Raw genomic sequence first — 144,179 nt, 5'->3', positions numbered from 1 at the left:
TCGTCTCTGCAATTGAGAGCGTCTATAGACAGTGAACCATCGCTAGCAAAGTCGGCTGTACAACTGGGGCGAGTGCTAGGGACTCTCTCTAAACTAGACCTGCCGTGTGGCGGCGCTCGGTCTGCAATCACTGATAGTGGCGACACGCGGGTCTGACGTATACTAACGGACCGCGGCTGATTTAAATACTACCACCTAGCAAGTGTGGTGGCTGGCGGTGACACCACAAGGGCTCCTTAAATATTCCTGAAGCTCAATCGTCTTTCCAGGATTTCTATCAGTCCATGCGCTTTGTGGTTGTTGACTACTTGGCTACTTATGCAGGTACATGTTTGAGTGTAAATAAACGTGTATACAGTTATATACAGTTACCGACACAGCAGAACACGAAGGAATGTAGAGTGTTGTTCGGAAAGCAAGGTCCGATCGATCGCAAAATGAAAACTACACCGAAAATAAAAAAAAAAAATTATTCGCTACAGTTAGCCACACCTTCCACCTACCTCTCTAAATAGTCGCCGCTCCGACTTAGACATCTGTCATGGCGGCGTACAAACTTTCCAGTACCCTCGTCACAGAAAGCAGCCGCCTGTGCCTTCCGTCAATTCTCTTCGTTGGTCTGCCTTCCGTTGTTTGTAGCAAAATATTGCCGCCATAGACAGCGGTTCATGTGAGCAGAGATGAACAACGGAGGAAGCCAATTAAGGCTGTATTGTGGGTGATCAAACACTTCCCATCGAAAGCGCTGCAAGAGCTTATTCAATGCCCCTGCATAATGTGGCAGAAAATTGTCTTGAAGAAAGATACACATGACATTTATGTTATGTGGGCTGCATAGCTTCAGGGGATATCTCTCAGCAGATCCACATACTTTGCAGGAGACACAGTTGTTTTAGGCATATCTCCGTCATCACTTTGCGCTCTGAACTGAAAAGAGCGAAGCCGGCCGGAGTGGCCGAGCGGTTCTAGGCGCTACAGTCTGGAACCGCGCGTCCGCTACGGTGCATGGAAGTGTGTGATGTCCTTAGGTTAGTTAGATTTAAGTAGTTCTAAGTTCTTGGGGACTGATGACCTCAGAAGTTAAGTCCCATAGTGCTCAGAGCCATTTTTTTGAAAATAGCGCACTAATACACTGCCCAACACATCTATGCAAACTCCCATTGGATGTTCACAGTGGTTTCCATTTCGCGCCTAATCGGACCTTACTTTTCGAATACGCCTCGTGGATTTGGAATCTTGGTCAATAAATGGGAAATGCTCCATCGACCATTGAATACTGATCTTTCTTTGTGCCAATGCATAATACGAGGTTGCTGTGACCTGCATAACTTTCTCAGGTAACGTGATGGTTTCAAAATTCAAGATATTTTGTCAGTCGTGGATTTATATGAATGGAGTGAGAAAGATCAACCACTAATAAAAAAAAAGCAACATAGCTCAGAGAGAAGTTTTCTGATTATTTTGTCTGTGAAGCAGTAACTGTGAATGAACCAGGCGACTGCTACGTAGGCCCACACGCAGCAATGTTCGCTGAACAGTCGTTGGGCTCAGTTGGTAGCCACTTGGTTCATCTGTCAACGGCATTGCATTGTCCGCGTCCCTCTTGACACGGCTTATTCACCCTCGTCTGCTAGTGCTGCCACCTGCCGTCTGTGAATGGAAGCAGCACGTTGACGTCGAACATAGGTGGTGGTCACAATAATGTCACTAGACCGTGTATTTTGTTTAATGCTGCTAATTATCAGTATTTATTTCGCCGCTCTTTGGTATGTTCAATTCGTATCTTAACGATCTTAAAGGTCATATAATTCATTTTATTTTCTGAAAATTAAATAACATTATTAAACTGTTTTAATATAAGAAACCTGCTTCGTAGCCACTGAAAAATTAAGTACCAAAGGCTACCTTACGATAGCGGCATACTAAGCTGCTGCCAGCCCGCCCCCTTCGGGGGGAATCGGAATTCAATAAAGGGAAAAAAATATAAAAAGGCTTCTCATTATGTTCAGAAGTTACCGACAAGTCTCACCTACGTAAATTATGCACGTTTACATGGACAATCAGCGATATTGTATGAGTAAATTTAACAACCGGGATCACTTAATTTGAAACATGTGATTCCTGCCCTACTGCTATTCTGTGTTCAGGAGTGTTTCATTATAACAGTACTCCTTCGCTTGTGTGCACTAATGACTTTACTCTTTCAAATTAAGTTCAATTTTCCCTGGTCGCCAAATGTCATAGGAATCTCGTAATGATGGCGGATATACAGAAAACGTGAATAGCAAGACTCAAAGAAATTTTCTGAGGAGACTTAACGGGGATGTTCCTTTGTATGCATTGCCAGTGGCACGTTCATAATTTTCTGTGGAGATTTAAAATGTTGAGAGTCTGCCTACGTACGAATACTTCAGTCCGTTTACTCTTTGAAGTAAAGGCCACGACTGCCTGACATCCCTTGTTATTATCATAACGCGATGTGGTTTTTCGGGTAACTGCCGTTTTTGAAAGTTGGCCTTTACTTATACTCGAGTCATTGCAGCTTTAACATTAATGTATAAATAGCAGCTAATCCTGGAAACAACCAAATTAATTGGTTTTATGGAGATTATAATGTGTTATAGATAACCAACCATAGATTCAACACCTTTGTGCAAACTGTAACAGGAAGAAAGATCGATGTGACTGGAATAAATTCTATACGACAGATTAGATATGTAACAGTATATAAGTGATTAGGACCACCAAACTGTTCATGCTTCCTAACTTTTGTGTTCCGAATACAGCAGTTAAGGCTTCTAAAAATAATCGCTTGAAATCAATTGTTCTATTTCGGGTGTACGGGCGCTCATCGGCAAGGTTATCGGCGCCCTTATAAATATTAAAATATGGGTGAAAGGGCTACAAACACTGGGACAGTCACTCACTCCTGACTTAGTCGCGTTGATCGACACACTAACTACCTATCACACGCCGTAAACAGAAGATATATATAATAAATGGTGCTATACCTAGGATGAAAACAGGAGTAAAATGATAGGGGAACTAAAACAACGCCACAGGGATGTGTGAATGGCTGACCATTTACAAAAAACCTGGGTGACCCAGCCAACCAATCAATATTATCTGCCTCTATAAGCCAAACGTCTTCCCATCCGCGTATGACTCTATACCTCAACAGTGACGAAATAGCGTCCAGGAAGATAACGACACGCCTCATTATCTGCTGCATCCACCCCTTCATTCCCCACAATACCATAGTGCCCTGGTACCCGGCAGAAAAACACCTCATTCCCCAGCCGTTGTAATTGGAGGAGCGTGTACTGGATGTTCTACACTACTTTATCTGCTGCGTACATGCATTGTAGAGAGCGGAGGGCAGTCAAGGAATCAAAACGGACAAGGAATTTATCACTTGAAGCACATCTCATCTGCTCTAGTGCCAGCAAGGTCGCATATAATATCGCGGCGAATACAGTAAATTGTGCAGTCGGATCTCGAGGACACGATCAGAGAAAACAACAGAGCAACCAATAGAGTTACCCTGTTTCGACCAATCTTTAAAGACAGCTATAGTGTCGTGGTGTTCAGGTAAAATATCATAAAATAATTTATTAAAACTCAGGAGGGAAATCTCTCCTGTACTACACCAAATCTTAAATTATTTTTTACGTCTGCAGTAACCATGGTGGCAGGTGGTTAAAACCCTGTATTCGGGGTTGTACGTTAACCATATCAAGTGACTGCAGCACCCTCTGCACGCTGATCCATGTCGGCATTGTTACTCGCGTACTACTGGAGAAAATGTGTTCCAGAAGTGAAAGATCAACAGTACGGTTTGCAGGTGTAGTTTGAGCTACGGGGAACTTACATGCCTGAAGCACCACGAGGAGATTCTGCCGGATGGTGAGCGGCGGTTCCCCGGCTTCAGCAAAGAGACTTGGTATGGGGCTGATGCTGTAAGCACTGGTGGCCAGCCTAATCCCCTCATGATGGATGGTACGACGGCCTCAGGTAGGAAGGCCTCACTGACTCGTACACTATGCACCCTTAGTCTAGTCACGAATTCACGGAAGCCCTATAAAACTGGAGCTGTTGAGTCCTGTCTGCTCCCCAAGACCAGTGGCAAAGGCAGTTTACGATATTCAGTGCCTTCTGGATTCTGGCCTTCAGGTCTCTCACGTGTGGTAGCCACGATAGTATGGAGTAAAAAATGAGGTCAGGAACCTCACTGAATCCTTAAAGTATAGAATGGTATCTCTCATATGCAAATCAGATAAATTAAAAATACGAAGAGTGTTATTAAAATGAACACACACACACACACTTATCTGCAGGAAACAGAAAACCCGTGTTTGCAGGCCACTCCTCTAACCTCTATTCAGTAAGTTGCGACTGACGAGTCGATGTTGTAGCACTGAAAGAAAGAGGAACAGAAGACAGAAAAATCATCCAGAAACAATGATCATTGTACGGAACTCCGTACTGTGGATGTGATACTGTTTACGTCAATGGCAAGGAAGATAACATTTAAAACACTGTCCTGAGGGACACCATTCTCCTGCTCAAATCGAGCCCATAGTGTGTCGCCAGCGCGTGACCTAAAATATCTTCCAGACAGGAAAGATCGTAAGAAGACGGGGAGCTAGCCACGAAATCCTCACTGATGGAGTTGCTCGAAATACTGTGTCTCTAAGTAGTGCCGTACGCGTTACTGGCGTCAAAGAATATACCAAGACAGTGATGCTTACGTAGGAAAGCATCCTGAATATCTTCTTCTAGTAGCGTGAGGTTGTTGATAGTGGTCCGAAATCTCCGAAATCCACACTGAGAGTGGCTAAGGAGTTACCTGGTCTCTATGAGTCAGACCAGACGACGGTTAACCATTCGCTCCAAAGCCTTTCCTACACAGCTCGTTAAGGCTACGCTCCAGTAATTATTGGGTCATTTGCGGTCCTACCCTGGTTTGAGGAGAGGTACAAAATGCCTCACCCCTCGAGTTTGGGAAGTTACCCGTCTGCCATATTAAAATAAAACATTCGAGGAAGGTTTCCTTTGACGCTCCAGGCAAATGTCGAAGCATGCAATACCGGACTGCAGTATTAGGGTGTATCAGGGTGCAGTATCAGGAAGCCCAGACGGTGCCGATTCCAGTTCCCACATGGAGAAAGGGCAGTTCTAAGACTCGGAATTGAGGGAGTGAGATCCAAATTGCCGCTCTCTGCAGTTGCACGCTAGTGGCAAAACGCTGGATCATGGCTAGCACTGGCAGTAGCTTTTGCAAAATGGTCTGCCATCGTCTGAGCGATGTCTCTGGACGTTGTTTGGAGACATCCCTGTTTCTGCAGTGCAACTATTGGTAAAAGACTGTGTTCACTTTAAAGCCTCCTGATGGCTTCCAATACTTTTGTAGAAGACGTGGAAGGGTTGAAAGAGCCCAGGTACGCTTGCCTTGACCTTTTCTTGCTCTCCTTAATTTCACGTCGATCTTTGATTCACGTGATTCGGAAGGCCGTGAGGTTCACTGTGTTTGGGTGCCAGTTATATCACTGAAGAGCAGGTTGCCTCCTAAAATGACCTCAAGACTTTGGAATCGATAAATCAGCGGCATGATGGATCATTCATGTGATATGGTCCACTCATTCATGGATTCTGTTGTGGTGTTCAAATAGAGCCAGCTGTCTGAACAACGTCCAGTTAGACCTGCTGACCATCCATTTCGGTGGCTTTTCTTCAGGTAAACCTCCATCGGACCGGTGGATCCATAGTGGGAAGTGGCCGCTGGAATGTAGGTGACTAGATGCTTCCCACTGAGCTGAGTCGACAAGGGCAGGAGAGCAAAAAGAGAGGTCGATGGCTGAGGATGACCCAGTAGCAGTCGAGAAGTGATTGGTTCTGCTTGTACTAAGAATGCACAGCTTCTGAGACATCATGAGGTTCTCCAAGACTCGACCCTTGGGAAAAGTATATTTGGAGTCCCATAATACGTTATGGTCATAGAAATCACCCAATAAGGGAAATGGACGGGGAAGTTGTGCAATAGGGCCTGCGAGAGCCTCAGAGTCTATTGCATCCTGTGGAGGTTAATACAGGCACCAGACAGTGATCTTCTGAGCCACATGAACAGCGACGGTAGCTGCTCGTAACGAAGGAGACTGCAGAGGAGCCGTGTGTGTTACTGACAAACACATCAACCCCTCCCATGGTTCTGTCCCCTGTCAGGTCATCCTTTCGCTGAAGAGTATAGCCCTATAGTGTAGTGATGTCAGTGGCTTTGGCATGTGTTTCTTGTAAATTCAGACATAGGGTATGTGCTTGTGCCAGGAGTTTCAATTCTTCCACATGTGCTCTGAACCCATTAATGTTCCACTGAAGTATTACACCCATTTATCAAAAGGGTCTCATTTTCACCCCGCCTTTTTGCTGAGGCGAGGGGGGGGGGGGGAGGGAGGAGCTAATAGTGGGTGGATTCTCAGTCTCATGGCGAGATGACTGCCCTAGGCCAACGTCAAGCTCCATCAGATCCGACTACGATTCATGGGAAATATCGAAGGGAGCAACCTCGATATCGTCAGACTGCTTACATCGAGTTTCCGTCAGCATCTGAGTCTTTGCCATTATATTTGATTTTTTGCGCTGAGTAGGCTTCGATGCCACAACTGTGATAGTGGTAGTAATCGACGATAGACCAGGCTAAACCTTTGGAAGAGCTGGTAGCTCCGCAACGTCGTCTACCACAGGCTTGTCCAATGTTCTGGGAGGAAGTATAGACTTAGAAATAATGCAGCAACACAAGTGCGCCGACAAATGCGGGTACTAGTGCTGACACAAGCTACCTCCGCTTGTGTAGCAGCATAGGTTTTCTGAACCAGCTGTTTAACCACCGAAGCAAAGGAGGTAGCGAACGTGGGGGGTTGCATTGCCTTATAAATATTTTTGGCCTCACCATTGGGTAACCGTTTTGTCGTTTTGACCTCCCGTACCTTCCGTTCTTCAAGGAAGGCACAGCAGTCCCAACTCTAGACAGGGCGATCCAATGTGCAATTCACACACTTTAGTGGAGATAAATAACCGACTTCTTTCTGGGCAGCATTACCAAATTTGCCACAAGTGGATTCTCCCTTACATCCAAGAGTGGAGTGCCCAGAACTCTGGCATTTAAAACAGCGCGCTGGGTTGGGGACATACGACCACACGGTTTCACGAAGAGTTCTCTACGTCATTGGCTTCTTACTCAGTTTGCGTTTATCGTGAATCTCTCGACCAGCGCAAAGTGCCAAGAGATTGGGAAAAAGCTCAATCTACTCCTGTATATAAGAGAGTTAAAAGAAGGGACTCGCAAAATTACAGTCCATTATCCTCAACATCGGTTTATTGCAGAATTGTAGAGTATATCTTGAGTTCAAGTATAATAAATTTCCTAGACCGAAAAACTGATGTCCACGAATCAGCACTTCTTTAGAAAGCATCGTCCGTGCAAAACCCAGCTTGCTCTTTTTCCACATGATGTACTGCGAACTATAGATGAAGGTCAACAGGGTGATTCCATATACCTAGATGTCCGAGAAGTATTCGACACGGTACCCCACTGCAGACTGTTAACGAAGGTACGTGCATACGGAATAGGCTCCCAAATATGTGATTGACTCTAAGACTTCGTAAGTAATTGAACCGGGTGTGTCGTCCTCGACGGCGGGTGTTCATCGGAGACAGGGGTTACATCAGGAGTATTCGACGAAAGTGTGATATGACTGTTGCTATTTTCTTTATACAGGCAGGCAGGGTAGGCAGCAATCTGCTGTTGTTCGCTAATGATTCTGTGTTGTGCAGGAAGGTATCGAAAATAAGTGACTGTAGGTTGATACAAAAGGACCTAGACAAAATTTCTAGTTGGTGTGAAGAATGGCAACTGGGTCTTAGTGTAGAAAAATGCAACTTAATGCAGATGAGTAGCAAAAACAAATCCGAAATGTTCAGTTAAAGCATTAGTAGCGTCTTGTTTGACACAGTCACGTCGTTTAAATATTTGGGTGTAACGCTGCAAAGGGATATGACATGGAACGAGCATGTGAGAATTATGGTAGGGAAGGCCAATTACCGACTTCTGATTAATGGGAGAATTTTAAGAAACTGTCGTTCATCTTTACAGGAAACCGCATATAGGACTCTAGTATGACCTCTTCTTGAGTACTGCTACAGTGTTTGGGATCCGCACTAGGTCGGATTGAAAGACGACATCGAAGCAATTCAGAGGCGAGGTGCTAGATTTGTTACCAGTACGTTCGATTAGCATACAAGTGTTGTGGATATGCTCTGGGAGTTCAAGTGAGAATAACTGGAAGGAAAAAGACACTGATTTCGAAGAACAGAAGTGAGAAAGTTTAGAGAACCGGCATTTGAAGCAGAATGGATAACGATCCTACTGCCGCCAGTATACACTTCACGTAGGGTCCACGAAGATAAGAAATGAGAAATTAGGGCTCATAGGGAGGAGAATAGAAAATCGTTTTCTCTTGCTCTATCTGAAAGTGCAACAGGAAAACAAACTACTAGTTGCGGTACAGTGCACCCTTCGTCAAACACAGTACGGTGGCTTGTGGATTATGTTTGTAGGTGGAGATGTAGAATATCCTCCAGGATTTTCATGCTGTTGTAAGGGATCATGAACAGTTGTATTTGATCAGTTCACCTTCCGTCCTTTTCATGATATTCTCCACGTCTTTAATGCCTACCTTGGCCCACGCAACTATCAAGTCTTCGTTTCGGACATCAAACAGGTCCCTGCACGTCGCAGCACCTTTATTGTAGTTTGAGGTGATGTTGAGCTCAGTCTGAATGACATATTCCCCAAGGTTTTTTACCTTCTTCAAGTTTGTCACTTGTTGGGAGCTGGAGATTTTCACCAACAGTGTTACTTTCCACAACCGCTGAACAGATTTTAATGTATCTGCGATCTCCTCTATACCCTTTTCAGTCTAGAAATGTGAGACTATTTCAAAGCTGCACTCTTTTCTTTCAACTAATAAAAACACACTCTTCTAGCAGCATACATTTGTTACTATAGACACTGGAACTCTGAAACATCCCTTAGTCTGGAGGACTAGCTACACGAGCCCTCGTGGTTGATTAGATGTTGGTACCTACCAGCGGTCTGCTCATTCCATTGGCAGGAGGAAGAGAAAATTTCACAGGATCCATAGCGGTCCCACTAACATCTAGGGAAATAAAAGTCCACCTGGACTGGTCCCCTGATGCCCAGCTAAGTCTTATACAACTGAGTTGTGGCATGTTTCCCAGTAGTTTCCCACCAACGACTGTTCCACTTCAACAGCTATGGATCATATCAGCGATCACTACACCTCGAGACTGAGTTTTTTTTTAAAATAGGTGTTTACAATTCTCACAATCCGGGTGGTCAAGCCAAAATCTCTATTCCACGTCACCGCATTGTCGCTCAAGCATGACCAGAACTTGCGGCGTCAGAGAACTGGCAGTGCTTTCGACTCCCTAGCTCAGAACCATGGCGTCGCCAAGCCCATACCCATCAAACTAATGCTGAGCCCATGAGGGCATGAAATCAATGAGGCCCTGAATGTGATCCCCTACAATGTTCTTTTGTGTCGAAGTCCGATACACACTAGGCAGGTCAATGACCGAAAATGTCATGTGATGGCTCTCGATCTTCCACCATAACCGAGTCCATCAACATGAGGTGGCAAATATGAAGTAACCAAGGATGTGGAAACGTGATTTCCACTATGTCAAGACTGCTTGGTAGCTACAACAGGAAAACACAATTAATTAGTGGGAGTACAAAATAAGAAAGTATTTGTTACTTAACATTGTTGTAGTATATGATCTAGACTAAGCGTGTGTAGAATGGCATAATTTATAAGTCACAAATCTTGCAGTGACGAATTAATCTCTCGTAATCTTAAAATTCTGGAGGTGTAAAAAATTTTTACTGCCAATATTTTGCAGGCAAAGTCCGATCACCAGACTTTGAACCTAACTCCTAGTTTAAATATCACATCTCTCCGTAATGTCTCATGAAGTGAGGGGATGAGACACTGTTGATGGTGAAATGAAATGTCGTGTGGCTAGGGATGAGTGCATGTCTTTTGATTTGATGCCAATTCGGCGACTTGCATGTCGTTGGGGATGAGATGATGATGATGATAAAGACTACACAACACCCAGTCCCTGAGCGGACAGAATCTCCAACCCAGCCGGGCATCGAACTTGGACCCCTTTGCATGGCGTTCCGCCGGGCTGACCACTCAGCTATCTTTTTTTTTTTTTTTTTTTTAATCTCATTTTGTTCGCTACTGTTCGTTGCATCTGCTCGGGCCGGACGTCGTAAGACATCCGTTTAAGTTTGTTGTTGATCGATTAGCTCAGTTTTTTTTTTTATTACAGAGGGCTGCTAACCCTCTGACCGAACACGCTTTTATCGCGGCGGACACTGATGATGTTGATCCGTCCGCAGGATGTGGACATTAAAACTTCGGGGGGATCTTGGTGCTATTCGCGGGAACCAGGCTATGTACCGGCACAAGGTTTCTCCTTCATCTTCTCCCAGTATCATCATCATATGACACAAAGATCACATTACATTATACACACACATGAACACACGTAACACACACACGTAATATTAGATACTGTGTAAAGGAACATGTTGTAAACATACAGACAAAAAAACAGACAAACCTCTCTCAGTATCTTTCCGTATCACTAGAGCGGAGTAGTATTAAAGTTCCTCTATGCGGTTCGTACATGAGCCCAAAGCATCAACAGTAGTTCTTGGAGGACCGTGACGAACGAGTAGCTAATCGAGGAGCATACTATAGAACAGATGAAGTGCGTGGAAAAATCTATACTCGCAATGCGAATATTGTCGGAGATACGTGATAAAAAATAAAGAAGCTTACATATTCTGCTTATTTTCATTTGAAAATGCAATGCGAGACCTTTTCTGGGTAAATCAAGCCAACCTAAGATTTTAAGAGTCCGTAATCGTTTAATAGAGATATTTTTGCTGTCCAGTCAGGAACCTGCTGCAGGGGCTTACCACTTTAATATGTGTTTTTACTTAATGAAATTTGTTGTTAATAATGTAGCTCTTTTTAAATGCACCATTTCAGTTCTATAAACAACAATAATCTTCATAATGTCAGTTACTTTCGTCAAGAAATGAGTCCATTATTCAGGGATATACATTTTCAGTAACTTGCCAACAAGCTTAAAAATTTAACTTTTAATAAAGTTGAGTTTTACAACAGCGTAAAGATTGTATTGCAGACAACTCTGTTGAAATAGACGTTCCTCCAATTGGCGGCCGGTAGCGTCTTAAAGTTGAACACAAAAGATAAAACGCGTTACAGTACTTCAGAGTACGGAGAGTTCACTGTGGAAACAACAACACGGTTAGTTATGAGCATAAAGACTAGATGGCTGTAATGTCGCAGCATGGCCATCAGGTACTCTCGCCTCTGTGTACAACCCTGTTTCACGAAGCATTTCCAAGACAACATCGCTGTTATAGGGATTTGCCCTGTACAAGAAATGTCACCATATCAAACCCCTTTTTTTTCGGCGACCGATTTTCCAACGTGAACTACACCAAGTTCACACATCGTTCCAAACCAGATTTCATAAACCAGTTTCCCAATAAAATTTCTTGTTGGTCATGTAAACACTTCAGAATGGACTCTGGAAATGCTGTTCTGTTTTCTGCATTTTCGTTTCCGCAATCGATTTCCGCTCCCACGTCAACGCACGACCGTTCTTGAAACGTACTTTCTTTGTCAGTTTGCAACCTGTTTTTAAAAAATTTCGGCTTCTCTGGACGGAGTAATTTTTGTGTAGTGAAGAGGAGAAGAAATATTAGGCTGAGCGTCAAGTTTTCTACCTCCAGTATTTAACCAACAAAAAACAGCCATTGTCCTAGCTAAATGCGAAACCGGAACAGCTGGTTTCCAGAAGTCATTTAAATGAAACAACAGTCGATCAAAAAACTGCTATTTGACCGGTCTAGTAAATCCGCTTAAGGTCCTAACATGCAAACACGACAGCTAAAAATTGTTTCCTAAATTCCTTTTTCTTTGCCCGGAAGGTGTTTCTCAAACAAATGTAACAATTCAGGTGATAGCTCTCACGTTTCCACCTCATTCGACGGTTATTCAAAATGTGAAGTTTGGGTGGGTCGCAGTTCCCCCTCTCTCTTTCCTCACGTCCCTCCGGCCAAAAATAGTTCAAATGGCTCTACGAACTATGAGACTTAACATCTGAGGTCATCAGTCCCCTAGACTTAGAACTAATTAAACGTAACCTAAGGACATCACAAAAATCCATGCCCAAGGCAGGATTCGAACCTGCGACCGTAGCAGGCGCGCGGTTCTGGACATAAGCGCCTAGAACCGCTCGGCCACAGCGGCCGGTATCCTTCCCTCCCCCGTTCCTACCCCCTCCACGTCCCCAGAAAAAAATTACTGTCACTTCCACGTTTCATGTTTCACAAATTCCTAGGATTTCAATAATAATAAAAATATTATGTGCTTGGAGTAGTATACCTATGGAGCCTCCAACTCCCTTTGAACTTAAATGGGGGAAGAGTTAGTGGGAGTTGTCTACATACATTAGCAGCGGCGTTGACGTTGAATGCATATCATCACGATGGTGGTTGTTGTTGTTGTTGTTGTCTTCAGTCCTCAGACTGGTTTGATGCAGCTCTCCATGCTACTCTATCTTGTGCAAGCTTCTTCATCTCCCAGTACTTACTGCAACCTACATCCTTCTGAATCTGCTTAATGTATGCATCTCTTGGTCTCCCTCTACGATTTTTACCCTCCACGCTGCCCTCCAATGCTAGATTTGTGACCCCTTGATGCCTCAGAACATGTCCTACCAACCGGTCCCTTCTTCTTGTCAAGTTGTGCCACAAAATCCTCTTCTCCCCAATTCTATTCAATACTTCCTCATTAGTTATATGATCTACCCATCTAATCTTCAGCATTCTTCTGTAGAACCACATTTCGAAAGCTTCTATTCTCTTCTTGTCTAAACTATTTATCGTCAATGTTTCACTTCCATACATGGCTACACTCCATACAAATACTTTCAGAAACGACTTCCTGGCACTTAAATCTATACTCGATGTTAACAAATTTCTCTTCTTCAGAAACGCTTTCCTTGTCGTAGCCAGTGTACGTTTTATATCCTCTCTACTTCGACCATCATAAGTTATTTTGCTTCCCGAATAGAAAAACTCCTTTACTACTTTAAGTGTCTCATTTCCTAATCTAATTCCCTCAGCATCACACGATTTAATTCGACTACATTCCATTACTCTCGTTTTGCTTTTGTTGATGTTTATCTTATATCCTCCTTTCAGACACTGTCCATTCCTTTCAACTGCTCTTACAAGTCCTTTGCTGTCTCTAAAAGAATTACAATGTCATTGGCGAACCTCAAAGTTTTTTAATCTTCTCCATGGACTTTAAAACCTACTCCGAATTTTTCTTTTGTTTCCTTTACTGGTTGCTCAATATACAGATTGAATAACATCGGGGACAGGCTACAACCATGTCTCACTCCCTTCCCAACCACTGCTTCCCTTTCATGTCCCTCGACTCTTATAACTGCCATCTGGTTTCTGTACAAATTGAAAATAGCCTTTCGCTCCCTGTATTTTACCCCTGCCACCTTTAGAATTTGAAAGAAAGTATTCCAGGTAATATTTTCAAAAGCTTTCTCTAAGTCTACAAATCCTAGAAACATATGTTTGCCTTTTCTTAATCTATTTTCTAAGATAGGTCGTAGGGTCAGTATTGTCTCACGTGTTCCAACATTTCTTCGGAATCCAAACTGATCTTCGCCAAGTTCGGCTTCTACTAGTTTTTCCATTCGTCTGTAAAGAATTCGTGTTAGTATTTTGCAGCTGTGACTTATTAAACTGATAGTTCGGTAATTTTCGCATCTGTCAACACCTGCTTTCCTTGGGATTGGAATTATTATATTCTTCTTGAAGTCTGAGGGTATTTCGCCTGTCTCATACACCTTGCTAACCAGATGGTAGAGTTTTGTCAGGACTGGCTCTCCCAAGGCCGTCAGTAGTTCCAATGGATTGTTGTTTACTCCCGGGGCCTTGTTTCGACTCAGGTCTTTCAGTGCTGTGTCAAACTCTTCAAGCAGTATCGTGTCTCCCATTTCATCTTCATCTACATCCTCTTCCATTTCCATAATATTTTTCTTAAGCACACCGCCCTTGTATAGACCCTCTATATACTCCTTCCACCTTTCTGCTTTCCTTTCTGTGCTTAGAACTGGGTTTCCATCTGAGCTCTTGATATTCATGCAAGTGGTTATCTTTTCTCCAAAAGTCTCTTTAATTTTCCTGTAGGCAGTATCTATCTTACCCCTAGTGAGATAAGCCTCTACATCCTTACATTTGTCCTCTAGCCATGCCTGCTTAGCCATTTTGCACTTCCTGTCGATCTCATTTTTGAGCCGTTTGTATTCCCTTTTGCCTGATTCATTTACTGCGTTTTTATGTTTTCTCCTTTCATCAATTAAATTCAATATTTCTTCTGTTGCCCAAGGATTTCTACTAGCCCTCGTCTTTTTACCTACTTGATCCTATGCTGCCTTCACTACTTCATTCCTCAGAGCTACCCATTCTTCTTCTACTGTATTTCTTTCCCCCATTCCTGTCAATTGTTCCCTTATGCTCTCCCTGAAACTCTGTACAACCTCTAGTTTAGTCATTTTATCCAGGTCCCATCTCCTTTAACTTCCACCTTTTTGCGATTTCTTCAGTTTTAATCTACAGTTCATAACCAATAGATTGTGGTCAGAGTCCACATCTGCCCCTGGAAATTTAAGACCTGGTTCCTAAATCTCTGTCTTACCATTATATAATCTATCTGATACTAGCTGGTATCTCCAGGATTCTTCCATGTATACAATCTTATTTTATTATTCTTGAACCAAGTGTTAGCTATGATAAAGGTATGCTCTGTGCAAAATTCTACCAGACGGCTTCCTCTTTCATTTCTCTCCCCCAATCTATATTCACCCACTATGTTTCCTTCTCTCCCTTTTCCTACTCTCGAATTCCAGTAACCCATGACTATTAAATTTTCGTCTCCATTCACCACCTGAATAATTTCTTTTATCTCGTCATACATTTCACCAATGTCTTCATCATCTGCAGAGCTAGCTGGCATATAAATTTGTACTACTGTAGTAGGCATGGGCTTCGTGTCTATCTTGGCCACAATAATGCGTTCACTATGCTGTTGGTAGTAGCTTACCCGCACTCCTATTTTTTTTATTCATTATTAAACCTACTCCTGCATTACCCCTATTTGATTTTGCATTTATAACCCTGTATTCACCTGACCAAAAGTCTTGTTCCTCCTGCCACCGAACTTCACTAATTCCCACTATATCTAACTTTAACCTATCCATTTCCCTTTTTAAATTTTCTAACCTACCTGCCCGATTAAGGGATCTGACATTCCACGCTCCGATCCGTAGAACGTCAGTTTTCTTTCTCCTGATAACAACGTCCTCTTGAGTAGTCCCCGCCCGGAGATCCGAATGGGGGACTACTTTATCTGCGGAATATTTTAGCCAAGAGGACGCCATTATCATTTAATCATACAGTAAAGCTGCATGCCCTCTGGAAAAAATACGGCTGTAGTTACCCCTTGCTTTCAACCGTTCGCAGTATCTGCACAGTAAGGCCGTTTTGGTTATTCTTGCAAGGCCAGATCAGTCAATCATCCAGACACTGAAAAGGCTGCTGCCCCTCTTCAGGAACCACACGTTTGTCTGGCCTCTCAACAGATACCCCTCCGTTGTGGTTGCACCTACGGTACGGCCATCTGTATCGCTGAGACACGCAATCCTCCCCACCAACAGCAAGGTCCATGGTTCATTGGGGTAGGAAGATGGTGGTGGTGGGTATATAAAAAGTGAACGCTTATGAGAAATTAAAAAGAACCTAGAGAATTAAGAAAAGCTAAAAAAATAAATCAAGATAACTGAACTAAGCCCATTTGTGGTTTACAACCCCTCCTTCCCCCTACCCCTCCTCCTCTCCACTCAATCTCAGCTTAGTATTAACATCATATAGCCTATCAGAATGTAACTGTGAAAAAATGCAAGCTTCATTTGAACTAGCAGTAATTTATAAAATACTTAGTGTATCCCAAGAAATAACGTAAACTTACAAGAATTTGTGCCGTATTTGACTCTAATTTGCGTACACACACACACACACACACACACACACACACACACACGGAGAGAGAGAGAGAGAGAGAGAGAGAGAGAGAGAGAGAGAGAGACACGCTCGCGCACACACACACAGAACGCACACACAGACACACACATGTAGCCTGCACCTGAATACCGTAAAAGGGCGGCATGTTAAAAAATCTATTTTCAACTCTATACTCATTCTTAACTACAAAAATTTATTTATACCAAAAATAGTTTCTCACAAGTAAACTTTATCTCACATCTGTAACTTTGGTTGGAAAATGTATGACATTTGTTACGAGCTATGAGGAAGAATATAAATACATTCTCCATAAACAGCAAACGCTTATGCAACATAATTAACGAGTTACAAATTCGTTGCTGCTTAAGATGGGTTTTAATTCAACTGCTATTCCACATTACTTCAAAATGCGGAATAAAATCAACAGCTACTTTATGCTCCCTTTGCTTGTCATTGACAACAGGTAGCAGCAGTAATGGATCAATTGTTGTACTATACATGGTGTAGTTAAGCATGAAATAGCCTAAAATGAATTATTCTCCACATATAAATTGTTCTATGAAGCTTGTCAAATGTCATAATGTTAATTGAACTTTTAAAATGGCAGCAAAATACGTCATCACGTCGTGTCACAGCCCATCATATGTAAGGTGCAGTTGTGAAAGGCCGCATCAATGGTCTTTGATATTACGTGACGACAAAGGACCATTAACAAATGTGCTGACCGTGGCAATGCAATCCAGTTATTATGTTCTGAACCTGATGGTCCTGTATACCTACAAGTGATGAGAGGATTTTAAGTCCACAATTATCTAGTTCATCTACAACTTAAACAGCAAATCAAGTGCATTAAAATATAATGGTGCTAGGGTCCCTACCATCTTACAATCAGTTATCACATCCATCATTTAAGACATAGTAAACAGTAGGGAATATAAAATACAACACATTTGCAGACAATAATATTTATAGACTAGCTGAGTACCCAGCATTGTCCGGGTATGTATTTATTCCAGTCTTCTATTAGTCCATCTGCCCCTCCCCTACCCTTTCCTCTATCCACATCCCCCTCCCCCCCTCCCAGTACATCTCCTCCTCCACTCTCCCTCTCTGTCCATTCCTCCTCCTCTGTCTCTCCTCTCTCTCTCTCTCTCTCTTTCTCTCTCTCTATCACCTCCTCCCCTCCTGTCCTTCTCTCCCTACCTCCTCCTCCTTCCTTTCTCTGCCTGTCTCATCCTCATTCCCCTATCTGTGACCATCTTCTCCTCCCCCCTTCTCTCTAGACTTTATCACCTCTACCCCAATAGGAGGTTGCTGGTTCTTACCTCCACCATTACTTGTTTTCTGAGAGTAAGGGGTGTGCATACCAATAAATCGATCCAGGAGTTTGGGTGGAGCTCTCTACCCGTGGTTTTGCCCACATATATTTGACATACTTCACACATATTTGTCCTCACAGTTCACTTGTGTCTCTAACGAACTTTGCTCTGCACTTTCGTTTTCATTCAGCTCAATGTTTATGTCGTCATACCTGCTGAACTATGTGTCGTATAATGATATAATTTTGTTGGTGCATTCAGCATCATACGTGGATACTGTCCTCAAAATGCGTTGCTAATACAATTAGTAGTAGAGAAGTAACAAATTAAACGTCTCACCTGATGCGTCAGTTTTCTGAATAAACAGCCAAAGTGTAGTAAGTGATCTAGTTTCTTCGTTTCATAATTCTATGGGTTTGTCATATAGAAATAGTTTCGTAAAGGTTTAAAATTATATGTACGGGTTTTTGCAAATCAGGAAGTGATGCCATTCCCAAATACTGGATGAATAAAGCTAAGGTATTCGCACGTAGTGGGCTTCACTTCTTTTTCACCCCCACCCCTTTCATAGACAGACGGCTCTTAACCTTGCAGAGGTTCTTTCCAGACATTGATATGTTTACCAAGTTTTGATGACACTGGTCCAGTGGTTTAGGAGGAAATGTGGAACGTACCTGTTCATATACGTACATTTTTATAGTATGTATGTATTATATCACAGGTGTGGTGGGAGGAGGGGACATGAGGTGGTCAGAAGAGGGGAGGTGAAAGAGAGGAGCATTGTAATAGGCGTAGGGGGAGGAGAAACTGAGAAAATTTAGCAAATATAGTCAAAAGTTGAAAGCTGGGGAGCAGGGGTTTACCTCAATAACAACGTCAGTATATTAGGGACTGAAATTGTATCTAGTGAATAACCTGATGGGGCAACCTTATACCCATTTTGTATACAGTTATATGGATTGCTTTTCCCTCAGATCTGTTAGATCATTGAGTAACTTATCCGTTCTTCTTTTCATGTAACTATAGAATTCCATTTCCTCCAACACGATCATCAGTGGGCAATCAGGGACAGCATGTAAAATCTGAAGGTTATTCCCTATGTCTTGTGTGGTAAGTTTATTTTCAGTAAGATGATTATGGAAGGTAAATTTTCCTTTTGCTGCCCCTGCATTACGTTCTTTAAACCTTGTCATGAAGTTGCGCCCCGTTCGTCTAACATACGAGCTACTAAACTTGTTAGAGGAAATTTTGTGAACACCTGAATTTTATGAACTTCCTCTTCAATCAGTGCTTTGGTCATACGCATTACGTAATGAACTCTTACTTTTGAAGTTAATCTTAACCTTTTTCTTCTGAAACAACCTTCCGATTTTAGGTGAGATGCCTCCAATGTAAGTCATTTTACGTGATCTGCTTTTTGCAGCTAAATCATGGTTAATATTACTTTCCATGATTTTCTGTTGGCTTTCAATTCCGTCAAAACTATAAACATAGGCAGCTGGAATTTACCTTAAAATATGCACCCCCTCAATATTCTCATAATAAGTTAAAGGCAATTTCAAAATTCCTGCTGTACATAGCTCGGAAGAACGCCATTTTTTGTTCTTGTGAATGGGATTCGGACTTATAATTGCGTCTGTGGTTGTTAGCTTTTTAAACATTCCGAAAGTATGTCTACTGGGTTCCCTCTTTACACGTAAACCTAAAATGTTTATAGGCCCTCATTCTTCGTATTCAACAATAGAATTTAGTTTCGGGTGCATACTGTTTACCTGCTGCGAAAAATGCTAAACGTGCGCTACTTGGTATGAAATTTAACTATGAAGTTCAAATTAACGTTGCTGCATCTCGGCTTCTTTTCTAGTGGTCATGAGCTGCAAACTAGTTATATACCTGATATTCAGTCATAGTTTTCATCCTATAATATTATGGAACTAGTCTGATATATTTTTATTTCTTTGCATGCCTTCCAACCACGCTTGAGCTGTTGAGGGAACTTCAATGCCTAAATTACTCATGCATTCAGACTGGCCAAAAATACATGAAATACGCACACGCATGTGCGCCCAGCGCCATTGAAATAACATGTACACTGTGAGCATGCCAAACCCCTTGTGTAAGGGTGTAGCGCATAACCATAAAGGTAGTTGCATAATACAAAGAATCATACATTCTCAACACTTACCTCTGCTTTCACTGTGGCAACGAGGAGCTTGAATTCCATTTTTGATATTGAATATTCCAAATTCTTCACCGAACCATAGTTTTCATCTTTATCAGAAATGAGCAACACTTTTATTCATCAGGTGAATGTAAATAAGCTAGGAATTCACTGTGATATATTCGTGTAAACGAAATTTCCCAGTTTGCATAGTTCAATGAAAGCAACGTTTTGTCCACAATGGAAAGACTGTCTTTAAGCTTTTTACAGTTTTCAAAGACGCACCGATCGTAATATATGCCTTTGAGGTTGTAGTTATAAAAATTTCTCATTTTGGAGTAACGTGAAAGAAGCACATGAATGGTATGAAACTTTCGTAATTTTCAAAGCAGTCAGATATAAATGCTTACAACTGCAAAACAGCAGAGCGCTTATGGGCTGAAAAGCGCTCTCAGAATATATTATGTTACATGTACACTATCTGATCAAAAATATCGGGGTATCTATTAGTGGAGATTCATATAGGATGTGTCCAGCCATTATGACAACTTAGACTACAGTGGGGAAGCTTTCAGTAAGGCGTCTGAATGTCTATGGAAAGTGGCAGCCCGTTCTTCCCCAACAGCCAAAACCAGAGAAGGTAGTGATGTTGGACGCAGGGATCTGGAGCGAAGCCGACGTTCTATCTCTTTCCAAACGTGTTCCACTGGGTTCACTGCATGACTTTGTGCAGGCCAGTACATTTCAGGAATGTTATTTTGTACAAACCACTGCTCCACAGATGCTGCTCTATGACAGGACGCATTGGTGATACAATCAGCGTCCCCAAACTGTTCCTGTACTGTACGCAGTATATAGTGCCGTAAAATGTATTCATAACCTTCCGAATTCAGCGTTCTCTCAAGCACAGTAATGGTACTACACCTTAAACAAGAAAAACACTCTAAAAAAATGGTTCAAATGGCTCTGAGCACTATGGGACTCAACATCTGGGGTCATCAGTCCTCTAGAACTTAGAACTACTTAAATGTAACTAACCTAAGGACATCACACACATCCATGCCCGAGGCAGGATTCGAACCTGCGACCTTAGCGGAGACGCGGTTCCAGACTGAAGCGCCTAGAACCGCACGGCCACTCCGGCCGGCAAAACACTCTCAGATAGCAACACCACCTCCTCCGTACTTCACTACTGACACTTCTTATGATGGCAGATAACGTTCTCCACGAATCTGCCAATTCCAAACCTTCCCATCGGAGTGCCGCAGGGTACAGCGTGATTCATCACTCCCAGTTACTCGTTTCTAGTCTTGCATTGTCCAATGCCGTCGCTCTTGAAACCACTTCAGGCGCCGCTTGGCAGTGATTATCGGAATGTGTAGCTTATGAAAAGCTGCTTGGCCATTGCACATTTCAAGATTCCACAACATACACCCTACGCACAGTCATTGTGACAGATGGGAAGTTGGTAGCATTGTGGAGCTCATGAGTTATTCCTTCGGTTTATTTCACTTGGTTTGTTACAACGACCCTCGGCAGTGCTTGGTTGTGCCTGTCCGTCAGTAAATGAGGTCAGTCTGGTCTTGGTTTAACTGCAGTTTTTTCTTCACTGTCACAGTTTTCGAAGTCACTGACCTCTCTTGACCCAACTATTGTGCTGTTACTACAACACTCCCCACCTCCTTTTGTACTGGTGGTCCGCCCTTCGTAACATCTAGTGGTGAATTCCACATTACATAAATCTGTCAGGGTACTTTTCATGAGGTAGCGCACGACAGCATAGCAGCACAACTCCGTGTAGCAGCACAACCGGCCAGTAGCAAACAATGTATGGCACATCCCAGTATCTCGTTGACGCCCAAAGGACGAGGGCCATTCATGCATTTCTTTAATCAGCGCGAGAGCGCCACAAAAATGCTCATCCAATTTAAGCGAGAAACTCCTGTATGGACGTAATGAAATGATTCCCTCTCAAAATTTCCAGAACGAACTTTAAGACGATCAGAGAAACATTACTTCCTCTTATATATTTCTCATGTAACGATAATGAGGACAAAATTCGGCATATAAACAGGGATGTAGATTGTCACTCTTCCCATGCAACCTCAACGAAAGAAATAATGTAGATAAGACACAATACAGTCTGTACCAACTCCTATGGGGAGTAATGTTAGAAGTGTAAAGATGCGAGAAAAAGAGAAATTTTATTTATTTATTTAACTTGGCGAGTCACAGCCATCAGACGTCCTCTTACATCTAACCAGGCATTCTACAAGTATTACGTTATACATATTGCGATAAGCATACTATATTACATTAGTCGAATCCTAAATCGGGCGTTGGGCCACAAATTAAGAATTCAGCATGAGAGGAGAACTTCATATGTGTGGCAGTGATACACTACTGAGCTTCATTACAAGTGCTGGTATAATAACGAAACTCAGGTACAGGTTGGACGTCATCTGCTCTACATATTTGCCACCCTCTGCTGTACTGTGCACTGCGTAACCTTATTTCTTTGTCCAGCGTACCAAAGACCCCAACTTTTTCCAGTTATATTCCAAGTATTCTGTATAATGCAGATCACCGAACCTTCATCCTCTATTTTCATATCATATGTGATAAAGTAACTGCTTTCTTTCCTTTCTTTCTTTCTTTATACAGTTGTTATACAATGTGTGTTGGTCTCTTTTCATATTTGAGATGATATTGTTGATGGTCACATCCTGCTAAAGTAAATATTTCGCTCTAAGTTATTGTGGTAAATTAAGCATCTTTCTCGTCCCACTTATTTAATGTACTATGTACACCATTTACATTTATTTTCATCCATAAATCTCCATTTGCACTTCGACTGGCGTTACAGTAAATTATATCAACGTGGACACCTACAATCAGATAACACACGCATTTTAGTGTAAATCATACATACACGCGACCGGCTCTGTGATGAGAACCATACGAAAAGTAGTTATTTGTGACTGCAGACAGTGTCTTGTATTCACTGCAGATTTTTCTTAACAATATTAGAGTGAATAGTGTAAAGTGTCCATTTCAAAATGAAGTGTTGTTCAAAGGTTACCATAAGTACGGTCATTACCCAAATAGAGAAAATTTGTGAGTTTTTGGCTGCAAACCATGAAGAGTCCACAAAATCACTCGCTTGAGACAATATTTCAGTAGTTTTCATAACACTGTCCTTAATTGATAATTCTTCTGCAACACTGTGTTAACAGGTACTCCATTCGTTCATTATAATTATTCTCTAACATGTATGAATTCTCCGTTTCATCGATCTGAGATTCATTGCTTCAAACTGAAAGCTATTTATTCACCATAAAGTGAATTTACATTGCATGGAAGCTGATTGTGAAGTAGTATAATACACTTTCAGTTACAACATTGAACTTTTTGGAATTACCTCTTAGATTTCATACCAGTCATTCATCATATATTTATTCTGTCAGTTAAACATCATGTGAGTCAAGTTCTTGCTTTTCGTTTTCTTTTCAGAAATTAGGTCTGAGATTACTAATACTTATTTAAAGACAAAGCACGTTTTATTTGCAGCCATATAATAAGTTGTATCAGAGATAGCTTATATTAGCATTACTTATTGTTGACACTTCCTTTACAAAGCGTTTTGAAACACTCAAGTTATCTATGTCGAACCATAAGGTCAAAAACCTACATTCAGAAAAAATGTTTTGTAACGTTGCCTTAACAAAATGTGGTTGTCGATTAATAATCTACAGATAAAATGCCGTTGTTTGATATACAAAACACGTTTTGCAAAGTGTTTTTTGTTCTTTTGTAGTGAGGTGTGGTTTTGTATTTGTTTAGCTTTTCTATGCCAATGTCAGCCCAATTCAATAGATATATTATTAACATTATTTGCTTTCAGGCGTAACTGGTGTTATGTATTCCCATTTTTATGCGATAAACGCTGCATAAAATTTTTTTCTTGAACTCAATATAAATTGTACAGTTTGAATCAATCATGTAGCTATAATGTATCACTTGTTTGATGTCATAACAGTGACATCAGCAGGCGAGATTTCCAAGGATGCTGACTCGACGTTCAGCTAGAAGCGACTGGCCTGACAGCAGCTAGAAAGATTAACATATAGTGTGTCACTTGAGATGGAATTGCATTTTCATTTTAAATAATTTTTTGGTGGAAACATTCATGGCAGCTATGTTGATATTCAACCAGAGTGTAATTCATATGTACGTTTGTGCTTATTTGTGCTGAAAGTGAACACATTTGTAAAGCTTTGCCTATTATTCAAGCCATAGTACTACATTGGCCACAAATAAAGCTGTAGGCCGGCAATTCTGGACAAACAACAACAAAGTAGATAAGTGTATCAACAGGAGTTTTAAGTTTTGGTACTCACTAATGTAAATTTACGTGGGCTCCATTATGTGTCGAAAATAGGTATTAGGTAGCTATCAATGTCATGCAAAAGAACCATATTCATTTACTCTGGCAGTCAGTTTCCTTTTATTTATTTTCCACAATGAATATTTAGACGATTTACACACAATTGTAAGTAGTTTATTCAATAAGTACTCTTACAGATACGCTTGTTATGTCATTCACTGTTAAGACTGATACAGTGGCCTATCTCTTCCCGATACACTATTACTTGTGTGCTTTGGTGATTTATTGCACTCTAACCCATATGTCACGTTTGTGATGGGCCGTAATTAGGAATATAGTTGAAGAAGGCTGCACAGACTTAACTTCATACACCGACAGTCGGTGTTGTCAAATGTTATTTTTCAGATACTTTAAAATTTCAATTATAAGTGTGTCAATAGTCTCACAAGTGTTCTGTAAAAATCGTTCCCAGTTTATCAAACTTGATGAAACCTGTCACATAGGTAAAGGTATTCCGAGTTCTTCAAACAATTTATCTTTCTCTTTGTTTCATTCACATTTTGCTAACTCTACCTTGGACAACAGACAAAAATTGACAGTACTCTGAGGAAGCTACAGTGTGTGGTACATTACATGCAGATGTTTCATGGCACTAACAAACTCAGAACTCAGTTCAGCCAAATATCATACAGTTACCAACTCTAAGAAATCGTAGGCTAAGGTGTACTTAACCTTTCGCTATGTAGAGGCACATTTAGAATTTTAAGGAGACATATTCCTATTTGTTATTGCTGGATGTCGTCCATAACTCAAAGACGTCGGCAGCTTGGTTTGGACTCCGTTAATTAGATACTTTCAATTAGTGGATACTAAATTGTATGCAGGCAAAATCATAGTCAGTATAACCCATCTATATTAGCGCAGATATTCAATTCCTATCAATAACAAATTACGTTGTATCATTAAAGAATATAATAAAGTACTTGAGTCATGCCAAGGCAACCAGTTGCACCAATGCCCAGGAGAGAACACAGAGATAATCGATTAGAAGCTACTGGTTGGTCCTAGGGATACATCATGCCTACGTTTTCAAAATAACTGAGAAACCTAAACTGCTGATGACCAGGAATATAATTAACAGATTTTGAACAGCGAGCTTTAGGTACTTTCCAGTGTGATTGGGAGTCAGAATATTAACTTATAAAAATACTTTACCTTCATTGAGCATGGCAAACACCAAATACAGAATAGGAACCCGAATCGTAGCAAGTCTAAAAGTGGTGTAACATGGGTTACTTTCCTTTTTTAAGAGATAATTGTAACACAGAAGTTGATTGTTTACTATCTGTAAATATATTCAATCCTATACAATTGAGAGTATCTCAGGAAGAGGCAATAGATGCACATTATCTGAACTGTGCTGGACTTCGTACATTATCTAAGCTATTGCTGTGGTCTTTATTCTGAAGGCTGGTTTGAAGCAGATCTCCAATGTGACTCAAACCTGTGCACGTTACTTCGTTTCTGAATCACAACTAAAATCTACATCCGCACCAATCTGATTACTGTAATCAGGCTTTGGCCATCCTGGACAGTTTTTGTCTCCTGCACTTCTCTTCATTGCCAAACTGGCGATTCGTTGATGCCTCAGGATTTGACTTATCAACGAACCCCTTCTGTTAGTCATGTTTATGTCGTAAATTACTTTCCTCTACAATTTCATTCCGTACTTCATTACTTACAGCATCTACCCATCTACTGTTCAGCATTATTTTGTAGCACATCGTTTTAGAAGCTGCTAGTGTCTTCTTGTCCGAACTACTTATTGTCCATGTTTCCCAACACATGAATTTATATTCAGTGTTAACAAATTTGCCGGCCGGGGTGGCCGAGCGGTTCTAGGCACTACAGTCTTGAACTGCGCGAGCGCTACGGTCGCAGGTTCGAATCCTGCCTCAGGTATGGATGTGTGTGATGTCCTTAGCTTAGTTAGGTTTAAATAGTTCTAAGTTCTAGGGGACTGATGACCTTAAAAGTTAAGTCTCATAGTGCTCAGAGCCATTTGAACCATTTTTTGTTAACAAATTTCTCTTCACAGAAACGATTTTCTTGCTATTGCGAGTTTACGTATTATGTCTTTTACACTTTGGCCACTGTCTGTTATTTTACATCCCAAATAGCAGAGCTCACCTGCCAGTTGTCACATTTACTATACTCACTTCATCAGCAGGGCGTAATATAATTCACTACATTCCATTAACCTTGTTTTGCTTTTGTTGATGTTCATCTTATATCCTTTCAATACACTGCACATTGCATTCTGCTCCTCTTTCAAGTCTGTCTAACAGAATTGCAATGTCATCCTGTAATGGAACTTACTTATCTTTTGTGCTTGACAATACGTCATGCAATCTGAGTGCTTGATATGTTCAACCATTTAGAGTGCACAGTACACTGGAACAGCCAGATCATATGATATACATACATTTTCTGAAGTCACATAAATTAAAGTATTTCAATAAATAAACAGTAAGATATTTCATTTATATTCAAACGTAAAATTCATGTTCAATTAGTGAATACAACAAATATTATTAGTTCGATTGTTTGTTAAGTAATATAATTGTTTACCTTATTTTTGGTCTAATTCGAATTTGTAATTGCATTTCAAATTATTGTAATCATTGCTATTTGTTTAATTTATTCTGGGTAATAATTTTGAAACGATTTTACGAGAAATAGTAGATCATATATCAATTTCTTTGGATCATATATAAATTTCTCTGGATCATATATAAATTTCTCTGGATGTAGACGTCGATACTCTGTAAGATCACTGTGCTGTGTGTCTTTGTCGCCCTGGTCTCCTTGGTCTCACATTTGTTGGCGTGCTTTAAAAAGCAGATTGTTCTGTTCTGTTGTAAGATGAAGCTGGACAGTCACTTGTGTGAGATTGATGTGGTTGTTGCTGGCACATAGTCCCAAGTTGAATAGTTACAATTTCATCTATGTGAGAACGTGAACATATTACGTGTGCAACGAAGGAAATAAATGTAAGGGTTGTTTTTATCTAACCACACAGTATTCTCATTTGAAAGACAAAAAACTCGTTCATCCTTTGAAGACACGAATTACTCCCGTAACGAGACATGTTTTATAAGTCATGTTTTGTCTAGTAGCCACAAGAAACAGATGACTAATGCAATTTATTATTGCATGATAATCTTTCTAGTGCATTTATTAGCTGCACTATACTAGCATTGCTAGAACTAAAAACTGCATCTGATTTGACATTTTTCAAGTTTGGACATATCAACTTATTTTCACAGTAATAGAGGGGAGGGCTGTCGCGATTGGCGAATCTCAGTTTTTATTTCTCCTCCCTGAACCATAATACTTCCTCTTAATTTATTCTTGATTCCCTTCACTGCTTGCTCAATGGAATGATTCAAAAACATCAGAGATATGCTATAACCTTACCTCAGGTTTCTCAGCCATTGTTTCCTTTCCTGCCCCTAGGCTCATATAACTCCCGTCTCGTTTCTGTACAAATAGTATATAACTCTTCACTACTGATATGTTATCATTTCTCCCTTAAAAATTTCGAAGACTAGTCCAGTAAATATTACCAAAAGCTTCCCCTAATTCTAAAAACGCAGTAAACATAGTTTTGCCTATCTTGAACCTATGTTTTAAGTCATGGAGTCAGTACTGATTCACATATTCATACATTTCTCTGGACCACAACTGATATTTCCTGAGGTTGACGTCTACCACTTTTCCCATTCTCCTGCAAATGGTTCGTGCCAGTATCTTCCGATCATAAATGATTTAACTGATTCTTCAGTAATATTCACAACTCTCAGAACATGCGCTTTTTAGCATTGAAATTATTACATCATTATTGAAATGTAAAGGTATGTTCTGTGTCTCACACCTCGTGCTCGGAAGGTAGATTAGTTTTGTCACGTCTGGCTGTAGCAAGGATATTAGTAGCCTCTAGGGACTACTCTTAAAGGAAGAGTTAGCTGTGACTCAATTATGCTGTATGCAAAAATCTACCAGGTGACTTCCTCTTTCATTCATTTTCCCCCAGACAATTTTCCCCTATTATTTTTCCTCTTCTTCTTCTCGCAACCAAATTTCAGTTACCCACAGAATTAATTTTCATAGCCCTGAACTATCTGAAAAATTCCTTTTATCTCATCATACTGTCTTTCAATCTCTTTATCATCCGCGAGCTAATTGGCACACGAACTTTCATTACAGTTGTGGGTGATAGTTTCATGTCTGTCTTGGCTATGATAACGCGTTCACGATGCTGTTAATAGTAGTATTGTGACGCGGAGAACAGGAATCATTTTGCATGCAGGAGACTGGGCGTGGAGTGAGGGTGTGTGGTCTTGTTTTTTGCCTGGGGGCGTCAGTTACACGGTGTTATTTGCAGTAAAATTTATTTCTGATGTTGAGTTTAACGAGTTATAAAGTGTATTGAGGGTGGTGGGCCGCGGCAGGGTGTAAGTGCATGCTGCGAAGAGGTGCTGACACGGCGTCAGCTAGATGTAAAGCCGTCCCGCAGATCAGTGAGTCACGGTCGCGTGTTATGCTGATGGCAGCGGGGAGACAGGAAGGCGTTGCCCTCACAGACGTTGGCACTACAGTGCGGTTCCCGCCTCTGTGCTTTCAAATAAAGCCTGTCGTGCGCTCAGGTGAGGACAGACTACTGTGGTTCAGGATGTCAGTTGTCATGAGGACTAGGCCTAAGTGACCCATTATAGACAGATTCAGACTGCAGCTGATGTACATCAGTCGTCTAGGGCCCTTCGCGGGCGTACCATCCCTGGTCGATGTGCAGATGACAGACTGCACTCAGTCTGGATCCACGTGACCGCTACGGTCGCAGGTTCGCATCCTGCCTTGGGCATGGATGTGTGTGATGTCCTTAGGTTAGTTAGGTTTAAGTAGTTCTACGTTCTAGGGGACTGATGACCACAGGTGTTAAGTCCCATAGTGCTCAGAGCCATTTGAACCATCTGAACAGCTTGCAAGTCATCTGTGACGACCTGTAATGGAGGAGAGCTCGCCACACACCAGTCTTCTCCTCGTCCACAACGTCCCAGTAGGCAGCGACGACAGGCCACATATGTGGCATAAATCAGATTGAGCACGTCTTCGTGTTGAAGTCAGCAAGCATGCAGCAGGCAGACCATCGTCGATCAACTTGTCGTGGTTTGATTGAAACTCAATAGACTATCATTCTCTCTGGCTCTAGTGACACGGCCAGAATGGCAGCGCGACTGCCTATGTCTCTGAGCACTGAAAGCCTCGTTATTTGAAGGTCCGAGACTACGCCTATGACACGGTGACTCTGGTTGTAATAAAGTATTTTCACCCTTTTATCGGTCCCGTCAGCGCTCCTTACCTCACTGTGGTAATTCAATAATTATTCTGAGTCGCCAGGCTCGGGTCTTTCTGCCTATGTTTAACACTGCAGTGTCGCTCTTGCACTGAAGTTATGAAGTGTTATTTCACACTACCTTATTACCTAGCAGCGTGACGTTAGCGTTTCTCCCATTCTTGCTCGGAGGTTGTGGTTCAATACTCGCCTCGTGCCCTCGCGTCTGTTACATCAACTGTACGTCTTGTTGCCATCCCAATACTGCACGTCATCCCTACCTCCTGTAGTCAGACCAATACACACTAATTTGCTCTGTGGTGTAATATCGCTAAGTTCTTTTCAGACACCTTTGTGACCTGTCGTAGCTCTGGAGAAAACACTTTTACTCTTAGCTGAAGAAAGGAACTTTCGTCATTCCCTACCTTCTTCGAAAGTACATATACAAAATGAAACAGTCGGTAATTCATAATAAATATACTACTGTCACAAACTATGGTAACTACTACAAATTCACAATAAACTCCAACAAAAATAACACACACACACACTGAACAGCTCTTAGAAACAACGTAACTAAATTAAAATATCACTTGTCGTTTGACCTCAATATTTTGGGTACGTTATGCAGAACGTGCTTGTTTATAAGTATATGCTTTTTTTACTTTAGTCGTTTTCATGCACCCTGAGTCCACTGTCAGGACTTGGGGCGATCCATCCACCATTCCTCTAATACGGTTACTCTAATAACATGGACAATAGACGTTTTAGTCGGAAACTGCACTTTCACGTTCACTGGAGAAGTCGTCTCGATGACCTGATAAGGACCCTGACACTTGGTCAAGAATTGCTTTGCCTTTCCCTCAGAAATGTAGTGCTTAGTGGCTAACACCAACTGATCCACTCAATACTGCGGCAATTTTCCTACACGTTGTGCTGATAGTTTCTGTCGTTCCAAAGCCTTAGTATTGGCTCGCTTTACTTTCTACCATGCCTCCCATGAATTTCTGCAACTGTTTGAACGATTTGCAGTTAAGTCCTAATTTCGAAATCATGACATCGAAGGGGGACTGCACTACCCTAGCGTTCATCACCTCGATAGGTGACGAACCTATACCAATATGTGCATTAGAGTTATATGCGCAAACTACGTATTATAGATTTGTATTCCAGGCACTATGTTGGCTATTAACTTAGTATCTCGATATTCAATATTTTGCAGTATGTTTTATTATGATCTACAGCATTTACATCAGAGCTGTTTCTGACTAATAGACAGAGCTTCCTTCTTGTCATATAGGAAACCTTTATTCCCTGAGTAATCCATGGATTTTTATAGACTTGGCTCTAACCTGTATTTGTTTTCGGGAAAACAGTTTTCAAATAAGTTCGGACATTATTAATAAAAGTACTGTATTTGTCATTCATGCTACGGCCATTGTACACATCACTCCAAATCATGTCTCTGAGAAGTTTCCAAAAATGGTCAATTTTTGTTTTACTGACAACCCTCTTGAACTAATATTTAGCAGATTTTATATCCTGATCAGTATTAACATTTAGCAAAAGCAACTGGATGTTATAGTCTGAGATGCTAGTTATTACCGATTTTACAGTATAACTTTGTTAATTAGACATTTCTATCAATGGACTTCTTTGAGCCGTAAGTTAATCTAGCAGTACGAATTAAGTTGAATAACAACGATACTCACTGCAGTCAGTTCTTACTGGAAGAGATTTCCTGAAAATTGCAATCATCAGCAACCACTAACACAGCCAACCGGTTGCAAATAATTGTTAAATACATTGACCTACGCTTCGACTCCTCTGAGGATGTCTTCATCAGAATGAATTTAAAAGCCCTGTAAAACAGCACATACAAAAATAAGATAGATAGGAACATTAACCAACATGAAAAATTTCATGTCATAGAAAAGGTACTTATGTAAAGATACAATGCGAGAAAGCAGTAGTTAAAGTTTAGAACAGACTTGCTCAACTCAAAAACTAAAAATTAAAACATTTCACCATTTGGTACATATACCTTGCGAGAAACAGCATCAGACTGATTGGCCCCGTGGTTTACATTCCTGCTACGAAAACAAGACACAAGTTGAGCCGCCTATCGGGCGCGGACTCTGCCATAAGCCCATTTAGGACATTATAACAGAAACAATCCAATTAAACAACAGTTAATTACAAAACCAATTTCAGAGGATGAGTGCTTAATGTATTTGTCAAAGTGGAAAGTAGTCAAGTAAATTAAGTGCAACTGAGAGGCATCTATTAGCTTTTTCATAAATGCCCAATTCGTAAAATACAGAACATAGTAGAATATTTGCACAAACAGATGCACAGTCCAAAAATACATCTGGATGAAGAAAACTTCAGTAGTACACATCAATATGAGAGCTGAAGAAACAGATGTTTGGAACTAGAGGGAAGAAGCGATAGCAAAAAATAAAGAAGTCAAAATCCCGCAAGTAGGGGATTAAAGCCTTTGAAAAACAATTTTGATACGTTATTGTAACAGTTCGTTGAGGATGAGGCCATCACTCTTAGAAAGATGACTGAAAATCTTCGGCTTTTCGAGTACGTCGAGGTTGTGACCTTTCTTTTCCCTATGTAAAATGAAAATTTCTTCAGCACTTTTTGGTTTGCGACGGAAATTAACAGATGATCAGCCAAAATTGATATTACGTTAGTCCTCTTTTACCCAATAAATGTTCCTTATACCTGACACTGAAAGATCTTCCGGTTTGTCCTTCATAATAAACATGACACGTATGGCAAGGTATTTTATAAACTCCTGACCACTATAGGAGCTACTGTGAACTCGAGATTGTGAATAAGATCTTGACAAGCTTAATGATGAGATGAATTTAACAAAACTTCTACATCTATATCTACATCCATATTCCGCAAGCCACCTGACGGTGTGTGGCCGAGGGTACCTTGAGTACCTCTATCGGTTCTCCCTTCTATTCCAGTCTCGTACTGTTCGTGGAAAGAAGGAGTGTCGGTATGCCTCTGTGTGGGCTCTAATCTCTCTGATTTTATCCTCATGGTCTCTTCGCGAGATATACGAAGGAGGGAGCAATATACTGCTTGAAGGTATGTTCTCGAAACTTCAACAAAAGCCCGTACCGAGCTACTGAGCGTCTCTCCTGCAGACTCTTCCACTGGAGTTTATCTATCATCTCCGTAACGCTTTCGCGATTACTAATGATCCTGTAACGAAGCGCGCTGCTCTCCGTTGGTTCTTCTCTATCTCTTCTATCAACTCTATCTGGTACGGATCCCACACTGCTGAGCAGTATTCAAGCAGTGGGTGAACAAGCATACTGTAACCTACTTCCTTTGTTTTCGGATTGCATTTCCTTAGGATTCTTCCAATGAATCTCAGTCTGGCATCCGCTTTACCGAGGATCAACTTTATATGATCATTCCATGCGTACTCCCAGATAATTTATGGAATTAACTGCTTCCAGTTGCTGACCTGCTATATTGTAGCTAAATGATAAGGGATCTTTCTTATTGCAGTTAATAATAGTTATGATCTCTCGTTGGTTGAAAACATCTTGAAAGTTAAAATTGACGCTAAAGTGACTCCTTTCTTCTACTTCTAGTTAATAAATATAGATGAAAAGTTACCTTTTCTACTGACAATAACATGCAGAAAAATCTCAAGTCCACAGTAGCTCCTATACACAGTTCACGAGTTTATAAAATCAGTTACGATATAGGTTCTGTTTATTTTTGAGGACAAACTGGAAGATGTTTCAACGTCAGGTATAAGGAACATTTATTGAGAAACAGAGACACAAATGTACGTAACTCCAATTTTGCTGATCATCTGTTAATTTCCGTCACAAACCAAAGTTGCTGAAGAAATTTTCATTTTATACAGGGAAAAGGAAGTCACAGCTTCGACGTACTTGAAGAGGTGAATATTTTCAAGCATGTTTCTCAAAACGAAGGCCCCATCTTCAACTAAGAGTTACAATTGCGAAACAAAATTTTTTCAATGCCTACTATGAGCGGAAGATTGACTTCTTTGATTTTTTCTATGGTTTCCTGCCTCTAATTCCCAAACATGATTTTCTTCAGATCTCATATAGATGCGTAGTACTAATGTTTCCTTCATGCAGATGTTTTTTTGGACTGCGCAACTGTTTGTGTAAATATTCTACAATATTCTGTATTTTACGAAATGGGCATTTCTGAAGAGGCTAATAGATGCCTCTTAATTGTACTTCATTTACTTGACTTCGTTGTATTTTCAAAAATTCATTAAGTTCTTACCCTTTGAAATTGGTTTTTAAATTAATTGTTGCGTAATTCGTTTATCTCTGTTATAATGTCTCAAATGTGGACATCTTCCTGTCCGCCCCCAATAGGCGCAGTTTGCAACTGGACCGATTAGTTTGATGGCTCTTGGAAGATATACGTACCAAATGCTGGAATGTTTTTAATTTTTTTTAGATATGTGTGAAATCATATGGGACTTAACTGCTAAGGTCATCAGTCCCTAAGCTTACACACTACTTAACCTAAATTGGCCTAAGGACAAACACTGACACCCATGTCCGAGGGAGGACTCGAACCTCCGCCGAGAGCAGCCGCACAGTCTATGACTGCAGCGCCCATGACCGCTCGGCTAATCCCGCGCGGCTTTTAATTTTTAGTTTTTGACATAATCATGACTGCTATAAACTTTAACTATAGCCTTTTCGCTGTACATCTTTACGTAAGTAACCTTTCTGTGTTACGACGTTTTTCACCTTGGTTAATGTTCCTTATTTTTCTATACATTACTATATAGGGCTTTTAAAATTTCATCCTGATGACGACATCCTTAGAGGTGTCGAAACCTAGGTCAATGTATTTAACAATTATTAGCAACTGGACGGCTGTGTTATTTCTCTTTTGAAACTTACATATGGCGGCTGAAAGGCAGACATGTTCAAAAGTATTTCTTTTTTGTTATCAAGTAGCCCAGTAGAGCTTCAAAGTGATTTATGAACAGATTAAAATTACCTGCCGGTACTCGATAGATATATGGAATCCGTCTTCTGTTGCACATGCTCCCGTTTGCTGCTCTCCATTTATAAACGTTTCCTGCTATTAGCCCAACCAGTTTACCATACCCTTTCCTGTTGAGGTGTGGGCTACGCCTAGTATAATCCCACCTACTCAGAGAATCACCAGGAACTACTTCAATATGTAACCTTGCACCCAACCCAAGCAGCCGTTCCAATTCCAAATTAACTCTCTTGGTAGAAGGGTCCAAACGACATCCCAGAGCAGACAGTAACTCCACACTTGTATGTCTCGATGCTGATGCAATCTTTACCAGGTCACACTCTATACTGTAATCAGGATCTCTGTCAGTAGTTTTTGCAGCCCACCTACAATAACCACTGTTTCTTGCTTGGTAAATGGTTTACACAGTGACCCTTCGTCCTCTGTCACCTGACACAGACGAGCACTAGGTTTAAAAAAATGACGACCTGGTATTCTGATCCTAATACAGTCTACATAAGTTGGCCTACACCTCTGGCATGAGAACTACCTAACAAAGAAACTTTCTTCCTCAATTTTCTACTGAAAATTTCTTGTGCCCTGTTTACACCTACCTCTGGATGAGGCCCATTAGTCCCTAACTGAAGCAACAGGTCGAAGTTATTTTTTCCATTCACCACAAAGCTCTATGACGAAGTTCTAAGTCTGTTCCTGATGTTACCTGTTGACACTTCCCACCTCTCTCTATACCCTCATCCCTCCTTAACCTGTCCTAGCCTGATCTAACTCAGCCTGAAGGGCTCTACTACCTATCCCACAGAAACATTGATAACTCTGATTCACTTCCCCAATACCCATACCACTACAGTAACCCCAATGGAGAAAGCTACTGCATCCATTGCACCAAACCCCCAGAGCTAACAGTTCTACGGCATGTCATGCACTTTTCACTCATGGTAAAAATTATACTCTGGTGAGAAAAGTCAGTTAAATTACAGAAAAACAAGGAAAAGCATTTACGAAATTTACATCTACGCGCAATTGTATGTAAACAAAGCCACTATGTGCATAGTTTAGAGATGCAGTAAATGAAACCTAGCCTGCGTTCTGCTGATACGAATTAAAACAATGAATGGATATGCTGCATTTAACTTGCTGGAAAGGAAAAAGAACAATCAAATGATATTCTTTAACTTTACTACTGATAAACGTAAACAAAAATACGACTGTAACCCTACTTTATAATCTTTTCGCGTTTTCTTGAATAATACGCAGAGAAAAGTTGGTAAGCTTAAAAAACACTAATACATATGTTTAATTAGCTATCGGTGTTAAACTTTTATTTCAGTCAAAATCATTTATGTGTACAAAAGCACAAAACTCGCGCTTCACGCCTGGCGTAGTACTAGCAAACACCATCAAAGCATAAAGCATACGCATTATCAGAAAAATGGCAGTAACATCGAATGGCAAAATAAAGACAGTATGTGATATAGTGAAGGAGGAGACTGATAGAACCAGTCATGAAGAGGAGCATGTACCATTAATGGTGCAAGTTTAACAGATGTGTGTAGTGTTGCTGAACTTTCAATAAGTTCTTCATAACTGTGATGGGGTTGTCAGGTTCAGTAGATGCTGCCATGAAATATCTCATCCCAGTTACTACAAATAACTACTACAATTTAAGTGTGATCCTAACGACAGCAGTAGAAGTAATATCAACCATAAAATCCTTAAAATCAAAAATATTCTTGGGCCTATGACAATGTATCAAGAAAGCTGATTAAACAGTGCGGCTATGAGTTTCCAGACGTTTTAAGTTATTTGTGTAACTAGTTTTCTTATCAGTGGAACGTTTCCTTAGTGGTTGACATATGTTGAAGTTAAGACTTCGTATAAGAAAGAAAATAAATAAATACCATCAGACTTACGTCCAATTTCTCTTTTGCCTGCACTCTCCAACTTTTAGAAAAGATAATATGCAGTCCTCTTCTTAACCATTTGACCAGAAATAAAATAATATCTAAATAACAATTCGGATTTCTAAAGGGCTCTGATACTGAGAAGGCTATCTACACATACAGTGGGAATGTACTTAATTTATTAGTCAACAAATTACAGGCTACTTGTATATTTTGCGATCTGTCAAAGGCATTTGACTGTATAAATCACAATATGCCTTTAAGTAAATTATAACTTTCCGGTGTAACAGGAAACGCTGCAAAACTGTGCACATCCCGCATCTCTGATAGAAAACAAAGGATGCCAATGGGAAAGAGACGTGTATTAAAGTATCGGGCACTATCCAGTTGGTAACCTGCAACATGTGGTGTCCCCCAAAGTTCTATCTTAGGTCCTTTAATTTTTTGTGTGTAGCAGTCATCATTCATCAGTAACATTACCAGACGCCAAGTTTGTTTTGCTTTCAGATGACAAAAACATTACAGATAAAGAGGAAATCAAGTATAGCTTTAGGAAGGTCGGTTAACGAAAGTCTCATGGACGTTAATAAAAGGTTCTTACCAATTATCTGCCACTAAGGTTCGAAAAACCATACTATATGCAGTTCAGATCTTTTAAAAGGTTTCCTGTCAGTATCTGCCTAAAATATAACGAATATATAGAAGAAGTTGATAGTGTTAAATACTTGGAATTACAGATTGAAAATAAATTTAAATGAAAGTAGTATACCACAGAACTGCTGAAATGCTAAACAAATCTCTACTTGCTATCCGAATGTTGTCAGCCATAGGTTATGTAAAAATAAAAAAAGCTAGCATTCTCTAATGTCATACGGGACTTTTTTCTGGGGTAACTCATCAAGCCAATTGCAAGTTTTATGAGCCCAAAAACGCAAACTACGAATTATTTGTGGGGTGAATTCAAGCAAGTGGAGCAGGGGGCTGCTTATGGGATCGTGGATACTGACTACTGCTTCCCAAGATATCTACTCCTTAACGAAATTTGTCACGAAAAATTTATTTTTGTTTACTGAAACCAACAGCCCAGCTCATGCAATCAATGATAAAAATAAGAATACCTTTCAAAAAGATTTGAAGCCACTTACTTTGGTTCAGAAAAGTGTCCACTATTCAGCGGTACACATTGTCATTAACATTCCAGCAGCCATAAAGAAACTTAAATAATAAGGAAGATCAGTTTGAGAAGAGACTACTTGATTTATTGGTGGCCAACTCCTCCTAGTGCACTGATGACTTTCTTAGCATAACCGACTGAAGTTTGTATGTTATTAATAATCTCATATAATGTGAATATTGCGTACAATCTTACTTCTGTACAAACTGTGTAGAGTAATACGATTATTCTAAATAAGTGCTGCAAACTTTTTTTATAATTTTTTTTCTTTTATTTCAGGATGTGTGGCTACAATTACGTAAGAACTGTCATATGCATCTGACTGTATTGGATGTTTCAATTTTGGTGACAAGTTTTCTATTGTTTTAAATTTTAGTATGCTTTTTTTTGACAGATTCCACATCTATAAAACCAATTTCGTTCGGGATTGGGGTCTGTGAAAGGTACATTAGCATTTTATTTATTGTGTATTCTTGTTTTCTAACATATTCCACGTACCAGAGGATCTCCTCACTGTGAATCAATTGGAACGAAAAACACATGTAACCTGATCTTATCTCATGATTAGAGATCGTACTTTGTAGTCTTCCATCCGTGCCATTTACTTGTGGGTGGAGTAGGCTTGTCCACAACTTCCAGATACGAAGTAAATGACGTAAGAGTTTCATTAAATATGATACAAAATTCGTACACTGATCAGTAGCTAAGGTATAAGGTACACCACACGTAAGTATCCAGCTGTTAACTAAAGCCTGGGCTACTGTACTTGCCTGCTGGTAAGAAACTGCCACGACTATCAGTAACTTTGAAACATAATCTATAATTGTTCGTACATACTTATTTCCGGTGGGCGTTCTATTAAAGAGTCCTACGGTATCAAGTGCAGTCACTTGAAAGAGTTTAAACGACTGTTATAGTCTTTGCACAGGAGTCATTTGAACACTAAAATCAACTCTTTGTCCACAAGGCACACAGTTCTTTACGTTTATTGCTTGACGTTACACTTTCTTGTTCGTCACCAAAACATTCCCACTGCTCGGCTGTCTATTGTTCGGTGTCCTCAATGACCTGACAACGCATGGTCATGCGCCTGTCGCAATACTTCGTCCTTGGGCACAGACGGAGCCACTATGCACGGTCAACATTTCGTCATTCTGCAGAGGAAGCCCTCATGCATCCTGAACTGTGGTTGTGACCTGAATGCATTTCAGTATGTCAGTCGCTTGTGCTCTCTGCCACTCTCATAAACATATGCGTAGACCATTCAACATTGCAACCGACCTCTTCAGTGTGTCTGTACTTGTGAGCTTCCTATACACTTTAGTCAAACTCTCCATGTTTGAGTGCCCAGCTCCTTAAACTACTCAGTGTTTTTTTTTCAAACCCAACACTTTATTGCTGCACGGCCTGTGACAATCTCACACTTCCATCCACATAAGCACCCCATTGCTGGCATCACATGATAGGATAAATTCCTTCTCAATATTGGGAATGTCTACTACTGGATCAGAAACTAATTCAGCCTGCAGTGCTTCGAAAGCTGTTTGACATTCTGCTGACCACTGGAATGTCAAGCTATTCCTCAATAATTCATTCAAAGTACTGTGATCTGCACAAAATTCTTTTAAAATCTGCAATAATAATGGCATAAACCCAGAATGGCTGCAGCTCTTTTGTGATATGCGGTGCTGCGAAATTACAGATTGCATCTGTAGGCTAGGACATATTTAAAACATTTCTTGCTAATCAAATGCCCGAGGTAGTTTTCGCAAAATAGCACTTGCATGTGCTAACCAGGAGAACATTGAAGGTACCATAACTCATTTGCCAGAAACTTACCTCAGTGGAAGAGGAGCCAAATTAAGTGAACACGTGTCTTGGATTGTCCGTAGACATTCGACGGTTTCTGAGAAAATGACTCTCAAGTTTTTGGCGTAATTTAGATGTGAGCTAGCGCATAGGAAGCTCAGCCCAATTGGTACCATAGTGGCTAGAGTTGCAGATTTTCTATTTGCGTCCCGTGTTCGAAACCCGATTATTTCTTTTTATTTTATTGTAATTTTTTCTTTTATCTATCCACGCCCGTAGAAGATTACTACAAGAATGTTTCTTATCAAATTAGGGTAAAGAAGGAGGTTATCTTTATTGAAAAATTACAACTGGGTTACACAATAAATATCATATATTCATTATATAATGTATGAGTGTATGGTAATTACAGTGATTACAATCATTTTAAATTTTCATATTCCTATATTTAATTCTCATATCAGTTCTTAATTCATATATTTTAATCCTATGTTTCTTCTTCATGAAGATTTGATGCATTACCTTGGACGATTCTGATTGTAGGAACATTTGAAACGTAGAAACTGCAAGCACCAGGAGCAGTGCGTGAAGGCAAGTTTGCTACGGCGAAATTTCTCAGTACGAATCTCACTCGGGAAAGAAACGTCGTTGCCATTGCTAGATTTCACATGCTGGCAATAACTTAGCGTCCGGCAAACCACACGAACTGATCACGTTTTCGTGGCGCTTGCAACTGATTGTGAATTCAAAACACACAACGAGAATTCCACGAAAAACAATTTCAGATAATTCTTCCACTCATTTATTTATTTTTAATTTATTCACCACACATACAGTCAGCAGGAGAATAAGTGCAATGTTATTTCAATATTCATTGGAAAACATTCGTGTCTTAATCTTTTACGGACATGGGTAGATAAATGCAAAACAAAAATAAAAACAAAATCGGGTTCCGCACACGGGGCACAAAATGGCGAAACGGCGACGCTAGCCACTGTGTCCCACTTCCGTTAGACTCTCAAAAAGACATGTACCATACTTCGAAAACTTTGACACTCGTTTCCTCAGAAACGGTCCGAGTACCGACGGATAAGGCGACACATTTGTTCGCTTACTTTGGCTCCTCTTCCACGAGTGAAGTTTGTGCGAAATCTGGTTCTGGCATTTGTGTTCCACTCTTAAGCGTCAGATGTTCTGATCGTAGACTGCTGAATGTGTCTTCCAAGCGTTTCACACGCTCTGGCTTATTTTTCGAGAATGCGATGATATTGTCCAAATACATCCTGCAAGTTTTCAGCTTTAAACCAAGACCGCACCTAATGACATGTGAAGTGCGCCTGGCGGGTTTTCCTTTTATACTGGTAAAATTCCCATGGGTCCACGAGTGGGTTCTTTGATCTATCTAATGAAACTTCATCTATCAGGAGATATCTGCTTCTTAAATCCATTGTATTAATGTCGTGACACTGTCCAAGACGTTCCCGTAAATTTAGGGATGGGATATGCATCAGTCACGGTTTTCGCGTTCAGGTACCTATAAATGCGACAGAAACTGCACTTACAGTACCATCGGATGACTTTTCCGGCATCCCGGCAACATTTTTACGCCATGGGCTTTAACTGTAAGTAACTGCTAATAAGTAAACTCCTCCATTATGGCTTGGAGATTCTTCGCTATGTGGTATCAGTTCTGTAAATCAACACCTAATTACCTGCATGTATACAGTGCTGCTTAACAAGTGGTAAATAAATGCATAAACCGTAGTAGCAACACTTGTAGTGCTTGCCAATCACTGCCTCGTAAGCGACCCAGTATTCCACGTAACGCTATTGCAGTGATAGTTTGCTTACGGCTCTTATCAGCAAATTACATATCCGTATCTTCTTTATATAATTCCTCTAATGTACCGTGCAAAGCCCTTCGACAGACTCATTAATTCCATGTTGAAGTTGACCAACCTTATTTGAACCACAATTAATATCACTCCCACTTGCGTCTGTGCGCTAAACAGTACACTTTGTCTAATTCTTCATATTCCATCTGTGGCTCTACGACATACGATGCTTCATGTAGTGAATCGGCATCAACGTCGCCGTCGATGGTTTATCATGGGAACCAGTCATCAGTGTGTGTGTTCATGAGGAGTGTGAGATGTGACATTGTTTCACTTGCAATTATATCCCCAAATGGACACACAGTCCCACTGTGTTCTACCGCATACTGCGAAAGATCGATTTTTGCGTGACGTTTGTAGATAAAATCTAGCTCAGGAATTGCTAAAGACCCCTCACCCATCTACTGCAATATTTCCATATGTTCATTATAATTTGTAGTTCCGATCCTAAAAACGAGGAACGACTCTACATTATCACCACCCACTCCATTTGTGACGTGGGGCCCCAGTCTCTTGCCTACGAGGTCCAGACTGACAACTGACAAGTGTGAAACTGTGACTAGCGGATGTTTATGTTCCTGGCCTCTCACAAAGTTTGACAAGCAACAGTCCCTCTGTGCATTTATTTGTGTGGTGTTGCGTCCTATTGGAAATGCTTGACGACGCTTGAAGCACTCCTGTTTCTGTTTAACGGATGCTTCAGCTGACGTTTTTCCTGCCTTAGCTTCCCTCAGTCCTGTGCTCCTGTTCACCTTCGCCACACTTACTGCATTCAGATTACTGACACCGTTTCCATATGTGACCTTTACGCCCACATCTACCACACTTCTGTACCAAAAAAAAACCATGGTCTGTACTTAATCTGGTATGAATATCGACCTCCTCTAATTTCACAGTCGAGCCCCAGAATATTCCATCCTTAACCTATGTGACATCTTGGAGGGGATACCATGCAGAGAAACATTCAAAGCCCTGTTCTCAGCTTCCGGCAGAAAGACTTTTCTCTTCTGCGTTTTGCATCAGCTGGCATATCCTCTAGATATATGAAGATGGTATCTGCTCCTTCGGTCACGTCCGAAAGAACAAATACCATCGGTGACCATGCAACTTTCTTAGAATGATATGATAATTAATCAAGACCCTACGCTGTCGACAGGCGTTGGTATACATCAACGGGGACAGTTAAAAATGTGTGCCCCGACTGGAAATCGAACCCAGGATCTCCTGCTTACATGTCAGGCACTCTATCCTTCTGAGCCACCGAGGGCACGCTCCCTTGCACGCTCCCCGTGAGACCCACATTCCCAACTTAAAGTCCACACACTACATTCGTAGTGCCCCTGCCCATTACACTCATTACTCGCGGCAGACAATCTCACCGAGTCCCGTAAGGGTTCGGGCAATGCGTGTGAATCCAGCACAGAAGAGGGTCAATGGCCAGTTAGATGGTATCTCTTCTTTCGGACATGTCCGAACTCTTAATTATCTTTTAATCATCTGGATCCTATCTGAAGAGATTTCCACTGATTCCTTATGGTTGTTCGTTAAGGTACTCAATTTTTCCCGGAAAAACAGTTTGTTGTTTTGCTTCTTCTAACGTTGTAGTAAATCGTCATTTCACTACTGCAATGTTTCTGCCTTCCTGAGAACTTCTTGGTACAAAAGGTATCTCTTTGCTTCGCCTATCAATCGTAAATTAGCCACGTCTAGAGTAATCTTGTCTTACTAACCACTATCAATGGACGCAGTTACGTTCTCCGCTGATTTGGCAGAAAAAGGCGTTAATAAAGTAACTGCCGCTGTATCGTGATGAAGATGGGAGGGTACACACACTACTACTTTGGCTTAATCTGCCTGCGACTGCAATTGCTCAACCTGCGTACGTAGTTCCCCGTTTTCCTGATGATGCTGTGTATTCAGCTCTGCCAGTACCTGTACCTCCTCCGTCGAAATGCCAACTATCTCATCCATAGTAGCAGAACGCGTTCCTGGCGTTTTGCGCAATCTACCAACGCCGTTTATAACAACAAGAAGTAAGAACAGAGAAACTGCACTTCCACCACATAAACAACAAATATGTACAAATCCTTCAACTTTTTTGGTCCTGTCTTCCTCAGTTGCTTGTAATATTACGGTATATTGAAAATTTTTACTTATGGACCGTCTGACATATATTGGTACAGATACGTGGATGACATTATTTGTCTGGTAGATGAGCCAAGAGAAAAAATAGATGAACTCCATTCAGAAATAAACAAAGCTCATCAGAACATAAAATTCACACCTAAAAAAGAAAATCAAATAAATTTTCTTGACATTGTAATAAAAAAAGAAAATGGCAAACATACATTTAACATCTTTAGAAAACCCACAGCCACAGACACAATAATACATTCTACATCCAACCACCCCCACAGCCAGAAACTTGCAACACTAAGACACATACTACATGGATTAAACAGAATCCCACTCAGCAAGAGAAACTATGAACAAGAAATGAGTACAATCATATAAATAGCTAGGAACAACGGGTATGAGACACATGTGGTACACAGGCTCAATCAAAAAATAAAAACACAAATACAAAACAAACACAACATTTCCAGAATACAAAAGAACTCACAAGCTGAAAACTTACAAACACACTCAACAAACACTCACAATGACAACACCACACAGAAAAGAACCAGATGGTACACCATGACCTACACACATAAACTGACACACAGAATTGCAAACATCCTAAAGATACAGGACTTCAAAATTAGCATATAAACCTGGCCAAACCCTCCAATCACGCTTAAGCCAGCCAGCTACCAACAGTGACAAATTCCAACAATCAGGAATATATAAATGTGAATGTCAAATTTGTGATGCAGTATACATAGGCATGACATGGAGGAATTTTGAAACAAGATACAAAGAACATATCAGATGTTGGAAGTATGAAACAAACCATTCCACATTTGCAGAGCACTTAAAACACAGTAACCATCATCCTACAAACATGGAACAAGAAATGAAAATAGTGATAATAAGCAACCGTGACAAACATCTTACACAAATGCAAGAAAACTTCCACATCCAGAAAGCCATAGCAGAAAACAAACATGTGATAAATGAACAAACACAGATCAGCACATGCTCCCTACTACACTTAATAAAGGAAATGATAACATAAAACAAAAAATCTCTTCCCCACACCATCCGGACGCACACACACACACACACACACACACACACACACACACACACACACACACAGCACAAAAAAATTATATCACACACACACACACACACACACACACACACACACACACACACACACACAAATGCCTACACGAACACATCACAGATACTTCATACACTCGAAAGTTTGGCAATAACATTCGATCTTTGGTAACATTTGACAGTCGGCAACAGAAACCAAAACACTGCATTGAAACAAGCGTTCAGTTCATAGTGCTGTGGTATATGGGGAAAAAAACTGCAAATTAGCATTGATAAGAAGAAGAACAACACCAAAAATGCAACAGAAGTGTAATATGTAAGAAATTGTCCAAGCAACCTGTAAGTACAGTTTAAAACATTTTAGTTAATAGGAAATACCACCCATCACAACTGTTTATAACCTATAGGCGCAGTGACAAAAATGTCAACTAAATAGCTAACATATGTATATACCCCAAGACATTCATTCTGGCACACAAACCCATAGCTAGTCTTCTTCAAAAGTTTTGAAAATGAACAATAAAATTATTCTGCCTGCACAACAGTAGCTCAACTGCATTCCTAATTTTGTATTCATTATTAGGCCTTTCCCTACATTTGCTCTATTTGGTTTTGTTTGAAAACCCAGTACTCACCTGACCAGATGTGTTGTTCAACCTGCCACTGAACGTAACTAATTCCCAGTACTTCTAAGTTTGACGTTTCCTTTTCCCCTTCTGAATGTTTATAACTTACCAGCCTGACTAAGGGAGGTAAAATTCCATGCTCTCACCCACAGAATGCCAATTTCATTTTTCTGTGATGATGACCTCCTACTGACGGGGCTTGCCTGGAGATGCAAACAAGGACTCTTACCTCTGGAATATTTTACCCACGACAAAGCCATGATTTAACCATACGGTAGAACTTCATTACCTAGGCAAAAGTAGCAGCTGTAGTTTTCCCATGCTTTCTGCTGTCCACAGCAACTTCACAGTAACTGCATAGCAATGATATTTTGCTGGTATTAGAAGGCCACGTCAGTCAATCACACAGAATGTTGCCTCTGCACCTACTGAAAAAGCTGCTGCCGTTCTTAGGGATCCATGGGTTAATCTGATCTCTTCACAGATTGTGGTTTAACTTACTATACAGCTATCTGTATCACTGAGGCACAAAAGCCACCAGGAGCTGGCAAAGTCTGTAGCTCACGGTTATCCAAGTACAGGAACAGAATTATGTAACTGATACCACCATGACCTTGTGCGAATATGAAAATGCTAGATGTAACCTGAATCCACCATTCAGCTGGACTCTGCATATGAAGTGACTCTATTTCCTCCATTTGGGAGACAAATGCTTTCTCATACAATAATCATGAGATGTTTAATGCGTAACCTTGTTGAATCAAGACCAAGTCATTTTAACTGTTGCTCTGTGACACTTTCGCTTAATAGGGAGTCATTACACTTAATTTCTATCAGGAGTTAAGCTTAACACCCATAAAATAAAAAAAGCAGATACAGTGAACGTTCTCTTCTAATATGTATTACGTTAACAATATTCTCTTCCTCAGTACAAATGATGGTGACATTTCATGTAACATAAAAATGCTACAGTTATAAATTAATAATTACTTCAACCTTGCCTTTCTTGGGCATAAAAACAGAATTAAATTTCGTATACTTCTAAGACTAAATACAGGGTGAGTTACTATCTATTGCCGCCTAGAATAACTCCGAAAGTATGATAGTACCCGAAAAGTTTGTGAGACAAATGTTGCATGGGAAACGGGGACCATAATATAGCGTTGGTTTTTTGTTGGTAGGTGAGGTCCCGTCAGTCATACGAAGGTCAACTTTGTTTTTTTAAGTGGGTTGCTATAGTTTGGTATTTAATTCTGATAGCAGCTATCCGAACGAATCCAATGATGTGTAACAGTAAGGCCCTTGAAGGTCAACGGAGGTCAAAAAGGTGGCATGAATGTCCATTTACAGAAGGTGTTCGAAGTGATGACCATTGGTATCAATACGGTGCTGCAATCCTCTTATTATGGAGTGAGTGGCATTCCTTATCACTTGGGCACTTATCGAAGCACATGCTCTGACAATTCCATCTCTGTTTTGTTATCCTTTCTATTTCAGATAGAAAGTGTGATTGAACAGCTTGCCAAATAAAACATTTTGGATGGCCATCTAAGAGATATTACAAGTCTAAACGGATGTCCTCCAGCTGATATGACAAATATATTTCTCAACAGGATATAAGATATCAGTGAATCAGTAACTTCTGAACTGTCCCATGTCCATGTATTCCTTTTTTTTTCATGGTAAACAACACATACATTTTAAAATCCCACATTATCCTAACATCAAAGACTTGACAAGTATTGTATATGGTACACTGTATTATTACCCCTAATATAATTACTGTGTCATCATTGATTCTGGTCACAACCTGTTTCCAAAACATTGTGCAAAATAGATCATACAGGTAAACTTATTTGAATAAAAGAATCATCTTTAATTGTAATACAGACTTGAAACTAGATATTTATTCATGGAACACACAATTATAACACTGAAATTTTAAAACAAACATTTATTAATAAAAAATGTTTTGCAACCAACAAACAGAATTCATTTCCAACAATGTTATAGAAAAGAATTCTATTACTATTATTGGAAGCCATACTTGAAATACTGCATTATAATGCACTGAGAAATCACTATAATAACACACTCAGACATTTAAAAATGATCTGGAACAGGAAACTGACTCTCATTGTAGGCAGTTGCTGTTCCACGTAATGCTAAAGGTGTAGAAATTAATATGATTTTTCTGTTGACAAAACCAGGTTTCTTCTAAACACAATATTTCAATGGTGGAGAGACAAGCAGATAGCGCCATTATGCTTATTTGATATCACAGATCATGTAAGACTACATTACTGCACTATCACAGTCCTGAAATACTGGCTTCATAGTTTTTATGACATTTCCAGAATCTACAAGTAAAACAATGGTGTTATAAGTACAATATTACGCACCAGCAGTTTATGACATCATCTACAAATTTAAAAAAATTAGCTGATAGTACACTATACTAATTAAAATGTTTGACAGCAAAATGTATGTACATGATTAAACCTTTACTAGAGCCTAATGTCCGCTCATTTATCATACTACATCATAATATAGAAAGGTGAAGCCCAAGTAGATAAAAGATGAACCGTGAAAATACGGAAGAAGGCTATCAGGTGCACAGTGGAATTGTCTGTGATACAACACTGCAGAAAGAAATGTAAGGAGATGTCTCCTTTTGACATGAATATGAAGCCACTTGGTTTTAAAAATAGATTATAGCTATTTGTGAAAACAATCAGGTAGACGTCTCTCCATTTTCTTGTAGTTTCACTATCTTGATAGGCCGGAATTAGTTGAATCAGGTTTAGTAAATGCTTGAACTACACTCCTGGAAATTGAAATAAGAACACCGTGAATTCATTGTCCCAGGAAGGGGAAACTTTATTGACACATTCCTGGGGTCAGATACATCACATGATCACACTGACAGAACCACAGGCACATAGACACAGGCAACAGAGCATGCACAATGTCGGCACTAGTACAGTGTATATCCACCTTTCGCAGCAATGCAGGCTCGTATTTTCCCATGGATACGATCGTAGAGATGCTGGATGTAGTCCTGTGGAACGGCTTGCCATGCCATTTCCACCTGGCGCCTCAGTTGGACCAGCGTTCGTGCTGGACGTGCAGACCGCGTGAGACGACGCTTCATCCAGTCCCAAACATGTTCAATGGGGGACAGATCCGGAGATCTTGCTGGACAGGGTAGTTGACTTACACCTTCTAGAGCACGTTGGGTGGCACGGGATACATGCGGACGTGCATTGTCCTGTTGGAACAGCAAGTTCCCTTGCCGGTCTAGGAATGGTAGAACGATGGGTTCGATGACGGTTTGGATGTACCGTGCACTACTCAGTGTCCCCTCGACGATCACCAAAGGTGTACGACCAGTGTAGGAGATCGCTCCCCACACCATGATGCCGGGTGTTGGCCCTGTGTGCCTCGGTCGTATGCAGTCATGATTGTGGCACTCACCTGCACGGCGCCAAACACGCATACGACCATCATTGGCACCAAGGCAGAAGCGACTCTCATCGCTGAAGACGACACGTCTCCATTCGTCCCTCCATTCACGCCTGTCGCGACACCACTGGAGGCGAGCTGCACGATGTTGGGGCGTGAGCGGAAGACGGCCTAACGGTGTGCGGGACCGTAGCCCAGCTTCATGGAGACGGTTGTGAATGGTCCTCGCCGATACCCCAGGAGCAACAGTGTCTCTAATTTTCTGGGAAGTGGCGGTGCGGTCCCCTACGGCACTGCGTAGGATCCTACGGTCTTGGCGTGCATCCGTGCGTCGCTGCGGTCCGGTCCCAGGTCGACAGGCACGTGCACCTTCCGCCGACCACTGGCGACAACATCGATGTACTGTGGAGACCTCACGCCCCACGTGTTGAGCAATTCGGCGGTACGTCCACCCGGCCTCCCGCATGACCACTATACGCCCTCGCTCAAAGTCCGTCAACTGCACATACGGTTCACGTCCACGCTGTCGCGGCATGCTACCAGTGTTAAAGACTGCGGTGGAGCTCCGTATGCCACGGCAAACTGGCTGACACTGACGGCGGCGGTGCACAAATGCTGCGCAGGTAGCGCCATTCGACGGCCAACACCGCGGTTCCTGGTGTGTCCGCTGTGCCGTGGGTGTGATCATTGCTTGTACAGCCCTCTCGCAGTGTCCTGAGCAAGCATGGTGGGTCTGACACACCGGTGTCAATGTGTTCTTTTTTCCATTTCCAGGGGTGTATTTTATGCAAATTAAAATAAGATACACAGAAAAGACAACCGCACCCAGAAAATGAACTGAATAGGTATTTAGTCATATACTGTCCATACTTACGCAGTAAATAATATTTTCTGGGCTTTAGCCATTAAAATACCTATTATTCTAAGTATTATGTGTATAATTATTAATTAGGGGATATTGAGTGTGTACAGCGTTCACGACGACTTTTTATATAGAAACGTTTCTGCATTTTGTCCTTTGCCTAGTTTGAGTAAAATAGGATACTCAGCAAGCTGCCGAAGATCACTGTTGTAAATGGCATAGTGAAATGTGAACAAGTGGATCAAGTGCCATATTCTTTCTATTAATACATCTACTTATTTAACTTGTTTCTGTAAGAATGTTAGTCCTGTTAGATCAGTAAGATCCTACTTACTATCTATCTGCAAAGACACTGACGCCGTGAACTAGGTTTCCAGGCGGGTAACAGTGGAACACCAACTACAAACGTTAAAAAATGTTTTGCATCACCCCAGTTCCCAGAACTCCTGTAGATAGATGTTGACTGTGGATGTTGTATCACAGACACAATCCCTTTGACTGCTCAGAGGTGTCACTAAACTCGCCTAAAGATGTAAACTACTATGCATGAGCAGCACCTATTAGACGGAGGGGGTCCGACAGCCGATCAGTTCCAGTCATTCCACCAGGAAGGAGGTACACTAGTCGTGTTGTCTGTAGTTCACCCATGCCTACACGGCCAATACCGCGGTTTGATCGCGTCCGAATTGTTATTTTGTATCGTAAAGGACTTTCAAAAGAGGAAGTGTCCAGGCGTCTCAGAGAGAACGAAAGCGATGTTGTTCGGACGTAGAGGAGACACAGAGAGACAAGAACTGTCGATGACATGCCTCGCTCAGGCCAACCGAGGGCTACAATTGCAGTGGATGACCGATACCTACGGATTGTGGCTCGGAGGAACGCTGACAGCAACGTCATCATGTTGAATAATGCTTTTCGTGCAGACACATGACGTCATGTTACGACTCAAACTGTTCGCAATAGGCTGCATGATGCACAACGTCATTCCCGACGTCAATGGCGAGGTCCATCTTTGCCGCCACAACACCATGCAGCTCTATACGGATGGGCCCAAGAACATGCCGAATGGACCGCTCAGGATTGGCATCAAGTTCTCTTCACACATGCCTTAAACCAGGCAATGACGTGTCTGGAGGCAACCCGGTCAGGCTGAACGCTTTAGACACACCGTCCAGAGAGTGCAGCAAGGGGGACGTTCCCTACTGTTTTGGGGTGGCGTGATGTGAAGCCGACGTACGCCACTGGTGATCATGAAAGTCGCCGTATCGGCTGTACGATACGTGAATGTCATCCTCCGACCGATAGTGCAACCATATCAGCGGCATATTGGCGAGGCATTCGACTTCATGGACGACAATTCGCGCTCCCACCTTGCACGTCTTTTGAATGACTTCCTTCATGTTAACGGCATCTCTCAACTAGAGTGGCCAGCATGTTCTCTAGACGTGAACCCTATCGAAAATGCGTCAGCTAGATTGAAAAGGGCTGTTTATGGACGACGTGACTCACCAACCGTTAAGGAGCTGGACAATCTGGACCAACAGTGCCTTGATGAACTTGTGGATAGTATGCATCAATGCAAGAGACGTTTTACTGGGCATTAAAGGTATGGGCGTGTACAGGAATCTGGACCACCACCTCTGAGGGACTCGCTGTATGGTGGTACAACATGCAATGTGTGTATTTCATGAGCAATAAAAAGGGCGGAAATGATGCTTATGTTGATCTCTATTCCAATTTTCTGTACTGATTTCGGAACTCTTGGAACCGAGACGATGCAAAACATTTTTGATGTATGTATATTGCTGTTCAAAATATATTAACTCAGTGCCCGAAGCTGTGTAACTTCTGGTATACGCTGTCGGTAAAAATGCAACACACTTAGTCCGTGTTCAGTGGCACCAGCGTATAACATTTGCGAACTTAAGGGTTGTAGTGTTTGTGTTTCATTTCTACCTCCATCAACGATCAGTTAGGGCTCAGGAGCTTTGTCAGTGCATCCTCTATTTTTTTCTCTGCAGACAGTAGCTGTGCTGAGTTTAGGGGAAAACAATGACTGAAGCATTCATTCCAGTGTACATCCGTGGCCCACTGACGAGTACATATTCCTGTTGAACAATTGCACCCATTTTTACGGGATGGCATTGTAGGCATCGACTTATTGCTGTACGCCTTGGGCACAGTGTATCGGTGGTGTGTCATTGCTTAAGTAGTGGTCAGTGCAACGTTTCCAGATCCGTAAACCGTGTTCTGAACGAGCACATAGAATAGACATCAGCCAAGATCGATGCATTGTTCGAGCAGCAATGGCCAACCAAATCTCATCCAGGGAAGAAATTCGGGCACATTTCCGTATTATATGCCACCGAGGACCATTTGGAACTGACTGCTTGCAGCAGAATTAAGGCCACGTGTTCCTCTGATCAGGCAGCTACTGACATCACGACAACTCAAAGCATGGCTGAAGCAGCAGCAGCAGGAATCATGTCGAACTGCAACAGAGGATGCAAGATGCTTGGGGCACCCTACTGCATGAGCCTATATGGCACCTTTACAATCGTTTGTATGCAAGAATACACTTCTGCGTTACTGCCAGAGTAAGATACACTGTGTACTGATGGGATTGTTTGGGATCACTTACCTGTGACATGTGATTCATTTGGTCAGTATGTCATCATATACTCCTGCAATTATAAATTAATAATTGCTAACTTTAGTGTCAAAGTTGGAACCTAAAAGGAAGGTTATTCAGTTATCGGCAAATGTGAAATAGCTGAAAGAAATGGCTCAGGTGAGAGATACGTTCAGTTTGCAGAATTTACATTAACATCTATTATGAATACGCTCTTCTAGAAGCAAGCTAGTCAATATTGGACTATTTTGAGGGGCCCTAAGATTAATGTGAAAAATGAAATAAACTTCATTCTTAGTAAGAGTTCTAAAAACGTTAGACATCTCTGTGCTGAACGGGTTAAATAAAATCTGTGGTCATCCATTAATAAGTGCAAGATTAGAACTAAATGCACACCATGAAAGATTAAAACAAATTAAAGGAAAAATAAAATGTTTATTTAATAAAATTAGAAGAACAGAAAGACGAACTTCAAGAAAGAATTACAAATTTCGAAACCAATCAAAGAAGCTGACAAATGAAACGAAGAGTCTGATGGACAAAAGAAGAAAAATGAAAGGAAAAACAATCTAAGGTAATATGGAAAGTACATAACTACCGAACGCTATGGAAAAGACGGAAAAGAGTATGAATGAAGGCCTCAAGAAGTACGAAGAAGATGTGATAAAAATCAGTCTTGAAAATAAATCTAGTTTAAAGATGGCGAAGACGAGGATTATGGTTCGAAAGAATCAGCTAATAGTGTTGGAAACAGATCAAGGCCAAATTATAGACAAGAAAGAAATAATCACATATATTTGGAATTTTTCTAGCAACCTGTATACAGTAAAGTCAATGACGATATATAAATCCTAGATGAATTAGTAGCTTCTGTTTCCCAAATCCCAGAAATAATCCCCCTCGGAAGTAAAACTGCTTGATCTCTTAATCGGTATTTTAAAGCGGATGGACGAGGAATCTATAAAGCTTTTACCTAAGAAATTTTCAAGTTTTTTGCACAGCGAAAAATTAGCAAGCGACTAGAATAAAACCAAAATAATCCTAATACATGATAAAAGTAGTGCTAAAGACGTAAATAGCTATTGCTGTATCACCCTTCTGTCCATAAAGTGCAACATTTTTACTAGAATTTTCACTACAACATTGAGCACTACACTTTACCTGGCTCAAACCACTGTACAGGTTGGGTTCCGCAAAGGATTTAGTGCAGTTCATCATATCCTCACTCTAAACGAAACAATTAGTAGAACAAATGAGTACTATCTACCTCTTTGCTTTTGCTTTATAGATTTAGTATAGGCATTCAGTTCCATCAGTCACCCAGCTGTGATTGAGGCTCTAACAAAACGCCGGCCTAGCGGTTCTAGGCGCTCAGTCAGGAACCGCGCGACTGCTACGGTCGCAGGTTCGAATCGTGCCTCGGGCATGGATGTGTGTGATGTCCTTAGGTTAGTTCGGTTTAATTAGTTCTAAGTTCTAGGGGACTGATGACCACAGATGTTAAGTGCCATAGTGCTCAGAGCCATCTAACAAAACATGGAGTAGGACGGGTCCGTATATAAGAGATACAAATCCACATAGAGTCTGCGACAGTTGTTGAATAAACTAGGTGACTATGTATGTCCAAAATTATTTACAGCAGTCCTAGAAAACGCAATGTCTAAATTTAATTGGAAAACAAAAGTAATCCACGTTCTGGGAAAGAGATTAAATAAACAAAGAGCTGTTCTGTTTGGAGATAATATATAAAAACTTCATATACTGGTTAGCGAATCTGCATTAGTCTGCTGTGAAGTTTGTCCAAAAATGAAATATGAGACAATCAACATCATAATGAATGAACTGAGGCAGTAGGGCAATATCTGTAAAAGGTACACAACTGCAGACGGTCACAGAATACGTGTAATCAGGGTCAACGTGTAAGATACTCTTCAGTTTTTTGAAGTCTAAGATGTCGGCTGAGCTGAGGAAAACATTTTCGACTGATGTATACTCCCAGCAGTAACTTATGGCTGTGAGACTTGGACATTAAATGAATTTATTTTTAGAAAACGAATGGTAAACCAAAGAGCATTACAAAGATCGATGATGGGCTGCACAAAGAAAGACAGACAGAAAGAAAGCAAGAGAGAAAGAAAGAAAGAATGAAAGAAAGAAAACAGCCCGCAGGTATCAGAGGGTCAACAAATGTCAGTGACATACGGGGAGGAAATACTTTGAAATAGCAGTGGTGTGGTCATGTAGCGCTAAAAAAGACGACAGATGGTCAAAACAGTGGCTAGATTGGAGCCCACTTTACTAAGAAAGACCAAGCGGAAAACTACGTGCTAGATGGGACAGAGGCTTAAGGTAGACAGCCGGATTGAATTGGGAAGGGGAAGCTCAAAATCGGCAGAAATAAAAGAACCTGCTGGGATCCCGTGTATGTTGCCCGTCGACTCAAATAGGTCGCATCTTGAAGTGATCGAATTGGCTGATGATGATAATGATAACTAACTTTCGTATCACGTATCAATAAAATAACCGTGTCTTTGTGGGTTTAGTTGTGTATATCAGCTATATATGCAGTGTGTACATGAAAATGAGAATCCAGGTTCTCACAATACATCATCCATTTTATTAAATTTGTCTGTATACAACACTGTTATTTTACACAATTTTAATTATATCGTTTTAGAAATAACATATTAACAAAATAGGGAAGTGGCAAAGACCATGCACTAGCATAACAATGTCCTTGATTCCATTTGATACAGTAGGTACACGGGTATTTTTAATTAAAATGTTGTGTTGGCAGGTCAACAAAGTACTGCAACAGTTTTATTCGGAACCTTCAGAAACCGAAATACCTCATGATCAATGTAAAAGTGTTGTTGTATTCACGAGGAAACAGGCTGCAGTCCCAACGTTTTCACCCGAATTTCGGATTCTGAAGTTGTCAGGCAGTACGGTAACACAACGGATCTTCCGCCTAATCTATCAGCAGTATGAAAATTGACCTTACGCTCTATCTTTGTCACCGTTACGTCTGATGAAAGAGGAAACTATTTCGTTGTAAACACGGAAGAAATTTACATTGAGTTTGATCTCCTAATGGATGTATGTCAACTGAATAAAATTCATTGTAACAGATGTATAGGACTCTGTAACACATATGTACCAAAGAGACTGTCATATAACGCCACCCATAAATCACTGTTTCCTGACACTAACAATAAAGCTGTAGAAACCAAAGCAAACTTAATTAATTACATTTCAAAAAGTACATGGGGCAAACTCCTGGCCCTATTTCTCGTCTTAAACAAATAGGAAACCTATGTAGTATGAACACAGGAAGAGTAGGTTACAGTATCTGTAGGGTCTTTGCTTGACAGCTCAAGACACTGAAGTAAATATTGAGATAAAGGTTATATCCCTTGTACCTGTTCACAAAAGAATAATTATGACGTAAACGCACATTACAGAGCACTGTTTTGTGTTCATGGATTCATACAGCTACTGGAAGACTTTAATTTCTATGAAAACGTAGTGGTGAAGCATATCTGCAGGAGGTTATTATGAATTTAAATAGACAGGTGCACGAAAACTATGCTAAAGGTAAAGGGAATTTTTAAATTAAACATATGAGTGTATGGTACAGCTTCAACTGATGGAGCCTTTCATCGCATATTAGTTTCTTCCTGTTTTTATTTACACAACAGGAAAAATGTGTTGTACGCATTAATTCCACAAATTATATTGTAAGTTCGAAGAACATAGAGATGTGCGCGCACATGTTCCATGCTCAATGATTGCATCACAGATCATGTGTGAACTAAATACATACTTTAAAACGTAATTACAGGTGTTAATGTTCAACTGTCCTCAGAACACAGTAGGTAATAACTGCTTGTAGACAAAAATATCTGTCTATCATTAAACTTAAATCTCTCCCGTCAGAAGATGTTAATATTTATAAATGTTGAGGGAAATGTGTTCGTCGCCAAGATGACTATGTTCAGAAATACATATGAGTATGTAGATATACAAAATAAAAATTTAGAATGTTAATAAAGTATATTTTGAAAACATTATTGGAGGTATCAGCGATCCAATTATAATCTTTGAAAATAATGTTAACAGTCTGGATTGCAAGGCACATATATTCAAAGGTGACCCGTCTCGATAATTATATAATCTTCAGATTTAGCCATTCTGATGGACAATGGCTGTGTATGGAGCAGCAACCGCGGAATGACGACAGTCAGCTGCTCAGTTGACTACTGCAAATGACTACCTTCACTCAGCGGTTCCTGCTCCATACATCGCCATTGTCCATCGAAATGGCAAGGTCTGTAGATAATCATGTAATGATCAAACCCGGTCACTTTTGAATACTTGCGCATTGCGATCTAGACTGTTACTATTACTTTCTAAGTTGATAAATTTTTTAACTTTCGGAAGATTAAGCGTTTTCACATTAAAAATTGGGCGGCATTAATTTCTAGCTCGTCTTAGTAATTGTGTGTAGTGATGATGCCAGGTAGTAGCTTGAAAATTTGGCTGGTATGAATGAGAATGAATGTAGAGACGGGGTCTGCAAAAGCGAAAATAGCATAGAACAAGGAAATCAAAAAGAAATTTAGTTGAGGAACTGTCATTTCCAGAAATAACGAGCAAATTGTTGCAGCACACTTGTAGGTGATTCAAACAGTGAAACGGGTAAGTATTATAGTTCTAGATTTGTCAGTACACTTTCTTATAAAACAGTAAATAATTTAAAACTATACAAAATGAATTAATTTTCTACACCAAAAAAATGTTTTACATATGAAGCATAAAGCAAATTACTATGACTAAAGCCTGATCTGAAAAAAATCAACTCGCACAATTGTGACTTCTTTTACATATGCCATTTAGGAACACGGTGTGGCATTCCATCCAAATCAAAATACGAAGTCTGCAGTAGCTTGCCATCTTCTCCAAACTGGTCATAAAGTGGACCGCACTGTATCTGAAAGGTGATGTATGCCAGAAAAAGACACACAGGTTATAGATTCCAAAAATCATTTAACTATACAAGCATGTCGCACTTCAGTAAAAATTCGGCGGCACAACAACAACAACAACACTTTCTACAGATGTCGTCCTGCTCTTTTACTTTCTTCTCTTCTAGACCTCTCTCTCTCTCTCTCTCTCTCTCTCTCTATCCCTGTATCTGTGACTACTCTGTAAAGTTATTCTGCCAATGACTACCCTGTACCCATTACGTATTATAGTGTTCACGAACACATTACTATGTAATCCTCCCAAGAGAATGGTAATTGTTCTGTATTATATAGACGTTTTTGATAATTAACACTCAATATCTGGAAATTAAAGACTGACAAGCAATATGAGCTAAAAATTAACCACAGAAAACAATTAAGTGTAACCATTTGTAAATTTGTTTTGAATATGGAATGAATTGGGTCTCGTGTATGTTGTTTTGTAATCTTTGAACACGGATAGTCACGTTCTAGTTTTCCTGATATTTATTGTGTCATGTTTCCTATCTATGTTTATGTAACAGCATGCCTGCAGAGTAAGTGAGGAAGAAACTACATCGCTAAGTCACTTGCAAGGAAGCAGTAGCGTTTAAGAGTACATGAGGAGTTTAAAATATTCGCTATCAGTTATGTCATTTTTTCATATTTATCCATTTAAAACTACTATAACCTTTATTTACATCATTCCACCTCATTTTCATCCTAATGACGCTCTCTGACTGATTATATTACGCCCAGAAGATGAATCTGTCATTCCATATTACTAATATAATTTAGGCATTGCACAATTGTCACCTTTTTGTTTAGTTAGATTTGAAAGTCAAAAGTTCTCAGTCTTGTTTAGGAAGTTATGCCTATAATGTCTGAGAAGTTGAGATATGTTTTGCGAAACACAAACTTTAAAATTTTGAAAAACATAAAACTGGAATCTTTTGAAGGCAGATGTCATATATCGATAAAACTATACACAAAACCACAAGAATCTGTTTCCCTTTGGCCATGTACTGAACAGTTACTTTTACAGATGTGGATTATAATTATAGGGGAATAGATCACACTGTAGAGTCTTATAAATTGAGAAAGAGAGGGGAGTTTTTTTTTTCATATTATACGGACATGTTAAATGTTTGAGGTCTGGAATCACTGTCATTCATATTTATAAAATGAGAAAATAGACGTGCACAATTTTCCTACATTTCTGTATGATCGTTGATAAGGTTGTCACAGGGAGGTGTGATAGGATAACTGTTACTCTCTATATACATAAATGATTTGTCGAACTGGATGGGCACCAATCGGCGGTTGTTTGCTGATGAAGCTGTTGTGTACGGTAAGGTGTCTACGTTGAGTGACTGTAGGAGGATACAACATGACTTAGATAACATTTCTAGTTTGTGGGATGAATCGCAACTGGCTCTAAATGTAGAAAAATGTATGTTAATGCGGATGAGTAGGAAAAACAAAACCCGTAAGGTTCGAATACATAAATAGTAGTGTCCTGTTTTAGTGGTTTAAATACATGGACGTAACCCTGCAAAGCGATATGGAATGCAATGAGCATGTCAGGATTATGGTAGGAGAGGTATGGTCGACTTCGGTTTATTGGGAGAATTCTAAGAAAGTGTAGTTCATCTGTGAAGGAGACTGATTATAGGACGCTAGTGCGACCTGTTCTTGAGTACTGCTCGAGTATTTGGGATCTGTACCAGGTTTGATTAAAGGAAGACATCGAAGCAATTTAGAGGCGGACTACCAGATTTGTTATTCGGAGGTTCGAACCACCCGCAGGTCTTACGAAGATGCTTCCGAAAGTCAAATGGTAAATCTCTGAAAGAAGGCGACATTCGTTTCGAGGAACAGTATTGAGAAAATTTAGAGAACCGGCATTTGAAGCTGATTGCAGAACTATTCTGTTGCCTCCAACATACATTACACGTAAGATCACTAAAATAAGATACGAGAAATTAGGGCTCATAGGGATGTAAATAGACAGTCGTTTTTACCTCGTTCTGTTTGCGCGTGGAACAGGAAACGCAACGACTAGTACTGGTACGGAGTACCCTCCGCCACGAGCTGTGACGTGGACTGCGGAATGTCGATGTAGATGAAGGTTCCTTAAGCATGAGAGTAACAACAGTAATAAAAATCGATTCCTTATGAATATATTCTGTCTTTAGTTACACTGATACTGTACTACGTGTTAGGTTTTCAGTAACATGGGTAAGAACTAGTGCAATCTCGTGCTTGTGTTCTTCGCAGCGCCAGAAATTTCCTCAGCATTGTCTCCTCTAGACTTTCATTTTTGTATGCTGATCTGTCGAGATGAACTACATGGATTCCGACCATAAATGTTGTTTTTCTCAAAGACACAGCATATTCATCTGCCACAAATGCACATTCCACCCCCTCGTACGCAAATAGTTTTAGGCATATGGAATGCTCAACACCTTTCTGCTTATAAAGCAATAATGATTTAATATTTTAATATTTTTAAGTATTTGATGATTTTATTGAACACATGGAAAATAAACATAATATCCATTATCACAATAAACAGTGGTCACATAACTCGGATTGTGTGAGCCTTCGCAGGTTGCATTAACACTAGAAATTTGGATTCAAGTATTGTGTGTTAATTACCCTAAATACTTTTCCTCTAGGCTATAAAACAGACAAACTTAATGGAAACATAAATATATATTGAAATAAGTTGCCCCATAGAAATTTATTTAAGGGATGCTAAAGAGCACCGATACGTTTAATGTGTAACTTCTGCACAGTACGAAACGCAGAGCTGTCTATATCGTTATTGCGCCAGCTATTATGCTAGAGAACACACTATTTCATGTTACTGACTTATAATTTTAAAACTGTATTTCCCAGATCAAACCAAAACTTATGTGAAATAGCTTCCCTGCTTAAATACAAGATGAACGTTGGATGATATGAAGTCAGTAATCACTGACCGTCTCTTTATTAATATCTGCGAGACTCTCTAAACTGTTTAACGGATTAACAAACATTTCTCTCTGTTCTATTTATTATGTGATAGGTGAATGTGTGCAGGCTAGTTAGAAGGAAAATAGAGTTAATCCGAGGCTTTCTGATTTCTACCGTTTATTGCATTTCTAACAAAGAAGCAAAGGGAAACAAAAATTAAATGATGAACCAAACTATACAGTGTTGTATCCATAAGCAATGAATCTATTTCATATTCGTTGCACATATTAAGTACAACGTTAATCGTAGCTACTCCTTATCATAGTTGATATCAAGTCCACGTAAGTGCTTATCATGTTATTTCGACAACATCTATACTCAACGTTAGTAAAATTACTTAAGGATCCTTGTTGACAAGTTCTCTTGGAGTACTGTTGTGTTGCACTGAAGTGAGGGGACTGTACATTGGCGACTATTACAATTCAAATTGGACTGTACAAAACGAAAAAGAAATTGCAACTACTAGTTTCAGATGTGAACTGCTACAGAAGTCGATCATCGAAAGGATATGCATCACGGTGTTTCCTTTTCACAGAGAAACATTGGAAACCACGTAAACGTTATTTCGCAGCTTGGAAGCTATTACGATAAACTGTACGAAGATTACCAACCTAAATCAGTCATCGACCTGAATCGATTTCCTGGAGGTAGCATGTCCTTGCTTTTCTCAACCCTCCGAACCAGTTCACCTGTCTTATAATAATGAACCTCCATTTGCCTTAGAACCATAATATTGCACTACTAACAGTTCTACAGATTCATCAATGTTTGACAGAGGATGAAGTTACATTAAATTAAACATATACCTTGTTCATCGAAAATTATGATTAGACTTTGGAATCGTAATTTGGCATTTAACCAACAGACGTATCATCCTGTCAGAAAGAGAGCTATGCACAACGGTGATAGCCAGAGCTGAAATAATATCTGACAGTAAGCACCGCGGTGCTGAAATAAACCAAAAGACATATGTTGAAACGAGTCAGCTATGTGACAAATGAAGGCTTTCAGCCAAACGCGAAATGTACTCTCAGTATATCAACAACACGATCAGTACCTTGCGTTTCTTCCTACGTACAGCGATTTAAAGACAAATTGGATTAATTTTAAACAGGAACTGGGATAAAACAGTTTTTCGATCGCGTAAGAAAATCTAACATATGATCTACCCTATGAAGGATTATCATGTTCTTATATCCCGAGGATTTGTAGCAGCATGTGTGGATGTGAAATTAGCTACATGGGACTGTCAGTTCGGAATAATTAGCAATGATGTACCGAACATCAGCCGAAGATGAAGGGTAGATATCTGGGAAACCTAGTGGCAGGCAAAAATAAAGTTATGCATTAAGAACGAAACATTTTCGAGTAGACTCTGATTCTGGGACGCGCTTCAAATAACTAGGATTTAGTGATCAAGATAATCAGGGAAATGAAGTGTATTAATAGCTTTTAATAGACGTACAGGCTACGCCCTACACAGTGCAAAGAAACCAGCATTTGATGCCGACGCACTACATAAGTTTTTTACCCATATTTGTCGTGGCAAGAATCAGCGGTCACGTCATCTATACCTCTGAATTCCGCCATCTCAGTAACAGTCAGCTGCTCCTCCGACAAAGGAAATGTGTGACACCATAGAATGTTTGAAGTTTTATGCCAGTTTACGAGCCTAGTTTAGCTAGAGTAATTTACACAATAATTCCATCCGTAAATAGTTCATTCTTATAGTAATGAAATAATTTCCGTTACAGCTTAATTCACTTTTTCACAATATCGTACACCAAAATGACGGATAAATACCACATAATTTTTTTTTATTTTTTTTGAAAGCTGAACACCGTAGAGCTTTAGTCGTGTGAAACATTGGTTTTATTGGAGGAGCATGTGGTCAGCACCTTGTGCTTCAAATAATTAATGACGGGTTTCAAAAGTGAAACCACTGTTTCTGACCAGACTGAACAGGCCAGGTTACAGTCCTCTCACTAAGGAAAAATAACTGAGGTCGATTTCGGTTCCTCTGTGTGTCAGCCACAGAGGGGGAATACCCCCGGCTTAGCAGTTTAAAGTAGTACTGAAAGACACAGAGATTCCTATAAAATGTGCTCAGCGATCTACGGCTTCATGTAGAAATGGCACCGTAAACAAGTCAAGATTGCCAAAATGCGACCCGTGTTAATGTTACTATGTTATTCAAACGGTCAGATGCGAAAAGAGTTGTCAAGCAAACTCTGTTGGCAACTTATGTCCAAAAACTTGGCAACACCCTGTTTAGAGAACTACACATCACCGGGATACTCTAACATGTTTCGATATCCGGAGGTTCATTAAGGTGGAAATTGATTTAGTGTACTCCAGATTCATCAGTTCGCCATTACACTTGTATTTCATGTGAAATAATTGTGAACATAATCGTCACAGGTCTTCAGTTTCATTAAATTTGTTACAGATGAGGAACATTAGTATCCATTTCCACAACTGCACAAGCCTTATAACTATTCACTGTGTATAGATAAAATGAGCTATACTGTCTTAGTGGCTTCCTCGAAAATCGTCAGTATAAAAGTAAGAAAACATGGAACACGAAAGCACATCACAGCTCGTAATAGAGTTATCTTTTGGCCACGCTTGTGCACTATTCTGAATTGTACCACTAGTACGTCTTACGTGAAGTGGCAGCAGTTTGTCGGCACTGGCCGGATGCCGTGTCGGTGCACAAAACTAAATGGTGCGGGGAGCAGCGACTACCGCTTGGCGCGAGCGCTCTTGATCATTTGGAGCGCAGTGAGCCCAGGGAAGGGGCAGTTGGGGTAGAAGTTGTGGCAGCCTGCGCCGTCCACCCCGGCGATCAGCTGCCCCATGTGCGCCGCGAAGTGGTACCGCGACGTCACCTCGGCCGTCACGCTGATGCTCGTGTCGCTGAAACACACACATCAGGAAATCACTCTCACTGCCATAGCTAAAATCACTAAGGGCTAGACAAGCAAAGCTTAATTCTTCACATCATAAAGTTCGAGATTAGATCTCCAGTCCGTCTATGTCTACATACGTAATTCACAAGCCACCTTGCGGTGCACCCCGGAGAGTATTGTGACAGTTTCTCTACTGTAAGTTAGCACAACAGATTTTCAGTTGTGGGCTATGTATTTAACACAGATTTAATATAATTTATACTTTACTGATTCTTTTCACATATGTCAACCCAAATTTCAAATTAGAGCATAAACCTAATTGTACAAGAGTTCAATGTTACATCTAAAAACACTGACGGAAAGCCGGCCGGTGTGGCCGTGCGGTCCTAGGCGCTTCGGTCTGGAACCGCGTAACCGCTACGGCAAGATTCAAACCTGCGACCGTAGCGGTCGCGCGGTTCGAGACTGTAGAGCCTGGAATCGCTCGGCCACTTCGGCCGGAAAGTGCTTTGGTCCAGTAGGTAAAAACTGACCCCTGTAATATTATCGACAAGGAAGAGAGTTGCCGATGGGAGATAGAAATGGAACGATAGACGGAGAGGACATGGCAGTTTGTTAGCGAAGTAAGAATTGTAGTATCTGAAAGGTTCAAATGGTTCAAATGGCTCTGAGCACTATGGGACTCAACTGCTGTGGTCATTAGTCCCCTTGAACTTAGAACTACTTAAACTTAACTAACCTAAGGACATCACACACATCCAAGCCCGAGGCAGGATTCGAACCTGCGACCGTAGCAGTCGCACGGTTCCGGACTGCGCGCCTATAACCGCGAGACCACCGAGGCCGGCTTTCTGAAAGGGAAGTAGTTTCTACGTAGCAGCGATAAGATGGAATAATGTCGGGAGCAGAGTCGAACCACTGAGACAGAGGAAGCGCTTGTTCGAAGTTCGATGACCAGCAGAATGAAGAAATTGCTAGAGATGTGTGACTGCGTGCGTTATTATTGTGATGAATTAACAAACTTTAAGACTGAACGTAGAGATTTTTAAGTTGCTACGTAAAGATGGGACTAACCAGGGAGAAGGCGGAAAGGAGAAGACAGAAGAACCGAGAGCGATTAGCATTATACAGAAGATTCATCAAGAAGATCGACACAGTAGTCGACAGAAGAACGAAGAATTCAAGATATCGGACGTACGAGATTTATGTGGGTCCTCATCAAAGAAGCTCGAGTGTAGGAAACAATACAACTGACTGAGTCTGGGAAAATAATGGCCATTTATTTTCATCAATAGGAGGAGAGACATGGTGAATTCTAGCCACAGTTGACAATACAAAATAAAGTGTGTCTTAAGTAATCTTTTGTGCTCTTTAAACGTATTGGTAATGATATATCAGCAAGACAGTGTGGAGAAGCCATAGTATGAGTCGTTACAATTCCTCACGTAATTTATTCAATTTCGAAATTGTCGGTAGCCACACTGTCTGTGGTGTCACCGCCAGACACCACACTTGCTAGGTGGTAGCCTTTAAATCGGCCGCGGTCCGTTAGTATAAGTCGGACCCGCGTGTCGCCACTATCAGTGATTGCAGACCGAGCGCCGGCACACGGCAGGTCTAGAGAGACTTCCTAGCACTCGCCCCAATTGTACAGCTGACTTTGCTAGCGATGGTTCACTGCATACTTACGTTCTCAATTGCCGAGAAGATAGTTTAGCATAGCCTAGAGCTACGTCATTTGCTACGACCTGGCAGGCGCCATTATCAGTTACTATTGGTATTGTCAATCATGTACCGTCAAGATCGACGTTCGTCACTAATGGATTAAAGTTAAGTATTCCACCAGCTACGTCCGTTTTTCTAAATTCTAATTTCCTGGTCCTGTTCCAGACCTCACGCCAGCCTGCATGAGCTAAATCGCGTGCCTTTCGGCCTCCTCTAGTAACACGGTGTTGGCTCTCCTGCCAACCACAACATTGTCAGCTTCCGAGGTCAGTGGACACACCTGTAGCAGCCGAGATTAACGGCCATCTTCGGCCGCCGCCATCGCTACAATCTCAGCTGAGGAATAAAGCAAGCTGCACATCTCTGGTGATACGGGTTTCATATCAAACAGATGGGTGTGTGCACGTGAACTCTGCAATATAACACTGAGAGTTTTTTAATAGTAACAACCAGGCGCATCACAAAATTTGGCAGTTAAGATTCTACTCGCAGTTGGGAAATTTGCATCGCTATATAGCCCTTGTAAGAGAGCCTAGTTGACTTGAAGTGTTAAAACATGCGAAAAAAATTCAGTTATCTGACAACATAACTTTGTTTAGGGACGTGCACGATTGTAGCCCAACATTCCACACTTCGCATCTACAGGGTTATTCTAAATGATGAACCCATTTTCAAAAAATCGAATGTATTCAAGTACAAATCCAAAATGAAAAAGCTTTATACCAATGAAAAGAGGAAGTTTCAAAGTTTTGGGCGGGAAGTGACGGTTTCAGAAGCGGCCGGTAGAGCTAGTGCCGCAATAGGGCCGTCAATCCGTTTCAGTGTCAGTTGTGACTGAGACGGCGACTGTGAAGCACAAGGTTTTCTGCGTTCTTGAACTCGCGAAATGTGAATCGCAAATTGCAGTGCAGCGGGCATTTAGTACCAAATTCGGTATTTGACCACCAACTCGCAAAAGCGTTAGCCGTTGGTTTAAGCAATTTAAACAGACTGGGAGTGTGTGCCAAGGAAAATTAGCACAGACCGACCGCGTGTGTCAGAGGGTGGCGTCCGACGGATTCAAGAAGTTGTGTGCGCAGTCCCAGTAAGTCTAGCAATAGAACCAGTGGAGAACTTGGAATACCCCAACCAACTGTATGGAAAGCTCTGAGGCGGCGTTTACTGTACAAGCCCTACCGATTACAAACTGTGCAGGCTCTCAACCTCAAGACAAAGACAAGCGTCTCGCATTTTGTGGTTATGTAGTAGCAAAGATGGAGGATGACGCATTTCTACAGCGTGTAATTTCTAGCGATGAAGCGACGTTCCATCTTAGTGGAAAAGTCAACAGACACAATGTTCGCATATGAGGTTAGGAAAATCCACATTCACCATTGCAACACGAAAGACACTCACCGAAGATCAACGTGTTTTGTGACGTATACCGTACAAAGGTTTATGGACTACTTTTATTTGCGGAAAGAACTGTAACGGGAATCACGTACCTGGAGATGTTGAAACAATGGCTGTTTTCTCACGTTATGGAAGGTTCCCAGGACTTCATTTTCCAAGAGAATGGAGCTCCGCCCCATTGGCACCGTGATGTAAGAGGCTTTTTGAATGACTCCCTTCCTCAGCACTGGGTCGGTTGCAAGTGACTTGCACTTCTGCCCACCGAGATCTCCTGATCTTACACCCTGCGACAGTTTCTTACGGGGTTTTGTGAAGGAAGCTGTCTACGTCCCGCCCCTACCAATCACTCTCACTCTGAACGATCTGCGGAACCGGATCACTGCTCCTATGCACTCAGATATGCTTTCGCGTGTGTCGGGCGGGTTTGGCTACCGTGTATATGTTTGCCGTGCAGCCAACGGTGGTAACACAGAAAATTTATAACATTTATCACACTTCTAATTATTAAATAATTATTAAAAACTAATTAATTACAAATTATTACAAAATATTAAATTGGTATCAAACATTACGAAAAAAAATTTGAAACTTCCTCTTTTCATTTGTACAAAGCTTGTTCATTTTGGATTCATATTTGAATAAACACGAAGTCGTGCAAATATTTCCATCATTTAGAATAACCCAGCATAATTTCGTACAAATCAGTAGTAACATTGCTTTAGCTATTTCTCATGCAGTTTCTGTCCATTGCGATTAATTACTCACTGACTGTTTAATATAGTTAAAAAGGAGTCACAGTAGATCTAATATCTATAACTTCACGAAGGCAAATCTGCATTACGGATATTAATTCTCTGATGCTTTGCCTGAGACGACACGCAATCAACTTTACCTATTTAAATATTAATAATTATTGTAATGTTATAATTGTCTGTGCGTGTGTGCAAGCTTATATATAGGTTTTGCAAGTCAAGACGTGAGGTGTTGCCAATTGTAAGTTCAAGTGTATGCATTGGTTCTGTTTTATTTCGATAAAACAGTAGCAGTTGTGGAGGTAATTGTTCAAGTGTTGGTTAATAATAGTGGCAGTTAATGTGTCATTCATACAGGCGTAGTGAAAGAACAGTACTTCAGTGTCAGTAAGGCATCATCTCATAATATCTCATCAATCAGACATAATTAACTGTATTAGTCCCTTGTCTCAGTATTGGGCTATACGCGATCTCCTTTATAACTGAATGCAGTTTCGTAGAATTCTCCCATTAATCGAATTTGATCGTTCGCCTACCCTGCAACCTACCCTCTACGCTCGTTCCATTTCAAGTCACTTTGTCATGCTTAGATATTTTATAGGCGTGACCTTCAAGGAGCATGCCAATAATGGTGTATTAGAATAGAACAGGATAGTTTTTCTTACTAATCTTCATTAACTTACATTTCCCCACATATAAAACATGCTGCTGTTCATCCTAGGGCGTTTCGTGATTAATCCAACATTTTGTTTATGTGAGAGCGGCCGCACCATACTTCGTGTTGCACTTTGAACCACAGATATCCTTATAACGGGCTGGTACCCAGTTCACAGGTCAGAGGAAGACAATGCACATCATCTCCAATAGGGCTTTCCCTAAGAAAAAACCGGGATTTTGAAATGACGCTTTAGGTCGATGAACAATTTGCTAACATTAAGTAATACATATTTAATTTCCTTTAAGCTCGAGACAATTCTTCCAGTTTTGTGTAACTCTTCAACGGATACACGTGCTCACCAGAACATTTCTAACTCTTCAACGGATACACGTGCTCACCAGAACATTTCTAACTCTTCCATGCTATGACTTAGATTTTCTACACAAATCTCCCTCGTTCAGAGCGTAAAGTAGGAAAGATAAATAGCCGTAAGGAATTTATGATAAACATAAACAAAAGACAGTTGTCAAACTATAAGGCTTATGTGAACATCGCAATACTTGGTTAATGGCAATACAAAACATTTTCATAGGTTAGAGTTTCTTTAAATACGAAAAGAAAATTAGTAACCGTAGGACCATTGCACAGAACGCTTAGTTTCGTAAACATTAATATAATGCCTGTCGAATACTACAGTGGGCGCTTATAATACTTTCACCATACGTTCATTAACAGTGTGCCTTCGTAGTTGCTCACAGGTCCAAACAGTCGTCATCAGATCTATTGAAACCATCATAATTGCTTACAAATGTGACAGACACTGACGATCTAAATACATAAACAATGCAATATAAACTCAACAGATCTGAAGGCGGTTGCTCTTGCAAACCGACTATGAGTCAATGCAAATTCTAGATTTAAACAAAGAATAACAGAAGTTTGAAGTAGTTATGTAACAAACTTCTGAGCAAAGAAGTTTTGAACATTTATGAATGAAAAGCAACTATGGGATGGTAGTTACTCTCTTATTGATGGCATTGTAGACATACCCAGAACCAAAGACAGTACAATGATAAACTCATCTCTTGTGAGGAAGTGCAAACTAAAAGTTTTACTAGCTTAGAGAGTTTCGTACATTTTATTCTCTCAATAATACTTTACTGTTCTAATAATCAGATTAGTTGTTACTTACATGTACTCTTAATGTCTCTTGCCTATGTCCACTCAACTAGCGGGTCCACATGAAGTTGTTGGGAGTAATGGAAATTATTTTCTTTTTTCTGAAATGAGTCACTTACGGCTACGCGAAATAAACTTTTTTTGCCTTCCTTTTCGTCCGGTATTCTTTCATGAGTAACGAGTAATTGTCTGTTGTATCTTTCCCTTTTTTCTCGAAGAAAATATTACCGTAACCGATTGGTATAAATAAGCTTAAAAATACCTAAAGGAATTAGGACACCAAATTTACAACACACGGATTTCCGAGGAAGAACGAGGAAACGAACTATTTGAAGTTTTCCAGAAATAAATTTTCAAAGTCCAGTGGAGAAAGTACTGAAATTAATTTAAGCTGTGTACAATACGATTAGCAGATTGCAAATATTTTCCTCAAATAAAAAAAAAGCCGACTGCGGTAATCGCGTAAAGTCTTAGTCAGCCTTTACCGCTCTTTTGCTTCTCATAAGTCTGAAGATGTTCCTTGCGTATCTTACGGGCACCTTCAACTGGTGCAGCAATTATGGTAAATCATGACGTAATCGTTACCTTGGCGATGAGGAATTCGTTCTGTAATGAGCCTTAATGGTAAGTTATCTAGTGTACTGTACCATTTTCAGCTTCGAGAAAAATTCATTGTCGAGTTCTCGCCGTTGTAGTCTGAAATTTTTTTTGTGGGACCTAGTCCTAGACTACATGTAGGCCATCGATGCTTGCCGAGCTGGGTTTGCAGACTAAAGGTAGGAAACAATGTTTGAAGACTGAACTTCTTATTCGGGGCATGAGACTAGTCCGAATGGAAGACATTTGGCATTGAAAGGAACATATCCGTGTATCCGTCTGACACATGGTTTTATTTCTGTAGTGTTTTAGACAATATGGTGTGTAACAGCGGTAATCTTTTATTAAAAGCACGTGTACGTAAACACTAAATAGACATTTATGTGCGCGAGCTGGGAAAGATTCCCGTAATTTCGATAAAAAAATGGTACTGAATTTCAGTCTAACACTTAAAGAACAAAGATGCGTTTCTGGTGATTTTTGGTAGAAATAAAATGTGCGAGATGGCACAGCTAGAGATTCACGTCACTCCTTTAATCTTTGGAATTCCTCTGGTTAATCTAACATACAGTCGTGTGGTGTTATTTCTTGTGAGATTCTGAGGGACAGTTCCAACACCCAATTGGAAAAAGTTTCTTTCTGCGCGCACTGTACATCCTTTCCTTCGCTAATTGCGTTTTTGTTTCTATATAAGTAATTGTAGTATAGGTCATCGGTTGACTTGAGTGTAAAGTCCTATTGGTATGCTTGATAATTATGAGACAGTGTGGGGAGAGTATTAAAGCTGGTCCTTGCATAAAGCGTACTATTCTCCTATTATACTACATAGCCACCATGTACTACGTCATTATTTACTAACGCATCACTGTCTACCTGATTCATTTGAATGAAATTTATCATCTCTCTCATCACAAGATTTTCAATTATAGTGATAAAAGGAAATCTCATATGAAACTTTATTTTGATTTCTCAGTGAAACAGGCATGTAAACACTACATTTACCGTGAATGAACAGTGTCACAGTAGTAGTAATATAGCACAACTCACACAAAGAAATGATCTCTTAGAAAACTGTGATGATACTCTTCAGTACTTATCTGTATGAAATGTGCATGCTTTCAGCTAATACAGCTTCACTGTACTTACCGGATAAGATTTAAGAGGGCTTTCTCGGACTCGGTAAGTTTCTCCTTGGACGGCATGGCGTTCATTTCACATATCAGCTTCGGAAGACACGAGTTTTTGATCGTTGATAGCAGTTTGGCGCGTGTAGAGCTTGCTGTGGGCATAAATTTGAGAACAAATAAAGTATTTGTGCTTTCATCAAGCAGAACCTTAGACTATAAACAAAACCTCAGCATACAGTTATTAGTGATACTTACACGTTAGAAGCAATTATTGTAGTCACAACTCTGTATTAGCTTCGTTCAATATTATACTTAAGTCTCATTTAAGTAGCCCATTACTAAAAAGTCGTTTCTGTCGCATATAGCTGGTGTAGCCTGTGGTGACATATTGCTAGTTGATTGTTATTAGTAAGTGACTCAGATTAAAAAAAGAAGGAAAAATGTATGATAAACATACTTCTGCAAGTGAACGTCTGGCCAGAATTAAATTTAACTACTACTACGATACACAAAGTTTTAAATCCATTAACTGCACGATATGCTATAAAGTACGTATCTAAGTGGCACAAAATTAGACATGAATATTTAAGACATTATTAGAGTCGATGTTTCAGTTAAAATATAAAGAATTAAAACAGTCGTTACAATAAAGGATCAAAAAGAAATGGAAGATCGTTTGAGGGTTATGCTTAGAACATAAGGGTAGTCACTAATTGGCCGAGGCTGATGAAAATGGAGTGTGATTACTTATTACGACGACGAAGAATTCTGTTAATCAAAATTTTTCTATAACTGAGGCAAAGGACTCGCATTACCATTTCTATGGCTTCACTAAATCCCTTCAAGCGAAGAAAGACGCAACTGCCTATTTCCAGCCAAATGCTAGTCCAGTGCGTGTGTGATTATACCCAGTCTCTAACGGCTCTATGGTCATCGGGACTTAAACATTAATCGTTCTTTTTTCCACGGAAATAAAACTCTCTTGTATAATGACTTTGTTATGTGTTCATTAACATATCTTGGTAGACAATATCACGCATATAGAAGCCCGGAAAAAATTGCCAGAGCTTAACTTTGCTGTGGGCTACTTTGGTAACGCTATTCACGACTGCGTTATAATTAAAAGAGCAACCAACAACACCGCTCACCTCTGCATCGAAGTAATCGATCACTAATAAGTTTCGCTGACTGAACATGTATGATGCATCTATTGCAAGAATTGTACTGCAGCCATTACCCTGCCATCACAGGAACAGGTGGAAAACCACTGGTGGGGCTCAAAGGTTTTCCCAAAATTTGAATCCAGCAAAAGTCTAGCACTGTATACGTTACATTACAAAGCTACCAGAAACAAACGATATGTAACACTTGACAGACGGGCGCAATCTTTCTTCGTTAAAGAATTGAAGACCTACGGACAAACCTGATGCTACCCGACACAAGCGGTTCGAAAAAACTACCAAAACCGCTGAAGAAAAAAGGAAGAGATAGCTCTGGAATTTTATAGCCACCGCAATCGATGGTCTACTTTCGGCTGAGCAGAGGAACACTCGGTCCAGTTCGCACTCCACGATCAAGACGGCAACATCGCCTTAGGTAGGCCATCAGTGTGTTAAATATATTTCAAGGAATTCCTTGAGTGCGATGTGCAAAGGGCCAATGATGTTTACGGCATTCGACGCCCCACTTATTGTCTATCATTGAACCACAATATTGGGCGTTGATAGCAACAGGGGACGGGACTGGAGGTATCCATTGGTGAGGATACCGTGAACATAAGGGTAATCACTAATTGGCCGAGGCTGATGAAAATTGACTGTGACTGCTTATTACGACGACGAAAAATCGTGCTGATCGAAGCTGTTCAGTAATTGAGGCAAAGGACTCGCATTACCATTTTTATGGCATCACTGAATCTCTTCATGCGAAGGAAGTCGCCGCTACCGATTTCCGGCCAGATGCTAATCCAGTCCGAATATCTCAAAAAAATGGCTCTGAGCACTACGGGAGTTAATACCTGAGGTGATCAGTCCCCTAGAACTTAGAATTACTTAAACCTAACTAACCTAAGGACATCACACACATCCATGCCCGAGGCAGGATTCAAACCTGCGACGGTAGCGGTCGCGCGGTTCCAGACTGAAGTGCCTAGAATTGCTCGGCCACAGTGGACAGCAGCCATTTTTTGAACAGAATTCGAATAGGTCTGCACCAATATGACAGTGCAGTGGACAAGGAAAACTACGAGTATTCAAAGGAGAATGCTTGTTACAAAACCTGATGTTAACGTGTTTCAAATCCTTAGGTTTAAGTAATTCTAAGTTCTAGGGGACTGATCACCTCAGGTATTAACTCCCGTAGTGCTCAGAGCCATTTTTTTGAGATATTCGGACTGGATTAGCATCTGGCCGGAAATCGGTAGCGGCGACTTCCTTCGCATGAAGAGATTCAGTGATGCCATAAAAATGGTAATGCGAGTCCTTTGCCTCAATTACTGAACAGCTTCGATCAGCACGAATTTTCGTCGTCGTAATAAGCAGTCACAGTCAATTTTCATCAGCCTCGGCCAATTAGTGATTACCCTTATGTTCACGGTATCCTCGATACGATTTACTGGACGTGCATAATAGCGACCTACTACGTTATGCACATGAAACTGGGCGTGATATGAATTATTGTGATGTCAACTTCAGACAGTGCTGCAGAACTGGAAGATGTAACATAACGAAATTTAATACAAAAATGTCAACTTGACGATGCACAGCAAACTGCGGATTCGGCCCGAAAATTGTCCTATCATTGAGAGAGGACTTTTTTTTATCAACTCTGACAAACCGAAATTTGAAGACGAAATGAATATGAACGGAACCCTGGAAATTAGAGATACCAAGAGCGTTTTATCAAGAACCACTAACATTAGTGCCTTAACGCATTCGTATTCAATTATGTCGACTGTTAATCAGGATGGTAGATTGACTGGAAAGTTATTTACTGCGCTGCGAGAAGTTAGAGGTGCTCTGCCCCCAACGGTTCTTTTTCGTCCGCGTGACCTTGCTAGGGCAGTAGGGAATACTTATGTCACAGCAAGCAAGGGTGAGAAAATGGGCATAACTGAACTACATATGTGGTATGAGCACTGCTTCTGGCCAGTATCTGGTCAAAATATCATGCTTTTGCTTGATTCTGGTCTGCGTATAAAAATGATGCTCCTTTAGAGCAAATTATCCATCCTGAAAAGTGTGTGACATTGCAGTTCATACTACCTGGAACCATTGGACAAATTAAGTATTTTGATGTTTGTTTTCTCCTTGCCTCTAAAACATATTATCGCACTATCTGCAACTGTGCCTTACAGGATAGCCAATCTCACGATTACGTCAGATTGTATGGATTCGGTTGCATGCCATCATATTCCATCAATTCACATTATCTCGTAACACCAATACGACTGTCTATGCATTCTTCAAGTGTGGATACCTAGCGCAACATCCTGCATGGTTTGTAACTCCCAAGCAGTTGATGGTGCAAACTTCTGTGATCTTTGTGGCGTGCCATTTTTCATTCGGTACAAGTTAATAGTTTGCTTTGAACATTTCTTGAAAGTCGACGATGTCCATTTTCTAAAGTGTAGTACATGCATACCACAGAAGGTTGGTCATTGCACCTACCGGATACTCATTTTTGTCGCCCTCTTGATGCACATGTGTCATTTGCAGCTGATATGTTTCCTGTCCATAATAATGTTAACACAACACTTTCAAATGAGCCCTACTGAAGATTGAACTCGCGGCGTCGCACTCATGGGGTTCATTGTTAGTTTAACGTTATGTCAGTTGTTCCTCAAGTGAAGAGTCTCGTTAATCTCTCTGTATAAAGTTATACTTAAATATTCACGGACAGTTGTATATACTCAGCACCTTCCTGTGGAAATGGACTGTACACAGTTAAGTAAAACTTCATATCTACATTGTAATAAAGTGAAGTAATATTTCGTGTGCTGCAGTTCCATTTATTCTCCTCCTGGAGCAAACCAAAGAAACGATCGTTGTGCCCGCACAACATAAAGGAAGTGAGAGCTTTTGCGAAATAACTGAGTTCTTAATTTCAGCAAGGGTAATCTCTAGCGGAAGATACACCTAAGGAGTTCAGATGGAAAATTTATAGGTTGTACGAGGAGCGAAAACTAGTACTAAAGCTGGTAAATTTTTCGATACACTCACTGTCGGAGAAAGCATTGTATTCTGAAAAGGATCCTGTCGACGTCGACCTTATCAAGAAGGTAGCAGAAATTCGAATTTGAGAAAGTTGATCCTGACCTACGCAAGGTAACTATAAATCTGGATAACCATGTATGACCTTAAGACTGATCCTTCTAAAAATGACTCAAGCATTTTATCGAATGCGCCACCGCACTCCAGTCCTGTATTACACCGACTGGTCAGTGCTGCAGATGAAGTTTAGATCGGTGGAAGAAAAAGTGAAGGAATTTATTTTTCGAGTCATTAAAAGAAGGAAATGATAACTATTGTCAATCTATACTCTGTTTTATAAACAGCAAGTACGTCAGTTGCACACATTATTTTTTATTCTGATGCAATATTATTTCATGTGTCACATTTTTTGATCAAATGTTTGAGCAGAGCAAAATCAAGACTCCCTAGCAATTACATAATTTATTTTTGTCCGATGAATGGGATATGGACAGATGGGGTATGAAGTGGACTATCATGAGGTCTAGCTTTACAAACATTCAATTTACTTCCGAATAATCATGCTAACTAAGGGAAACTTAGTAATCTGAAGACAAACTTGAACATTTCATGAACAATTGCTAATAGCTGTGCTTTCTCTTTATCTATATACTCTTCATAATGATAAAAAAGATCGATATTCAAATGTATAATTCAAGTTTTCTGAGCATAACATCAACATAAAACAAAACATTTGAAAGTAGAGAAACCGTCAAATATTTTGTGAACAGACATGCCTAATAGTAAGTAATGAAATCGATTAGAAAAACATCTTACATGATTTTGAATGACGCTCTAAATCATGTACATCAAATGAGATGTCAATTGAGAATTCAAAGTTGAGTATTTAACTTAGAGTTTTAGGACGTACTAGAGGATATTTGTCTGGCGGATTACGCAGTCCTGTAGCGTGCACTTGACACACTCGTATTTCTATTATCTATACCCCAAAGTGTAGTAAACTAACAACAATTTTTCAGTCTCTCGAAGTTGGCTGTAGAGAATCTTACAGATGTCAGGATGGAGAATGCATGTGATGTAGGATGTTATGTATTTCTTCACAGGTGCTTTCGACATCACTGATCTTCTTCATTCACTATTCCCGATAAAAAATAAATGAAACATGGAATAAAACTGGAACTGTAAATAGTTAAAATCGAACTGCGGATTCTACTTAGTACTATTTCTACGTCACAAACGTGTAAGTTTTCCAACTGCTACGGCTCATTTTCTTTGTTCTTAAATATTAAAATATTTGATTTTGTGTAGTAATTTCAAACACATTTTTTGTTTCATGTTTGAACAGAAATTTTCAAGGATTCTAGGAAATATTTTCCTGGTGAATATTGCGCTCAATTTTCAATGCTGCTGTGTGGTTATGACATATCTCTGCAACATGAAGCTACAGATGTGAAAGCTTCAACTATATTATAGCCTGAAAAATTTTTCACTAGAGAACCAAAAAATATTAGAAAAAAGGCTGCATGTGGTGAAAGAAGTAGTGCATCACTGCCCACTGCAGTCTGACAACATTATTCTTGCTGACTAACGTTTATCAGTAGACGGAAGTTAATTGAAAAGTATGGAATGAAAGTGGAACCTTCGACCAGACAGCGATTAGACTCATTTGCCGAATTTCATCCAGTGGTCTCCTTATGCCGTAACGGATGAACATCTAAGCTCCTAACGATTTGCATGGCAATGGTAACTGTTGGTAAATTAGTTAACCACTACACTTTGCATAGCAAGACTATCTCAACTTGTGAAATACTTATTTTGCTTGACTTCACATAGAAATAGTATGTCAAGGCCACACAACAACAGACCGCACATTGAACATAATCCACCAGACGAATAGCCTATAGCACCCTTACAAACTTTAAGTTAAATGTTGTATTTCAAATTCTCACTCGGCACCGCATTCGTTGTACATCTGTCGAGCAGCCAAAGGCACGTCAACTCTTTCTCTGGTCTATTTTATTTCTCACTGTTACACAAATACATTTAGAAAATTTTTTACCACTTCTTTAAATTAATATTAACGCCCGTCAGCAGTGGTGTAATTTCACATGAATTAACGTAGATTCACCTGAGATATGTAATGATATCCTTTGCTTGTTCTACCGGTTGCTTTCTTGGTAATTTATTATGGGTGGTGCTTCGATTAATAGAGTCGAAACTGATGGACAGCTATCGTAACGTGTATGACACATAGAAAAACCTGAAAAGGATGCTTAGAGTGGATGGGACGTAATACCGCACGCACCAAATGTTCATTATCTCAAGAGCATTTTAATGCTCACAGTCGAACCTCTCTTTTAGTCTCTGTAAGGTGTGCATTGTTGCTACTAAACTCAAGCAAGTTGATTGCTCTGAACCGCAATAAATGTGTCACCTTTTATTTGAATTCGAGCTCTTCTTTATTTTTTTATCTCTCCGCTTCGATGATGATGATTATGTTTGATTCGTGGGGCGCTTAACTGCGCGGTTATCAGCGCCCATACAAATTCCCCACTTTTGCTCAGTCCAATCTCACCACTTTCATGAATGATGATGAAATGATAAGGACAACACAAACGCCTAGTCATCTCGAGGGTGATGAAAATACCTGACCCCGCCTGGAATCGAACCCGGGACCCTGTGCTCGGGAAGCGAGAACGCGAGTGCGAGACCAAGAGCTCCGGTCTCTCCACTTCGACACAACCTACATTTCCTCATTTCATTTCTCATCTACTCAGTCCACCCATTGGGCTATAACAGTTGACAACGAGGAAACACCAGGAGGAGTGTCAAAACACAGACGACAGATAAAAATCATTTTCTTTGTTGACAGTCCTACATGTTTCATAGTTCTTTATACGTGTTGCAATTAACTTGTAAAATGTGTCACCATTATTTACTACTTGCAAACAACTTACACACGTTTAAAATAAAATGCACAGAAGTAATCACTACTGTGGAAAGTAATCAAGCGATCTACATTATCATTGTAAGTACTGTTTGTCTTATTTCCCGAGAGTTTCACAGTTGATTAACAAAATACGGTACTCCAGGAAATAACGTTAAGTGATATGTGGCGCATATGACGAGATGATCTAATTTATTTTTCTACTATCCAAATGACAGGGAAAACGATTTTAGAAGAAACAAGAATGATTAGTTTCTTATGTTGCGTGGGATACTAAAGGAGACGAAACACACAGAATTCGTTATCAAAAACCTGTGTAGAATAATGCCAGTGGCTTAATTTGTCTCCCTTATCTCTGAATAAACGTAAGTGCTTTCGGAGTTTGTCGTGAAAGGCCCATGCTTGTTTGATCTTGGCCAGGCAGCCTGTTTGAGGAGTATCACTTTCTATTTGTGCTGGCGCGGCGGGCAGAGTCACAAGGATGGTGGTGAAGGCCACTCGACGTCTGGTGCCGTTTCCAAACCGGTTTCTATGGGTGGGGCTCTGCATGTAGCCCGCAGCAGAGAGCTCCTCAATAAAATGACGCTGCCGTGGTGAGCCAAGCTGCAAATTTACTCTCTAGAATGCCACTGCTTAACAGGACTGGCACAACGCGAGATTTGTCCTACTGTTCACGTCGCCCATGCATAGTCGAGATTTAAGTGACACCTGAAGATTACAACATACAGTTAAGATTAGGATAGAAAGTACTCAGGTAAGTAGCCTTTCAGGGATCCCGTATGGAGGAGAAGGAAACCAAAACAGGCTAGTAACCAAAGCGTAACTCACTTTGGTTGGTTGCTTGTAACATTTCGCACTGTACTTCGCTTGCTTTGAAGAACAGATTTTCTTCATTCTCCAGGAGACACCGCGTCGTCGTTTTGGTTGCCCATCTCGGTTTAGGCCGTTAGTAGATATACTGAGTCGATTGTAGCGCACTGTGTGTCATAGATGACGTCATGTGGTTTCCCCACAACCAACCCGCCTGATAAAAACCAACTGCACTATGTATAATATGACGGGAGTTCAAATTTTCACGGAAAATTCAAAAATAGCACAACTGTGTTTCTGTTTTTCTTATCGAAGTAGGGCTGTTGTCCTATGCATAACTTCAAAACGGTGTATTATCACACTGGTTGACTTTCAATACTGACACAGGGAATCTGATGCTTGGAATACTGGGACAGGATCATTGACGTCAGAACACAAGATGGTTACGCAAAAAGGCTGACCTGAATAAAATACGGCCGACAGAAGATGGTCAACCTGGAATTCTGTTGTAGTCTTAACATGACTGGGGCACCTGTCTATGAGGTCCGAATACAACATGGGAATGCAAGATGGCAGACCTAGAATACTGGTGGAGGAAATCCAAGATTCTGAATCCTGAGGCAGGCCCTATGACGTCCGAATCCAAGTTCTAAAATACTGGCACTGTACAGAATAATCCGCTGTAATAATTCATACAGACGTGTGGGTCGCTTCCGCTTTCGACTAGTAACATACTAGCATTTGTAGTAATAGATTCAACAGATTTAAACAGTAGACATAACAAGGAATTCCGTTCACAGTTGCAGGATTCTCAGCCAGCTGCACCATAGAGACCCAAACAATCTTTTGATGGGTGGCAGTGTAACTATCACTGATTTTCACTGTGGACACGCCTTGATGTGATGCAAATTTGATATCGATGCTGAAGAAATGTTCAACTCCAACCATCCTTAGCAGAATGTGATCTAATGTTTGGGCTGGCACTGCATTTTAAGTGATCGCGCACGTAATTCGTAAGTGATTTACTTTTCATACAGCACATCTAAGACTTCCAGCTGATTTCTATTCACTACTCAGCTGTATCGTCCAGGCAGACTACCCATCAATAATGAAGTTTCTGCTACAAATCTTTAGCACGTTATTCAAATCTGATATCCTAACAAAGGAAAGCACAAAGCAGAATAACACTATTTCTATGATGCAACCCTGCCGGTTCTAACTTGCAAGGTCCTAAGGTTAGCATCCATTACGTCTTCGATGACGTCAGAGTCAAAGATGGCTGTCCAGGTGACGTGAGTGCAGTCCAAAATATTTGTTTCAAATGATGTGCCTTTGAGGTTGTCTACCCCCTCCATTCATCCCATTCATCGTGAGTGGAGGCTTACTAGCCACAAAGCGAACACATCACTTGTGCTCTGTGCCCCACATTAAAAGACCGATCATCTTCGTCATAATGCGTCATCAGGGATCTACCACCTCTACACAGAAGAAACTGACTTGCCCAGTGGACTGTAAGTATTAAACCATTCCTCTCTCTCCAGGTTTATTACTTGTGTGTGTGCGTGCGTGCGTGTGTGTGTGTGTGTGTTTCATAATCGTCTTTTATTTCTCCCTCATTTCAAGAGCTTCTTGATGCAGACATTGCAGTGTCTGATACATTATTGGAGCAGCAGCAGCAGGAGCTATCAAGCCAGGATGCACTTCCCAACACGCTATAGTGGAAATCAGTTACATCTGAGTAGCAGCAGAAATGAAATCATCATGAAGACAAGCTCCCTGATGCAGCTCCCGACCTGCTGGGGTGGAAATCATTTCAGCATGCAGAAATGTTTCCCAGTCTTCCAGTTTTCACTATCACCATCGTCCGAACCACATGACATGCGTCAAACACTGTCTAATGCTGCAATGAAAATCGAGCGGTTCTAGGCGCTTCAGTCTGGAACCGCGGGACCACTGCGGTCGCAGGTTCGAACCCTGCCTCGGGCATGGATGTGTGTGATGTCCTTAGCTTAGTTAGGTTTAACTAGTTTTAAGGTCTAGGGGACTGATGATCTCCGCTGTTACGTCCCATAGTGCTCAGAGCCATTCGAACCATTTTTTGCTATGAAAATGGTATTATTCGCTGCTACGTAGAAATTCAATGCTAGTGACAGTAAACGCGTAGTTGTAAGCATTTCTTCAGATCACGAGTTAAACGTAATGGTGGATTTTGAGATTAAAATAACTGCTACGTTCAATTGTCGAACACCTGCAGTGTTACCCGATTTCCATACAATATGTGTAGGGGACAATACAACAGCAGTGAAAATATACAACAACGAGAATTCCACACTGTGCTTTCAGTTTGAGGAATCTACGTTCAGAAACTTGATGTACACTATTTCAGCCATCCAGAGTGTAGTGTGTGAGGGTGGCAAGTGCCGTGTGTATATGGATGTTTTGAATGTATCTGGCATGCGCTTACAGAGTTACACGTCGGAATACTTCAGACGAAACCTTCGCTACGAATTTCGTTGCTGTGCTTCAGTCCGCAGTATGTAGGATGCACCTGCATCAACACTACCTGACGTTGCTAGTGGATCACGTGCATATTTATATTTATACCTGTACCCTACTATTCTAAAGCAAATTTTAAAAAATTGAAAATAAATGAGTATCACTCTATACTGTGTTTCATTTCATTAATAAACTTCAAACATGATGTACAGAATATATAGTTGATACACTGCCGGAAAAATAGCACACCCTTTTACAGGTTTACAATTCACTTAAGATACATTGTGGAACAGTGCATATGGACTACATGAAATGATTACATTTACAGACCAATATCAATAGCACAAGTGTTCTAAGTTACCAAGTATCGACCCATGCTGAAGCATCCATATTAGTACGTGGTGTAGCGTCCACTGGTGGAAATGCAGGGGCTGACTCTGGCATCTAGTCCGTCGTATAGATGGCGAATACTGTCCTGGGATATGTTAACCCAAGACTGCTCTACCTGGTCACGTAGTTGTGTAAGAATTGCTGGTTGACCAGTCTCACAAGTCACTTCTCGCACCATCATATCACACACGTCCTCGACTGGAGACAAGTCCACAGAACGTGCTGGCCAGGTAAGTTGCTGCACGGCTTGCTGACCACATTGAGTTTCACGGGCAGTGTGTCGGCGAGCATTAGCCCATTGGAAAAAGACATCGTCTCTCTGTTACCAGAACAGGTACAACAACATTCTGCATTTACTGAGCGCTGGTTCGCACCCCCTCTAAAAATACCAAAGGTGAACGAGGATTGTAGGTTACCGCATCCCAGACCCTAAGGCCTGGGGCGTGGTATGTGTATCTTGAACGAATGCAGTCTACGAGACAGCGCCCACCAGGTATACGACCACCACTTACATGCATGCCGTATCTGCTCTCACTGGTGAAATCCAGACTGGGCCATTCCATTTTCAAATGACCCTCTGAAGACACCAATTGAGACGTGCACGTCGATGCTGTGGTGTGAGAGGATGACGAGCTAGAGGTGTCCACGTCCGTAGGTCCACTGCTAATAACCAGTTCGCAACAATTCGTGTTGACACCTTTGGGCTCACAAGCGCTGTAATCTGTGCTGTGGCAGCTATACGATCTGCCACTGTTGCCGTTATGATACGACGATACGGGCGGGCGTCTGTGCTGCGCCGACGTCCTGAACCTCGTCTATGGGTGTGAGAATGTTCACGTGACCACTGTTAGCAGCGTCGTTGCACAATTGACGCAACAAGTCCAACTTTTGTGGCAATTCTCCGAGAGGACTATCCCGCTACTCAGGTCACAATTTGACCCTTTCAAACTTGCACGGTTGGCTGTGGGAAGCACGAGTGCGTGTCAGTGGTACAATTGCCTGCTTGCTTCACACGTTTGCACCACAGTGAGCCTCCTGGCACTGAACATTCCCTATTACAGGGTAGACACAGATGGTGCTCTGGTATGTATGCCAATACGCTGCCTGTTGGCGGACGACGCAAAAATCATTGTCAGTAGGTCTCCTATTCCCCAGGTGACATATGCCGTCATCGGATCAAAATCTACGTCGTCTTTCCAGATGTACTAACTTTTTTTCCGACAGTGTATGACTGAAGTGCAAATGCCGACAAAATCGTTTCCATATTAAGTAATCTAGATAAAGAGACAGTCCAGAGTTATCTCGCAAGGAGGAAGTGGGAACATTTATCTATGGGCAGAAACATGCAGAAGAACTGTAGCTCAAGTTTAAGTGAGTATTTCTCCATCTACGGTATATGTAGTAGAGCAGTTCTTGATATGAGGAGGCGTCTCTACTTTACAGTCCACTTACAAGAGATGAAACCTGTCACTTCATCTGCTGCAGTGTCAGAAAGAGATTTAACAGTTGTTGCAACAATCTACATCTACATCTACATCCATACTCCGCAAGCCACCTGACGGTGTGTGGCGGAGGGTACCCTGAGTACCTCTATCGGTTCTCTCTTCTATTCCAGTCTCGTATTGTACGTGGAAAGAAGGATTGTCGGTATGCTTCTGTGTGGGCTTTAATCTCTCTGATTTTATCCTCATGGTCTCTTCGCGAGATATACGTAGGAGGGAGCAATATACTGCTTGACTCTTCGGTGAAGGTATGTTCTCGAAACTTTAACAAAAGCCCGTACCGTGATTCGAATACATAGAAAGATAATTCCCTTATCATTTAGCTACAAAATAGCAGGTCAGCAACTGGAAGCAGTTAATTCCATAAATTATCTGGGAGTACGCATTAGGAGTGATTTAAAATGGAATGATCATATAAAGTTGATCGTCGGTAAAGCAGATGCCAGACTGAGATTCATTGGAAGAATCCTAAGGAAATGCAATCCGACAACAAAGGAAGTAGGTTACAGTACGCTTGTTCGCCCAATGCTTGAATACTGCTCAGCAGTGTGGGATCCGCACCAGGTAGGGTTGATAGAAGAGATAGAGAAGATCCAACGGAGAGCAGCGCTCTTCGTTACAGGATCATTTAGTAATTGCGAAAGCGTTACGGAGATGATAGATAAACTCCAGTGGAAGACTCTGCAGGAGAGACGCTCAGAAGAGAGAAGTAAGAATAAACGATTCTGATTTTACAAGATGACCATCTACCCGTTTCAGAACGGTCTGTTCTTCGACATTGCCTTCCCGGGGCTACCCAGCTTTCAGTTCTTCTTAGAGAATGTAAACTAGATCCCTGAAAGTCACAACACCTTTGCTCTAGTTCAAGGTGTTGTGCACTTGAGTTTCTATAGCATTGAGCTTTCTGAAGGTTCTTTACTTGTTGGGAGCTAGATGTTTCAACCAACAGAGTGCCACTGTGGAAGCGCTAAACACATTTTCAGGTGTCAGCAATGTCTTCTAAGCCTTTCTGTATGTATAAATGCGAAAGTTTCTCAAAACCACCCTCTATTCTTTTAACTATAAGAAACACAGTCGGCAAAACAGCATACATTCTGTTACTACTGACTGAATCAGGGCTGGCTTTATCAGCCCTCTTGATAGACTGGATACTGCTAGCTTACAGCGGTCCACCCTTAATGCTAGGTTGGGAAAAGAAAATTTCGGAGGATCCCTTTCGGTCCCACGACCAGTTAGGGAATCGAGGGTCCACTTAGACAGAGTCTCCAGTGCCTGAGTAAGCTTTACACAGCTGAGGTGCGGCAGGTTCCCCAGAGGTTGCCTGCTAACGACTGTTTCATCTCAACAGCCAAACATCTCATCAGCGCCAGCGGGTAGCACTCCTTGAGATTGCGTTTTTATTTATTTATTTATTTATTTTAATATATAGAGGCTTATTCCAACCTCACGATTCGAGCGGTCGAGCCAAGATCCCTGTTCACGAGACACACAATGTTCCACCGCCGTACCGTGCAGTGGCGCTGTAGCATGCCCAGAGCTTACAGTGACAGGGGACTAGCGGCGCTTACCAGTCCCCAGTTCAGGAGCAGGGCAAGCCCTCACTCAGCAAATGAATACTGAGCCCCTGAGGGGAAGGCGAGTGTAGTGTACTGAACAGTGAAGAACGGCAAGCCAAATTAAGTGCGGTTGAGAAAATGGATGAGGGCTATCAACAAGTTTTTATTGTAAGTTACAATAATTGAAACCTCTTGAACTCTTCATTTCTTGTGTTACACTTCCATCTATTTTACTGCACAATATAGTGTTTTCAGTTTTTCGTAATGACAATAACTGTACATCTGTGCTGCCAGCAAGTTTCGAAATTGTATTACGAATAGCAAGAATCGGCAAACCGTATTCCGAAGAGGAGTTTGTAAAAGCATTTCCCATTGATGCTGCAGAGTTTCTGTCTCCCACTAACGTTAGCAAGTTTGAGGAGAACGACCTTTCGAAACAACGTGTGAGTGTAATGGCAAGCGATGTGCACAGGCAGTTACTAAATAACTTAACATCTGGGCCGGCCAGAGTGGCCCTGCGGTTCTAGGCGCTACAGTCTGGAACCGCGCGAACGCTACGGTCGCAGGTTCGAATCCTGCTTCGGGCATGGATGTGTGTGATGTCCTTAGGTTAGTTAGGTTTAAGTAATTCTAAGTTCTAGGGGATTGATGACCACAGCAATTAAGTCCCATAATGCACAGAGCCATTTGAACCATTTTTGAACTTAACATTTGAGGTCATCAGTCCCCTAGACTTAGAACTACTTAAACCTAACTAACCTAAGGACATCACACACATAAATGCCCGAGGCAGGATTCGAACGTGAGACCGTAGCAGAAGAGCGGTTCCGGACTGAAGGGTCTAGAACCACTCGGCCACAGCGGCCGGCTTAATAGATAAGGCTATGGACTTCGTTGCTTTCTCTATTGCGTGAGAAAAAGCAACAGCTCTTCCACATACAGCTCAGGTAGTGACATACGTACGAGGTGTCGATAACGCTCTTTGTGTAACAGAGGCCGTTTTGGACTTAGTGCCTTTCAAGGGGATTACGACAGGTGTAGACTTATTCCAAGCTGTCGTGCAAGCGGTTGATTCTATGGATTGGAATCGGTTAATCTCAGTGACCACGGATGGAGCACCAGCGATGCGAGGCCATCAGAGAGGACTCATAACAATGACGTCCAAAAAGGTAGGACGCAAACAACAAACGCTGTATGGAATTCACTGCATTCTGCATCGAGAGGCGCTTTGTGCAAAATCAGTAACGTTAGAAATGTCATGTAAATTGTTGTGCGCACTGTAAACTATCTTAAAACACATGGGCTTACGCGTAGTCAATTTCGGGAGTTGCTGGAGGAATTAGGAGTGGAGTACGTCGACATTTCTCGCTATGCCGAAGTACGCCGGTTCAGTGGAGGTAAAATGCTAAAAAGATTTTTTATTGACGTTTGGCCGTAGTACATTTCATACATGAGAAGGGAGAGAGTGAACCGAAACTAAAAGATCCTTGCTAGATATCAAACCTTGCATTTCTCGTTGACATTACGTCTCACATAAACAGCCTGAAAGTCAGTTTGCAACATAAAATTAAATAAATTTCTGACATGTTGGAAGAAATAAATGATTTCGAAACGAAATCTCTCTTTGAGAGAGCCCACTGTTGTCTTGGTTTGGTCCACGAAAGTGCTAGATTTGAAGAATACGTGTCAATAATCATAAAAATCAAGGAGCAATTTCGAGCGCGATCTGAAGGTGTTATGTGCGTGTCTTCTATCATTCGTGGCTTTGAAGGGTCGTTTTCAGCATCATTTGAAGACGCTCCGAATCATCTACAGATAGAACTGACCCACCTGCAGTGCAATACACGGCTAAAGGACAAGTTGTTTGCAGTGCGAAGTACAAAATATTTCTACGAAAACTTCCCACAGCATGAATTTCCACGCCTGCATCACGAAGGTGCGATAGTTGTGGCCACGTTCGGATCTACAAATGTGTGTGAAAGAGTTTTCTCTACAATGAAAATGAATAAATCAAGGTTTCGATCGATTATTAGTGAAGAAAATCTTCGCAACTGCCTACATTTCTAAGTGTGCCGTGCTTTTGTGTACGTCATTAACTTTATCGTTTCTCATCACCAATGATAAACATGTTTCGGATTTCTTTCTTTTTCTAATTTAAAACTGTTATTTACTACCTGCGCCTCAATCTGCTGTGTGTTAAATAGTCGAACACTTATCTGAAAGTTTGGTATTGAACTGGTTGTTCAAGGTGCACTTACATGCTTAAAAATTAGTCTTTCATCATTGAGAGACATAGTTTTCAGAGTACGAGGACAACGTAATGGTCCCATATAGAAAAAGAAAATCCGACAGACAGCAGATGGTTAAAATGATGAGCAGCATTCATTCACAAATTGTGCGTCAAAGCAGAATATGAACCTGAAAATACCATAAATTTTCTAGAATTGTGCGTTATAAGAAGTGGTGAACACAAAATTGGTCTCTTCCGCAAGCCAATAACAACCTCAGACAACTTATGATAACGCATCACAACGTGGATTCCAATATGAAGACACCTTCAGTTTTGCCCTGAATAGATACAAAATTTATCGATTGCGGATTCTGAGAGACAGAAAGATATTCAGATCCTTAAACAGATGGCTGTTGCTAGAATAAAGATGAAAGAAGTGCAGTCGCAGATGTGCAGATAAAGTAGAGTTAAAGACAGTTACGTAAAGTTGGCCTAGAAAGGCTAGGTATCCAATAAGATAGCCATAATCTCGAGAAAAATAGATGTGAAGATTGTGTTTTCCCCATCAGCTTAATTAAGTGCCATTTTAAGGAATGCTGTGACGAGAAAAAATGAGGATCCTTTTCAATAAACATGTGTATATAGTGTAGAACTGAAGGTACTGATAATTGAGTATTGGTCTAACAGGAAGGAGATTCAGAAACATATACGATATAAAGAGCGCACAGAGTGTAGTAAAGCTGAAAAATACACTATGGTACGCATCTCGAAAACTTGTGTCACTGCAGTGAAGGAGTGCAGAATGGTTTAAAAGTACGGCACAGAGTAGGAAAAGGTGAATTAGATGATGCAACTGGGAAGACGAAAATCTTTGCTGCCAAAAAGGAGGAAACCCGAATAACTACTCAATTAACAGCACGAGTACCAAATGAGTTGGCTTTTATTCCGCATTTCAAAGCTTACTATAGAAGCAGGAGTAAGTAGGCCTTAGGATTCAGTTCGCAAATATGAGACACAAAAAGATCACATAAGTAACTAGCGAGACAACCTCTGAATTTTTTTGTGAAATATCTGTGAAAAACTGATAGTTTCGTCACTAATTTAAGCGGTTTACCAAATCGATTTTGGAAGTAGCTTCTTTCAAATGGTTCAAATGGCTCTGAGCAATATGGGACTGAACATCTATGGTCATCAGTCCCCTAGAACTTAGAACTACTTAAACATAACTAACCTAAGGACATCACACAACACCCAGTCATCACGAGGCAGAGAAAATCCCTGACCCCGCCGGGAATCGAACCCGGGAACCCGGGCGTGGGAAGCGAGCTTTCTCTTTGATCTGGACATTATTAATAACCTTACTTTTGCCTTTTGGTAGAAAAATTTATAAGGCATGCTTGCCACACGAAGTTGATCGTCAGTAATTTGAAACGCGCAAGCGAGACTGCGTAGTACGCAGTACAGCCAAGATATCTCGCCGCAACTGCTCTCAGTGAAGTCTGAGTGGGAGTAGGCACTGGTCGGGAGACAGCTGAGCAGCACGGCGTTCGGTGTACGGGCCAGAAGTAACGCAGCATTCTTCACCATACCCTTACAAGTTTATAGGAAAGTGCATCAATAACGTATGTAAGCCAGAAAACATAATATACATATGGAGATAAAAATGAAACCTGTGGACAGGATGCGTATGAGAACATCCTGTAAAAGCCGCGCTAGTCCGGTCTGATAAATTTTACTGGACGATGTCCCAACGGGGAACTTTCGACTCTTCGTTTTATTTGCGTGAAATGCCGATGTACTATGTAGCAGACACACAGTGACTCTTTACCGCAGGAAACTTTCTACTGCACCGTCGCCAAATGGTACGCGAAATCAATGAACAGCAAATTTATTACTAGTCTCGTGTGCTAAAAACACGGGAGGCAGGGGTATAATACTCTTCTTTCCAAGTGTCACAGTCGTCTCAGTAGAAAGCGATAGCTGCAGGCGTCTGGCATGCGTAACGATCAGCTGAGAGAGGCAGTTTCATTGTGGCGGCGTTTCACAACAGCCGCACGCAAAGTCGGACGTGGCCGGCAGACCGTCACGTCCAGCTGTGCAACGAAAGTAAGACAAGGCCGCCGAAAGTAACGGCCTCCGTCTCAAGCTGGCTGGCGCGCTGCGAGATTCGAACGTATCTGCCTCTTCACTACGTTCCTACAGTGGTGGGAACGACGGTTTTTTCTCGTGGAGGGAGGCTCTCAAGGTTGTGAAATTTTACTGGATGCAGTGTCTCAACAGCGAACTTTTGACTAGGAATACCACCGTTTTACCTGAGAAGACCGGAGAAATCCTGAAGTAATCTAAGGCCACGGTAATCTTTTCCACGCATTGGCTTAGCGTCTAATTCATGTAAGAAATAATAGCCTGTTCAAAATTACTTTGTAGGATTTACACTTTGGTAGGAAAATCTGGAGGCACCGAACTGAGTTGCACGTCTGATTTGATCCGTCATAAATGGTTTGTGAAAGACTGTGACTGCGAAAACAACTGGTTTGATTATAAATAATTTTTCTGCTACCAGTCACAATTTTCTTTTATTTAAATTTTACACGATGTCTTTCGGGAAATGATTCTCATTTTCTAGTGAATTTTTCTCTGTGTACCATTCCATTTTTACTTACCGGTACTGTTGTTTATGTGTCAGTTTCTGGTTTGTTCTGTTACCTTACTTCAATACATATAAAAATCCTAAATTTTTAGTTGATTATCGATCTTTATAAGTAGTTAGTGGCGAAATTTTAAGGACAAGTTCTTCCAAAGAATAGAAGAACATATAGCAACTTCCTGTTTCAAATTTCGCCACTAACTACATATTAAGGTCGATAATCAACTAAAGACTATGTTGCAGTTAAGTTAACAGAGCAAAGCAGAACCTAACACACCAAAACATTATGCAAAAATAGCATAGCAGACAGAGAAAAACGCGCTGGAAAATGGGAATCATTTCCTGAAACCCGTCGTGCTAAACAGAAATAGAAGAAAATTGTGATTAGTGGCAGGAAAGTTATTTGTAAACAAACCAATTGAGTTGCACGTCCTACACACAACACACTTGTGATCTTGTAGTTCATTCAACTCGCGAACTATTCGATGTAAAAATAGTGAATTTGCATCATTGTGTTCTATAACAGCTGAAGACTGTTTTTGTTTTGTTTGTGGTAGCATAGTTTTTAGGGGAAAACCTTAAGAAACAAAGTTATACAAATTTTCGAAATAACGGAAGCTTTTGGTTGTTGAATTTATGTGAACACACTATGTGAGCGAAAAATTATGTGTATATCATATTTCCACTTCCTCAAAAAAAAAAAATTCATATGTGTGTGAAATCTTATGGGACTTAACTGCTAAGATCATCAGTCCCTAAGCTTACACACTACTTAACTTAAATTATCCTAAGGACAAACACACACACCCATGCCCGAGGGAGGACGCGAACCTCCGCCGGGACCAGCCGCACAGTCCATGAATGCAGCGCCTTTGACCGCTTTTTTTTTTTTTAATCTCATTTTGTTCGCTTTTGTTCGTTGCTTCTGCTCGGGGCGGACGTTGTAGGACATCCGTTGAAGATCGTTGTTGATCGATTAACTCAGTTTTTTTATTACAACCGCTCGGCTAATCCCGCGCTCCACTTGTTCTACACCAACACTTCAACTTCAGTATTTGAAACAATACGAGGGATTTCTTTTGTATGATTACTATTGAAGTGAGATTAACTTCATTCTGGCTTGGTTGTTGATAAGGGTCTTCTTTTAATTGGCCAAAATTTACAATAATTTATTTTAGCTCTGTGCGTACTTAAACTGTATACACCAAACATTCGCTGATTTCATCTGTGCACCTTCTTCTTGGGGAAAATGGAGAAAAACTCTATCGAAATTACTCTCGTAGGTATCACAATGATCTGAAGGGGCTCTCACTGCCATTTTTAATGACGTTGTCTCTTCCTGTCACGAAATTTTTAAATGGCTTCATTCTCCCATGTTTTTTCCATGACGCACTGCTATGATTGAGGGCATTCTTTCAGTTCTCAGAGAAGACTTTCCTAACAGCTACGCTGTAGAGCGCCTCGACTGCAGAGAGCGTATACGAGGGCTATTCGGAAAGTGAGGAACGATAGGTTGCGAAATAGAAACCACTGTGAAAACCAGACGAGGCTTTTCATAGGCGTTTTGGGCAGTGTCTCTAGTATGGCCACCGAGATAGGTGGCGCAGTTGTTAGCACACTGGACTCGCATTCGGGAGGACGATCGTTCAATCCCGTCTCCGGCCATCCTGATTTAGGTTTTCCGTGATATCCCTAAATCGCTTCAGGCAAATGTCGGGATGGTTCCTTTGAAAGGGCACGGCCGATTTCCTTCCCAATCCTTCCCTAACCCGGGCTTGCGCTCCGTCTCTAATGACCTCGTTGTCGACGGGACGTTAAACACTAACCACCACCATCTAGTATGCCCGTCTATCGCATCAAGACGCTTTTTTCAGTTGTGAGCGCACTGTGAGCGAGTAAAGGTGCCTAGAACAACAATGTCTCCCGCCGAGTATGAGGGCCGGCTGAGAGACTTCTTCACCTTAATGAATGCAGCCCACGTAACACAACAGCCACCCATTACCTTCATCGCGATTCTCAGCCGCACTCTGCAAGGGCAGTGAAGACGCTTCTGCAGCCATTTCAATGGGAAGTGTTCGATCACCCACAACATAGCCCTAATTGGCTCTTCCTGAGTATCATCTCCGTTCAAATCAAACACTGGATACAAAGACAACTCTCGGGCGCAGGCTACGCTCTATAGACCAGCGTAGAGAATTATCGGAGAGCACAGGCGGCTGCCTTCTATGACGATGGTGTTGGAAATTTGGTGTAACTCTCTGGCAAATGCGTAAGGAGGTGCGGCGACTATGTAAAGAAGTACCTGGAAGGTATAGCTTAATGTGCAAAGAAAACCGTTTTGATTTTCACTGTGGTTTCCATTTCGCGACTGATCGTTCCTTACCTACCGACCAACCCTCGTATTATTATTATTGGTATTGTTAGTATTGGTTTTATTGCTGACAACGTCACCTTTAAGTTGGGCCCACACAAATTCTAGTGCGTTGAAATGACGGTAGCGATGTGGAAGCCTAATGACTGTATGTCAGTATATTTTTTCCAGCTCGTCGGTTTCGCATGTGAGGTACTGTGGTTTATGGAGATAGGTCGCTAAGCTCCACCTTTTAAATTGACCACTTACTTTGATATTTTGACACTGAAGCTAGTCATATCCTCCCCTTGATTTTCGATTGTAGAGGGTCTTGTGAACAGCAGCAGAAAAGTTGCGCCCGTTATCAAGAACAATTGTTGACGGCTTAGTCACGTAATTCGCAAACCATTTACCTCTACTGACCTCGCATGTTGATGTACTGGCCAAGGATTCGACGTCTAACATTTGCACTTAATAACATATGACGAACATTTTTCACTGTACCGCAACAGACAATAGTATTAGATTCTTTCTCAAATCCCTCAAATCCCCATCCCGCCATTCTGGCTCAGTTTTGCCGTGGTTTCCTTACGTAACTTCAGGGAATAGCGAATGTATTTTCCTCAATCTGAAGAGGAGAAGAATATAGAAGTATAAGACATTAAATCTACTCAAGAAAAAATTCTGACACAAGAAGAATTTCGTAACTGTTCCCACACCATGTACACAGGAGCCCTGATATCCTTAACATTCTGTTTACATTTACTGCACTGACCAAAACTGAGATAATGTTTCACACATCAGATTAGTGTCCAGAGAGGTGGACTTCCTAATTTCTGTCTGGCCAATGTCAGGACGTTTACTCCAACAGGTCACAGTTGAAAACTCTGCCAATCCATATCCTAACGATCCAGTGCTCAGTGGTTAATGACATTTTAGCTGACAACATTTTCAACTTTAACCTGCCTTTTACCCAAACTAGCGCTGGCCGTCTAAGACCATTTGCTGTTTAGGTTTTGTGCCTATGGGTCACTAACGTGAACCAGCAATGTGTTATGCTATTAGTGTAATGAATACAGTATGTCAGTAGTTACTGTTCTAGTGTAGAACAAAGTGTATTTTCATAGGCGCATGTTGTATCGAATTTCGTAGCTGTAATTTTGATCTTAATTCTACTAAAGAAAATGCAAACTTTGCATCACCCGAATTAATCGCATTTTTTATGTTTTTTCCACCATAATTATCTTGTTCAACCATAGGAAACCGCTGCGTACAGCCAGCTGCGTAATGGAACTAACAATAATCCTAGTACCTAAGAGTCATTCAATACAGCGTCTACAATCGTGAACGGAAGTACTCTGTTCATCTCTCAACATAATTCGGGGGATCATTTTAAGCCTGGACGATGCGCGCGTTCTCACTTTGCGACAAGAAGGGTTCTCAGAAAAGGAAGTTGCGTGCAAAATTAAGTACACCATAGCGACACCATTCGAACAATCGACTCCTATCGCAAGACACACAACAGTGAAGATCCGCCTCATAGTGTTTCCTTCTTGCCAAAAATTGCAGTTGACTGACCTGTAAGAATTATGGCCCGTACGTAGCACGAGGACAATGCAACTCTCATGTGCACATCCTTACAGGAGGCTGACTGGAGGGCTGTGCCCATGCAAACAGCACGCAACCGTCTTCACATAATCATATTAACCTCTAGTCATCCGTTGCGGACAACAGGACTAACATCCCAAGCCCCCACCACTGCGATGCCTGAAGAATGTGGGGACACCCGAAATGAAACCTGTGAAATCTGTGTCAATGTCATCGGGTTATTATCACCGACGAGTCCAAAATTTATGTCTAACAGTGTTAAGGCGCCCAGGTATCAAATCATAGCTTAGGTATGCATGCAGTCCTACGTACTGAACAGGCTCGTGGGTCCAGCATATTCTGTGCCGGCATGATGTACGGATGTCGGACGTTTCACTCTTTGCTGTCGAGGGTAATCTGTGGGCTGTGCAATATCTGGACTCGATCCTAGTGTCCACTGCCCACCTTTACGGTCTATATTTCGGTGACGTCTTTGTGTTTGAAGATAATAATACGCGAGCACACCGCGTCTAATTTGTGAACATCTTCCCCCAGAAAGCATGACGCAGCCGAACAGAATGGCCTACTCTTTATGCTGACATGAACCGGATTGAGCATTGTCGGGAGTATTTGAAAGGTGTATTGCGTCGTCACAGAGACTCTCACTCACACTCATGAGCTCAGGTGGAATGTCGTCGAAGGGCGGGACAGACTAACATCTACCTGTCAGCCAGGTTGTGTATAGCATGCCAGTGACAGTTCAGGCATGTTACAATTCACCGAGTAGAGGAACATAGAACTGACTGTTACACAGATGCACTTTCTGATTTTGCAGATGTTCACTTTCAAACAGACGACATTTTTTGATAGTTATTTTTTGCAGAATGAGATTTTCACTCTGCAGCGGAGTGTGCCCTGATATGAAACTTCCTGGCAGATTAAAACTGTGTGCCCGACCGAGACTCGAACTCGGGACCTTTACCTTTCGCGGGCAAGTGCTCTACCATCTGAGCTACCGAAGCACGACTTACGCCCGGTACTCACAGCTTTACTTCTGCCAGTATCCGTCTCCTACCTTCCAAACTTTACAGAAGCTCTCCTGCGAAACTTGCAGAACTAGCACACCTGAAAGAAAGGATATTGCGGAGACATGGCTTAGCCAAAACCTGGGGGACGTTTCCAGAATGAGATTTTCACTCTGCAGCGGAGTGTGCGCTGATATGATTTTCACTCTGCAGCGGAGTGAAAATCTCATTCTGGAAACATCCTGGCAGAAAAAAAGCTGTGAGTACCGGGCGTGAGTCGTGCTCCGGCAGCTCAGATGGTAGAGCACTTGCCCGCGAAAGGCAAAGGTCACGAGTTCGAGTCTCGGTCGGGCACACAGTTTTAATCTGTCAGGAAGTTTCAGTTATTTTTTGTCTCATAAGGCCTATTATTTCATTCATTGCTTCTCTTGAATCTGAGACCAAACACGTTTGCAAATATGCAGGAAGTGTAAAACGCTTGTTGAGTTGTTTATATACTCTCACGGTGCAATTACGTATAAACTTGTGAGCAAATTGCTTCGTTGCAAACGTATTTATTCCGGCTGTTGATCCCAGTCGGCAACTTCTAGGGTTCACTGCAACGTCTGCAAGGTCGCCTCTTTTTCAGGACAGGGTAACACGCAGTGGCGCGTCACCGAGAGGAAGTACACGTTAGCGCCAAATCCGTCTCCTTCACCTCGCTACGAGTCTGTCGTTCATAATGGCAGACGGCCTCGCTGTTGCTCACAAAGCAATCCCTTCTCACTATTGATATTTAGCTGCGCAAATGGTATTACTGCCATTCAGAACCCCATACGTGTCTGCTCTATATGTGTGTGACAACTTAACTACAGATTACAAATTTTGCTGTACCACGTTAAAATAATTATTTGATGTCTCCATATCATGGAAGACAAAACTTAAGAGAAAAGCACTAACATCTAACAACTGGTAGCACTTAACTGCCCTATGTTATTAATTCTACGATACTTACTGACACTATTATATTTTCAGAACCAGCGTTAACCTTGCTATTTGTGGAGATATAACATAAGCTTCTAGAAACGAATTCAATTTTTCCATGGTATTATCCGTCCACTGGAGGACCTGCTATTTGCTTCCGCAGTCGTGTGCCTTCTCTGACACCAGGACGTCATCTCAATTTGGAAGCAACTCAATGGTTCCTAAATCTTGTACGGTGTGTATTGTGTTCTATATGGTATAACTTGTTTGTATGTTGTGCTTCTCGGTTTGGCCCACTTCCTTACGATGCAACCTGAGATTCTACGGCGCTCAGAAATTGTTGTAAGCGAAACAGAGCGACTTCCTTCAGAAGTATTATTCATCATCTTCATTAATCGTCTGCTCTCTATTTTCATTACGATTCAAACGATTAGTGCCGCACACTTACGCAACATACTTTTACATTTCATGTGAACACTTCCTTCTCCCTTATGAATTCGAAGTCTAACTCACTTCTCACTTTTTTTTTTCAGTGATCAGTCTTGTGACTGGTTTGACGCGGCCCGCCCGTACCATCCTCTAAATCTCACAGTAGCCCTTGTACCTACGTCCTCATTTACCTGCTGGGTGTATTTCATACTCTGTTTTCCTCTACAGTTTTTACCCTGTTCTAACAAGCGACTTCAGACTTCTTATCTCACACCCTCAGATGATTTTCAGGCTTCACTAACCCTCTGGAACGTACAATCCAAAACTCAAAACCACAACTCAATGACCCATCACTGCTTGACGCTGCACCAGTAGCGAGACTTTTGAGGAACTATTCGTGCGCTATGCTAAAATTCCTATTGACACAAAATTCTCTCCTCGTTATAGGGTAATTCACATCTCAAATGTTTGAGGCAGTAATACAAATATCCATGAGATATTCCCACACTTGAGCCAGAAAGCTATTCTGAACAGACGCTGCTTCACAACAGGCACATTCGACAAGTCCCAGCTTTAGTGCCGGCCGCGGTGGTCTCACGGTTCTAGGCGCTCAGTCCGGAGCCGCGGGACTCCTACGGTCGCAGATTCGAATCCTGCCTCGGGCATGGATGTTTGTGATGTCTTTAGGTTAGTTAGTTTTAAGTAGTTCTAAGTTCTTGGGGACTGATGACCACAGATGTTAAGTCCCATAGTGCTCAGAGCCATTTGAACCAACCCAGCTTTAGTTCAAATGTGCATTGTTCCCGGTTACGCCAGAAGAAACTAGTGTAAATTACGCTAGGTAGCTCAGGTTTCAGAAAATAAAGTAGCTTTGGTTTTCACAGATCTCAGTAGTCATCGCTTTTTATCTTCACTAAAGCAGTATTTTTGAAAGAGTAAACCGCCATTCGGCCGGTCTGTGTGGCCGAGCGGTTCTAGGCGCTTTAGTCTGTGACCGTGCGACCGCTACGGTCGCAGGTTCGAATCCTGCCTCGGACATGGATGTGTGTGATGTTCTTAGGTTAGTTAGGCTTAAGTAGTTCCAAGTTCTACTGGACTGATGACCTCCGATGTTAAGTCCCATAGTGCTCAGAGCCATTTTTTTTAAACCGCCATTTGACTGCGTTTATATTTCTCTTTTGTACTATTCAGATTTGGGCTTTTACGCCATTTTCAAGTACAATGCTAAAAGTTGTTAGACAATTATAAAGTCCTATCTCTTGACGCACTTCAAAGCAAGTAAACAAGGCTAACACATGGCTTGAGATTTGAAAGTAACGTCTTATAGCCTTGTTTACCTGCTTCAGGCTGCCTCAACAGATATGACTTAATAATGGTCTAACAGCTTTTAGCATCGTACTTAGAGACGGCATAAAAACCGAAATCTCGATTGTACAGAAGACAAATACAGTAACACATAGTCAAATAGTGGTTTAATCTTTTAAAAAGTATTGCATGACTGTGTTTCAAAAGCATTAAAAAGTTTTTACTATTTAGTCACTACCTGCTGTCAACGACCTCTACCAGTTCTGCAAAAGCTACGCCACTTGGCTCATATAGTCCAGTCTAATTACTCTTTTGACAAATTTTCTGTTTGTTTTAGGGGGTGCTGAACTCTAAGTCTCACCAAAATAGGTCAAAATTGGAAAAAAAGGAAGAAAAATGAGAATTTTTTGGAATTTCCCCTTATAAATCGGAAAGGATGCAATTGTGGGCAACATTGACCATTTATGAAAAAGAAGAGGTTAAAATTTCCCACAAAATAGATCCCAATGACGTTTTTCGTCGGATCAATTGTATGGTACATAGCCCGTGTTGAACTTATGTTGGTTTCAAAGCTGAGCTCATGGGACATCTCAGCACCTTCGCCGCACGCCCGTGCTTTGCTGCAGATCCGTTGCCGAATTCCATCCTCCAATAGTGTTGCCATTTTATTGGAGTGTTTGGTAGATGACACTTTTTCTGATGGAGTGGTCAGATGTTCGTGAGACGGCCATGACCTCCTCCGCTTGGTGGGGTGTATCTGTTGCATCGATTGTTTTGGCACCGTGGAACTTCAGAGGCTGTGGTACATGCAGAATGGGACACCGGCTCCTTTGGCTACTATGGTGAGACGTCATCTAACGCACCGATATGGCCAAAGATGTACTGGCGAGGAGGACCTCTACCGTGGCCTCCAGTCGCCTGATCTGAACGTTATGAATTTCTGCGTTTGTTGGTATCTTAAACGTGTAGTGAACGCCACTCCACTTAACACGCTTGAAGAAGTGGAGCATAGACTTCTCACTGCTTGTGAAAATTTTCGAAATATTCCAGCTGTGTTTGTAAGGATTCCAAACTCATTTCGGCGACTGGTACAGGCTAGCATCCAGGTGCTAGGATGACTCTGAACATCTCGTTGAACTAAGAGTACAGTCATGTAACTATTGTCGTGTTCATTCAAAACACCTGTATTTCAATCAAAGTATGTCTAATAACTTTTCTTAATGTCGTACACTATTGTTACCTTTTCCTAACTGGGGTCTTTGCACAGAAAGAAGTCACTGTTGGGTGGTAACCGCAAAGTCACAATTATCTCCCAAACAGTTTTCTTGCAGAGCTATGTTTTCTCTGACTTTTTTGCTTGCAGTGTCGTATACTTTCATCTGTATGTCGCTTCCTCTACTTATGAATTAGAATTTGCAACAACACTAGCGATTTACAACACACAAATGTATTGTAACAACCGACGGTATTAGAAGTAAAATGTATAGATCTACATATATACTCTGCAAGTCACCATGCGGTATGTGGCTCAGGGTGTTTTGTGTATCATTGCCACATTTCCGTATTCCTGTTCCAGTCGTGAATAGTTCGCAGGATGGACAATTGCTGGTTAGCCTCCATGTGGGCTCGAATATCTCTAATTTATCTTAATGATATTTTCGCGTGATATACGCGAAGCAGTAATTTGTTGACAGTTCTAGGAACGTACGCTCTTGGAACCTCAACAGTAAACTTCACCATGAAGCCGAACCCTCATTTCCAGCATATGTCACTGGAAGTGGCTGAATATATTCGTGACGCTTTCACGCTCACTAAATGAACCCCTAACGACACGTGCTGATCTTCTTTGATCTTCTCTATTTCTTTTATCAATCCTAGCCGGCCGCGGTGGGCGAGCAGTTCTAGGCACTTCTGTCCGGAACAGCGCGACTGCTACGGTCTTAGGTTCGAATCCTGCCTCGGGCATGGATGTGTGTCATGTCTTTAGGTTAGCTAGGTTTAAGTAGTTCTAAGTTCTAGGGCACTGATGACCTCAGATGTTACGTCCCTTGATGCTCAGAGCCATTTGAACCATTTTATCAATCCTATCGAGTACGAATCTCATACAGACGACAAATATTCAGGTATTGGTTGAACGAAGGTTGTGTCATCTACCTCTTTTTGTTGACAGACTAGATTTCCTGAGGATAGTTCCAATGAATCTCAGCTGGGCATCTGCCTTTCCTGCGATTAGTTTAAATCACTCAGTACGCATACACAGATATTTTATTGAAGTAACTGTTCCAGTGACTGTTCTGCAGTTGTGAAATCATACAATAATCGGTCTTACTATGTATACGCAATACATTCCATTTGTTTATATTTATGATAAATTGTCACAGTTGTTCTGGAAATGTGAGAGAGAAAAGTTATCAGAGTCTTCAAATCATATATACTTTCAACTGCACAGTTGTATATTTACAGCTTACTGGTTTCAGTTACAACAACCATCTTCCCAGGAGGAAAATAGTATGTATATCAATGGATCAAGAATATATTTTCGTGAAATATGACACATACATATGTAGAGCATACATAACTGTCATAAGAGAGAGTCAGAACATATTCCATATGAACGTACTGTGTTGTAACTGTGCCAATGCACAGCTCGTTTATACGGATTGTTTCAGACAGACTCTGATGACAGTTACGTACACTGAGGTAACAAAAGGTAAGACGTAGCCACGTGCACATATAAGATGGCGTTAGTATCACGGACATGAGGAATATAACGGTAGTGCACTGGTGATGCCGTCATTTCTACCCAAGTGATTCATTTAAAAAGATTTCCGACGTGATTATGGCCGCACGACAGTAATTAACAGACTTTGAACGGGGAATGCTAACTGGAGCTACACGCGTGGGACATTTAGTTTCTGAAATCGTTTGAGAATACAACACTCCGAGATCGACAGGGTCAAGAGTGTGCCGAATACCAATTTTCAGGCATTACCTCTCACCACTGACAACGAAGCAGCCAATGGCCTTCACTTAACGACCGAGAGCAGCGACCTTTTCGGTTAGTTGTCGGTGCTAACAAACATGCAGCACTCCATGAAATAACTTCAGAAATCAACGTGTAACCTACGACGAACATTAGAACAGTGCGGCGACATTTGGAATTAATGGGCTATGGCAGCAAACGACCTACACGGTTGCCTTTGCTAACAGCACGACAGCGCCTCTCGTGGGCTCGTGACCGGAAAACCGTGGCCTGATCAGACAAGTCTCGATTTCAGTTGGTAAGAACTGATGGCATGGTTTGAGTGTGGCGCAGACCACACGAAGCCATGGACCCAAGATCTAAACAAGGCATTGTTCAAGCTGGTGGTGGCTCCATAATGGTTTTGACTGTGTTTACCTAGAATGGACTGGGTTCTCTGGTCCAACCGAACCGATCATTGACTGGACATGGTTATGTTCGGTACTTGGAGAGCATTTGCAGCCATTAATTGACTTCATGTTCCCAAAAAACTATGGATTTTTTATGGATGACAGTGCGACATGTCACCAGGCATCAGGTGTTCGCGATTGGTTTGAAGAACATTCTGGTCGGTTCGATTGCATTATTTGGCGACACCAACTTCCCAACATTAATCACATAGAACGTTTATAGGACGTAATCGAGAGATCAATTCGAGCACAAAATCGTGCACTGGCAACACTTTCGCATTCATGGACAACTTTAGAAATAGCATGGATCAATATTTCTGTAGGAAGTTCCAGCAAGTTGTCGAACTCATGTCACGTCGAGTTGCTGCACTAGGCCGGGGGAAAGGAGGTCAGACACGTTATTAGGAGGATCGCATGACTTTTTTCACCTCGGTGTATGCTCTACATTTGGTTGTGTCGTATTTGACAAAAAAGCGTCTTTGATCTGTTGATACATATTGTTTTTCTCCTGTCAAGATGGTCGCTATAAATCAAATCAGTAGAGAATAAACATACAGTTGTACAACTGCTGGTGCAAATATGCTTTCTTTAAAATCCTTAACAGCCCTACACAGCCATGTAAGAAAATTTTTATGTTTAAGAATTCTGCAATTTCCAGAAAACCGAAGTTAAGAGTATGTTATTCGTCTGTAGAGCAGTTGTGACGTATGGGCAGAAATATGGACGATGAAAGAAGCGGATAACAATAACTTTAAGGCATTTCAAAGAAAAGTTCTGTGAAAAATTAATGGGTTTGTGAGTGGCAGAGCGTTGGACAATAACGCAAAGTCATGAAATACAACAGCTTATGCAAGATGAATAAATAGTAATATTTATTATGTATTAAAGAATACTCGTGTTAAGATATATGGAGAGAATGGCGTGTGACAGAATGCCCAAACGAATAATGAAAGGTAGATTGTATTCCACCAGAAAGAAGGACCGACCAAGAGCTACGTGGCTGGACAATGTGTTGACTGACCTTACCAAGATGGATATCCGAGAATGGATGAGAGAAGCAAAGAACAGGGCCGTATGGAGCAGACAGTTTCTTGAGGAGGTCAATGCCCATCAAGCGCTGCAGTGCCGAAGAAGAAGAAGAAGAAGAGTAAGAAGAAGAAGTAGTGTGCATATAAAACTGTGCCCAATACTATCATGCGAAAGTAGTCCTAAGTACGTTTAATGAAAGGGAGTCCTTAGAGTCAGATAGGAAACTCTTCACTTTCAATGTCAAAGGAAAAAGGTTTGATTAGAGTTTGCTTTCCAATCAACGACGATGTCATTACAGGCAACCAAAAGTTCGAATTGGGGAAGTATGGGGATGGAAATATGCTATGCCACTTCAAAGGAACCATTCCGGCATTAACCATACGTGATGATGTCAAGTCAGTGTGAATCTAAATCTGGATGGTTGGAGGGGGATTTGAACCAACGTCCACCTGGAAACAAGTCTGGTGTTTTACAGCTGCGCCACCTCGCTCTGTCGGTCGAGAAGAAAGTCAGTTCAATTGTGTGTATTTTAGAAATTCATAAGCAATGATGATGTGACCTGAGATGTGGACAATCACCTAAGGTTGATGAGCCCTCCCCCCCCCCTCCCCCTGAGGAGTGGCCCCCAGCATACCTGGCGGGAAACAATCCATAATAAGGTAAATGGCTATGCCAAATAAGACGACGTTGCGCTAAGAACCTTGAGGTACCCCGTTCTCTTGAATAGAAGTATCCAACAGAGCTGAGCCCACACGTACTTTAATAATACGGTCTTTTAAAAATTCCGAGAAAAAAAGGAGCAGGCGAGCCCGGAAGCCCAACTCGCACTTAATACAGAGGATGCCAGTCCTCCAGCAGGTGTCATACACCTTCTTCAAATCAAAAAACATGGTCACAGTCTGGCACTCCCGCAAAAATTGTTCATAATATGAGTTGACAAGGTAACGAGATAATCAACTGCAGAGAGGTGTCTACGGAATCCACAAGGGGCGTTAGGAAGGAGATTCCCAGACACGAGCCAGTACGCCAGGCAAGCATTAATTATATGTTGTGTCAACTGGCAGATGCTACTGATGAGGGAGATCACATGGTAGCTGGAAGGAATTGCTGGGGGCCCCTCCTCATGGGGGCTCACCCACCTTAGGTGACTGTCCACATCTCAGGTCACACCTTCCTGATTCCAGAGAGACCAATCGCCATAGAGAAAGGTACCAGCTAAGTCACCACTCCTTGGGCCTGGTCTTTACCAGAGGGTACGTATGAGGCCTACTTGTCGATCTGGGCCCGGAAATTACGTGTTACCCCGTCACCTTTTGTTCGTCAAACACGTGGTCTGGTCCTCAGGGAAGCAAAGAGATGATGATGAAGAAGAAATGGATAAAGAGAGAGCTCAAACGTCAAAGCGGAGGAAGGGTATGACAAGGAAGGTTAGGGAAAGAGAGATGAGAGGACAGGACGAATCCATGCACAGTTTTATCATGAACTTCGATTTAGCAAAGAGGGAAAAAGAATAGCAGCAGGATAGACAAGCAGCACGTAAGTAGCGCTGCAAAGGCTGGGGCCTCGTGGCAGCCAAGCACGTACTCACCGATTGGTGAGACCCCTGAGGGTTGGACGTGAAGTGGCAACTGTGTACCAGTGTCGGTGCTGGCGGACCGAGGAAGATTTAAAGAAAAGGTAGTGCAAAATTGTAGGTAGATATGACTGGATTGTTTGCTTCGTGTCAGATACGGTCTTTCAGAATGTAGCGTCGGTCAGCATAGCTGAAATTACCAGTGTGTTAGGCAACGACGCATATATACACTTCTGAGCACTATGTTTTGGGGAGGCATAACTGTCAAAAATTTTAAACCACTAGTGTTCAATGAAGACAAAAAAAAAATGGTTCAAATGGCTCTGAGCACTATGAGACTTAACATCTGAGATCATCAGTCCGCTAGAACTTAGAACTACTTAAACCTAACTAACCTAAGGACGTCACACACACCCATGCCCGAGGCAGGATTCGAACCTGCGACCGTGGCGGTCGCGCGGCTCCAGACTGAAGCGCCCAGAACCGCTCAGCCACAATGGCCGGCCCAATGAAGACATTTCGAACCGTATAGGACAGAGCCAAAGTAACACCTTACCCACTTTGTTGTCGTTATTACATTTCCAGGGACATGTGCTCTTCGAGTAGGATAGTGAATGTGCACATGTTGACACCACACGCCATATCATTAGTCATGGGACGGAGCAGCAGGTATCTGTAGGTTCAGCTGGATCAATTTCTCTCCTTAGCCACGCACTCTTCTAGTTGTTAATCAACTCTTACCTCTTCATTATCAGTACTGTTCTCCCCCTCCTCCAGATTATGGATGTGTGGAATAAAATGCGTCAGTGTATAGTCTGGTCTAGACTGCATTAGCAGCAACGTCTCTTGATTAACTGGGGACAACAGACGGAAATATCATGGAACAATCTCCCATGATAGCATTTGAGATGTCTGTGATCGTCTATGCACTAACGCAGAACTGTTTATAGTCAGAGGTGACTGTATAGGATACTGTCATTACTGACCAAGACGAACAGTGCCTCGGTGTACGACGCTTTGATTACAACCAAACGCCCAACAACCTATGTAATATGTGAATATACCCTAATTCATGTGGGAACATTGCTGCGAGGTATTCATTTGCAGTTTTGCGGAACTTAATTTGAATTTTTCGAGCCGGCCGCGGTGGTCTCGCGGTTCTAGGCGCGCAGTCCGGAACCGTGCGACTGCTACGGTCGCAGGTTCGAATCCTGCCTCGGGCATGGATGTATGTGATGTCCTTAGGTTAGTTAGGTTTAAGTAGTTCTAAGTTCTAGGGGACTGATAACCACAGCAGTTGAGTCCCATAGTGCTCAGAGCCATTTTTTTTTGAATTTTTCGAAAATACACTCCTGGAAATGGAAAAAAGAACACATTGACACCGGTGTGTCAGACCCACCATACTTGCTCCGGACACTGCGAGAGGGCTGTACAAGCAATGATCACACGCACGGCACAGCGGACACACCAGGAACCGCGGTGTTGGCCGTCGAATGGCGCTAGCTGCGCAGCATTTGTGCACCGCCGCCGTCAGTGTCAGCCAGTTTGCCGTGGCATACGGAGCTCCATCGCAGTATTTAACACTGGTAGCATGCCGCGACAGCGTGGACGTGAACCGCATGTGCAGTTGACAGACTTTGAGCGAGGGCGTATAGTGGGCATGCGGGAGGCCGGGTGGACGTACCGCCGAATTGCTCAACACGTGGGGCGTGAGGTCTCCACAGTACATCGATGTTGTCGCCAGTGGTCGACGGAAGGTGCAAGTGCCCGTCCACCTGGGACCGGACCGCAGGGACGCCCGGATGCACGCCAAGACCGTAGGATCCTACGCAGTGCCGTAGGGGACCGCACCGCCACTTCCCAGCAAATTAGGGACACTGTTGCTCCTGGTGTATCGGCGAGGACCATTCGCAACCGTCTCCATGAAGCTGGGCTACGGTCCCGCACACCGTTAGGCCGTCTTCCGCTCACGCCCCAACATCGTGCAGCCCGCCTCCAGTGGTGTCGCTACAGGCGTGAATGGAGGGACGAATGGAGACGTGTCGTCTTCAGCGATGAGAGTCGCTTCTGCCTTGGTGCCAATGATGGTCGTATGCGTGTTTGGCAGAGTGCAGGTGAGCGCCACAATCAGGACTGCATACGACCGAGGCACACAGGGCCAACACCCGGCATCATGGTCTGGGGAGCGATATCCTACATTGGCCGTACACCTCAGGTGATCGTCGAGGGGACACTGAATAGTGCACAGTACATCCAAACCGTCATCGAACCCATCGTTCTACCATTCCTAGACCGGCAACGGAACTTGCTGTTCCAACAAGACAATGCACGTCCGCATGTATCCCGTGCCACCCAACGTGCTCTAGAAGGTGTAAGTCAACTACCCTGGCCAGCAAGATCTCCGGATCTGTCCCCCATTGAGCATGTTTGGGACTGGATGAAGCGTCGTCTCACGCGGTCTGCACGTCCAGCACGAACGCTGGTCCAACTGAGGCGCCAGGTGGAAATGGCATGGCAAGCCGTTCCACAGGACTACATCCAGCATCTCTACGATCGTCTCCATGGGAGAATAGCAGCCTGCATTGCTGCGAAAGGTGGATATACACTGTACTAGTGCCGACATTGTGCATGCTCTGTTGCCTGTGTCTATGTGCCTGTGGGTCTGTCAGTTTGATCATGTGATGTATCTGACCCCAGGAATGTGTCAATAAAGTTTCCCCTTCCTGGGACAATGAATTCACGGTGTTCTTATTTCAATTTCCAGGAGTGTATTTCAACCTTTCAGTGACAACTGGTCTTACTTGAAATCAAATGCGGAATTTAAGATCTGTGTTTCTGAGAATATGTAACCTAAATCAGACGCCATGTGACACTGCGCCGCCTGTAACGCGTCACTGTTCATTTATTAGCCTCTGTTTCAGATCTGGCCTTTCGAACGTGTGCCTTTTGAATTTATACGTGAGTCACTAGTAGTTGATTTGTTATTTTACATGGACTTCCCTTATTAAATTCTTAAAAGGGATTCTTACAACAGCAGATACTTTCGTGGTTATGCTGCTACTTAGTGTGTATCATGTTGGGCAATAAAGAGGTTGCAAGTCATCCAGAAAGTGAGGTACAGTGAAATATCTCCAAAGGTTCATGCAAGGGTCACCAAGTCTTCAGCAGGCATCTGTGTCACTGCTGAGATGAGTTATCCACCAGTAACTGGGGTCAGTCCTCAGGAGCTGCAGAAAGTACCTAATCTCCGTGAAACTTAAAGTTGTTTAGTCGTGATAACGAGACTCTTATCAGCAGCTGAAGACGACAAGAGGTAGTTATCACTAACTGTCCCACTTTCAGAATAAAATATAGTAATGTACTTTTGAAGGAATTATACACAGGATAAGTAAGAGCAAATTATCTCTACGATACTCCTGGACACAACTAATTCAATAACACATACAATACCAACTGACATGTCAAGAGAGATTCTGCACTATCTTTAAGACAAAAAAAAAGTGTATTGAGACTCAAAGAAAACAGATGACATCCTCTTTTACGCTTAGCTGAAGCGAGTTGGGCAATAATTAAGGTATTGCACTCGTATTTGGTCGGATAAATCCCTCGTCATGTCAATTAGGTTAAATTTTCTGTAGTTTTTATAAATCACAAAAACACATCTGGCAAATGGTTCCTTTGTAAACGCCACACTCCATTGATTTCTCTATTCTTGTTAAACTGAAGATGTTTTAGGTTTCTAATGACCACAACGATGGCAAGATAAACTCTAAAATTCCTGTTGTTTCTTTACTAGACGGCGTTAAAGGCGTAAGTCAAAATACTGAGTAGGTATCGCAGGGACGCGCTAACAAGCAGCCAATGAGAGACGTGAACAGATAGCGAATCACAGTGAACTGTGAATTCTTGACACAACAATGTGAAGAACTGTTATCGTTACTTGTCAAGGAAGTAACATTCCATCGCTATACGGCTGGTTGGTAAAAGGAAATCTGGCTATAAGAAAGCTTTATTCGTGGCCTGCGCAAAGTTGATGTCCTCGTTGTCTGAAGGGTACTTGTTCCGCCACTTATCGCAAGAACCGCGTTGATTACATCTAAACTGCCACCTGAGAACTGTGTCACCATCAAGGCTCGAAACCGGATTTCCTGCTTTTTACGAACAGCCAGATAACTAGTAGCTAATTCAAGCATGTTTCCTGGACAAAAAAATTTTGCATTGGCAATCAATGGCTCATTTATTCACGGATTTTTTACTGAATTTTCATACACAACATATCCTTATTACATGGGATAAAAGACCTACCGTCCCCATACCTTACAGTGGTACTATTCTCATGATGGGAGATTATTTGCACGCAATAATTCTGAAGTTGAGAGAGAACAATCGAGTGACAACTGTTATGAAGCGGAGCACATATAGGCTATAATGGTACAGCAACTTAATTATCAGGTGCTGTAGTTTACTAAGAAATGAAGCTAGGGCAGATGTCGGACAGGAAAGCGGCTAACCAGTCTTGTCGGTTGTTTGAATATACTCAAGAGCTCTTTGTAATTGGGCAGGTGGAATGCGGTCCGTCGAACTTCACAGACGGGAGGGCGCCATCGGAAGCCGTTGTCTGGCTGAGGGTAGACATCAACGATCCGGCCAACCTTGCTCCACTAAAAAATTCTGAGTCTGCCACCAAACTGAGTGGACAGAATAATAACTTTTTTTAAAACTGTAGTTATCATAAAATGCCGTTAAAAGCTAGCTTGACGTGATGTACCGGCTCCTGATTGGCTGACACAAACATTTGTTCGACACATCAGTATAGAGATGACACCACTCCAAAAGGACACCTCGTCTTAGGCGCTCTTGACTGGTGGAAGCACAAGACTTCATCGACACTACTGAGCTGGCGGATGGGGTTGATTATAGTGGAGCACAACATTAGTGATATGATGGGGATCAACTACCTTCCTCCACCCTTCGTTTTTCCCTAACCAGGAACCATTCGTGGCCTACCCGTTTTAGTGTAAATAATTAGCATAATATATAAAAAGTGCTTCCGAAAAGTAGATCAGTAATTTAAGTCGTTGGTTGTGGGACAATCATAATAAACAGCAGTCTCATCCTGACTTAGCTTTGTCCATTCTGGGTTGGGAACCGGTGGCAATCTTGCCATTGCATATGCTGTGTGCAGAGTGTTGAGTGGATCCGTTAGAGCTTTGCACCCGCGTGGTACATCCGCGTCAATAGCGCCCGTCTACATCACTCGTTCCCCCAATGAACCATGGACCTTGCCGTTGGTGGGGAGGCTTGCGTGCCTCAGCGATACAGATGGCCGTACCGTAGGTGCAACCACAACGGAGGGGTATCTGTTGAGAGGCCAGACAAACATGTGGTTCCTGAAGAGGGGCAGCAGCCTTTTCAGTTGTTGCAGGGGCAACAGTCTGGATGATTGACTGATCTGGCCTTGCAACATTAACCAAAACGGCCTTGCTGTGCTGGTACTGCGAACGGCTGAAAGCAAGGGGAAACTACAGCCGTAATTTTTCCCGAGGGCATGCAGCTTTACTGTATGATTAAATGATGACGGCGTCCTCTTGGGTAAAATATTCCGGAGGTAAAATAGTCCCCCATTCGGATCTCCGGGCGGGGACTACGCAAGAGGATGTCGTTATCAGGAGAAAAAAAAAACTGGTGTTCTACGGATCGGAGCGTGGAATGTCAGATGCCTTAATCGGGCAGGTAGGTTAGAAAATTTAAAAAGGGAAATGGATAGGTTAAAGTTAGATATAGTGGGAATTAGTTAAGTTCGGTGGCAGGAGGAACAAGACTTCTGGTCAGGTGACTACAGGGTTATAAACACAAAATCAAATAGGGGTAATGAAGGAGTAGGTTTAATAATGAATAAGAAAATAGGAATGCGGGTAAGCTACTACAAACAGCATAGTGAACGCACTATTGTGGCCAAGATAGATACGAAGCCCACACCTACTACAGTAGTACAAGTTTATATGCCAACTAGCTCTGCAGATGACGAAGAAATTGAAGAAATGTACGATGAAATAAAAGAAATGATTCAGATAGAGAAGGGAGACGAAAATTTAATAGTCATGGGTGACTGGAATTCGAGTGTAGGAAAAGGGAGTGAAGGAAACATAGTAGGTGAATATGGATTGGGGCTAAGAAATGAAAGAGGAAGCCGCCTGGTAGAATTTTGCACAGAGCACAACTTAATCATAGCTAACACTTGGTTTAAGAATCATGAAAGAAGGTTGTATACATGGAAGAACCCTGGAGATACTGACAGATTTCAGATAGATTATATAATGGTAAGACAGAGATATAGGAACCAGGTTTTAAGTTGTAAGACATTTCCAGGGGCAGATGTGGAATCTGACCACAATCTATTGGTTATGACCTGTAGATTAAAACTGAAGAAACTGCAAAAATGTGGGAAATTAAGGAGATGGGACCTGGATAAACTGAAAGAACCAGAGGTTGTACAGAGTTTCAGGGAGAGCATAAGGGAACAATTGACAGGAATGGGGGAAAGAAATACAGTAGAACAAGAATGGGTAGCTCTGAGGGATGAAGTAGTGAAGGCAGCAGAGGATAAAGTAGGTAAAAAGAAGAGGGCTGCTAGAAATCCTTGGGTAACAGAAGAAATATTGAATTTAATTGATGAAAGGAGAAAATATAAAAATGCAGTAAATGAAGCAGGCAAAAAGGAATACAAACGTCTCAAAAATGAGATCGACAGGAAATGCAAAATGGCTAAACAGGGATGGATAGAGGACAAATGTAAGGATGTAGAAGCTTATCTCACTAGGGGTAAGATAGATACTGCCTACAGCAAAATTAAAGAGACCTTTGGAGAGAAGAGAACCACGTGTATGAATATCAAGAGCTCAGATGGCAACCCAGTTCTAAGCAAAGAAGGGAAGGCAGAAAGGTGGAAGGAGTATATAGAAGGTTTATACAAGGGCGATGTACTTGAGGACAATATTATGGAAATGGAAGAGGATGTAGATGAAGATGAAATGGGAGATACGATACTGCGTGAAGAGTTTGACAGAGCACTGAAAGACCTGAGTCGAAACAAGGCCCCCGTTGTAGACAACATTGCATTAGAACTACTGATGGCCTTGGGAGAGCCAGTCATGACGAAACTCTACCATCTGGTGAGCAAGATGTATGAGACAGGCGAAATACCCTCAGACTTCAAGAAGAATATAATAATTCCAATCCCAAAGAAAGCAGGTGCTGACAGATGTGAAAATTACCGAACTATCAGTTTAATAAGTCACAGCTTCAAAATACTAACGCGAATTCTTTACAGACGAATGGAAAAACTGGTAGATGCGGACCTTGGGGAGGATCAGTTTGGATTTCGTAGAAATGTTGGAACACGTGAGGCAATACTGACCTTACAACTTATCTTAGAAGAAAGATTAAGAAAAGGTAAACCTACGTTTCTAGCATTTGTAGACTTAGAGAAAGCTTTTGACAATGTTGACTGGAATACTCTTTTTCAGATTCTAAAGGTGGCAGGGGTAAAATACAGGGAGCGAAAGACTATTTACAATTTGTACAGAAACCAGATGGCAGTCATAAGAGTAGAGGGGCATGAAAGGGAAGCAGTGGTTGGGAAAGGAGTAAGAAAGGGTTGTAGTCTCTCCCCGATGTTATTCAATCTGTATATTGAGCAAGCTGTAAAGGAAACAAAAGAAAAATTTGGAGTAGGTATTATAATTCATGGAGAAGAAGTAAAAACTTTGAGGTTCGCCGATGACATTGTAATTCTGGCAGAGACTGCAAAGCACTTGGAAGAGCAGTTGAACGGAATGGACAGTGTCTTGAAAGGAGGATATAAGATGAACATCAACAAAAGCAAAACGAGGATAATGGAATGTAGTCAAATTAAAGCAGGTGATGCTGAGGAAATTAGATTAGGAAATGAGACACTTAAAGTAGTAAAGGAGTTTTGCTATTAGGAAGTAAAATAACTGATGATGGTCGAAGTAGAGAGGATATAAAATGTACACTGGAAATGGAAAGGAAAGCGTTTCTGAAGAAGGGAAATTTGTTAACATCGTATATAGATTTATGATCAGGAAGTCGTTTCTGAAAGTATTTGTTTGGAGTGTAGCCTTGTATGGAAGTGAAACATGGACGATAACTAGTTTGGACAAGAAGAGAATAGAAGCTTTCGAAATGTGGTGCTACAGAAGAATACTGAAGATAAGGTGGATAGATCACGTAACTAATGAGGAGGTATTCAATAGGATTGGGGAGAAGAGAAGTTTGTGGCACAACTTGACTAGAAGAAGGGATCGGTTGGTAGGACATGTTTTGAGGCATCAAGGGCTCACAAATTTAGCATTGGAGGGCAGCGTGGAGGGTAAAAATTGTAGAGGGAGACCGAGAGATGAGTACACTAAGCACATTCAGAAGGATGTAGGTTGCAGTAGGTACTGGGAGATGAAGCAGCATGCACAGGATAGAGTAGCATGGAGAGCTGCATCAAACCAGTCTCAGGACTGAAGACAACAACAACAACACATCACTCGTTATGCACTCACACGTGGAACCAGGAGGCTGGCGGTTTGCTCACTCGGTACCACGTGATGCTCACTCACGGACTGACGAGCAACAGTCACATGTCATTGCCACGCGGGACTGGCCTGTGGGGCCGAGCGGTTCTAGGTCCATCAGTCTGGAACCGCGCTGCTGTTACGGTCGCAGGTTCGAATCCTGCCTCGGGTATGGATGTGTGTGATGTCCTTAGGTTAGTTAGGTTTAAGTAGTTCTAAGTTCTAGGGGACTGATGACCACAGCAGTTAAGTCCCATAGTGCTCAGAGCCATTTCAGCCATCTGAACAAATTTTCGGGCCTATTCCGCATTTTGCTGCGCGTTGTCGAGTTGACGCTTTGTTTGAAATTTAGTTATATGACCTCTTCCAGTTGCAAGAGCTAATGTTCCTGTATCAAAATTAAGTAATGCATCCCTTCTCATTATCTATCGGATCAGGTGTTTAGATCTCACAGTCAATGGTAAGAAATCGGAGCACATATAAAGAACAATTGCTTTGAAATTGCACGACTGGCGTGTGTCTGGTAAATGTTTACGTCATAGGTGGAAATTTTTCTAACAGAGAGTTTTCTTTTCTTTAAGCACACACACACACACACACACACACACACACACACACACACACACACACACACACACACAGCACACCACACACTTTGTTCATTACGTTAGGTAAGAAATATCAAATCGTGTGCTCATCACTCGTTTTACGGAGCAACCACGTTAAATTACAGCTTACAGGATGGATAGTATCGGACACAGTAAACAAAAACGTAAAATATACAAGTTTTATGAACCTACAGCTACCATTTTATAAGGAAAACAGAGTACGTTGCAATGAAAATTCTGTTGTGAAATTCTTTTGGGGAGACGAATTTGATAACTGGGATTGTGGTTTGAGAGTGTGTGACTAGTTCATTAGGTCATGCGAAGCTTTAGCTGTTTTTCAGATTCTAGAATAGATGTAACCCCTTATTTGTTAAGTGGCACCTATCTTAAGTTGGTTGGTTTTGGGGAAGGAGACCAGATAGCGTGGTCATCGGTCTCATCGTATTAGGGAAGGATAGGGAAGCAAGTCGGCCGTGCCCTTTCAGAGGAACCATCCCGGCATGTGCCTCGAGTGATTTAGGGAAATCACGGAAAACCTAAATCAGGATGGCCAGACGCTGGATTGAACCGTTGTTCTCCATAATGCGAGTCCAGTGTCTAACCACTGCGCCATCTCGCTCGGTCTATCTTAAATAATGGGTGACACGTTCACCACAGAAATGGGAAAAAAATAGTATCCTGCAATGATGAAACATATCTATTTTAATGCTAAGACTATGGTTAGGTTGAGAGAAACTCATGGGCACTCTGCTCCAGCTCTCAATACCGTTTACACCTGAATAACTGTACCTATACACTGTATGTTGAGTGCAGTAGGTGCTGTATTCTTCAGACACCCATTTCAGTATCTTTCTGAAGAAATAATTGTAAAAATATCAAGGTGTAATCACAGAAGCTCAAGGAATGAATATTCTAGAGTGTGTTGAGATGGTAAGGACACATGAGTTCATAATTTTGTGAATGAAAACCTGCATATGAATGAAGTACATGTGTTATGGTTACCGCTTTTGTGGATCTAGATCACCACAAATGATTCTGAAACGGTCATTTGGTAATACGCATAGCCCGATAGAATTCTGGTGTCACTGCGTGAATGTGAATGTAAGATTGATCAACCACTACACACCTACATCTATATCTACATTTACACGCCGGAGGTAAATCGCAGTCAGGAAAGCCGGTCGTTGAAGATCGTTGTACTGAAAAACCTGTAGTACCTCAGGGCTATGTTTCAATGAAAACATATAAATTATTTTAGCAACTGAACCATTCTGAGGGATTGAATCTATCTTATCCACGACGGTACGAGCCGAAATCTTTGCATTCCTCGGCCAAAACTGGTGCAACTTCTGAGTTCATCAGTCCCCTAGAACTTAGAACTACTTAAACTTAACGAACCTAAGGACATCACACACATCCATGCCCGAGGCAGTATTCGAACCTGTGACCGTAGCGGTCGCGCGGTTCCAGACAGTAGCAACTTTCCAGTTCAGAGATTATTACTCAGTACTCTGTATATTTACCTACATGTTTTCATGTAAAGATTCTTTTACAAATAATATTCCTAAGATAATGAAATCAGTTATGAAGAAGGTTCAGGAGACTCGTTTGGAAAGCGTAATGATTAAAAGATACGACTTTCAGTGCTGGTCTTGAAACAGATTGTGTTCTCTAATGCGAAAAGCTTGTAATAACATTTTATTTAGCCTAAACAAAGAACTAAGATTAGGATTTACGTCTTGTCGACGACGATATCATTAGAGACGAGGCAAAAGTCAGCTTTGGCAAGGTAACTGACGTGGCCTTTCAGTGAAACCATCCCGGCATTCGTGTTAAGCGATTTAGTGAAATCGCTGAATATCTAGATCTGCGTCGCAGACGAGGATTTGAACCACCGTCCTCCTGAATACGAGTCCAGTTTCTTACCACAGTTTTTTTTTAATATTTAAAACACAAGAACAAAAATCAATAAAATTTTGTGTAATACATCCTTCAGTTACGTTGATATCCTTTTTTGAAACCGAGTAGTTCACTTTAATATGCAATGACGGTCATTCGTGTGGAAAACTGGGTGTCTAACAGTTTGTAGACCTTGACAGTATAAAATAGTGACTTCAGACTTCACCACCTGAGCATTCAGTCAGGTAGTGCTAATCACTACCAAACAGTGCTCTACAGTTGTGCAAATGTTTAACACATCCGAGGTCTAAAAACCAATAACAAGAGTTGCGCAACAGAGAGGCGAGCTTTAAGATGATTCATTGTGACAGTTCGTAAACACATGACCGCAGAAACAATCGGTCAACAGAAAGAGTGAGGACCTACTAAAAACAACACAGGCTGCTGTCACGTTACACAACGGTGTTAAAAAATTGTCATTTATATTTGACAGCTCCTTACGTTTTTATATTTAGTGAATAAGATTCGTCCTGAAAGCCCGTGGCGTTTCTTCGGGCTCTAGGTCCTCAAAACTTTGACAAAGGCGAGGAAAAGAAATTGCGTACAGACATATCGTCGAACAACGCCATTTATGGAATGTGATTGATTAAAAACAAGGGATGACCAGTTGGGAACACATGCTATGATATGTTCCACCATATACCCAGAATTTCATCGAAATACAGTTCTTGGTAACAAAAGGAAATCACCAGAAGCATCTTCTGTCGTCGAGAGGATTTGTATAAGCGTAGCACGTATGGGCGCAATGCGACAGTTTGAGAAAGCAGAATGGGGCGTTCTGTGGAAACTGAGGACGTCAGACGTTACAATGCCCTTGCGCAGCAAGTCTTATTGTGTTATCGTTTCATTGTCTGAACAATACTAAGCATTAGAGATATTTAGTATGTTATACCTCTTGATTGCAACTTTGCCGTTTGAAATCCTGGCGGATATGGTATGACGACTACCCAACAAAATGAAATGTTACCTTTCTTCGCCGGCCGGAGTGGCCGAGCGGTTCAAGGCGCTACAGTCTGAAGCCGCGCGACCGCTACTGTTGCAGGTTCGAATCGTGCATAGATGTGTGTGATGTCCTTAGGTTCGTTAGGTTTAATGTGTTCTAAGTTCTAAGCGACTGATGACCTCAGAAGTTAAGTCCCATAGTGCTCAGAGCCATTTTGTTACCTTTCTTCATCCTTCGGGTATTTTCACTGCTCCTGTACAGTGGTGTAATTATGTCCTTTAACTTTTCTCCAGGAAGAGTTGGGTTTTTATCCTGATCCAGCAAACCTGGTTTAAGATTTAGGTCGTTATTCGAATACATCTGCGGCACATATCTCAACAGATCCAGGCGGCTTCGTGCATAAACTGAAGTTTTGATTCGTGCCAAACAGTTATTAAATACACGTTCAATTCTCACCTGCCTATGTAACGTAACGAGAAAAACAGCAATATCTGTAGTCCAGAACTAATCAGTTCAAACAACCGCTATTTCCAGCAAGTACCGTCGAGCATCAAGTAGGAAGTTCTGATAAATCTGTTTCTACTTATCGTTTCATTATGTACTCCCATTTTATTATAAAACTAAACGATCGAATAACAGGCTGTGGGTTTATTTTGAAAAGAAGAAAAATAACGTTTTAATTTTTAAGTGTTGTTGTCCCTCCTCGTTGGCATCCTGTAGTCAAATCTGAAGAATCATGGGATATAACAAAAGAAAAACACACAATATTTTTCGAGGAAACCTTAGAGGGAACATTAAAAATAACTTTGCACTGAAATTCCATTGCTCATCATCGCTTTACATTTAGTCACATTGTAATCTCATATTCATTGTAGTTTTTCCTCGGAATGCCATGTAGCGAGACTGGTTGTCCGCGAAACATCATGTACTCTTTTGATCATCAACTGGCTGTAAACCCCACAAGATTCTGAATGAACGGTTAACGCGCCAAGGAAACCATAAATTCTGCCTCATAGGAGTAATTATTTCTTTTAATTTTCTTCAAGATGTAGGAAATGATGTAAATGCTTTTCTCATTTGAAATCACTGTGGGTATTTGGTGAAACATTGTAATAATTTAGACGGGCATACACTTTTTATTGCGATTTTTTCAATTTTCGGTATTTTACTACCTAGATTTGATATCATTAGTACATTTTCTAGTGCACCAACATTATATTTATTTGTTGTCTAGATCATACGAAAATATGAATTATGTGGAACTTTGACAAAGGAATTTATTGGAATTTTCTTTTGAAGGTTTCTTCAGAGGACGAATAAAGTGACGAAGAAGCCTATATCAAAAATACTGTAATATAGAAAGAAAGAGAAACTTGAGTAGTCGATGAAGATTTTAGTTTAAGTATTAAAAAAATTTGGCGGTTACCAGCCAGGGTAACCTAGAGCGACCATGCACTGCTTCCTGGACTCGGGTGGGTGCGCAGGCCCCAGATAGAATCCGCCCGGCGGACTAATGACGAGGGCCGGCCTGCTGGCCAGCCTGGATGTGCTTTTTAGGCGGTTTTCCACATCCCTCTAGGTGAATACCGGGCTGGTCCCCACGTTCCACCTCAGTTACACGACTCGCAGACATCTGAAGACGCTTGCACTATTTCATGGCTTACGCTAGACACAGACAGCTGGGATTCACTAATTCCGACCAGGGGGTTTGTAGTGGCGACAGAAAGGGCATCCGGCCACCTTCTGCAACTGACACCGCCAAATCCATAGTAACACCGCCGGCTCCGCATTGAAGCGGGACAAAGGGCCAAAGAAAATTGTGGTGTCACCGCCAGACACCACACTTGCTAGGTGGTAGCTTTTAAATCGGCCGCGGTCCGTTAGTATACGTCGGACCCGCGTGTCGCCACTATCACTGATTGCAGAACGAGCGCCGCCACACGGCAGGTCTAGTCTAGAGGGACTCTCTAGCACTCGCCCCAGTTGTACAGCCGACTTTGCTAGCGATGGTTCACTGTCTACATACGCTCTCATTTGCAGAGAGGACAGTTTAGCATAGCCTTCAGCTACATCATTTGTTACGACCTAGCAAGGCACCATATTCAGATACTATGATTACTTCAGGAATGTATTCTGAACAGATAATATTGTGAATCATGTACAGTCAAGAGCGACGTTCGTCATTAATGGATTAAAGTTAAGTATCAAACTAATTACGTCCGCTTTCTGAATTCTCATTCCTTGTCATGTTCCAGACCTCACGTCAGTATAGTTTTTCCCTCCACTGTGTTGACTCTGCTGCTAACACAAAAAATGATAAAAATAATTGGTGGTTAATCAAATGTCTTCATGTACATGATTACTCTGCAATTCGCCCGCATCTCGTGGTCGTGCGGTAGCGTTCTCGCTTCCCACGACCGGGTTCCCGGGTTCGATTCCCGGCGGGGTCAGGGATTTTCTCTGCCTCGTGATGGCTGTGTGTTGTGTGACGTCCTTAGGTTAGTTTGGTTTAAGAAGTTCTAAGTTCTAGGGGACTGATGACCATAGATGTTAAGTCCCATAGTGCTCAGAGCCATTTGAACCATTTTTACTCTGCAATTCACTGTTAACCGCCTGGCAGAGGGTTCATCGAACCACCTTTAAGCTACATCTGTTCCGTTCCACTCTCAAACAGCATGCAGGAAAAATGAACATTTAAAGCTTCTAAGAACAATATTACAAATAACCACAGTTCCGGTCCCGTCTCCTTAAGCGCTAACATTAGAAAGTGCATTCTGTGACATGCGAATTCAGATGTTACTTCTGCCTTATTTTACTTCATTCACTTCAGTGTGGAACGACTTCTTGTAAGATTCTTTTAATCTGTGCTACGACTGAGCTGACAAAGTAACGTGTACAGGTATCATCAGGAATTGTTTGCCATGTTTAAGTACGCCTGCAGTGACAGATAGCGCGGATGCCGTGCAGAACTGCCTGTACTCGGTATGAGCATTCATGGGGGCATTCTCTGCACTGCTTGACACTTGACGAGAGAGGCGCGCGTCTCCACGCATGCTAAACGTGTTTGAAACTGTTCATAAGTGAGTATCAGTGGAAGCATTTCCTTGCGAGATATCCTGGTGAGGCTCACAGATAACTAACTAAATGATGTGAGTAGCTTTACTGAATTGTCATTGTTGATGAGTAACCGTGGCACTTATGAAGGTGACTGGAGTTCCACGATCTGGTTTTGTGACTAGCTAGTCTGCAATTTTGTAGACTTACGCCAGTGTTGAAAACTGTAGGGTCATCCTAAATAGAACTGGGGTGTAGATAAACTATCAAGAGACCAGCAAAATGGATGGTGCAGTCTTGGGCTTCAACACTGAGAGTCTCCATACGCTTAGGCGAGGTTCGCTAGGAGTGTTATAGTCTTATTAAGTCTGTCTGCACTGTAATGTTCAGGTAACTAAACTCGACAATTCTCCATAAAGTCTAAATCAATTTATTAGTTTAATAACCCCCTATCCTTTCCCATGACATGGGAGAAGGAGAGAGGCTGTCGCTTTTGGAGTATTTAGGGAAGGCTCACAGTCGAATATGCTATCGTGATAGGTACTTATCACAGCGTTCATAGCATACGAATAGCGTTTGCGGCCGGGACAACCACCAGCAACTAAGCACAACAAACAAAAAATGTAGTCACACCCAGAAGATATGACACTAATACAGTGTAAGAAGCCCCCTCAAACCCCCCGCCCCACCACTCCAGCCTTAACACATGTAATATGTACTTGAACCTATACACTGGTGATTGGAATCCATAGAATTTACAGATTACTGGGACGTTAACTGCTAAGTTTCACCCGATGATCCAGATAGTCCTAGGAATTTTCTATGGTATTAAAGCTGGACGATTTAATGAGTCAATCGAGGTAGGACGGGAAGCCTGAAGTACATATGGGAACGTATGTGTTGAGGCCTTTCAACACGGTTGGTAACTTAGAGGATCCGAGTGTCCACAGTAACTCTTCATGGAAATGTAGAAGGTTCAAATGTCTCTGAGCACTATGCGACTTAACTTCTGAGGTCATCAGTCACCTAGAACGTAGAACTAATTAAACCTAACTAATCTAAGGACATCACACACATCCATGCCCGAGGCAGGATTCGAACCTGCGACCGTAACGGTCTCTCGGATCCAGACTGTAGCGCCTATAACAGCACGGACACTCCGGCCGGCTAAATGTAGAAGGGAGGGCAACACTTGGCCCATCGAGGATATCGAAATAAGCAACCTGATGGACGTTCACGGTAAGATGAAAGACTGTTGCCCACGTCGTGCAACGTAAAACATCACATAACCACCTTCGATCAGAAGTAAGACTTCCACAAACGGTAAGTTAAAGGCCTCACCGGGTCGTCCGCGCACTTGGCGCCTTGCTTAATTGAAAAATAGGAAAAGCGCTAACCGTCGGACTGTTCTCCATGTGTCCAGTCAGAAACTGTCTAGTTTATGACTTGTTTGGTCCACTGAAGACGTACAGGTTTAAGAGCCATTTTGAGACACCGCCTTTCGCGAGGTACTCGAATACTATTGTCCAGTGCATGCAGTTTTCTTCGTTACGTTCCCTTGAAAATTCGTTGAGAAGGACCTGTTTTCAGAAACAGCATCAGTCCCTGTGGGGTTTGAAACCGATTGTCACTCACAAGGTGTGACACAGTCTCTGGCCCCTGTCGGTTGCAACCTCTCTTATGAGAGATGGCTTCTGGTGGTATACCACGTATTATTGAGCAGATGAATAATCTTCGTTGATGTGGAAACAAACCGCCAACTTCATCGTCGGTGTGGTTTTGGGCACATCTGAACGCGATGGCTCCTTCCTGTCGTTTTGCCACGTCTCCATACTGGCCCATTTTGTTGCGCTGATGCCGTACAATCGACTACCACGACTTGCGTCAGCTGTGGACAGTCACATTACGGGCTGCTGTCGGTTTTACACCATTCGCAGTGCTCTAGTGTGCACATTTAACGGGGTCACTAATATTCAGTCTGGTGAGGCTGTAGCTTGTGGTCTCAGTATCATGGATCGCTCGAAACTCTGCTGTACTTTGCACATAAGCCAACTAAACTAATACATATGTGGTTTAACCGAATGGTGTGTAACACCATTTCGACTATGCGTGATGAATAGTAGTCAAACAAACTGCCAGCCTCTTGCAATCGGAGGGAGTTTGGAAAATGAGTTCTCGATAAGTACTGGAGGAAACGGCTCGCAACGTACAGGCGGAGCTACCGCCTCGTCTGAAGTGTCTCAAGGTGACGGCGTGGTTGCCTGCGACAGCACAATGGCGGCGGAAAACGAAAGCGTTGCGTCACGAGCGAAAGCCTGCCTTGGAGCTCGGCGCGCCCTAATCCAGCAGCTGCTGCGCATTCCACCGCTTCGAATGAAGCCTCCAAGATCAGCTTTTAGCGGCACTGAAGGTCAGCCAGTGCCCTATACACCGGCCAGATAGAAGACAAAACGCCTGTCAGGTACCATGGTAGCTGTAAGCCACGAAAAGACAGGAAATAAATAGCGTGCTTTCGTGTTTAGGGCAGAGTTGTCGATTCCATTTTACATTTCATTCGCAATATTTCGCCAGCGACCAAGTTTTTTTCATGTACTACGTTGTTATGTTATTATGTATTACACTCTGTCCAGGCAGTGATAACAATAACTCCCAGCAACTGAAGAAAATGAAAGGGTCGGTCATCGAATTATTGCGAATAAATTCAATCAAAAACAAGGCCGTACACACGAAAGTACAGCATTAACCAGTCACGCCGAGAAAACCTGAAACAACGTGACAATATATATACAGAAAAGGCTATTAATGAATTCGAATGCTCCCAGAAAACAAATTCCTGTATCGGCACAACCACAAATATCACTACCAAAATTGCCTCAATAACTATAAAAATCCCTTGAAAGAGAACCTAGATCAATTCCACTTCACTACTTGGACATCTTCCTCCGGTCAAGTAAATACCGCCTTATAAAAATAAAAAGTTTATCCGCCGGTTGACTGACATCTTCTACTTTTAACAAGGGTATGATCAGACTCATGTCGAAAAATGTGTTGATTTCTTTCATCACCGTTGCTCAGCTTCGAAAAGAGTCTGTAAACAAAATTTTATCTGCCACTAAGAACTGGACGTCAGTCAAACTAATTATGAAATATGACATTTTTCGCTTGGTCTTTGCTCTTGAAACTGCATGGTTTACAGCCCCCAAATTTATTGCTGCGCTACGGGATCTCCACCCAGGGACTACGCGCTGGCTTCGGCAAACCGATGCTAGTGTTGATCCGCAACTGAATCAGATCGAACGATAACTAACTATTCCTAGAGAGATACAACTATGTTTTATTTATAACTTCTTTACTGCATTGTTATGGGAAACGTACCTATAATCACGAAATTTTCAACACGTCTGCATTAATTTTATTTCTTCTGCTACGAGAATGTGAGCTACCGATAAAGTGCACCAAACATACATTTTCTTGTGCTAAATGAATATTAATTAGTTACGATAATTTACAGTCCTCTCAGTAGCACACAGACTTCAACGTTTTCAAAGGAAACGGGGCCACGATTTGATATCAGATCTGTCTAATGTCAGCGTATTTTGAAGAATGCTCTGCATATTTAATCACATTTTGAAAGCGGAGAGGGATGTAATACATGTGCTTGTGACTGCAACTTAAGAATTTTTTCATGTTGGAGGACTAAAAGGGTAGTGATCTGTCCATAATAATTTACCTTGTTAATGTTCTGCTAAATGCAGTCCGCTGATAAAAAAAATTCTCTCTCAACCAGCTGAAGTACATCAGTCATACCAGTACATACTTGTCAGTCTGAGCTCGATAAAATGTGGCTGATAATGATTGAGAATTTTTCAGATTTAAACAAAAATCGACAAGGAGTAGGGAATTGTTTTCATGAAATGGAATAAATTGTGACGATTACAAAATGTAAAATCTTCATTCTCCATTTTTCCAGGCTTTGATGTGTATGCTTTTCACACGAATCGCAAAGTTTCCGGTCGATTCTTGAACACATATAACAATGAACCATCCATATCGATCATGGATATTATTGTGTGTGAATGTGTAGGTACAGACATGTACCCTGGAGTCATCTTTGTGTGTTTTCCACCTTTGAATGTGAAAATGTTGTAGTCTCCATTTCGTTCTCAAATTTAAGCTTATCTGTTGTGTACCCGCAAGATTAATTAAAATGAACAATAATGCTCTTTGCATCTGTAGCAACCACCTGACTCTTTCATTCTTACCTTCAACACCCCCAAACTCTCATAGCACGTCAAGGTAGGCTTTCTTCGCCTAAACGTACGGCGTGATGTCCCAAACCCAATGCACTGTTTTGGGCATAAAACCCTGGGGTGTAAAGGAGAAGCGACATGTGGAAACTGTGGTAAGGCCACTCATGAAATAGTTGCTTGTTCGTCTCTAGCTAAATGTATCAACTGCTCTGGACAGAAGTCTGGGGTGGTAAGGCGGTTCTAGGCGCTACAGTCTGGAACCGCGTGCTGCTACGGTCGCAGGTTCGAATCCTGCTTCGGGCATGGATGTGTGTGATGTCCTTAGGTTAGTAAGGTTTAAGTAGTTCTAAGTTCTAGAGGGCTGATGACCTCAGATGTTAAGTCCCATAGTACTCAGAGCCATTTGAGCCATTTGAACGTTTAGTAAACAAGGGCTAAGGACTCTAGAGGGCATATCTTATGAGATATGAGCACTTGTTCAGTAGAAGAAATGTGTTTCACACAAGCGAAGATGAACAAGTGCTCACAGATCTGAGGGCATATATTTTGGAGCCCATGTTTATTAAAGATTTTTTACTTATTTCTGCATAAGTAACCTGTCCATAAAGTTTGCTACCAGTGAAACTCTATACCTTGTCTGAATAAATATGCGTCACAGGTCCTCTTCTAGCAAGCATTTGACTGTTGCTCCATTACATTATGCGTGTGGTCGTTGATAGTGCTAGATATCTTCGTGCATCCTTCGAGGAATGCTGTTTACGTTTAAAACCCCTTGTGTTGATGGATCATCTTTCCTACAAAGCCTTCCCACATGGACTTGGTATGTAGGTGTGCTACTGATGCTGTTGAATTCCTGTTGTGTTTCTGATCCCAAATAGTTCGATTTTCTTCATAGGTTTGCATGTCTTTCTTGCACTTTGCTTTCACTTTTCACCAATGACGTTGTGTACAGAGCAGTCGCAATGTTAGAATATTATAGTGAAGTTGAGGACACCTACACTTGACGCTCAACACAAACAAATGTTCGTAATGCGAATTCACAGACAGAAAGACTCTCTACTGTATGATTAACACATTACAGAACATTCACTGGAAGCTGTGTCTTCCACGGAATATCTAGGGATACATGCGCCTGCTCAGCTGGGTGTTAACGTGGTCGCCTCCCATGCAAGCGGGCCCGGGTTCGTTCCCGCCCAGGTTGGAGATTTTCTCCGCTCGTGGACTGGGTGTTGCGTTGTCCTCATCGTCATTGTATCCTCATCCCCGACGCTCAAGTCGCACAATGTGGCGTCGAATGAAATAAGACTTGCACTTGGCGGCCGAACTACCTAGAATAGTGGCCTCCCGGCCAAGGATGCCATACGCTCATTTCCATTCTTTTTCTAGGAATATTTGTACGGAGCATCGAACGATCACATAAAATTAATCACGGGTAAGGCAGATGCCACACATATTCAATGGAAGGATCCTCAAGAAAAGTAGTCCACCAACAACAGAGGTAGCTTTCAAAACATTCGTTCGACCAATACTTGAATATTGTTCGCAAATCTGGGATCCGTGCCAGGTTGGAGTGATAGAGGAGCTACAGACGATCAGAAGAACAGCGGGACGTTTAGTTACAGGTTCAGTTAGTAAGCACGAAATCGTCACAGAGATGTTCAGCCAACACTGTTGTCAGTCGCTGCAAGAGACGAGTTCTGCATCAAGGTATGGTCTGCTGTTAGAGTCCGAGAGCGTACGTGAGTCCGTCAGTATTTTGTTCCCCCCAACGTATATATCGGAAAAGACCACGAAGATATAATTAGAGAGATCTGAGCCCACACAGATGCTTACCAGCAATTCTTCTTACTGCAAATCCTTCGTGACGACCCGGGAATGGGGAAGTGACACTGGTGCACGAAGGACCATCCTCCAAAGACCGGAAGGTGGCTTGCGGAGTGTAGATGTATAGTATTGCTGGCCCCTGGTGTTAACACAGAACAGAGAAATGGCAACGATGAATAAAGCAAGCATTGCATTGCATCTGCAGCAATAGTTGCTGAAGTTGACATTTCGTCGGGAATGTCAGGTATCGCCATAGCCCCGACACCTGTTGGCATTAGAAGCCAATATTGTAGTTGTATGGTAGACAATATGTAGCCACTGAATGCTGTAAACATCACTGCCCTATTGTGACCTCGCACTGAACGGGTTCCTTCTCAGTGCATCGATCAGCAACTAAATGCAACATAACCTCCTCTTCTTTGAGACCTAATCGCACCAAACGGAACGTACTCTATTATCGAGATTCGACTTCATCGAATCCACTGGTATCGCGGTGTATAGTTTTTCTACCTATTCACAGAGAAAGTACACGATCTCAAGAACTTGGCTGAGATTCCCTTAATACCATCTGACTGTCTGACTGGAAACCTGTTTACTTCCCCTCTCTTGTTACATTTATGTTTTACTGTATGTACGGCCTTGCATTTAATGTTCAACTGCCGTCTCTACATCCTAAATAAGCAATTACGCTGAGAACATCATTGGCCTATATTCAGGGTTGTAGAGCAGCCTCTAGAATTGTCTGTCACCGACAACCGCCTTGTTCTTTTATTTTATGCTATTTGTAGGTTAGTAATATTACTAAGACTTCTGTTTCGGCTCCACCCCAACGAAGCACAAACTTTTTATTTGTGTCGAGATACGGGTCACAGATGCTCCTAAAGTTTATGCGCGTTGTGAATGATATTTATGATATAGTAGAGGGTTTGTTGGTGCAACGTTTTAGCTCTTCTCAGGACCTTTGAGTCAAGATTATTTAACTGCTTTCCTGCCTTACACTGGGTATTTCAACGCTTCATATTTGTCACGAAATGTGTGTCCTCACAAATCCACTTTTCATGGGAGGAAATGCTGTCACGCCCTCAGAGTTAAGTTATATAGCGTTAGTCATATACATCTACATCTACACTCCACAAGCCACCTTCCGGTCTTTGGAGGATGGTCCTTCGTGCATCAGTGTCACTTCCCCATTCCCGGGTCGTCACGAAGGATTTGCGGTAAGAAGAATTGCTGGTAAGCATCTGTGTGGGCTCAGATCTCTCTAATTATATCTTCGTGGTCTTTTCCCATATATACGTTGGGGGGAACAAAATACTGACTGACTCACGTACGCTCTCGGACTCTAACAGCAGACCATGCCTTGATGCAGAACTCGTCTCTTGCAGCGACTGACAACAGTGTTGGCTGAACATCTCCGTGACGATTTCGTGCTTACTAACTGAACCTGTAACTAAACGTCCCGCTGTTCTTCTGATCTTCTGTAGCTCCTCTATCACTCCAACCTGGCACGGATCCCAGATTTGCGAACAATATTCAAGTATTGGTCGAACGAATGTTTTGAAAGCTACCTCTGTTGTTGGTGGACTACTTTTCTTGAGGATCCTTCCATTGAATATGTGTGGCATCTGCCTTACCCGTGATTAATTTTATGTGATCGTTCGATGCTCCGTACAAATATTCCTAGAAAAAGAATGGAAATGAGCGTATGGCATCCTTGGCCGGGAGGCCCCTATTCGAGATAGTTCGGCCGCCAAGTGCAAGTCTTATTTTACTCGACGCCACATTGTGCGACTTGCGCGTCGGGGATGAGGATACAATGACGATGAGGACAACGCAACACCCAGTCCACGAGCGGAGAAAATCTCCAACCCGGGCGGGAACGAACCCGGGCCCGCTTGCATGGCAGTCGACCACTTAACACCCAGCTAAGCAGGCGCATGTATCCCTAGATATTCCGTGGAAGACACAGCTTCCAGTGAATGTTCTGTAATGTGTTAATCATACAGTAGAGAGTCTTTCTGTTTATGAATTCGCATTACGAACATTTGTTTGTGTTGAGCGTCAAGTGTCGGTCTCTGCACCAAGTGTAGGTGTCCTCAACTTCACTATAATATTCTAACATTGCGACTGCTCTGTACATGTCATTGGTGAAAAGTGAAAGCAAAGTGCAAGAAAGACATGCAAACCTATGAAGAAAATCGAACTATTTGGGATCAGAAACACAACAGGAATTCAACAGCATCAGTAGCACACCTACATACCAAGTCCATGTGGGAAGGCTTTGTAGGAAAGATGATCCATCAACACAAGGGGTTTTGAACGTAAACAGCATTCCTCGAAGGAAGCACGAAGATATCTAGCACTATCAACAACCACACGCATAATGTAATGGAGCTACAGTCAAATGCTTGCTAGAATAAAGTCAAGTGGGGTCAAATCAGGAGACCGGGCTGGTTACGTCACTTCTGCACGTCGTCCCATCCAACAATCCGGGAACTTCTCACTTAACAGCTCTGTAGCCACTCGGGAAGAGTCAGCAGGATAGCCGTCATGTTGGAACCACATGCACTGACGCGTAGTTAGTGTTACCTCTTCCAGCAAAATGGGCTGAACGTTTCGCAGAAACTGGGAACAGTTATTGCCATTTAGTATACGTGGAATGACGTACGGGCCCACAATGACATTTCCGACAATATCGCACCACACGTCAAAGCTCCACGGTTTCTGATACTGTACCGGTCGAAGCCAATGAGGGTTGTCTACTGACCAGTAATGCATATTATGCAAATTCACATTACCGTGGTTTAGTGAAAGTCGCTTCATCAGTAAAAAGTACCTGTTGAAAAAAGTTGGCTCATCTTGTACGCGCTGAAGAGCAAACCGGCAAAATTCCAGGCGCCGCTCGAAATCCACACCGAAGACTGCTTGATGTAATAAGAGGTGAAACGGGTGAAATCTAGGCCGATGCAATAAAACACTTCTCTGACTTATATCAAATTCCGAGGCGATACGTCGAGACTAGAACGCCCTCTTCATGTACCTCGCCAGTTTCAGTTTTGTGCCTTGTCCTCTATATGGCGTTCCATGATCACAATTCAAGTAGTTTCTTGCAAATACGTGCAAGAAGCTGGCGCGTAGGACGATCACGATCAGGATACAGCTCTTCATATCGCTTTATTCCTCTGATAGCATTTCTTCTGCTTTTCGTCATACACTAGAAGCATATCTAACTTTTTTCGTTGGTGTACATGTCTGCTCAAAGAAACTGTGACAGAAATGCGATGTCTTATTACCTCAGCAGCAAGTTTACACCCTTCTCTCTAGCTACCTCGTGCGTCACCTTGCGGCGTTATCGAGAAGCAGGAAAACAACGCGTTCTTTGTTACGTTCGTCGGTGGTCAACAGGAAAGGTCGCATTGGACAACGCCGCTTCGAAGGACGAATACGATACGGGAACATATCTGTGTCTCAAAAACTGTTCGCCAAAATATTCTGATATACACATATTTGAAACCGTCTTTTTAAGCCCATCATGTTACGCTAAAATTTAACATAAGGTTCCATTTAAAGAAATCAAAAATGGCCTCATATCTCTGTAATAAAAAATAGCACAAACATGAAATGTGATGTATTCAGGTAGCCCTTGTCCCTGAAATTCACTTTCCAAACGGCATCTTTGCATCTATTACGTTTAGGGATATACGAGGGGTTTTATGACTTAGCTGCCTCACCTTGTATAATAGAAAATTTTGTTTCCTTAAAGTTGAATGAAACAACTGGCACATGATTTTTTTTTTTTTTTTTTTTTTTTTTGTTCTGATGATTCTTAGATTATGTGGTCGTAACTTAAATTTAAGGGGACACTGAACTCAGTGGTTAGGTACCAGACATCGCGTAATTAATATATATCAGTGGAGAATGTTGCTAGAAGTGTGCCCACAATTTCCTTTAAAGTCTTACTGACGAAATTTTTACTTCATGAAGCTTGACCAGAACAAAATTTCTAAAACTGTCTACTACATGTGTTACTACTACCAGTGTATATTCCAAGGCTATTGTGGAAGATAATAATTAATTTACGGTGTACAGTGTCAAAATACAGAGCGCAGGCATTCCGTAAAATTATAATGTCTGTGTGGATTAAACAAATACGCAAAGCGAGAATAAATGAAATATACATACAGGTAAGCAACAACTGATTTTCAATTTAAAATTTAGGTGGCCAAGAAATATATCACCCAAATTTTTGTAGCACTACATCGAGCGCGGTTAATATAGTTAGTGATACTTTCCTTATAGCTTCCAAAACGACAACGCATTTGTTCAATTAAGTAGGGAAAAGTTCTCAACACAACTGTCTTATTTCGTTTACTAAATCTAGTTACACGTGTTAGAAACGAAGATGTTGAAATTATAGAGATTACTTTATTTGGAAGAAATAAATGTTGTTACATTTGAACACTTAGTTTGTGGACAGAAGGTTCTAGCTCCATTTTATGATAGAATAAAATCACACATATGATTTAACTAGCTGACTATGGGTATGCTGAAAGTGCTATTCTAAATTAACGTGAGAACAATAAATGAATTTTTCGTGAATTGTTATATTGTGGCATATCGTTATACACACCGCTGAACTTCTGCGTTCTATGTACCAAACATAATCTAAACCGATTTTCGATACCGCAGTTAGTACCGTCCAAATTTTTCGTTCGTTAAGTAGGTCTGTTGGTGAAAGATTGGTTAGTGACTACGCAGCAAGCCAAGCAGGCCGCTCTGTCTGCTGAGACAGCCTGCGATGCCGACCTTCCACTGCCTGATCCTGTTCAACAACACCGCCAAGGTCGGCGATTCCACTCCCGGGGAATAGCAATAAGGCGGCCATGTTCTCACTCAAATCGAAACCTCACTTTGTTTTGCACGTGTCTCGTATATCGTGGCCACAAAAAAGTAAAAAAGAAAATCAAGCGGCCGTGAGATCTATCTGACACTTCACTGGCGTCTGTAACTCTGCGTGACTCCGACATAAACTGTGTCTAAACATATATTACGTTCAGCTTTATATTGCATGTCTTAGATAACTTCGTACAATTTTGTCCTGAATTTGAGTGTAAAATGAAACTAAGAGAAAAAGAGAAAGACATTGTAACTTAAAACAGTCATATTCTTGCATCATCAAAAAACAGTTACTGTTTAGTTTTGTTTTTTTGAGAGTTCTTTGGATTCAATTACAAAATTATCGTAATATTTCGTATTTTGGTGACGCATCAACAAATATATTTTCCCAGTTTTAAATTCAGAAGCACCTGAGAGAGAATTTAGTACAATACCCCCTAACTAATTAGTTTTATTTAAGAGACGTATTTCAAATGTCACTAGATGACTGAAGCAGCGAACATCGATTAATTAAAAGAGCGAATGCGTTACGATTGCATCTGGCAGTCACGATTTGAAATGAATTGTAATTTCGGTACTTTACTTAGTTACTTTCGAGTCTTGTCTTTGAGTATTCGTGAAGTTTGGAAGTACGATCTGAAGAAAATTTTTCTCCAGGCTGTATTTACTGATGACAAATACAACATGGCCTCGATTTCCTCAAATGACTTTAATTTTCAGTAATTCAATGCGGTGAGTAGATGTTAAGTATGTCGTCACTTACTCTCATTGCGGTGTCTAGAAGGCGAAAATTGTTACCTGTAATACATTTGTCGATAGTGAAACTGAACTGTACAAATTTATTTCAGAAACATTTTGAAGTCATATGAGATTAATAAACGCTGCGGGCCGGTATGCAGTGTCTTTAAAGTACATACTATCAAAGACAACAGTATTGTTTCATTTCGCTGTTTAGCATTAAATCGATTCAGTGGCTAGTATCTTTGCTTGACGCTGGAAAAGCATAACAAATGTGTTATCACTACTGCAATAAACATCTGAAAAAATTAACGACACCTAGAACTTACGCGTCGTGTGAAGTGGCAATGCAATTGTTTTCTTGTAGGGCCATCACCCCTTAAAGTTTAGGTAAACTAGTACAACTGGATGCTAAGAACGGAAAAGGTTCGCATCCGAGAACGTTTTTAGGAACGATTTACTTTTTCCTCTCAGAAAGGGCAAGTATAAAACAAGAATGTGGCTTTTGCTGTTAACCAAATTACAACGAGAGCAAAATATTTGTTGGCGGACTGTTCTGATACTTTATTTAGGCTGCTGACTCTTGTATGTCGGGCAGAAATAATGGACTGCTGAACATTTCTCGATACACACGTAGATGCGAAAAGTAGGGAAGAGCTGCTAAATTAGTTTCCGTGTGCCCTCGTGGTGGTAAGGTCACAACAGAGAAGAAGAAAATTTTTTATTACTTCCCTTTAAAGTCTGTTCAGTAATAGCGTTGACCACTTAGTGACGGCGGTAACGGCGAAGTTTCCAACGCCAAAATAATTTATTAAATGCATTAATAACGAAGCGAGATTTTCGGTCGTTAGGATTTGAAAAAGTTTCGGACGAGTCAGCTTTTCTCGACATATTTACCTGATCCCCGACGTCAACGACGCGCGAAAAATGCGATTGTTCGGGAAAGTGGTTTGCTGATATTGTGACAGCTGACGAGCTGTACTCACGATAAAGTTCCCAGGACTCGTGTTCTGCGGCAAGCGCCGTTTCGGCAGGCTTGGTGTCGAAGGTGGGCACGGCGGGGGATCCGAGCACGGTGAGCAGCTGCGCCAGCAGCGTGGAGTAGTCCGCCGTCAGCAGCAGGAAGAGCGCGACGAGCACGACGACACGCAGCACGCCGGCCTCCATGGCTGAGCGCTGGGCACCGACTACCCGGCACGGTGAAAGCCGCCGGCCGCCGTCTCGCGCCGCCGCCGCCCCGCGCCCGCCTCTCGCGCTCTGCTGCTTAAGCCGTCGCGCTAACCACTGCTGCTGTACCACTTCCCTTTCGACCCATCACCTGCCACGGGATGCCCCAAGATTTTCGTTTCTCATTAAAACGTAGCTAACTACAGACCGATTTCACTTTTGTCAGCATTCTCAAAAATTTTAGAAAAAGTAATGTACATGCAGCTTCTCAACCATCTGACCACAAATAACATATTATCAAGAACACAGTTTAGATTTCTGAAGGGTTCCGATATCGAAAAGGCTATTTACACCTACAGTGAAAATGTACTTACTTCATTAAATAACGAGTTACAAGCAGCAGGTATTTTCTGTGATTTGTCAAAGGTATTCGATTGTGTAAACCACAACATCCTTTTAAATAAATTAGAATTCTCAAGGAACTAGTGAATTAAGTCATCTGTCATCATCAGAATGGGAAGAAACTACATGTGGTGTCCCACAAGGACCCATCTTAGGGCCATTGCTTTTTCTTGTGTACATTGATGATCTCTCATCAGTTACACTGCCAGAAGCAGAGTTCCTTTTGCTTGCAGATGACACAAGTATTGCAATAAATAGTATGTCCAGTGTAGTTCTAGAAAGATCTGCTAATGATATTTTCGTGGATATTAATAAATGGTTTAAAGCCAACTCACTGACATTAAACTTCGGAAAGACTCACTACATGCAATTCAGAACCTGTAAGAGGTTTCCACCCAGAAAGTGCGAAGAAGAGCAGATAGAAGAGGTTGACAGTCTTAAATTTCTCGGATTACAACTTGATAATAAATTCAGTTGGGAGGAGCACACCACAGAACTGCAGGAACGCCTTAACAAATCTGTATTTGCAATTCGAGTGTTAGCAGACATAGGCGACATAAAAGTGAAAAAGCTTGCATACTTTGCCTACTTTCATTCCATAATGTCATATGGTATAATATTTTGGGGTAACTCTTCAAGTCAAACAAAAGTTTTCAGAGTCCAAAAGCGTCTAATACCTATTATTTGTGAAGTAAACTCACGGACTTCTTGTAGAAACCTCTTTAAAGAACTGGGTATACTAACTACTGCCTCTCAGTATATTTACTGCTTAATGAAATTTGTTCTAAATAATATATCTCTTTTTCCAACAAATAGCTCAGTTCATACATACAATACCAGGAACAAAAATGATCTGCACAAGGACTTAAAAGCACTTACTTTAGTTCAAAAAGGGGTCCACTACTCAGGAACACTTATCTTCAATAATTTGCCAGCAAACATAAAAAATTTAGTTACAAACAAAGATCAGTTTAAAAGGAGCCTGAAAGACTTACCTGTGGCCAACTCCTTCTACTACATTAACGAATTTTTTAATAGAAACAAATGACGTATTGTATATATTCATACTATTAGTATTGTTATTTCAGCATAAAAAAATTGACATGTTCCAGATCCACGAGGATCTCCTCAACACGGATCTATGGAACGAAAAACTAATCTAATTTAATGCTCTTCAGACCGAAGAGTGGTTTGACAATGATCTCCGCGCCAGTCTGTCTTGTGCAGGCCGCTTCATCTCTGAATAATTACTTAAATAACGGTCATTAAAATATACAGGGTGACAATTATTGAGCTATATGAAATAAAACTGTTATAACTTCTGAACGGTTGTACAAACAGCACGGCTGGTAGCGGAGCATGACGGGAATTCATATGCGCATGCATGGTTCGGTTTAGCAACGAAGCCCACTTTCATTTGGTTGGACTCGTCAGTAATCGAAATTGGTGCATTTGGGTGACTGAGAATCCGGATTTCGCGATCAGGAAGTCTCTGACCCTCAACGGGTCACTGTGTGTTGTGCAATGTCCAGTCACGGAATAATCGGTGCGATATTCCTTGATGGCACGGTGGCTACCGAACGGTATGTGAATGTTTAGGAAGATGAATTCGTCCCCATTATCCAAAGTGACCATGATATTGACAAGATACGGTTCATGTAAGACGGATCTCGACCCCATCGAAACAAGCCGGCCGTTGTGGCCGAGCGGTTCTAGGCGCTTCAGTCTGGAACCGCGCGACCCGTACGGTCGCAGGTTCGAATCCTGCCTCGGGCATGGATGTGTGTGATGGCTTTAGGTTAGTTAAGTTTAAGTAGTTCTACGTTCTAGAGGACTGATGACCACAGATGTTGAGTCCCATAGTGCTCAGAGCCATTTGAACCCATCGAAACAAGAGAATGTTTGATGTCCTGCAGGAGCACTCTGGGGACCTCATCCTGGCTATGGGGGTTCCCTAGAGGCCACTGCCATTGGCCTCGATTAGCCGCCATATTCTACGGATTTGAACACATGTGACTTCTTTTTTTAGCACTATATTAAAGACAAGACGTACAGCAATAACCTCAAAACATTGCTGAGTTAAAAACAGCTGTTCAGGACGTAATCGACAACATCGATGTTCCGACACTTCAGTGGGTCACGCAAAATTTAGTTATTCGTTTGCGCCACGTCATCGCCAATGATGGCAAGCATATCGAACATATGTGTTAAATATCCGTAGTGACGTTCACATGTTGAATAAAGTATGTGCACGTCATAGTTTGTGACCAATGTAATTTTTTTCTTATAGTTCAGTAATTACTGGTTGGTCTGTCGACTGGTTCATTTGGGCGACTGAGAATCCGCATTTCGCAATCGAGAAGTCTCTTACCCTCAACGGATTACTGTGTGGTGTGCAATGTCCAGTCACGGAATAATCGGTGCCATATTCCTTGATGGCACGGTGACTACCGAATGGTATGTGAAGGTTTTCGAAGATGATTTCGTCGCCATTCTCCAAAGAGAGCATTATTTTGACAAGACACGGTTCATGTAAGACGGAGATCGACTCCATCGAAGCAAGTGAGTGTTTGATGTCCTGGAGGAGCACTCTGGGGACCGCATTCTGGCTCTGGGGTAGCCAGAGGCAACTGCCATGGGCTTCGATTGGCCGCCATATTCTCCGGATCTGAACACTTGTGGCTCCTTTCTTTAGCACTATATTAAAGACAAGACGTACAGCAATAGCCCCAAAGCCGGCCGCGGTGGCCGAGCGGTTCTAGGCGCTTCAGTCTGGAAACGCGCGACCGCTACGTCACAGGTTCGAATCCTGCCTCGGCATGGATATGTGTGATGTCCTTAGGTTAGTTAGGTCTAAGTAGTTCTAAGTTCTAGGGGACTGATGACCTCAGATGTTAGGTCCCATAGTGCTCAGAGCCATTTGAACCATTTACACTTGTCTGCGTTACCGGACTGCCTGTTCGATGATGCACAAGATATCCTGTCGACTGATCTGTTCTCTTAGTCAAGTCGTGCCATAGTTTTTCCTCCAATTCGGTTCAGTAACCCCTCATTACTTATTCGATCTGCCCGTCTAATCTTCAGCATTCCTATGTGGCATCGAAACTGAAAAGCTTCAGCCATCATCAGTTATTTTGCCCCCGAAATAGCAATCACATGCATATCACATGCTTCTCGCTCACGGTTTTAACTGCGGATGACAAGATCTGCCAACTGCCACCACATGATGGTGCCATCTGCCCACTGAATGGGGGTTATCCTCTCTGAAGCACACAGCTAGGATCTGATCTCCCAAATGGGAAAAAAAACTCAAACAACATCCAACATCCAAGGACGATTTATCTCACATGACGCAAAACATTGGGAATTTTTTATGTAATCATATGTAATGTGGTACTTAAGTGGACAGGGACATTGTAAAATTTCGGAATGTGTGCTGCGATACAGAAGAGAGCCTTTGGAAACCAAAGATCTTGTATCATGTTGACGCTTCCTTACAAGAATTGTAATGAGTACTTGGACTCATCAGTTAGATGCTGTCCATATTAGAATGAGCTGGTAAAGCGATTTTCTGTGTAACACAAATTAGAGGCAATACAATCGACAGCATTGTGGTGAATAAGGCCATCAATTACGCCATTGTGTAGTTTTACAGCACAATATTTGCCATTTTACCACCACTCAGATAGAGTTGGGTGTCAAAGTTTTGACCTAGCGAGGTGGCGCAGTAGTTAGCACACTGGACTCGTTTTTGGGTCGACGACAGCTCAAATCTGCGTCGTACCATCCAGCATTAAGTTTTCCGTGAGGTCTCCAACTCGCTCGAGGCAAATTCCCCGGACTGTTCTTTTGGATAGGATGCGGTCAATTTCCTCCCCCATCGTTCCGTGATCCGACTTTGTCCACCGTCCCTAATGAGCTCGATGTCAATGGGGCGTTAAATTCTAATCTTCCTTCTTTACTTTGTGACATGTCCATATCACACTGTGGAGTGGTTGGGGGTACCGAAATTTAACTTTCTTCCATAAACGTTTTATCTAATTTACAATGGTTTCGTAATAAAAGAAAATCACAAAAATAAACAAATTAAACTTTTATGTAGGCGAAGTGTCGCAACTTGGCCAATATGTGAAACCAATAACACGGTTTAAATAAAACAGAGAAACATAAGCCAGAGAAAGCATTTATATGCGAACCCAGAACACTTAATACATGTTATAAACGAGTTTTCAGTTCGATAAAGCACGATCAATACCACAAAAGAGGATAACTACCCAACAGGCAAAACAGTACGAACTGCGATAAAACCTGCTGTCGATGGATTCTGTGAGCTCCGTAGAACTTGATTACCGGTCTTCTCGGAAACTGTTCGTCGCATGTGAGGATCTGGAGAGGATAACTGGGAACAGTAGCACGGCATCCGACAGGAACACAAACATGCTCTGTTGGATAAAGTCGAGAGAGGGTAATGCTGTTACCTATTCAACGCGTATGTAGCCAACATGAGCATCAAGGATATAATACTTGTAGTCCTGTAGTCTCAAAATCTCATCTCACTATGTAGCTAAAAACACGCAGACACTGCTTCATCCTGAGACATCTCATTCAGAGATGTTTCATGTATTCTGCCTTCTCGCACAATGAAAAAGCATGTTGTTAGTCTGCAAGCTAAAACGGGAATCATTCGTGAAGAGAATGCACCTGTGTTGATCTAAAGTCCAGTGACAATTGAAAATGCCGTGATCTACTTCGAAAGGCCACAGATACCGTTGTGGCTGGTAGTCTCACATATAGTCTCACATATAGTCTCACATACATATCACGTCCATCAAGGCTTCTACGCATCGTACTTAATTATACCATCGTTACGGTAGCTGCAGCATAGCCTGAACGTAGATGAAAGGATGTTTTAATCTGTTTCTTCGAATACATTATGGCTATCGTATACAACTACATGTACATCTACATGGATACTCCGCAAATCACACTTAAATGTCTGGCAGAGGTTTCTTCGAACCACCTTCATTATAAGTCACTGTTATTTCAACCTCTAACAGCACGCGTAAAAAACGAACAGCCACATCCTTCCGTGCGAGCTCTGATTACCCTTATTTTATTATGATGATCGTTTCTCTCTATGTTGGTCTTCGTCAGTAAATATTTCCACATTTGGAGGAGAAGGTTCGTGATTGAAATTTCGTGAGAGGATTCCGACTCTACGAAAAACGCCTTTGCTTTAATTATGTCCACCCAAGTCCTATATCATGTCAGTGACACTCTCTCCCCTATTTCGAGATAATATAAAACGCGCTGCTCTTCTTTGAACTTTGTCGATGTTCTCCGTTAATCCGATCTGGTAAGGATCCCAAACCGTGCAGCAGTACTCCAAAAGAGGACGGACAAGTGTAGTGTAGGCAGTCTCTTCAGTAGACCTCTTGCATCTTCTAAGTGTTCTACCATTAAAACGCAGTTTTTGATTCACCTTTCCCAAAACATTTTCTATGTGTTCTTTCCAATTTACGTTGTTCTTAATTGTAATTCCTAGGTACTTAGTTGAATTTACTGCCTTTCAATTTTATAGATTTATCGTGTAACCAAATTTAACGGACTGCTTTTAGCGCTCGTGTGAATGACCTCATACTTTTCATTATTTTGGGTCAGTTGCAGATTTTTGCACTATACGGATATGTTTTAGAAATCGTTTTGCTGTTTCTTTCGCTCTTCTGACGACTTTACTAGACGGTTGAGGACACCATCATCTGCAAACAACCAAAGACGGCTGCTCACATTGTCGCCTAAATCGTTTATATACATAAGAAACATTAGAGGCTACATAACACTACCTTAAGGAACGCCAGAAATCACTTCTGTTTGACCTGATAACTTTACGTCAATTACTACAAACTGTAACCTCTCTACAGGAAATCACAAATCCAGTCATATAAATAAAACGATATTCCATAAGCACACAATTTGATTACATACTGCTAGTGAAGTACGGTGTCAAAAGCCCTCTGAAAATCTAGAAATACGGAATCAGCTTGAAATCCCTTGTCGATAGCATTTAATACTTCGTGTGGGTAAAGAGCTAGTTGTGTTTCAAAAGAACAATGTTCTCTAAATCCGTGTTGACTATGACTCAATAGACCGTCCCATTCGAGGTAATTCATAATGTTCGAACACAATGTATGCTCCAAAATTCTGCTGTATATCGACCTTAATGATATGGGCATGTAATTTGGTGGATTACTCCTACTGCCTTTCTTGTATATTAGTGTGACCTGTGCAACTCTTCAGTGTTTGGGTACGGATGTTTCGTCGAGCGAACGGTTGTATATGATTCTGAAGTATGGAGCTAACACACCAACATACTCTGAAAGCAGCCTAATTGGTATGTAATCTTGACCGGAAGACTTGATTTCATTAACTAATTTAAGTTGCTTCAGTAACCCGAGGATATGTACTTCTAAGTTACTCACGTTGGCAGCTGTTCTTGATTCGAATTTCGGAAAATTTACTTCGTCTTCTTTGGTGAAGAAATTTCTGAAGACTGTGTTAAACAACTGTGCTTTGGCAGCACTGTAGCCGATAGTAATTCCATTGCTATCGCGTAGAGAAGAGATTGATCGCGTCTTGCCTCTCGCATACTTTACATATTACCAGAAACGCTTTGGAATTTCTGCCAGGTTTCGAGACAAAGTTTCATTGTGGAAACTATTAGAGGCATCTCGCATTGAAGTCAGGGCTAAATTTCGAGCTTCTGTAAAGGATTGCCAGTCTTCGAGATTTTGCGTCCTTTTGAATTTGGCATGCTTTCTTCGTTATTTCTGCAACAGTGTTCTGATCCATGTTGTGTACCATGGGAGCTCAGCTCCATCGTTTGTTACTTTATTTGGAATAAATCTCTCAATTGCTGTCGACACTATTTCTTTGAATTCAAGCCACATCTGGTCTACACTTACATTTTTAATTTGGAAGGAGTGGAGAGTGTCTGTAAAGAAGGCGTCAAGTGAATTTTATCTGCTTTTTTGAAAAGGTATTTTTTTCGTTTATTTTTGGAGGATCTGGACGTTACAATATTCAGTCTCGTTACGGCAGCCCTGTGTTCACTAATCGCTGTATCCGCTTTGATGCTCGTTATTAGCTCAGGACTATTTGTTGCCAAGAGGTCAAGTGTATTTTCATAGCCGTTTACTATTCACGTGAGCTCATGAACTAACTGTTCGAAATAATTTTCTGAGACTGCGTTTAGCACAATTTCGGATGATGTTTAATGCTTACCGCCGGATTTAAACATGTATTTTCGCCAACATCAGTTACCACCAACTATAACTGTTTGAGTCGAGTACGTGTTTGAGATTACACTCAAATTTTCTTTGAACCTTTCAGCAATTTTATCATCATCGTAACAAATTGTATCTCATTATCGGCTTTGGACTGAACATCTGGATGTCGAACCTGCGGCCAGAAAGTTTCCATAAACTATTAACAGCATTTAGCCGCCTGGACACCACAGTATGCTTCATCTGCCTCTAACCTACTGTGGCACCCTACATTCCCCCCCCCCCCCTCCCATCCACCCCTTCCACCCTCCACCACCACTGCATTTCGTCGGTCAAATAATGATTAGAAGTTAGTAGTCCACGTTGGCCATCTCTGTTCTCCTTTCCTAATTCCCATAGTTTCATCTTCCACCGAAATCTCAGCCACGTTATTGATGCTGTGAGCCAATGACGAATGGTGATTGATGGGTTATAGTGTCCTTATTGTGCAATTGGTAGATATGTGGAATAATTAATTTGGAGCAACACTGTAATTTCAAGTACATTGCCCTAAATTTTTCAGACTTATTCTTGTATTTGTATTTTTTTCAAAAGACGTATAGAAATCAATATGATAGGCTTACGCTCTACTTCGAACGTAACTGACTTTGGTTGACCCTTGACCTTATGTGAATCACTTGATCCACATAAAGTTACTTGAGACTTTTTTTAAGTTTACTGCTTCATACTTGGGGGGGGGGGGGGGGGGAAATATTATTTTTTAACTTCCCATCCATAACGAGGCCATTGGAGACGGAACTTTGTTTATGGGAAGGATAGAGATGAAAATTGGCCGTATTCTTTCAAAGGAACCATCTCGGCATTTGCCTTACGCGATGTAGGAAAATCACTGAACACCCAAATCTGGATAGCTGGACAGGCATTTGAGTCGTCGAGTGAGAAAGAGGAACGGATTTCACCTATATTTATCTGGATAGAGTGCGAAAGTTATCTAGACGACAAACTGGATCAAGCTCTGCATATATTGCAGCATAGTGTTTCCTCCTTACTTAAAATAACAGTTTATTCATACTACACCTTATTGGGGCAGTTGTGGTTGTATCTGTCTCCACGGAAAAACAAAATGAAAAGTGACTTTAATTTTGTTCATTCGTGAAATATTTGGAAGTCCTAATAATTATTACGCTTATTAAACAGTAGTTTTTTAACTCCGTTATGTGATTTTCACGTGTTCTTACATGAAGACAAAAAAATATCAGACTTACTACGAATCAACTAATTATTACACCCAATGACAATTGTGACTGTAATATCAAATTATTGAGAACTAGTTTGTTGTAAAAGAGGCCATATGCATAGAAAATGCAGTAACACCTTCAAGAGAGAATGCGTGAACTGAGGTCTGAGAAGAGCACACCCAGCAGTTTACATTCTGATGTGAGAGGTGACGCAACAAGCAATCATGCGTTGTGAGTATAGACGTGATTAACATAGGCATGGGAAGAAGCTGTCCCTATTCATCAGCACATGAAATGTAAATCACTTCCATTTCGCCGATGTCATGTGCATTTGTGACATTGAATTGCCCCACGCGAAGATGTTTGAGTAAATAAGTAGGAGTTTGACTTTTTAAAATTCAAATTTGACGCGGCAAGGAAACGGCGAATGTTCTTCTGATTAAACGTCTACCTGAGACAGCATCAAGGACAGAGAATGCTTCGTGGAAGCATGATTACAATGCATTTGCCAAAATATCCACACTTCTTCTAAGACGTTTAATAGTGTGTTCCCAAACATATTTAACTAAAAATTTAATTCACATAGCATTTAGAACACAGAAAAATGATTGATCTGGCGTCTGAGGAACATTCCTAGATGAGCTACATAAGTTTGTTCCACTTTCTTGGTCTCAGATATTCTCACAGTCGATCTCCAGAATCAACTATGAAGTGTGATTTGTCACAATTGTCCTGAGTGACAGTGAAAGCAAATGAATCATAACTATGTAGCTAAAATGTACAGTTCGATCAGAGCTTTTTACAATTGTGGCGATTACTAGATTTGCCACAAGAACTCGAACATGTGTAACAGATAGTTGTCACCTCCTTGAAAATATATCTCCGAATTTGATTACCACAGTGGATTAGAGTAAGTTGCTGAAAAAGTTAACTTCTTACCTGCACTGCTATATCCATACCCTCATCTCGCCATTTGCATTCTTTCAGCAAAGAATGAGTCAAGTGATGCCATTAAAAGATCGAGAAAATATAGACCCAGGAAGATGTAATTAGTTACAGAGCACGTAGAGAGATCATAAACACAGAGTCTAATGAATTTTGAAACTGACTTGTAATACGTTTATATATCTTACGGCCGTATAATGTGGTACAGAAGCAGTATGAACTGAGGATCGAATCAGAAAAGTATGCTAAGTCGATGTCCCGGCTGTCACGTTTCTGCTCAGCCTCTGACAAGTATCCAGGGAAATAACAGCGGCACTCAGCCCTGCTTGTTGTGTGGTACGCTGGGATGTGAATGAGCCGGCACACTGTATAAGCTCCGCAGCTTGCACACCGTTACCCGCGCCGGCCGAGCTTAGTCCAACCTTGTGCCGCTTTCACTTTCGGCTGAGCCGGGCCCTTGCATTCTGCCAGTCATGTGGTCTGTTCCAGCGTCACCACAGCAGACGGTCTGGACGCTTAAGTTGTTCCGAGCGACGTCCTGATTACAGAACGCTGTCTCAATTTTAAAAGCTGTGATTCATTTACCACAAAAGCTGTTTTTGTAATATGTATCCAACCACCTGTGTTTTATCTGGTCAATGTGAAACCTTTTGCATATTTTCATATACATCTGTATTGTGTGGATTATATGAAGCAATAGGAACAATGTACTTATTAAAAGTATATTAAATGCACCGAAACAGGAACTACGTGATCATTCCACGTCGCTATGTTACACAAATATAATTTATATAGCAAAAATGATTGTACTTGTGGCTCGTTAATAGTGAAATCGCCGGCCGCTGTGTCCGAGCGCTTCTAGGCACTTCAGTCCGCAACCGCGCTGCTGCTAAGGTCGCAGGTTAGAATCCTGCCTCACAAATGGATGTGTGTGATGTTCTTAGGATAGTTAGGTTTAAGTAGTTTTAAGTCTAGGGGACTGATGACCTCAGATGTTAGGTCCCATAGTGCTTAGAGACATTTGACATTTTTTTTAATAGTGCAATCGAAAAGTATCAAAGTTTTCATTTCTCAAAAGATATAGTTCCGCAGTTTTTGCACTGGTAGCCACTCTTCAGAGTTTTTTGCAGTAGGCCCGTACCTTCCGAAAGCTTCAGTCGATATGCTTGGATTTTTCTTTTAGGACATATAATCTGAAACTATTGCCCGGTCGGTAAAATTACTGAGTTTAAAACTATTTCTTCGTATATAATAACTTCCGCTTTGCAGCCCAGCACCTAATAACTCATTGTTCTCATGCAACGACAAACAAACACACTCACTCCTACCCTCGCTCCCTCCACAACACACATAAAAAAAAAAGTTTTGCATCACCTCGGTTCCAAGAGTTCCAGAACCTGTACAGAAAATTGAAATAGAGATCAACAGAAACATCATTTCCGCCCTTTTTATTGCTCATGGAAACCACACACTGCATATTGGTTCATCATACAGCGAGGCCTTCAGAGGTGGTGGCCTAGATTGCTGTACACACCGGTACATCTAATAGTAGCACTTCCTCTTGTATTGACACATGACCATATTCTAAGTGGCGTACTGTCCACAAGTTCCTCAAGGCACTGTTGATCCTGAATGTCCCACTCCTCAACTGAGATTTGGCATAGATCCATCAGAGTGGTTGGTGGGTCACGTCGTCCATAAACACCCGTTTTCAATCTATCCCAGGCATGTTCGATAGGGTTTATGTCTGGAGAACATGCTGGCCACTCTAGTCGAGCAATGTCATTATCGTGAAGGAAGTCATTCACAATATGTGCACGATGGGGGCGCGAATTGTCGTCCATGAAGACGAATGCTACCGATATGGTTGCACTATCGGTCGGACGATGACATTCACGTATCGTACAGCCGTTAAGGCGCCTTCCATGACCACCAGTGGCGTACGTCAGCCCCATATAACGCCAACCTAAAACAGCAGGGAACCTCCATCTAGCCGCACTCGCTGGACAATGTGTCTAACGCATTCAGCCTGACCGGGTTGCCTCCAAACACGTTTCCGATGATTGTCTGGTTGAAGGCACATGCGATACCCATCGGTGAAGAGAACGTGATGCCAATCCTGAGCGGTCCATTCGGCATGTTGTTTGGTCCATCTGTACAGTGCTGCATGGTGTCGTGGTTGCAAAGATGGACCTCGTCATGGACGTCGGGAGCTAAGTTGCGCATCATGCAGCCTATTGCGCACAGTTTGATTCGTAACACGACGTCCTGTGGCTGCACGAAGAGCATAATTCAACATGGTGGCGTTGCTGTCAGGGTTCCTCCGGGCCATAATCAGTAGGTATCGGTTATCCACTGCAGTGGTAGCCCTTGGGCGGCCTGAGCGAGGTATGTCATCGACAGTTCCTGTCTCTCTATATCTCCTCCATGCCCAAACAACATGGCTTTGGTTCACTCAGAGACGCCTGGACACTTCCCTTGTTGAGAGCCCTTCCTGGAACAAAGCAACAATGTGGTCGCGGTCGAACCGCAGTACTGACCGTCTAGGCGTGGTTGACCTCCAGACAACACGAGCCGTTTGCCCCTTTCCCGATGGAGTTACTGGAACTGATCGGCTATCGGACACCCTCCGTCTAATAGGTGCTGATCATGCATGGTTGTTTGCTTCTTTAGGCGGATTTAGTGGCATCTCTGAACAGTCAAAGGGGCTGTGTCTGTGATACAACATCCACAGTCAATGTCTATCTTCATGAGTTCTGGGAACCAGGACGATGCAAAACTTTTTTCAATGTGTGTATATTTAAAAAGGGAAGTAGTTTTAACACCAAATGTGTCATAGACTTCCCAGCCATCTATGAAAAGAAGTTACATATATGTTGGTACTGTAGCGTTCACTCCGAAGTCTGATTTGATGCAGCTCTCCGTGCTTGTCTGTCCTGGGCACGTCTCTTCAATTCCACTGAACTACTGAAATTCACATCCGTTCGAAGTTGCTTACAATATTCAAGTCTTGGTCTCTCGCTGCACTTTTTATTGTCAATTAGCAAATCAACTATTCCTTGATGCCTCAGTTGTGCCCTATCAACCTATCTCTTTTTTTTAATAAAGTTGAGCCATTAAACTGTTTACTCTCCGCTTTAATTTAATATATGTTCATTCCTTATCCGATTCATTCGTCTGATAAGCACCGTATTTAACATAAAATATGTGTACTTTGCCCACCGCCTAAGAGCTGACTG

General features: G+C 41.6%; 1 protein-coding gene across 1 annotated transcript; it reads right to left on the bottom strand.

The window, feature by feature from the left end:
• Nucleotides 1-62,583: 62,583 nt before the first annotated feature.
• Nucleotides 62,584-131,217, bottom strand: LOC126298641 (uncharacterized). The gene is made up of 3 exons (XM_049990053.1): nt 130,892-131,217; nt 70,586-70,718; nt 62,584-63,143 (listed from the first exon to the last, which is right to left on the bottom strand). The coding sequence occupies exons 1-3, from the start codon at nt 131,070-131,072 to the stop codon at nt 62,969-62,971; spliced, it is 489 nt and encodes a 162-aa protein (XP_049846010.1). The 5' UTR covers nt 131,073-131,217; the 3' UTR covers nt 62,584-62,968.
• Between the last annotated feature and the right edge of the window lie 12,962 nt (nt 131,218-144,179).

Source organism: Schistocerca gregaria, chromosome X (assembly GCF_023897955.1).
Source record: "Schistocerca gregaria isolate iqSchGreg1 chromosome X, iqSchGreg1.2, whole genome shotgun sequence".
NCBI lineage: Eukaryota > Metazoa > Arthropoda > Insecta > Orthoptera > Acrididae > Schistocerca > Schistocerca gregaria.
Note: the sequence above shows the minus strand (reverse complement) of the source record. Positions and strands in the feature narration are given on the sequence as shown.

Coding starts and splice junctions, on each gene's coding strand:
- LOC126298641 (XM_049990053.1), bottom strand. CDS start 131,072: ATGGAGGCCGGCGTGCTGCGTGTCGTCGTGCTCGTCGCGCTCTTCCTG. Junction 70,719..130,891: donor CGAGTCCTGGGAACTTTATC/GTGAGTACAGCT, acceptor TTATGCCCACAG/CAAGCTCTACACGCGCCAAA. Junction 63,144..70,585: donor GCCCTCTTAAATCTTATCCG/GTAAGTACAGTG, acceptor TGTGTGTTTCAG/CGACACGAGCATCAGCGTGA.